This window comes from Centruroides vittatus, unplaced genomic scaffold, assembly GCF_030686945.1.
Source record: "Centruroides vittatus isolate TY-2023 unplaced genomic scaffold, ASM3068694v2 contig_2771, whole genome shotgun sequence".
Taxonomy (NCBI): domain Eukaryota; kingdom Metazoa; phylum Arthropoda; class Arachnida; order Scorpiones; family Buthidae; genus Centruroides; species Centruroides vittatus.
The window spans coordinates 72,720-203,548 of NW_027121760.1; the positions used below are offsets into that span (position 1 = coordinate 72,720).

A 130,829-nucleotide genomic window follows, 5' to 3' on the forward strand; every position below is an offset into this window, starting at 1 on the left:
CTAAAAAGGTGCTCAGTCGACAGGAATGCAAAGCAACTAAGACTTTTGAGACTAAGCTTCCTATTCTTAAATATTAAACTTTATAACGGCCGAGCGGTTAAAATGTCTACAGCTCTGGAAGACTCGAAAACGATTCCAGACGAGTCAAAATATTCCACAAATTTCTCAGAGACGGTTTTATCTAATTATAGCAACGGCGACACGTGAGCGATCTGCCGAGGAAAATGCCTCCGAGAGAATTCTATGGGAAACTGGCTCCTTTTTAGGTATTACGAAAGTGAAGAAAACTGAAAACTCCGCGTGGTCAGCCCAATCCACGAACTACTAGTGTTCAGTGGTTTTATCCATTCGTTCACTGGTGGAATACGTCCATCCTAAATATATCGACTTTCATTACCAGACTCTCCGTGTGAGCCTAACCGAACCCACAATAGGCTTAATCTAAAGGCCTTCGTAGAGCCATTCTAAGCACTAAAAAGGTTTTTGTATTAAGACGTGATAAATAAACTCGGAAAACTCCACCCAACCACTCCGTTGGCGAAGCAACAACTTGCGAGCATCTTGCACTGTTCATGGTTTTATACAATACTTAAAATGTTGAACAAATATTCACAGTTTATTTCGCCAAGTGCATCTGCAATACATGATGCACTAAAAACGAACAATTGTTCTGTCATTTTCGTAGTGATTAGTATATCAGTCTATGGATCTGATCGAGTAGCATAATACTGAAGGAAGTGAAATCTTCAACGGTTATTACTTTCCCAGCTGTGTAGGACATTAAAAGTATTGTAATCGTTCGAATTTTGTGTGTGCAGAGTTTTGCATTTCTCGACATTCTAAGATCCCTTTATTCCAAAACATCGAAAAGAAGGTAACAAAATTCTGTATGTATGTATGATGTGCGTGTGTTGATATGTATTTTGCGTTATATTTCATAACCTCTTTGACCTAGAATTTTGAAATTTGGCAGGAATACTTCTATTTATGAGACGTTGGTGCTTTTACACATTCAAGAGGAAGGTACAGGGAATAGAAGCTCATATCTAGAGTGTGGTGAGACATTGAAAATTAACTCGTATGAGTTTTTAGCTAATTAAAACAAATATTATTAACTTTACAATTTTTAAACAATGCATCCCTATCCAAAAATAAGGCTTAACACCTTTTAGTGTGCTGGAAAAGTCGTGCAAAAGCTATAGCCAGCTCAATTTATTAAAGAAAATATTATATGTCGCATGGGTTAAATATTCAACAATTATATTTATTTTTAAGGAAATAATATCAAATTTAAATATAAATACAAAAATAAAGGAAATTAGTTACAGTTATTTATCACAGAGGGCGTGATAATAACTATTCAGTATTTACATAGGGGAGAATTATATTTAAATACTAGTCATATAAATACTATCATAATACATATGTATTGCCGACGAATGAAGAGAAAATAATTAAAATATTTATAAATTTATTAGATTATATATTTTGTTGTGTTCATTTTTACTGCGAATGTAATATTTTATTTGTTGAATTGTTAGCTAAATAACAAAATACTTGATTATCCCCATAATTATTGTAAGATAAAATTATATATATAGTATACTTGTATATACGGTGAGCAGTGAAATGGAAGAATTATCGATTTGTTTTCATTTTATTAAAAATACACGAGAATAAAATGAAACCATTTACATTCCATTTACGTTTAATATAAGTTTATAATGTTTACATTAATTAAAGTTTATAAAGTTGGTAGATAATTTCGGGCCATTCTGTATAATTATTATACAATACTTAACATATCATTTATAAATGTCATCTAAAGTTAATCGTAGCGCATATTGATATTTGTTGATACTTGATTATATACATTCCATATATACAATATATGGAATGTAAACATGTATTGCTTGGTTATATCCATTAACTAAAACTCCCGGGCGATAATTATAATTATTCAGTAGACCATCTATATTTTTGAATTATGATGATTAACAATGTTAGTTACACAAGAATGTCATCATATACGACTTCCAGGCGTAATGCGTTCATAAAAACAGTATACAGAAGTCAAACAATGTTATTATTGTGTATTATTAAGGAAGTTCCTTTCTCGAGAACCAAAAGAATATAAAATATATTTATAAGATAGGAAAGTTTTATTTTTCATGGCGGATATATATTTATATTATAATGCGTTAAACAAGACAAATTCATTAACGTATAATTTAATAATTTAAAGATCCTTCAGTTATTTTACCTTACTCAAAATCGCTTATAATACTGATAAGATGTTATTGAGGAGTGAGAAAAATATTTTCGAATATCAACTACAGATGGCACTGCAAACTTACATTGTTTATCTTACTTATTGCAATTCAGCTTAAGATTAAACTGGATGAAAGTGGAGAAAAATGAAGTTTTAAAAAAAATTTCATAAATTTATCTATTTATTCGTTGTTTACATTCATTTTAATACAAAATTAGATTTTATTTGAACATAACTCCAACATGGGGAGTGTTAGAGCACATTCCTTTGAGGAACGACGTAACGATGGGGGGGGGGTTAAGATTATGATTACTTATCCCAAAAGCTTTTGAATAAAACTCACTCTAAAATCTGTGGATAATTAATTACAACTGATTATTTACTTTCGAAATGTAGGCCCGTGCATTTCAGCTCAAAATTCAGTAATTGTCCCCATCAAAGTTGATAGGAAATGACTCTATTCCGCCCAAGAACTCCAAGTACATTACTGAATACTCGCATCTTTAATAAATATATCATAAAGAGAAATGTGATAAAATTAATTTTAATTAAGTATTTGAAGTTTACAGATAAACAGATGAATATAATCCGTTTTGTGTGAGTGATAAGCATTTAATTTAGGGCTGATGTCTCAATTATCCATTATCTTTCTCTTTCAATTTTGTTTTTCCCAGTAAGTTATTGATAAATTAATTAATTATTTTATTTATTTATTACTATTTACAAAAGTAAAGTCATATTTGACTTGGGATGACCATCGAAATTTAATTGGGAATTTAAAATTGCTCGGTGTAAATATTTAAAAAAACAGAAATTTATTATAACGATGTAAATTAATAACTTTTTCATCAGAATGATTGTATCAAATTCCGAAAGAATTTCAAAGGAAATTTTTAGACACACGTCTATAGTAATAGGATGAATTGCACCTTGCACATTGGTCGTGGTTTCACGCCTCATTAATGAGCTGATCATGTGGAGTTTCCTTGTTTTCTTCACTTTACTAGCCTGTCAGTAGGGCCAGTTTCCTATAAAAATCCTCCCGGGAGATACTATCCCCTTGAATTATTTAATATTCAATTATTATCGTATTGGATTGACGGGGTGTGCCAATGCAACACGCGGGCGATCTGCCAAGGTTTTGTATTAATATAAAGTGATATAAAGCGAATAATTGTAAATAACAAAATAATATATCAATTAATCACGTTAACACTTTACCAAAAGATATAAAATGCATTTGCTTCAAGACATTAAAGCCTCTTTTTTTTAAAAAATATTATTTCATTAATCAAGCAGAAATCTCTAAATATAAGCAAGATTTTCACACGCTTTAGTTTATTCTTTATTATATTTTAAGGCGTTTCTTTCTATATTTTGGCATAAAATCTCAGATTTGAAGAATGTTCTTAGAAAAACCATTTTTTAAAGAAAATAATCCATCTTAGTATTTTATGGCTGAAATATAGACCAAAAAAATAAAGATTAAATGAAATTTCTTTCTTTGTTCTGTACAGGCCAATGTGATTTTTCACTTTGATTTAAATCTATGCCTTTTTTTTTTAGTTTTAGAAATTCTTTGTATTTTTTCTAATTTATTATATAATATTGAACTTGAAATTTCCTCATTGCTTATCGGAAAATTTTAGTCGGATATTTTGAACGTTGTTTTTCGTATTTCGGTAGCACGTTGCAGATAAAACTGTTTACCATTGTATAATTATAGTTCTGAAGCCTCGTAAATCAAATTTGTTTTCGGGACCACACCCTTATTTTTTTCCTTCAACAAAATTTTATACCCTCTTATGTCATCTACACTTCTAGTACTTAAAATTTATCAAATGAAATTCGTAAATGCCCTTAGACAATGTAATAATTTTCATTTTAATTGACTCCTCCGAACAGCACCTCTGAATAACGACCACTGATTGGAAGATTTATTCGGAGTTGACCGTTGCATGGAGGTTATAATTTCTTAAAGAAATGGCTCCAATAAAGGCCGCCGATTAGAGTTGGTCGTTATTGGAGATTCTATTGTATTTTACCGGCTTAAAAAAATATAAAAATTCAAGTTAAAATACTTAAACAACATACATCTTAAGATATTTTGGCAGAAATAACTTCTTTTAAATGTATAAGATTATTGAACTGATTTATAAAAGTGTAGGTGTTCAAAACTCCTCGGAGAAGTGAAAATCTAGACCAAATTTAATACACTTTTGGTTTAGATTTTTCGAGAAAAAACTTTATTTCAAAATTCATCCGTTATGGTGAAATTAGGCGCTGATGTCCTCTTAATGCAACAACAATGCCAACTCGGCACATCTGTTCATAGTTTTGGCATTATAAAATTATTCATAAATTGTATTTATAACAAACGATATGATCCTAGTCAGATATTATTTTATTTTTTTACACGTAAGACTGTATTACGTAAGCATGTGTGTTTTTTTTCACAGAGATATTTTTATAAACTATTTAAAGACAGCAAAATATAGTACACCAATTTATATATTACACGTAATATAGGCCTCTATGTTTATTAATGGAAAGTCCGGCAGTGATATTAATAATTCTTTCATAATTTAAATCTTCTATAATTATTTTTTAAAATTTTTTAAATACCTAATATAAAATAAATGTAATTTTTATCCTGTAAAATACAATATAAATAAATTTTTTAAGTATTAAATTTTTAACATATATCTAACACAATCGAACCTCTAATAACGGCCACCTTCCAACAACGGTCACGACTATTCAAAAACTTTGTTATGAACAAAACTGCATACAAAATAACCTCTTAACAACGGCCATATTTTATATTTTTGTCGGATTTTATCTATCTAACTCCGTTCTCGTGATTAAGGAAAGACAGACGGACGGACAGCTAACGTACTGTAATTATCTTTTACCACTAATATACGTTTAAAGCTAATTACTTATGCCTTTGGCCCTTGCATTTTTGGCATTTAACAATTTTTCAGAGAGGCTTATAATTGATTTTTTTTAAAAAAGTTCTCATTATAATTCTCGCGTAAACTGATAACTATTTATGTTTATCCAATATATCTAAATAGAAAAAATATATATTAATACACACTACCGGAAATATATAAAAAGATTATTGGAAAAAGAACATACAGAGTTTATTTGTTATGTTTAAAAATTGCTTAAATGATCAAACAATAGGGTCAATTTAAAATTAATTATCTGTAGCAAATAAAAAAAAAAAATATTATAGCACATTACCTACTTCTATAAACCCATTAATGAATATAAACTTAATAAAAATATTGACATAATTTAATAATTATAAATATATAATATGTTTGTTTGGCTGATTATTATGATTATGATGTAAATAATAAAAAAATATTTTAATAGGAAAAAAAATAACCTCATAATTATAATAAATAAATTCGGATATAGGTCTGATATTGATTTGTTTCTTTGTAAAATATTTTAATAATTAATTTAAAATAAATATAAATAAATTATCCCTCATCCTTACTTGTTAATAACTCAACTGTTTTCGCCCCTGACCTTCACATTTACTTCCTGATAAATGTTTTCTGGCAGCAAAATTTTTTTCAACTTCTTTTTTTATTTGGAGAATTATAAAAAGGAAGTACAGGTTTACTTTTTCATGCAGATATTTAAAAAATATATATAATTTATTAAATAATTTACTGTTTTAAAATCTGAATTTTATACTTCGTTTGTTTGATTAATATAATTATTTTAGAATTTGAGTTGAGTGCACTTTTTCTTTGTTTAATAAAGAAAAACAAGAGGGGATCTAGAGATTTTTTACAGTTAAATTTTTATGCATTTGTTATACTGTATGAAACTGGAAGTCATAAAATTTTATATAGCCGGATTATCATGTTTTAAGTATTAATCAACTGAAACTATTTCATCAACTGTATCCGTAAACAATTTACGCTGCAATGAAATAATTTTGATGGTCTTTTGAGCCACTAAAAGATAAAAAAAATGGTCAGCGACAGTATCATTTTGAATCCCGTAAAAGCTATTTGTATCTGAAAGAACAAATTTAAACTGTAAGGAGCATATCTAACTGTGGTCCCGGCTGGTCCTTACAGTTTAAATTTATTTTTTCACATAAGAATATCTAATAATGTTAACGAACTTCAAAAACATCGCTTAATACTTTTTTAAAAGTTTTTTTGAGGCATTTATGGGTTGCACCGTATTAAAATGATTTTCTCTATTAGTAGTGCCGGGAACATTTGTGGGTGAGGGTAATCATGTGTAGGAAAAAAAAAAAGGACTACGGCTCTGAAAACAGTTCTGCATCGATTCATAGTTGAATTTTAACACAGAAATAAAGATAGAATATAAAAAATTAAATGAAAGAAAATGAAGTTTTAACACTATTATGATGATTTAATATCAAATAGTTTCTGTATAAATTACTTCCAATCGCGAGGAACGGAAATGGAATCCAGGACATATCAGGATACTTTTGAAAGTAAAGTTATTATTTTACCATTAGTGAGTTTACTCACCTTTACTGAATACTTTCGACAACAGTAAACACCGAAATGTCACACCAACAAGGTAAATTTTACTCTCCACCTAAAGATTATTTTAACTATTTCCATCTCATACATTTTACTCATTAATTAACTAAAGAAACAATGAATATATTTAATATACTTTTTAAAAATATAGTATTTTTACATTTAAAAAATTAAATCCCGTATTTATAAATACATTAATTTAAAATTATTTTCAATCATATCGTTACTAATTTAAGACACACTTTTCTCTCGTATTTCCCAACTTATATCTTAAATTCGAGCTTTATTTCCAATTATTATCCAATTTTTTCTGAAAATATCTCTTAAAATGTGAGAGGCGAGTCTTAAATTTGAAGTACAGTAATATAATTTTTCCTTTCTGTAGGTAATAATTAGATAACATTGAACTTTACTAGGGGGAAAAAAAGGAAAAAATTAGAAGTAAATCATTCGTAAAGAACAAAAAATTTATTGAACAGAATTAACAAAAGAAACTTACACGCTTGTTATTATTATTTTTTCAATTATTCAATAAAATTCGCGTGTTAAAAATAATTTCCAAGTAACGTTTTATTTTAGCGGCTTAGTATTTATTTTTACATTAACTTGATATTTTTATTTATTCTCATATGACTTTAGGTTATTTCATTTTCTATTTAAAATATGTTCTACTAGATTTTTTTTCACTTACTTATTTATTTCTTTATTATTATATTATCAGGTTTATCAAGATCTTTATATAAAATGGGGGAACGTGTTCAAATTTCGTAATTAAATCTTTAAAAAAAATTATGTTTTATTCTTGGTTACTGTACAAAGTCAGTTAGCCTTTACAGATACCAAATTCTTTGTTTCATATTCAAATACTTTATTGTTAAATTTCTTGAAAAGCCAAGGTATACTGCCCTATTGGGTTACCCTATCTGATTTGTAAGCTTAAAGAGTAATTAATTTGTTATAGATCTACACAAATGATATATATATATATATATATAGTAAACAAAATACTGATTACCTCAATATAAAAAAAGTATAGTGGAACAAGTGTATAAAATTATTTTAGAAAGTGTAAACTTTAATTAGAATTTAACCGATGTGAATTCTAATATTAAATCATAACACGATCGAGATAAATTCGAATAAGATAATTGATAATTTTTTACTTATCTTCTAGATATCGATCAGCAATACATTTAAAATTACATTCAATCAACTGTCCGGATTTCCTATTGTTATTTTCGTGTCAGATTTAAATTAGGTCCTTATTGTTTGTTTAATTTCCGATTAAATAATGTATTATGGTCTAAACAATTGTTTTCAAATTTCGGAAATTTGTTTTTATGCAGAAAACAGGCTTTAAAAGTTGTAATTAGGCTACTGGAAACAATTCCATTTAACCATTAATAACAATATTAAAAAAAAAATAAATAAATACAATAATGCAAATAATAACTTTAAATTAGAAAGGAAAATCAATAAATTATGTTACATTAAGAGGTTAATGTTGGATTTATTAAAAATATTTTTAGTTTAAAATTAAAACCACACCATACTAAAAATTCTTCAGTATTTTTAAATAATTCGGATTAGTTTAAGTCTTTGAATATAAATATACATCGACCGATATATGCTACTTCTATATATATATATAATTTTAGTACTCCTTTCCTTCAGGGTTTTAGAAGAAAAAAACAAAACCTTTATAAAAACATGAAGAAAAAATAAAAGTTGATTATAAGTTAGGGAAAATTCAGGGTAAATAACCTACTCCTACTTATTAAATTCTATAAAATACCACTTAAACACTAAAAGTTCCAGATTAGGTATTATTTAACTCATGAAAAATCCCACTTGTATACTTTTACCTAACTTACACCTTAATTTGAATTATAAATTTACTTATAATGTAATGGAAAAACAGGAATAATATATTTTATATAAATAAAAAAATTGAATAACTCAATTAATTAAATATCTGCATATAATTTTATAAGCAATTTATAAATTAAAATCAGTCAAAATAAACTTTATAGTACTGTATATTTTTCTAAGCTGCTTCATATTATGAATTAAAGCATCTATATGCATGTAACTTATAAAAATATTAATAAAGCATAAAAATTTTGAATAGAAAATATTATAATAAATATTAAAATGGTTAATTTAATTTAATTTAATAAATAAAACAGTTTAAAAATATTTATAACTCTTTATTAACTGGAAAATAAAGATGAATATTCAGAATAAAAAACAAATTTTTAATTGAAATTAATTAAAAAATAATTATATTAATGCCTTAAATATTAATTAATTAATGTTAAATTTAATCTTAAAATATTTGTTAATAATTTTATGGAGAATAATTTACATAAATTGAAATTTATATTTATAATATTAAATGAAAAATAATCTTTGTTTTTACACCTAAAATAAAGGAATTTTTAATTTATAAACATGAAAATTAAGTAAAAATATTATAAAATTAGTTATAAAAGATATTTATATGTAATGTTATTTACATATTTAATTATAATTAGATTTAAAATATGTAAATAGAACAAATTAAAATGTCTAATTTTTTTTATAATAATTTTTAACTTAAATCTTATAAAATTTTATGTTTAATTTACAAGCAATAAAATAGTCTTATATAAAAAATATATATATAGTGGGTATTAATATATATGTAGTGTATAGTATATATAAACATAATAGAGTACACTTCCTGATTTGCGAGATTTAATGAGAATTAAAGACATAAAAAAAATGGCGTTTTAGAAATTTATTTTTGTAATTAAGAAAATATACATACCGTAAGTGTAAACCGAATAATTTCATAAGCTATTTGTAACTAGAAATTAAGGAAATACGTCACACTCACTTGATAACTAGATTCGATTCCTGGACAAAAATACAACACTGTCTTACTATAATTAGAAGAATTTTCACTTCCGTTTTCTTTTTGTGGTTACTCGATTGATTACCAAATCGTTCTTCCTGACCCTAATTTCGTTTAAAGTTCTGTTACATATTTAATACCAGAAATGACTAGTTTCTATAAACCCGAATTGTTAAATATAAAAGTATAATTTCGTATGTTTGCAGCAACGCCTTAAAGTAGAATCCAACTTGTGTGGTACATTATGTCCACCGCGAGGTCAACCTCTTTCAGAAGGTCATCGTCTATTGAAATTTTAATTATTCCTTGTTTGTGTTATTGATCTTTACGTATGAAATATAAATTATATTATTAAATATTACTCAGATTAATTTATAAATTAATGCTAATTCTGAATTTAAAGATTAAATATCTGAAGATAAACGATTTTTTTCTATACAATGTATTTTTAACAAAGGCTAAACAATGGAATATTTTATTTAAAAAAAAAAAAAAAAATTTGAAATTTTTGTATACTATTCTAACGATTTTATAGTTTATAATATACAAGCAAATCATTGTTTAGATGGGGATAAAAATAAGTAAATAAATTTACAATAATAAAATGGGAAATTACTTTTATTTATTTTGAATTGTAAAAATGAAGATAAATGATTTTATGGGTGTATCTTTTTTTACAATGTGATAAAGAAGAACATTAGGGAAAAAGTTAGAAATTCACATTCGGTGCAAGGACATAATAGATCGTGCTATACCTGAAGACTTGTTTCTAAACTGGTACGTCATAACACGAACACGTGGTCCTTGATTTCCCCCTTTAAGTATTTCAGGCGGAAGAAGGGGAAGTATTAAAAGGTAGAACAAAACCCGATCAAATCAGTTGAAGTGTATCTTTTGGTGTTGTTTCTTTAGTGCTTGTGGATTGATGATTTAACTATTGTGTTAACATGTTGAAAAGAGTAAGTCCATTACATAAAACTTATCTAACTTTAAGTAAGATTAACTCCATATTAGAACTTATTTAAGAATTGAAATGTATTTTATATTGTCTAAATTCTAATTGTATATAAGCTATATTATATATATTGTTTTGTGAATTTTATATAATAGTTTTTTTAAATTGAATAAGGAATTTATTCATTATTTTTACTCGAGGCAATATATTATTTATTCTAAACTCAGAATATTTTTCTTTATTTCGAATTAAGAATTACATCTTTTTATTTATTCATATTTAATTCGGTGGTACCTACAATGACCTGTTACGCAGGTGACATATAAGGAGCACTTAATGAAAAATATGTCTATGAAAACATAGACTCTACTGTTTAAAAAATAATATATATAAAGTATAGTTAACTCGTTTTTATTCAAAATTAAAATTAGGTCAGCAAATACGTGTTTTCTATTTTATATCTTTAAATATTAAAAAAAAACATTAATTTTGTTATTTAGGTAAAACTATAAATAACATTATTAAAGGTAACAGATAAAATAGTAAATTGGAATAGTGTAAAAGATCATTAAATTGATTTTAACGCTTTATATATATAAATATATAAATATATATATAAATATTTTTAACAGCTTCAGAAGAAACTTTAAAACAATAAAAGTCTATTCATAATTATTCTTTCACACCTCCAAATCCAATACAATAGCCCGAGGAGGCCTTTACATCGACAAGTTACACGCTGGATTAGATTTAGGTGGATGTGAAGGGGCAGCTGCATCCCGTTCTGGGATTTTTCCCGAGTAAAGCGGGAAAAACCCTTAGAAATAAAACATTTTTTACTTCAGGTAGTAAAAAATTTTGTAAGGCATGTTTCCTTTCTAAACCCTTTCCAAAGATTTCTAGATCCGTGTTGATCTTACACGAAGATAAATTTTATGAAAATAGATTAGAATTTTTATAATAAATTATACTAGTTATTTTTATAAAATATTTATAACAAAATATTATTCATTGTTTCTTTTATATTTCTTAAATTGTTTTATTTCATAATTGTTCTCTTTATTGTTTAGTGCTCTGCTATAAATGACACAGATTTAAAAAGAAACTCAAGGCAACGTCTTTTATCTTATTTTCACTTCTTTGATATCAGATAGACCTTGATTAAATTTTAACTTCCGCTGTATCAAAACAACTAAAAATTTTTAAAAATATATCTTATAATGAATGATTTTTACCATTAAAACCTTTCATTTACATATTATAATTTTTGATAATTCCTATTAAAAAAAGTTTATAAAGTTTTAATAATTATATAATTTATCTGAGAAAATTTTAAATTATCGAAGATTTATGTCTTTCTAGATCTCTAATTAATGAATTTAATTGTTTAAGTTTGTAAATATTGTCGGTTTTATATATATATGTATTTGTAATATAATAATTATATTGTTATTAGAAAAAACTATTAATTATTTTATTTAATAGTTAATTTCTATTCTTAATATGAATTTATTTTTACTATAATTTGGCTTTATTGATACTTATCTAATTAGAAATTTTTTCTTTTAAGGCTTCCATTTCGAGTTATGTGCTGATATTATTATCATTTTCTACTCGAATATTTGGTGAACCAAGACAAGACCACATATTAAGAGTCTATAACAATAGACCGGGTGAAAGTCAAATCATTCAAATACAACCGGACAAGAGAGATTCTCCGTATCCCCTAACTCAAGTCAATCCAAATCTTTATCAATATCAAATTTATAATCAAGATGCTACTCGTATTGATTTTCCCGATCAAGATGAGACCGATGTTTTTCGAAAAAATCTAAACGATGAAGAGCAACAGAATATACCGATACAACAATATCAAGCACAAATTCCGAATTCTACTCCGCAGTCTCCAATAGTTTCTACACCTCCCCCGCAAACATCACAAATTATTCAACAGCAAAGTTTCCCTCAAGACCAAGCTATTTATGGTGTTTTGATACCGCATCAGCCTAACCAACAATCAGCGATACCTAATGCAGAAATAAAGCAAGCTGAAGTGAAACCTCCGAAGAAGCCTGAAAGTCCAATATCTACCCAAGAATCAATAGCCGTACCTCAGTCACCAACAGATATAGAAAATAGAAACATACCAGGAGGTACAAGATTTATAAACGGATTGCCCTTACTTCCTCCCATTTATGGTATTAATAACGGAATATTTGGAAAACTTAGTTTGCCATTTCCTAATATCCCTGTTTATGGCATTTCTCAATATGGAAACACTCCTCAGAAAATATCAACTCTTGGAGGCGGACAAGTAGGTTCTATTGGAACGGAACAAACACCGCAATCAGGAGAAATATCGTCACAGACACCAAGTAATAATGGATACTTGCAACAGTTCGGCCAAACTCAACAACCACAGAAGACAGAACAACAACAGCAATTACCACAAAACCAGCAGCAATTACAACAGAACCAGCAGCAACAACAGCAATTACAACAACAGAATCAGCAGCAACAGCAGCAAATACAACAACAACAGCATCAGCAACAATTTCAACAACAGTCATTTCCATTTGAAAATGGAAATAGACAACAAATATCTTCCACACAAAATAAGATTCCTTTAACGCAACCTCAAAAGAATGCAAATGATGGATCATCAAATCTTAACATTCGGTTAAATGAAGGAAGAGAAAAACAGAGTTCAGTAGCAGATTTAGGAAGAGCACAGACTGTTTTCTTTGATGATGAAAGAGGAACAAAACAACTTAATCCATCTCAATATCAATATCACACACGTATCCCACTTGAATCACCTCAATCAAACAATCAACAAGTCCAGCAACCAATTCAAAATTATGCAAATAATAATTATAATCAAGCATCAGTTCCTCCTAGAAATACTGGAGCTCCTGTTGGTGTAATTATACCCATAAAACCTATAGATTCATCATCCCAGCAGCAGGGATCTAAACAGTTGACCAAACTGCCTACTAATGATCAATCTAATTCTCCCACAATTTATCAAAATCCTAGAGCCGCAGTTGAGTCTTTTAATGAACCACAACAACAGACAGGTATACAAAAACATAGAATACGAAATGAACAAGAAGTCTACCCACTTATTCCACAACATTCACCTGAATATCTCGGTTTATCAGAAACAGCTGATGATGAAATCTCTAGAAGACCAAGAATTGAAGTAAATAATTCACCGCCACCACCTCCAACCACAACTACAACAACCACAACTACAACAATCGCTCCCTTGCCAGAAGAAAATTCATCACCCGAACAATACAATAATCCCCAATCCAATTATGAACCTTATGATGAAAATGCTGATGATGAAGAAGTGCCACCAAATCTTTTCTCTAAAGAAGATAGTTTTGGTAGCCGACTTTCTAAGTCGCAACAAATTCCTGCAGTTCAGCAAACAACTTTAATAGAGACCAAACCGTCTGCTCTTCAATCACATTCATTGAGCATTCAGGAAAGTAGTCCAATAGGACCACTTGCCATTGCTTCAAGTACTGCAAGTCCTAACCGCATTGGAACTAATAATTTCCAATCTCCTATTTCAGGAATTAATGTAGCTGCTTCGGGTACGCAACAGTTCGCTCAACCAGGAATTAACTTAGCCCATTCCGCGGTAAATCTTCCCAATCAAAATTCTGGAACACTGTCTCGATCATCAAATTTGCCACAACCAGGAATTAATTTAGGTCATCCTCAACATAATTATAATATTCAAACTCCTAATGTAGGATATGAAAATATAAATAAGAAACCACTTCAAAGAATACCTGACTATATCAATCAAGGTGCGAATTTAAATCCAAATGTCGATACTAATAACCGATATGAAGGACTTACTCCACATGCAGGACAACAAACTGAATATTCTACAAACCAGGAACAAAAATCACCGGAAACTACAACTCCGAAACGTCAAAGAAATCGCAGAAGAAAAAATCGTCAAAGGTCAAATAGAAATAAAGCAAATGTCGAAAAAACAACCCCGAATACTCAGCAAGAAGAAATTAAACCAGCCGGTTTAGATTATAGTGGAATTCAACAGCAGCAACATCCACAACAGCAGCAACATCCACAACAACAGCAGCAGCAGCAACATCCACAACAGCAGCAGCAGCAGCAGCAGCAACAACAACAACAACAACAGTTTAGTGGATTACAGCAAACACAATATGGATCTGTTTCACCACAGCAAAATTCATATTTTAACCAGAATCAACGAATTTTCAATCAGCAGTCTCCTGTTCCTAATAATGCAAATGCTCCCTCTGAAAATAACTATCCAATTCAGTCTTTTCAACAACAACCAAATACACAGCTAAACACACCTCCTCAACAATCTCAGTTGCCGTATCCTCAAGGAATTAATAATGGAAATCAATATTTTTCAAATAATGCACGCCAACAACCAAATCAAAACTATTCTCCAATAGTTCCAAATTTAGTAACTTATCCAGAAGTCACAACTAAGCCGTCTCTTCCTTACAGAAACGATCCTGCATCTGGAGTAGTTAAACCAGCAGAAACTTTTAATGCTGCACCGCAAACAGTACCAGGCTACCCGCAAAAAGCATTACAACAAAATCCACCATTAAATTATAATCCAACAAATTTACAGCGTCCTTCAAATTTCAGAAACGATAACTCTCCTCAACCTCTTAACTATCCTGCAACATACAACATTCCTACCAATGATCAATCCTTTAGGCCGAATAATCAACCTATTTTGAATAATGGTCCTCAGCAATATAATCAAGAACCTATTTCACAACAATATAGATCGAATGTGCCGCAACAAACAACTAATTATAGACAAAACAACGCTGCTAAAACAATTACAAACTATGAAAAGGATAATACTCAAGTAAGTAAAGATCCTTCCAAACAGCCACTCGAAATTTCCAGTTCAGTAGATGTAACTACAATAGCGCCAGCTGACCATGAGACTACGACAGTTCGCTCGACTAGAACGAGATTTGGTCAAAGGAGGAGAGGACGTGGCCGAAGTAGGTCAAGATCTCAGAAAAGCAGATCAAGAAACGCAGTTCAAGAACAGAAATCACAGAAACAGGCTGAAGAAGAGAAAATAGAAAGTCAGACACAACCGCCTCCTAAACAGCAGAGCTTCGCGTCTCAAAGTCCCCAAAACACTCCCGTAAAACAAAACTACCCTCAACAAAATAATCAACAATATAATTCTCGGCCAAGTCCACAAATTCAGCAAATACAAAATCCTCAAACTCAAACTTATTCTCCACAGAATAACCAACAAATACCCCAAATACCAAATTATCAGCAAAATAATCAACAAATTCCTCAAATACCAAATTATCAACAACAGAATACAGAATATCCCTCACAATACACACAAAACACAAGATTACCCCAATACAATACGGCTCAACCTTCAATTCCCCAACAGCCTCAAATAGGATCCAATTATCCTCAACAACCTCAAGTAAGCTCTAATTATCCTCAACAACCTCAAATCGTATCTAACTATCCTCAGCAACCTCAAATAGGCTCTAACTATCCTCAGCAACCTGCGATAGGATCTAATTATCCTCAACAACCTCAAGTAGGTTCTAATCTACCTGGAACTGCGCCAATACAAAATTTCCAGGGAGGTTTCATCCAACAGCAATCGATTCAACAAACTGGTTATTCAAACACACAGCAACCATTAGCTCCTAATGGAAATGCCAATCAATATCCCTATTATCAAACAGACAACTCTGCTCCCGCCTTCCAGAAACGTGCAGATAACGAAGAAGTCGATGAATACGATGATGAAGTAGAGAACGAAGATCACGAAGATTGATATTTTACAATATCCAACATTATTATCATCATGTACAATATTATGTGACGTATTTGTCTGTTCCTGTAAACGTCATTGATCTCGTTCGATGTGATGTATACGTCCAAAGATTTTTGTCGAGTTGTATATTAATCGATGTTATACATATTTTTATTGTTTATCATTTAATCTTTTAATATCGAATTGTCGAGTGTCAAAGCCATGAAAATGTATTTTAACCGAAACGAGAATTTAATTGTAATTAATATTTTTTACTGAAATAAAACATAACAGCTTTGATACAAAATTGAATTTTTAATCAACGAAAACGGATTTTAGTCAAGCGTAAATTGCAGTTTTTATCAGGACAATAAATATTTATAGCCAATTAGTGTTGTTACGCGGGTAGCACCAAAACTTGCACACACAAAAAAGGGCTATTAATACGTCTTTTGGGTCAATAACCTTTTATATTAGAAATTATTCACAATTTTACACCCTGAACTAGTTCAATATAAACTAGAGATAATTATTTTCAGTAACGTGTATTTCTTATAAAATTTTAAAAAAGTATATATATATATATATATGTATTAATTACGCAGAAATGTTGAAAAGCAGGAAGTTAATACGCTTATAGTATTTGTTAACATTTAGCCATTGACCTAGATTTAAATGCGTTTAAGTTATTCGTGAAATTAAAAAAAAATCAATTTTTTTTAAACTTATATAACGTAATTCGAAAATTGTATAATTTGGTAATAACGCCGTCACACTGACGTGAATCTATTCTTACAATATACACTTTTATCTCACTGGATGATTCGCTTATTTTCAATTAAGTATAATTAAATTTACTGTTTCTGGCATTTTCTATTATTATTATTAATTTGGAATATTATTAGAAGTCTTTTTTGTTTGTAATCACATAAATTTAAATAAATAACAAATCCTAAAGGTGTGAGATGAAGGCGGGGTCCCGATTAAGAGGGTTCCGCCCTCCACAACAAAATTCTTGCGCGGGTGGGCTTCCTATTTATCACTTATAATACTTAATAATATAATAAATAGTGGCGTAATTTTATTATAAATATTTGTAATATATTAAAGAGGGCCGATACGATTAAGGCGTCAACCAACCGCTCTCGGAACTTGGTATCGAATCCCGAACGAACAACCACAAGAATTTTTACGAACGTTCTTTGTTTGATATGTCGGACCTCTTCCTTTATCACCCAACCTCTGACCGAACCCATTATGAGAATGATTAAAAAGGCCCTCTTAATATTGAATTGCATTGATGTAAGAAGGCGATGCAACACGTGGGGATCTGTCAAGAGGCAGTACTTCCCGAGATGCAAAGCTGGCACCCGTTTAGGTGTTAGACACACGAAGAAAACTAGGAAACCTCCACGTGGCTAATCTGTTGGTCGAACCCACGAAAAACTAAACTGGTGACCACTGATCACCAGTTTAGTTAGGACAGAAAGAGCTAAAAAAATTTACTTATTTCAAGATGATTAGATAAATTATGGAATCGTAATATTGGGAAAGAAAGCAAAGTTTAACCTTTATCATATTGACACATTTGAAATAATTATAATTTTAAAGATATTTATTTCATAGTTTTATAATTTAAAAGGCGAAATTAATTGTTCGACAATCAAAACTGGATGGAGGAGATCTGCATTCTTTCAGATTTTTGACCTTAGCTGTCTTATCATGCGGTTGGGAGGACCGAAGACAGTTCTATCTCTATTTTCTCGGCTATAAAATTTGAAATGTGAACGTAATGTAAAATTTAAATTTTCTAAATGTTAAAGAATATACATAATATACGCTTATATACAATATAAAGACGGTTCTATAAGGGTGATAGAAGCAATCACCCGTAAGATTCACATTGCTAAAAGAAGTTTTATTAATATTTTTAAATGTTTACATTTTTGATATTTTCAACCTTACTTTTTAATTTTGTTGTATTTTTATGTTGTTTAGTTTAGTTTAGCTTATTTTAAGTGGCTATCGAGACAATAAAACTTTAACGCATTGTTTATTTTATTACAGGAATTAAAAATCGCCCCTTTAGATTTGCCCAAATATCCGCCACTGATTATATCATAAAAGGATATACAGTACTTCATATTCGTTCATCTACGCGTACGTCAGGCCTGGCCAACCCAAATTGTTTCGCGGGCACGTAGCATTACGGTGGGCCACAATTTAGGCAAACATGCTTTTAAAAAGTAAAACAAATACAAAATGAATAAGATTTTGTTGTTATACCAAGAGTTCGTACTCGCACTTGCGCATTATAACAATGACACATGCAAATTTTCATTTATTTAATTGTTTTGGCATACACATAACGGGAAACAAAGGTTTTAATAGATATATAATATCGCTTAGCGGGCCATACAATTTAACGTGACGGGCCGCGGGTTGGCCAGGCCTGATCTACATCAAATCCTTTCTATACTTTAATTAATTCGGTAAATACCGGGCAATCATGATTAAAGTACTCATATTCGACCCTATCTGGAAGGATATTTAACAGGAAAAATGCAATTGGTATTGATTAGGACGTGGGGAAGATATTTTCGTAAAATAAGTTCTAATGCTTACCACTACGGCACTTATGGCGCTGCAAGCAACAAACATTTTATTTGTATAAGACACTCGAGCTATATCGCTAAGGTTAGAGATGCAGGAAATACTGCTCAACGTAGTCTCCATTCTGAAGATGTAAACCCTGATGAGTGAACAGCGAGATCAGAAGTCCAATTGATCCTCTGTGATACTGTTTTTCAAGTATGCCAAATTTTTAATATGTCCTCTATAAACTACACTTCATAAATGCCTTACAACAGAAACACGGATGATCACATTGCTTGCAGCGCCAAAAGTGCTGTAGTGGTGAGTTTTGGTACAACGTCACTCAACCAAATTTCGTTGCGTTTTGGCTCTAGACATTTAAAATTACAGTCATCCGGCATTTTTAGTGCTTATTATTTATATTTAAGAAAAAGCCAAATACTTTTATTATTTAAACATCTCCACACTTTTAAAGTAAATAAAAAGCAAATTAAAACGAGTTCATATCTTTGAAATAATTTAATATAAATTATAATTATAATATTCATTAATATTTAATTAAGTATTTTACATCATAAGACACGTATATTAATTTATTAATAAAATACTTTAAAATACGTTAGCATCTCCGATTAACAACAGAGGGCAGCACTAGAGAACATCAAGTGTAAAAGACACCCGAATTTAATTATATTCCCGAAAATTTAAAGTAAATATTTACAAGAAAAAAATAATAAAATATTAAATTTAATTTCATTCATAAATAAAAAATTAACACCCATATTTTTATAAAAATATATTATCTTTATTTGCGTATACTGTATATTCAGATGACAAATTCTCCTGTGTTAAATTAAAAAATTCCTTCATATAATTAACTGTCTTCTCAATCAATAAATACATATTTGGCAGAGTGACAAAGTTTTATTGTTTTGAACTAAATATTACATATATATTCACATTTGAGAAAATGTACAGTTTGGATGATCGGTGTATTACGTTCAGACATACCGACATTACTTTTGGCAATAAAGGGGGTCAACCGAATACACGCTTAACCCTGTTGTTGGAAAAACGCGAAAGGAAAGTGATTATGAATACGAGCGGGTATCTGAACAAAGGAAGAACCAGATGCACTGTGATCGTATCCGTGAGCTTTATTTGTTTGTTCCGCGTGTCCTTTATCGGCGACTTTGCTGTGTTCGCTGCTGTGATCTTTAAAGAAATCGGCCAATTTGAAGAAATGCTTTCCGGTAAATCCCGATTTTCCCGAATCCAGAAATTTGAGATTGGAGAAGAATCCTCCTTGAGCTCCGGACGTGTCGTATTCTTTGGCTTTATCGTGAAAGTCGCTTTTGGTGTGATAGGAAAACTTTCTTTCGTATCCGGTTCCCTCGTCAATTTTGCTCCCTCCTTTATCGTGAAATTTCCCTTTATCTCGTCCGTGGCCGGAGAATTTCGCATCGGATTTAATCTCGGTCTTTCCGTGTTGATGATACTTATCTGTGGCTACATCGTCCAACTTTGCAACGGTCCCACTTTTACCGTGATCGTGAGATTTTGCACTGAATTTATCGTGATCGTGATGCTTATGTGCACCTAAATTATGCGCTTTGGCCTGCTGATGAACGTGTTGGTGTTGCGCATAAACTCCGACCAGTGAAGATAACAGTAATATTATTATAATCTATAATAAAATAATAGTAGTCCTATATAAAAGCTTATTAAAAGTAAACTTTCGGAAGATAAAAACGTGACTACTTACGTTCTTCATTTTACTGTTCAAAATCCAAACTGGATCGTCTTTCATTCGCGAGTTGTTTAAATAGCATTTCTTACTTCTGGTCCATAAAAAAAGGCAATTAAAAAAGAAGTTTTTCTGTTGCCGAAAGTGATAATATAGAAACATCTGTAATGAAGGATAAGAAATTGAATACTTTTGGAAAAACATTGAAATAAGAAAAGGAAAACTGAGACAGGTACAATGAGAACTTCCCGTTTCTCATAAACCAACCAAAACTGAAGCAGAACTAATGGATCCAGCTTTGTTGTGGTACAGAGCAGGGTGCTTCGAACCATAGTGCCACTAATATCACCTATTGTCAAAACAAAATTCAGAAAAATGCTAAAATGTTTTTGTAATGAAATTATTGCTCTATAAATGAAGAACGTATAATGAAAATTTTATGACGGAGGATTAAAGGGATGTCGTAATTGTTTTCCATTACCATTTCACTTAGCATAAACCATAAATATATATTATTATTTTTAAGTGAAAGTAGAGAAAAAAAAATAAAGGAAATTTTAACGTTTAAGAAAACAATTTGAAAAAAAAAGAAAGAAGAAACTATCCGAATGAGAAAACAATACGTAAACAATCAGAGAACGGAATACAATAGTGGAGAATATTTGTTAAAATTATTTGGAGCTCAATAGCTGATAACTAATACTTAACTATACTCTAAAAGAATATAGTTAAGCACCAATTAATTTACTTTTAACATTTAAAAAATATTTTTGCCCGGTTTCTATTTTAGACGAAATTTTGTTATTCGTTAAAATAAAGAAAGAGGAACAACGTACGTTTTTACTAATTTAAGTTTATTGTAGCTACTAAAAATACTTTTTAGGCAATTCTACGAAACTTTTCTAAGAGTCACGCCTAATTTATTTTTCTTCGGATTTACCCGTAATGCCAAGTTCTGGCCTTAATTTTAATGTTATTTACATCGTTAATGAGCTACTTTAGCTGATTATCATTTAGAATTTTCTTAACTGTCGTACATCTCAGATAGCTTCTAAACAATCGGCTTAATCAAATCGAATTGTTTTTAGCAAGAAAATTGAAGAATAAGAAATAATTTATACCGTTTAATACGTTTTAATTTATTGGTATTTCCGGCGGGAATGAATTACGTTCGAAAAAATATGAAAACCGTATTATTTTTACTGCATAACAGTTGAGGAAATCGTTAACATAAGCAATATACATTTTTTTTTCTAAATATTTTATTGTATTTTTAAGAAAATTTATAAACAGAAGGTTGTAAAATTTTAACGATTTCCTTCCACATTCTGTTATATAAATGTTTATAACGCCTCGTGTTTAAAAAGCTCGTTACTTGTATTTTTGAATATCATAAAGTTTTATCTTTGTAATAATAATAATATTATTATTCATATGCAATTATGATATTTACTAGTATTTAATTTTGTTGAGCTAAAAATATTTCATTAATAATATTTTTTAAGGGTGTTGCCTTTATTATGCAGTATGAGAAAGTGAGAACAAACAAACAGATATCGGTCAGATTATAACTATCACTTTTATATATAGAAGCTGATAAAAATCGTTTTGTGCTGTCCGTGAACTGTAACGGAACAATCGGACTGTAAAATAGTTTCCTTCTCTTCCTTTATTGTTTACAGTAAATTTTCTTTACATTGTTCTATTCAATATCTAATAATACAAAATGATATTCTATACTATTATACACATTTATATCATTTTTTCGCGTCTAATTAAATAACACGTAAATATTTTATTTTGTTTTACTAAAAATATATTACAGTACTTTATATTTTAAATTTTCTATAAATTAATTTATAATAAAAAAAAATAATGATAAAATTTTAGACCATTATCACAATTTTTCTGCTTCGTTTAGTGTTCATACCGTAAACGAGTTGTATTGAAATTTATCTTGATTCATTGCTACGACGTTTCTGAAAATAAAAAAAGTATTATAAAAAAATTAATTGCATTTAAATGAATTATTTTATTATTTTATTTCAAAATTAAATTAAATTTAAGTTTTAGATTTTTTAATATAGTTTTTTAATTTATAAAGAAAAAACTTGCTTGTGGACTTACATATTTAATAGTTTCCTTATTAACCATAAAAGCCTACAGGTATATATTTCAGCCCTCCACCAACTGCGCCGGCTCCACCTCCATATTTCAATCCTCCTGCTCCAACAGCTCCGTGGCCATGTCCGGCGTGTAAATTGCCATAACTTCCTAAACCGTGTTTGCCGTATTGTCCAAGAGATCCGAACTGGCCGTGTCCATGCTGATCGTATTTTCCCACGCCTAAGTTACCAAATTTTCCGTGAGCGCCGTGTTGGCCTCCAAAACTTCCTGCGGCACCTCCAGCATCTTGAAGTCCTACTTGTTTATCGTATCCGTAAGCTTTTTCGTAACCGTAACCTTTATCCCGGACGAAACCACCTTTGTTTCCAAATTGTCCAATTTACCGTATTGTCCTCCGTACAAACCTTTATCGCCGAAGGCACCTCCTCCTGTCAAGCCAGCATTGCCATAACCTTTGCTTCCGTACAGTCCGTGTCCACCGTAACCTCCGTAACCGGCATTTCCATAATTTTTGTTCAGATGGCCGTGGCCTCCGTGAGCTCCGTAACCTCCGTGAGCTCCGTAACCTCCGTGACCTCCGTATCCGCCGTGACCACCACCGTAGCCACCTAAACCACCTCCGTAGCCACCTAAACCACCAAATCCTCCCAAACCACCATAACCGATACCTTTAAGGCCTCCTAATCCACCATATCCGATACCTTTCGCTCCTCCTAATCCACCGTATTCGAAACCTTTTACTCCTCCTAAACCACCATATCCGAAACCTTTTGCTCCTCCTAATCCACCATACTCGATACCTTTAATTCCACCATAACCTCCTAAACCGCCGTATCCTCCTAAACCACCGTAAGCACTTAATCCACCATAACCGATGTGTGGTAAACCGTAATGATAACTTAACGTTTCAGACTCTTTAAGATTTGTCTCTCCTTTTTCTTCTTTAGCTGAAATCAACACCATCCAAAAACAAAAGAATAGAACAATCTAGAAATGTTAAATTAAAGAAGATAAAAATGTATATAAGTTTAACCATAATAAAAGAAATGGGAAACTATCTCAAATACTCACTTGCGATTTCATGTTCCACAGATGATATGTGGCCAAAGCCATAATGAAACGTAGCAACCTACGAGTCTTTTATATGGTTCAACTAAAAGGGAGGGTGGATGAAAGGAAGCAATAGGGAAGCGTTGGTGGGAGTCTGTAACGACTATATACTTCCACTATACGTATAATAACACCATTTCACCACCCGTTATCTCGATAACCCAGTGGGTTGTCCATTTGATTTCTGAATTTTGCTGGCTTTGACCTGATTGTCTTTTCACCTTAAAATTTTCCAAGATTTTTTTTTTTTTTCATTTTAACTTATTACTTTTTTAAAAACATGAAAACAATTTTAAATACTAAATTTATAAATAATTATTTTCCTATATAAATTCTAAATATTTCATAAAACTTGAAGGATTTAACGAGCTTCCTGATACAGTTCTTTTTGCAAAGTAGAATCTAAAAATGGCTGCTTGGTGTCTCGTCTCGTTATTAATAGAATGGCTAAAATTACCCTATTTTTAGTTTCATAAATTATAATTAATTTCTTCTCATTAATGTTGAGTTATCTGAGCTCTATTTTATGTATTTTAAGGTTCGTGAACGGATTATAAAGCGTTAATTAATGAAGTGCGCTAAAGTAGAAAGATTATCACGATTTTATGATCTATATTTTTGTTTTTTTCTCACGTTGTCATACAGAAGAATATGGTTATTATTGACACGATTATTTCTATTGTTACTTCAAATAGATAAATCTTTTAACTGCGAACTACAACTTAACTTTTAAAACAAAAACTGTTTAAAATCTTAAACAAAACTTTACTAAATCCATTGTTTAAGGTTAAGATAAGCATAGGCGTGGTATTCTTTTAACTCTTAAATGGTTTTCAATTATACTCTTATATTCATTTCAACATACGTTAATATCTTTAAAAAACCTTAAAGTTTTTCAACTAAATTTAACCTATTTTCTTAGTTCTTTTTGTGTATGTATTTAACAATTGTACTGTATTTGTTAAATAATGTTTAAAATTCCTTTTAAAATTTCGAAAATAATTTAAAAATTTTGAGCAATGTTATATAAAAAAAAATTAAAAAATTGTTTAAAAAAAAAGTTGTTATTAATTCCGGTTTAGGGTCAATTATGCAGTCGTATCGTCCATGCTGCCATCTATGGAAAGGAAATAAAATTATAATTATATTATTTTTACTATATTTTTTATTACGTGGAATAGTTATTTTAAAAAAAAATTATACAAATACAATTTACAATAGGAAATATATATATATAATTTTTATTTCAAATTTTCTCACGAGAATTTCTCTGTTGTAAGATATGAGCTTTATAATGAATTAGATGAAATGAAGTCTACTTGATGGAAATTGAGGAAGAAAATGATTTTATGAAGTAATAATCATTAAAGTAATTTTAAGTAACAAACGAGGGTAATTACACCCGAAATTGTTCATTTAGGGAAAGAATTGTTTAATGAAGCTTTTTATCTCTTTCTTCATCTCCATTTTCATTTCGTACTTGAATGTAATTCATTGCAAAGGTGGGCGAATAATTGTACACTTTCAATCCGGCTAAGAAAATGACAAAAAAAAAAAAAAATATCTCATTAAAAATACTCTCGATTTTTCCGAAAATTACAAAATAAATAAGATACTTTTGTGAAAAAATATTCGAAATTTCCATTGCAAATCTTATTCAAATAACCATTTTGGTGCCGACGATTAGAGAAGAGGTCAAGTTGAGGTTCTCAGTCCTCTTTCTCTTAATCTATTCGAGTAAACTTCAACCCTTAGGCGAAGGTAGTAACAGATAACAAGAGTGATGAAGGCGTTACCCCGGTGTAACATATGAGTAGACTTTAAAAAAGCTTGAGCAGCGGGTGCACAAGTTCGAGCTTTGCTTCTCTGCCATGAAGGGTTGGTTCTTTGTGGTAAGTTAGGTGAGAATATAAAACTATATACTTTACAATTCTAATTTTTTCGCTTGTATTTTTAATGTTTGATTATAAAAACACCCGTTAAACTAGGGCATAGACTTCTTTTTTTTTCTCCCTCCTCCTCTATCTTTCTCATAATTCGAATTCATATACTTCATAGATCGTATTATCAGTTCTCATTTTTATATTCTCAGGTGAAAATTCTAATATGTTTAGTGTCCTTGGTCATTTGTCAACGCGTTAAAATATGGGAGAACAGAGAGATTTACGATCCTCTTAACTGGTATGGAAAGAAACCTTGGAAATACTATAGCTATGGTTACGGTATCGGATGGGGACTTAAAAAACCAGGATATATGTACGAGCAAGGATTTGGTTATATTAGAGCGGTAGGAAGAGATTTTTGTCGACGACCTCCACCAGATTGTTCTCCTAAGGATCCTCGACCATTCATCTATAGAGGAAGAAAAGAGCCTTATTTTGGATATATGTCTACACCTACTCTGTTTCCACTGTTTAATTAACCACTGTATTTCTTTATGTAAACATTAATTTTTGTAAAATAAACTATTTATATCTGTTTTGGGTTTCCTGTTTTTTCATTTTTTTTAAAAAAAACTTACATTTTATGTCAATAGAATCAAATGTTTGAATAATTTTAAAGTATTTAAAAGCTTTTGGCATATAAACTAAAATGTGATACTGAATTATTACATAAGAATTTCCATAAAACGATTAACCTTATTATTTTTTTATGTATAAAATTCTTTGTAATTAAAATGTCAGGAAAGCTTTAACAATAATTACTTCAGAGTTCTGTGAACTGTTAGCTCTTTATATTATTCCTCAAATTTTAGTGTAATTTGCGAGTGATTTCGGTTTACTTCCATAGATCAAAGACAATTTATTCTCGATAAGCTGCCCTCCTTTATTAGTAACAATCATCAGTTTCTTTTATGACCCACTTTAGGTGTTTGGCAAACTAAAATCTTGGTCATTCTATACAATTGTTAGAAAGTTTATTTGTAACTAAATCGCAGCTGAGTCTTTCAAACTTACATAAGACGAATATTATTATAATTTTTAATTATAAAATAACTTATTTTAATAAAAATTTAAAAAATATTTTAAGTAAAATTACAAAAAAGATCTTAATATAAAAAATTCTTTAATTCTAAAAACTATTGATTTTTTACGGTGCAAAAATGGTCCAAATTAATAAAACTTTTGATACAGTCAAACCTCTGAACAATGGCCACTGACAGAAGCTTAAAAAATGGCCGCCGTTTACGGGTGCCCGTTATTAGAGTGAAAGCTTTCAGAAGACAATAGGATTTTGCAATGAAGCAACGTTATTTTCTTATAAACGATTTTATAAAAGGTATATAAAGCATATAATTAACATTCATAATTGCAATTAACTCGATTACAAATAAACAATTACAAAATTTTCGAGAGAAAAAAACTTGAACTTGTACTTAAGGTAGAAGGTCATATTGCAACTGTGAGAAAGTCAGTTGGGTCGATAACACCCACCGATATTAAAATCACACTGTACGAACTTCAATGTATACTTTAAAATTGAAATTAAAGTGGATCCAAGTATCGCCAATCAGGTAAAAGTAGGTTATTTAAGATATATTTTCTTAAATCTCCGGAAGTGGGCACGAAAATGAGATCGTAATTATATGACGTCACATCCTCTAGTGACCCATTTACCGTTATTTACAGAAATTCCACCCTCAGAAGTAATTGCAACATTCAAGTTACTCAACGATTAACTGAGGCTATATAATAGTATAACTCACCGAGTTCCGGAGCATTGTTAAACATTCTAGAATGAAACTCGTAAGTATTAAAAAGTTTTCTAGAGATGTTAATACTTAATAATTTACACGAAAATACTGTTTTACAGTTGGTTTTTGCGGCAATTTTGATAGTAGCAGCGGCTCGACCAGCCGACGACTACATGGAAGACGTGGTCTATGCAGAGAGTCGACCCATCTATTCTGCCGATGGTTCTCAAGGTTTCGGCCATAAAATGGAAATAGATACCAGTGGCCCTCATGGAAATGGAAATTTAAAAGTGGAAGAAACTCACGTAGTGATGAATCGTAGATTACACCCCGACGAAGCCCATTCACATATGGAAAAACTGATCGGATCCATGGGCAACATGAGAAGCGATTTCCACGATTTCGTCAGAGGACTCGGTTTCTAAAATCCATTTTTCTCAATTTATTTATTGATATTTATTTAAATTATTTATTTATTTATTTAATATCGAACACAATTAAGCGTTATAAATTAATATTCTTCCGTAATTTTTTTTTTGTGTGTGTTTTCTTGTATCCTAAAAATATTGTTCCGGGTCAAAAATGTATTGAGTTCTAATAAAAACTGTTTGCATTTATGTTTATATCTCGATTCACGATTACGTTAAATAGTTTTTAAAAATTTAAATAAAAGCAATTATAAAATCTAGGATTTAGAAAATATGTCGACGTTAATAAAAACTTGAAATCGTGCATTCCTTCAGCCATTTCCTCTTATATAATTTGTTTTTATTTAATAATTTGCATATAAATCTATTTTTTAATCATTAATTTGAGCATTTATAAAGATAACACACGTATTAATATCAATTTAAAACAAATAAAATAATTCTTATATGTTAATAATATATATTTTATAAAGGAAAACAATACATAAGTCAAACTTTCAAGTGTATTTAGGCTATGTATATATATACAAATATATATATAGGCCCTATATATTTTTTTTTAAATTAAAAATGTTTTTAAAAAATAATTATAATTTTGAAATAAAAAACTACTTTAAAAATACTTTAAAATAATTAAGCAAGTAGTCTATTGCAGCAATTTAGCGTATGATTTCTCATAGATTTGATTTAATTCAAAGGTTATAACATAAATATAACCTATTAATTAATGTTCAACTTTGTTTTTTTTAATTAAAAATCATAAACTAAGCTTAACCTTTAATATTTATATATATAAAAATATAATAATATTATGTATTAGTTTCCATAATCTATATTACACATTAATACAATAGAAACACTAATAATAAAGGTATTAAATATGTTTAGAACTATATTAAAAGAAAACTATACTGTAATATATATATATATATTTTAAAGCTTAATTAGTTTTAATAAAAAATACAAACTACAACACTATAATACTAAACCAAGTTCCTAATAAATATTAGTAGAAAACACAAAGAAATTAATCTTTACAATTGTTTTACGTGGAGCCATTTTACACCACATCAACGAAGATGAATTTTCTTTTAAGGGTCTTCTCTATGTGAATTCATATATATAAGGGTCTTCTCCGTATGAACTCAGATGGAGAAGACCCTTATATATATGCTTTATAGAAGTTTATGTACCATATATGTAGCCTACACATATGGTACAGTACATAAACTTTCTATAAAGCTTTTTAAAATGCTCTTATGTAAAATATATAATATAGTAAATGTCATCTTTTACCTTTCTATTGAAAAGATATTTGTAAATATTTCCCTTTTGAGGAGAAGATAATTAAAAATCTATTCACTCTTACACCAAGAAAAGTTTTGTTTCATGCAGTGTTATAAGTTTATACATTTATAACGAGACTACAAATTGAAATTTTTATTCAAAGTAATTAATTTTTGAAAGGTTTTATTAAATTATTAATTAACTAATCATTATTAGCGGTTCTATTTTATTAATGTATAAATTATTTAGTGTAAAGAGAAGATTAAATCCATATATTAATATAGGGTTGTGCCCTGAGTTGCTCGGGTTAAAGTTAAGAGGGAGTGTGGGCTTTAGGGTAATTATATTTCTAATTTTTAATAGAAAAACAAAAACAAAAAAAACTGGACATTAATTAATAGATTATATTCATGATATAACCTATTATTTTATGAGAAATCACACGCTAAATTGCTGCAACATAAACAAAGTTTTAGGACAAAATACTTACTTAATTATTTCCTATTTATTATTTTAAAAGTAAGAGTATTTAAAGCAGTTCCTAATTTCAAAATTATTATTAAAAATTAACCAGAAAAACGTTTAAAAAATTAAAATAATAAATAAGAAATAATTAGGCGTGTTATTGTTTTACGAGTTTATATTTTGCGTTATAAGGATAAGTCTGTAGTTTTAAAACCTTATAAACTTAAAGACCACTGTGAAGGTTAGACTACTTTATATATATGTATATATTTTTTAAAGTAAAATTCGATGTAAAATTATATAAATTAGCGCTTAGTTTTCTTAGAAAAAGTCACTCTCAAATCCCCTTCGGTGCAATACTAATCTGTGCCACGTAACAATGGACGTAATATCAATTGAAGAGGGTGTAACATTGATCTTTGACCCTTAACACGTTTAAACGTGCAGCACCTACACCTAATCTACCTTATGGTTCGAAAGAAGGCCGTGTCAATCATAAAAGAAGACAAAACTATCTTTGGATTAATGAAAATTTTACCTGGCACCAATTTTTCGTCGTACGACAACCCAATGGAGTCGTTACCACAATAATACCATTTTCTCTGACAAATCATTTATTATCTTTGCCAGATTAAATAATTACCTATTTGTTATAAATTATTCTTTTCTACAGATTTATATCTATAATTTCGTGGGTGGATATTATCCTGTACAATTTTTCAACACCGAAATTTTTAATAATCTTACTTAATATGTTATTCCAGAACATAAATTTGAAGAAAACGAAAGTTTTTGAATGTATAATTTCAATTTTATTATACAATTTCACTCTCACAGTGCCATATTTTTACTATTTATGTTACATTAGGGTGTAGCGCGTGCAATAACATGTGTAATGTAGAAGTTCTCATTCGGATACTGTACACAATAAATGATGTGAAATAAGGAAATTATATTTATTTAATGTAATATTTTCAATCATCTCTTCAGTCTCGCAACTTATTCTTCAGCTGTAAAACTTCAACACCGGTATAAAATTCTGTTATAAGTGAGAGAGGATACAGCGTGCAGCACTTAAGAAAATTGTATATAAAATTGAAGAAAATCCCAATTGTAAAACAATAAAAACTTTTATAACGAATAGAGAAAGATTAGAGCGGGATAAGAGGGAGAGAGAGCTGGATAAACGAGATTTTGCAGTGCCTATAGCCATAATGCACCAACAAAAGAATTTCAAATCCATTTTATGTAAATGTTAACCCTCCCATAAAGATTATTTACCACACCTTTGGCTTGTCCCGCTTTCTTCCTGTCGACATTCAGGGTGGAGTGTAACAACTATCCTATATGGAACACAGAAAACGTATCGATTCGCCTTTGTTCAACAAACATTTAATTTGTTATTGTTCTTTCATATCAAATTTACTTAAAAATACAAATAAAAATCGAACAATATAGCCCGAAAATTAACATCACGTCCACCAAAAATAATGTTTATTTATTTGGTATTTTTAATACTTTTATTTGTAAATTTGGACGATAATTGCTTATATTTGAACATATTTTTTATGCTTAAAATTAATATTAAAAAGTACCGTTTAGAAAAAATTTACAAAAAAATACAATTTTTAATATATAGTGCCTCCATCTTGTGGCGATTAAATAAACTATTAACACATTTTTTAAAAAAATTATGTTTTATGTTTTAATAAATGGCAAAATAAATTAAAAATTAATTATTTTTCACGAATAAACTTATTTAGAAATTATTTAACGAAGAGAATAATCAAACTTTTTTTTTTTTAGTATTAAATATTGCGATAATCATCTCGGTGCATAGCATCACTTACCTCGAATGTCATATCTAACACTATTTCATAAATTACCACACCCAGAGCTAGTACGGAATTTAGTACGCCCCGAACCCTATAGTTTTTTACTCCTCCCTTTCATTGTCACGACCCCTGACAGTTGAAGGGTCAGTTTGCTTGTTCTCAATTAAATGACCCTGTTGGGTTTACGTATGAATGACTTTTAAATCCCTTTCGTATATAAACACAACGGAAATTCAGAATTGCACAGGTTCTTCAGAATCTAACACGATGCACAAGGTGAGTGTAGAACAACAAGCATTGGTATATCGTTGATAATAATTCTTATAGCTAAAGAGGTGTTACGTTTTATTTTTTCAGCAAATTTTCATTTTGTTCGTCTTACTTGCCGCAGTCTTCGCCGAAGAAACCAAAACCGAAACCTCCGAAAACAAGGGAGAAACCTTGCAAAATGCCGAAACTTATCCGACTCCCGTTTACGCATCAAATTACGGACACGGTTTCGGAGATTTCGGTTACATGAAGAAAGGTTACGGCGAATTCGGTTACGCAGGTTACGGTGATTTAGGAAGATACAGAGATCGCGGTTACGGAGCTTACGGAGGTCATCTTTTCGGTGGTTATAGAGATTACGATCGTTACGGAGGTCACGGAGGTGCTCTCGATCGCTACAGGGACGTCGACGCTTACGCTCGTAACAAGGGAGTCGGTTACGAACGAGCTTACGCTTACGATAAAAAAGCCGGATATAGAAATCACGCCGGAGATAAGGCCGCTTATGCCGATCATTACGGTCGTCACGGTCGATTGGGTGAATTAGGTGCCAGCAGTTACGGTGCTGCTGGTTTCGATCGCCATTTAGCAAGAGATAAATTTGGAGATTACGGTTACGGAGGCTACGGTCGTGCTGTCGGCGATTACGGACGTTACGGACACGGAGGACACACCGCTATGTATTTTAATGCACCCGGTTACGGATATCATTACTAATTTAAAAAGAGGTAAATTAATTGGAAATTATTTTGCCAGAAAAATTGAAATTCTCTGATTTATAAAATTTTTATTCTTATTTTAAATTTTAGTTCAAAGGAATTCCAATAAATTACGATGAACGTCAAACTCCAAAGAAGTTATTTGTGGATTTTAATCGTTTTTTTTCTGTATTATTTATTATGAATAAAAACAAAAATATCAACCAAGTAATGCAACTCTTTCATTTATAATAAGTAACATAACTCAGAAATGATAATTAATGTTCATTTTTTTAAAAAAATATGTATACATTTAGATTATTTAAAAACATTTGTAAGTTCTATTAAACGACAGACTTCAAGTGTCCCCATGAATCTGCTCCTGTATTGAAAATATTCTATAGACTGAGAAGGATTCGACCGTTCTTACGAGACACTCGAACAAACAGACTGACAGACGTAAATTCGATTTAATATATGTAGATAAAAATTCGGGATAAGGGATTGAGAGATGATATTTACTACAGGAGTTTACTACAAAACATTCTTTAACATATAGTTAAAATATATCAAAGGAAAAAAAAAAAAAAAAAACATAAAAATGAATAGTTTATACCTTTCGTTTAAACAAACTTAGGTCCAGTTATTTGTAATTTCTTTAAAAAAGAACAAAAGTTTGAGGGTAGAAACAAGTTTTATAAAAGAAAAAAATCTATTAAATCTGACTACACTTGAGACATTACACATGGATACCTTCTATCTCCCCATCTCCTTGATCTTTAACCACCAAAATTTATATGACAACGATTCCCATAATACACAAAACCCCTGCAAAATTTTAGAAATTTTTGACAAAAAGCACAAGAGATATTAAGCTTTAAGGTGAGTGAACAAAAACGTACTTTCCATACACAGAAAAATCCATACATACAGAACCCCCCTCCACATTTTTTCGTCTTTCTCGACGTTTGAAAGCCTCCCGAGTACAAAAACGGAGTCCTTCTGTTATGTATAGGAGCCGAGAAAGTAAAATGAAAAATGTAAAATATTTTTATGTTAATACTAAAAATGTATAAGAAAAGAATTTATAGACACGGAGAAAACCCAGAAAAGGGAGTAGTAGCATTAAAATCCCTTCGATACAACAGGTTACAACAGGTCCTAGTTATAAAGAAAGTCCAAATAGACAATTTATAGCCAACATAAAATACTAGAAGCACGTATCTTAACTCTAACTATTGTGTTTTATTGAATAGTTATTATTTTGGTTAAGTGAGATATACTAGGTTAATACCGGTGGCTGTGTACTATGCCGGACCAGAGTCAAGGCATAGTAACCAAAACAGAAATTTGACCTTCAGAGTTTTTTGCAAATCTGCACGTTTTTAGACCACCCGAACCCAAAAAAGTCGAAAAAACGGCAAAAAAGTTCAGTAGATACGTATGTGTGTGTGTGTGTGTGTGTGTGTGTTGACGTCTATTTCGTTTAATATCTCAGGATGGAGTGAAGATTAACGAAATTTGCCATGGTGCCTTGCGTATAAAGAGCATTGATGTCATTAAATTTTGGTGTTAAAGGTCCAAGAGGCGAATCAGAAGGGGTCATGCATAGCATCTGAAGAGAAGTCGGACTTAATAAATATTTCGCCCATTATTAGAATTTACAAATTTTTATAAAACTCACCCTACCCTCAAAATTAAGCTTTTTGCTATTTTATAATAATTAAAAATATAAACATTTTTTAATAACAAAATCTCATAAAAGATGGCGCCACACACAATTTATTTATTATGATTAATAACAAAAGATTTTTTTTAAATAAATTCTCAAAACAACCGTGAAAGTTACGCAACTAAAAGTGAAGAAACGTCATATCCGATAAATAAAGTGTGGTTATTAGGTAAAATGTATTGGGTTGTTCGGAAAGTAGCTTCGTTTTTTTATTACTAGAGGAATTAGATGTATTTTTACCAGTCAATTTTATTTTAAACCACATTTTCATCATATACTTCGACAGCTGACATTTTAAGGCTTATTTGTAAAAAATTTTGTTCGATTCTGTACAATTGTTTTTTTTTTCGGTGACCCATCAAATTTGGAAAATCGAAAGCATCATTTTCGGCATATTTTGCTTTTTTATAACTAAAAAATCAAAATGCTGTTCAAACAAGAAAAAAATTGTGGTACATGTTTGGAGAAGATGTGTTGAGAGAAAGACAGTGCCAAAACTGGTTTACAAAATTGCGTTCTGGCAATTTTAATATCGAAGATACACCACATTCTGGATGGCCATTTGAAGCCAACGCGAACAATATAAAGGTACCGATTGAAGCAATTTGCCGTATAACAACACCTGAAATCGCTAAGAGATTAAATCTGTTAAATTGAACCGTTTATTATTACTTAAAACGAATTAATTTCGTTTCGAAGCCCGATATATGGGTTCCACGTGTTATTAAAGAGATGCTCTCTATGGTGGGATTTAAAAAAAATTTTTTTTTGAGCTTTTACCAGACAATTTAACAACTGATTCGAAAGTGTACTGCCATCGAGTAATAAAATCGAGTAATATCATCGAACAGAAAATGCCAGAATTGATCGACAAACAAAGTGTAGTGTTTTACCGTGATAATGCCAAATTTCACACAAGTTTGGTAACTGATCAGAAACTGTTATAGCTTAGATGGGATGTGTTATGGCACCAACCATATTCGCCAGATCGGGCGCACTCGGATTATTACTTGTTCCGGTCTATACAAATGTTTTTTAACTGTAAGACATTTACTTGAAATGACAATGTCAAAAATCACTTGGATCAGTTTTTTGTAAACAACGATCAAAATTTTTATGAATGTGAAATCGTGCTACTACCAGAAACAACGACAACAGGTATTTGACCAAAATGGTCAATATATAATTCAATAAAATATTTATTTATTATAAGAATATTGCTTTTATTTTTCTATGGAAAAAACGAAATTACTTTCCGAACAACCCAATAGTATTATAAAATATAAAAAAATATAAGTTTTTCAATAAGGGAAGACGGGATGACCCAAAGTCAGTAAATTATTGAAAAAAAAAACTAAACTGCAATTGATTAACTACAGTAAATTAACTTAAAAATATAACTAATTCAATTGTATTTTTTATGATGTATCTACCAATTATGTAATAGAAAAACACATTGTTCGAAATTCACTTTACAATTCATATTGTAACGTTGTTTGTGTATTAAAATAATACAAAACCCTTGTGTTAACTTTTGTATTTTTATATTCTTTGATTATAAATCGAGTCCAGAAGAAATCATTTCGGTAAATTTCACAAATCACGTTCGTCACACTTGATTTTTATTATATAGTCAAGATGACAGGATAATGAATGATATAAGGTTTCCGTAACAAATTACATTGTAGATCGTATCAAACGACTCTTTAATTTAAACCGTAAATTATAATACAGTAACGATGTGTTGACGTGTAGAGAACAATTGAATTTTAAGAAATTAACGAGGGTAAATTAAAGGGTAGATTTATACAATTCATTTTCTTTAATTTGAAAGATTTAATGATAAAAACCAGTTACATTCCGTGTTCTATTGTAACAGTTTTGAAAACGTATAACAATAATGTAGAACTTTACGTAATCTTTACAACTTTATTAGTAATTTTTATCACGTTTTTCATCGTAGAAACATTTGTTATGTGTAACCTAATAAAAAAAATATGTCGAATTAAATTATATAATTTCCGTTTATTAACGGGTAACGCTAAATTATTACATATTTAACTTTTAAAATTTTACAATAATTTTTATCTCCTAGTGTTTAATTCGTATTGATTTATATGGAAATTTTAATTTATATATAAGCTAAGGTCGGTCTTGTTATTCCCACTTGTCTGTCTATCCTTTCTTAATGTCGAGAACGCCGGTAGATAGATGAAAGTCAAGAGCAGATGTAGAAGGAATAGGGGCAGGAAGTTCCGATTAATTATACAAACTTCCAGTCTATATCGGAAGTTCCTATATATTTATAATTCCAAAATTTTCCCCTGAATTGAGTTACATCGATCACCGGCATGACTTTGTTGTTATCAGGAAAAGTATGGCGTACTGTACGGGAGCAAGATACTACTAATTTGAGACGGAGAGCGCATCCTTTAAGTTAAATAAATTAATTTTATCTTACTTAATTGTTGATTTAGTTTATTGTATTGTCGTAAAATGTACCGAAGCTAGGCAAAGCCCGAAATGCGCATACGTTAAAAATGATACTAAAACATATCAAATGATCTTCTGGTCCGCATAGTCTTTGTCATTCGGAAGAAATTATAATAGACCCCCCTATAATACGGGTTCATATAACACGGATTCGTATAACACGGCAAAAAAATTGCGATCGTATTCGTATAACACGCTAAAAGAGACTCGTATAACGCGGTAAAACGTCATCGCCGACTCGTTCGCGACAGGATTGGTCGAATCTGGACCAATAGCGGATATTGTACAACCGTTGAGTTTAAACGAGAACTGGACCTACTAAAAAACATTTATTATTCAACGGCCATAAAAATTATATTTTTATTAATGATGTCTCCAAAGTTAAGTTATTTTTCTGCGAAAAATTCGCTGATCGGAAAACACGCGCCCGCCGTTCGATGAGTCACTCCGCGACGAAAACGAGCTTAAGCAATGTCGTCGTCGAACGGTGCACACTCGGTAAGTAATCCTACAATTTTTTGTTTATAGCATAGTTTATAAGGATTAATCCCAAAAAATTATACGTGATTTGGAAATGTTGAGTTAAATTCGTCTAGAATCGATTAATTTTATGGAAGAAAACCTTTCAAACAGCCATAGCCCCTAAACTGCACACTTGCCGGGCTGTGATTGGCTCATGTATTTAATTGACTCGTACAACACGGATTCATATAACACGGAACGTATCTACCGTGTTATAGGGGGGTCTACTGTAATCAATATTATAATCCGATCCATAATTTGCGAGATATGATAATATACATTTTTATTACGAGGCTAACAGCTGTGTAATAAATGATGTAGAAAAGATTATTATTATATACTATTGAATTCATTAAGATTTTAAAAGTGATATAACATTTAAATCTACATTCGTAATTTCTATCCGAGATATCATCGGTTGACACTACCTCGGATAATACAGGTTCTACTGTATACATGTATTATTCGAATTCTGTTAAATGTAAATTTTATCAAGGAGCACAGTAATGATTTGCGTCATTCACAGCTATTCTAAGTTAATTTTGTGTTTCATTTGGTGGAGGAAATTATTGTCTAAATTCAGCGAATTTTTAATTCGTGTATCTGAAATTTCAAATGATGCGATTCAACGCTGAACAGAATCAAGGCACTAGGAGGTTAGCAATGGCCGCTGCTGCCAAATATACAAGTTTGATTGAAAAATTAAAATATCATAAAATATTATGAATTATTACATTTTAACTGTATAATATTTGAATTTTTTAAATAAATTTTCTTTTGCTTCATCTTTAAATGGAAGTTGCGTACTAACATAATTTATATTTTTGAATATCTTTGTCAAGTATTTTATAAAAGTTAATAAAAAGCATTAACTAAGTTAAGAATTCCCTGCAAGATAAGTACTGTACACCAACTGATTGACTTGTCAAAGAGAGGTGTTCCAATTTTGCCAATTTAAAGGAAAATCACTTAAATCCAGCCTGAGATGAAAGCCGTGTCTTTTTCTTTCTGATAGTGTACGACATTTCTTCATTTTCATAATGAATAAGTTTTGAAATGACGTCAATTTGACGTACACTTTCTTGACCAAACGAACAACCTTTTCATATTCCAGCAATTTGCTGGCACCATCTTAAGCTTCAGTTTTACAATGAACAGGAGTAAAAAAAAATAACTCGATTTCAATTAGAAATGCACTCCAAGCGAATACGTTTTTGAAAAACCTAGCAACGGCAGTTACGAGTTTTCATTTAAAAACACTTTTATATTATTAAGCAAAAATAAAATTGTGTGTGGCGCCATCTTCTATCAAATTTTGTCATAAAATATTTTTATATTTTTAATTATTATAAAATGGCAAAAAGCATAATTTTGAAGGTAGGGATAATTTTTATTTAAATAATGCAAACGTTAATAACGAATAAAATCTTCGTTAAGTTTTTTTTTCTTTCGATATACATGACTCTCTATCTCTCTACCCTCTCCACAAAAATTTAATATCATCGATGTCCCTCGTGGCCACCATCCCAAATATCGTTTCATAATCTTTCCCCGTCTTGAGATTACCAGAGCCCCTTCGGTCGCCAATTTAAAGTGTTTTAATCTTTAAAATTGGCGTTTCCACTTTCCGAGGAGGACCCAGGGGTTGGATTTGTGGGAAGCGAATGTACGGGTTGTTTCATTGTGTCGAATTACACAGAACCAAGCGCTTAACGTGTAAGAATTGCGTGAGTGCAAGAATTCGAGTAAAGATTAAACGGTGTATATCTTCGTGTACAATGATGTTGTGTCCGTGATCAAAGAAAATCTTCGGCATGTCTATATTAACAGAAAAACAGTAAATTACAGTACAAAAATAAGATGTGTGAAAAAATGAAACGAAAGAGTTCTTACCATCGGAGATTTGGGAAAATATTCACTCGTACGATTAATTGCCACCACTTCGTCCTCTTCGTGATAAAGTTGGGGAGAGAGATTCTTGTCCCTTCCAAATATATTTATATGCGAATGTAGGATGTAACTATTCTCCACATTGTTATAAATAAAGTTGTATCGTTAGTCACTCGAACTTAGTCATTGTCCATTTACACAAGGCAAACAGGCATGAAAAAAGCACAAAGCAAATAAGATGAAGTGGGATGGCGAGTAAAAATTTTACCTGACGTAGAGAAAAGTCCACTTTCGTTAATATGTATAATTTTGTTAAAAAATTATTTTAATGTTTACGAATTTGCGTGTAACCTATACATCGCGCATTCCTTTAATATATACATATTAAATTTCACCTATTTCTTCAGTCGCTATAATAAAATAGAGAGGCATCCATATGATTTAATGTTAAATATTGAATATGGGTAATTACACTGAAAATATAGAGTAAAATTTACATTCAAATATGTGTACATTATATAGGTATAAAGGTATAGGTTTTAATACAGAAATATTTCAAAATTCTAACATTGTATATCTATAATTTCATAGATTCCACCAAGAATTGTATTACCTATATACCTAATATTTATTCATTATAAATAACTGCGTTATATATGCATTCATGAAACAACATTTAATTTTCTGTAATAACTGTTCAGTGTACGCGATTTATCATAAAAAAAAATGCTTAAATTCAAATTTATTTTCATTCAAATATTTGAATTAGTTCTAATTTAAAGAAAAAGTTAATACATTTCCGTTAAAATAATTAAACTTTCGCTAAAAAAGAAGTTAAAGAAGTTATTTTGAGTGAGATTTTCATTTGAAGATTTTACTTCTCGCCTACTCAAAATCTGTTTTAAAGCTTTTTATGTGAATAAAATCGATTTATAATGACACAAATTGATATTTCAATCTAAAAATAGAGAAATTCCCATAAACAAAAATCTTACTATAGGATTTCAGAGACTTTCGATCAAACGAACAGTAGTTGTTAAGCTTCAAAATGGATAAACAAAGTCACGCTGTATTATTGAATCAATGTTACGTACACACGTACAAAGTTATTTTTAAAAAACGTAATTCATAAATAATTTATTTTAAACTTTACTAGAATATTTACACTTGTTATATTTTAATTAAATAAAATTTTTCTTTGTTGACCTAAGTAGGAATTGACTTTAAAAAATGTTTTTTTTAAAAATATTATTAGCTTGTTTTTATGTACAATTATAATTTTCTTTAAACGTATATTAATACAATTGAACAATATATTGTACCAGGTATGTATATCCACCGCACATTTTATTTCACCGAGTAAGTTTTTATAATTTATTTTTAATTTTAGCCCTTATATCGTAGCTAGCGATTCAGAATGTAATTGTGATATTAAAAATACATTTAGAGAAGTCTATAGTTTTCACTGGCTTATCGAACAAATGAATACGAATGGACCCTAGACCATCGCTGATTGCCCCTGGAAGTCGTCTTCTTACAGAAACACAGCTTCCTGTCATCAAATGTCACGGCACGCCACTGAACTGCCATTAATTAAGCAAACAAAAACGAACGACTGTTAAACAGTTTCAAATAGATTATGCTTGAGAAATTGCTTAAAATGAAATAAAAAATGTAATAGAAGTTTATAAAAAACGATCGAATTACTAATATAATAATAATAAAAGCTCTATGCTTAGGGAAATTTGTACATAAAAGTTATACTATTCTGTTGTTGCCATTAAAAACAATAAAAATATTTGATAAGAAATTGAGAGAGAGAACGAAATTGAGAAAATAAACGTGAAATGTCCTAAATACAGTAAAACCTGTCTATGGCGACCACCCACGGTTCCTTCAAAAAGTGGTCTTTTATACAGGTGGTCGTCCAATACAGGTAATGCTTTGATACCATATTTCCGTACGTATTTTTCACACATTTTTAGCCATTTCTACTAAGCAAAAATAAGCAAATTTTTTCAACGATAGAGCTGTATTGGTAATGTATATTATTTTTATCGGATAACTCGATTTACATAAGACGTCGGGATTTTATAAACCAAGCATTTTTATGTATTCCAAGAAATTATATGTCAAATAAATTTGCTCATAGATGTTGATGTCTGTTTAATAATTACAATAATAGGTTAGTGGCATTACGTATACATACGTTTTTAATGGGAATAACATTTTGGTGTGCCGTGTTGAATCGTGGGTGTGTCGCAAGCAGAAAAAGGTTGCGGAACACTGCTCTAAGCAGCAATATTGAAAGTATATCCAGACTGATTGCAAGATTTCGATGTAAACAAACAATTATTATTATGTATGATATTACAAACACATTAAGAACATGATAGTTTAATTAATAAACACTACTACATTTATTTGATAAACTTTTAATAATTCAATCATTTTACGTTCAGTTCGCATATATATGGAATGCGCTGGTAAGGGCCGCAACCAGACACACGCGCTCTTTAAAAAAATAAATATTATTTAATTAACAGAACGTGCTCAGCAAAACAATTAGACAATTATAATAACACCTTTTTCACGCCGAGATAGTTTTATTTTTAAAACTAACGTTTTCAACCTATTCTATAGGTCATCTTCAGGTTGAAATAGATTGTAACATCTGTGTTCCGTGTTCCATAAAATGGGATATATACTGTACATTTCAAAAAATTGACAACGGAAATAAAAACAAGAAAATAACATAATAATAACTTATAAAAATGTATATAACCCTTTCCATGCGGGCGATCTACAGCAAATAATTGAGTGGAATTCGTCATGCGGCGCATTTTTTGCAGTTTTTGGATGATTTTTAAATCGCGATATTTCGCTTTAAAATCGCGTTATGTTTAATCTGTTTTTTTGCGTTTGATTAAGAACATATTACAGTTTACGATTGTATAATTTTTAGTTTTATACATATTTAAAATAATATGAAGTTTACGAACAAATTTGAAGGTTACGAACAAAAAAAAAAAAAATTAATTTACAGAGAATCGCTGAACTTTGTACATCTGTTAGATAGAAACATCTGTCCTCTATTAAACAAAACAAACCGCAGCTTTCTACCTAGAGCGGGGGAGAAGTTATTGCCATTATTCACACTATGTCTCTAATTACTTAGCTGGGAGAGTAGTCGATTGTTATCGTGAAGATAGTTTTAAAAACATATTTACTCGCCTAAATATTGTCGAATTAGCTAATTTAATGTCTAAGTGCATTAAATTAGTTAATTAGAATTAAAAATCGATTTAAAAAGCGAATTTACAGTGATTGTTTACATTTTACTTCGAAGGTTGGAGGCGGGGCTTTTCGCGGCAATTTTTTCGTTTCATAAGTCTGTGATTAGTTAAAATAACGTCAACAAAGACAGAAGAGACTCAATAAAACTGTAGAAGGAGTTTCCCTTTGATTGTTTTCAGCCAACTGTGTAGTTAACTGCGAAGATTTACTGTAGAATAGTAGGGGATGTATTTACCAAAATATTTATGGCCCAGGGGTGGTAACAAAACGTTTATTGGCTTAAACAAAGTCAATCGACCTACAGAATAGCGAATCAAAGCTAAGATCGCTGGAAAATCGAATATAACGCAAAATAATCGAATTTTTTCATTAATTACGCCGAAAGGCGTATGCCGCATCACGAATTAACGGCAAGTCACGTGACATACGCCTAAAGGCGTATAACCGCATGGAAAGGGATAAGAAATATAAAATAAAAATAAAAAAGGCACAATAACAGGAATTGCTGGAAGATACGAGACGAGCACAACAAGAGCTTCGAGACACGATCCCAGTAAAATCACAAAGTTTACATATAACACAAGTACGAAAAACATTATGAAAGAAATTGCGGATCGCAAGGAGTCAAGAATGATTCTGAAAAGAGCTCCGAATCTATATACAATTTTAAGAAATGGCAAGGATAACATCAAGAAGGAAGAGCAGGGGTGTATAAAATTCCTTACAAAAACGTATAGCTAGGAATTAAGAAGGAATATATCGGCGTCACAACAAGGAATTTGGGAGTAAGACTCAAAGAACACATATAACATCAGAAAAGGTTTCAACACAACAGTACTTTCCCAGATGGCGCAAACCCAAGGCTCGATAGTAAAATGGGATGAAGCGGACATTGTCAAACTCTTGCGCTCCCCAACATTAGCAAGGAACTCTGAGAAAATTAAAAATGGAAGAGGCAGGTCTACCATCGGCTTGGAAGTTTATAGTTAAAAAGTTTGCCACGAACTCGTAATTTATACATTAGTCTATGGTGGCACATTATATCAATTATACCTTAATTTGTTTTAATGTTCAAAGTAATATTACTGGATCATTATTTTTATTAATATATCTGAGTTTGTTTTTTTATTTTTATTATTTTGAATTTATTGTTTTTGGGTTACCCGAAAAGTGGAAATTATTAAAATAGTTACTAATTGCCAAAACGTATACTATATGTGCCGCTATTTACTTTCCTTCTTTATTATTTACACTTTATACTGACTAAAACTAACTCCCTCTTCCCTAGGGGGCGTGGAATTTCCAAAAATACCTTCTTAAAATATTAAAAATTAATCGTTATTTAATTGAATTCAGTTTATAGGAGTAAATGAAACAATGTACAGGAGAAAAATTGCCAGAACACATTAACCTGCCAATGACGTTAGTTACGTCACTTGAAAATGATGTTTTCAGTCAGGTGAATTATTACGAGTAACTTTTGCTATAAAATAAGCGTTTTCAGCTTGTTAGACTAATTATTCACTATTGAAAGGTAAGTTTAATCTCAATGTGATTTAAATACAATTTAGATAGGCGACGTTTATAACAGTGTGACGAGAGGTCCGTGTCCGAAGTCTTTTTCTCTACTTCGAATAGGGATTTATAATTAGTTGGAAAGACACCTTTTCACCCGAACTTTAATGTTCGGTCCTCTATGTACAGGTTGTAGAACATTCTTCTTCTATCTTTCGGCACACCAGAAGAGGCTTCTTTTATTTTTTATTGTTTCATTCTTATTCTCTTAGTGGTTCCTATTTTAAAGGGTTTTCACGAGTCTAACGACTGTCCATTCCAGTAGCTTTTATTTGCTCCACTCTTAACGCGATTTCTTACTAATTTATTAACGAGTAATTATTTATTGTGGTATTCACAATGCCGGGCGGCAATTTTTAATACCATTATAATTTCAATAATTTTGTATGGCAGCATTGTTTTGAAAGACTGTGTGAAATATGGATAATAATTTTAAACTTTAAATTTATATATATATATATATATATATTTTTTTTTTTTATTGAAAATAAGTAATATTAATCATAATCTGTTGATATCATAGTAAAAGACCAAGTCACTATGATGAAAAGAATGTTCTTAACTTTTACTTTCTTTCTCATGGTGTGCAGTGACCATAACGATGAGTACGGAAGAGAGACATTTTATATCGAACAGTACTGCTGTAAGATGTTTTTACTTTTTATTTTACTGTTGTTAAGTTACTTTTTATTAAATAATTACTAAGTTCGGTTTTTTTCTCCTCGCGCCTTTTATCGGTCGGAATGGCATATTGCTGACGGGCGCCAAATATTAATTCATTCATTAATTAATGAATTAATATTGGAAAAAACTGTATTAACAACAAGTGTCATCCACTACAAGTTTAAAAAAAATGTATTTGAACTTGAGTGGAAGAATAGAAAGTATTTTATTAACGATTGAAAATTTGAACAAGCTAAATAAATAAATAAATATAGGGAGAGTGTGAAATAATAGCATAGTAGGAATTGAAATAACGTAAAATATTCTTTACTTTTTAAATTTTAAAACAATCCACTTAGTCAAATAGCTCGATACGAGTGGCTAATGTTGAAATCGGAGACGGTCCAGGTAGGTGTGCAGTGTGTGCATGCCAAATCCCGAGGGGGCCGATACCGGTCAATGTCAAATGCCTCTTTTATAGTATATCTCTAGTATATCTCAAAGGACGCAACAGGGTTGTGTAAATTTTAAACGTTTCTCGCCATAGCTATAAAAATCTAAATATGTTAAACTTAATAGATTGTCTGTCATTTGTTTTCTAACTAATTCGTTTTAGGACCAGGGTCCACGAAAATTTCCAACTTTTTAGTCACTCTCATTGAACTGGAAAAATTTCTGTCTTTATTATCTAATATTATGAAGAAATCAGTCCCCACTGTACTCGGCTAAAGATTGGTTCGGTTAAGTAAAATTCTGGCTCTTTCATTTATGTCCCCAATTCCCTAATCTCTTAGTTATTTAATTACTCAAGTAGAAATAAGTCGAAACCAGTTACTTTGTACCTGAATATCTGTAGTCTTGGGAAAACAGCGGAAAAACAAATTTTTACGACGGATACATAAATCGTAAATTTAAGGAAAAAAATTTTAGAGCTTTTTTTGTATCTTGTATTCATTAAATTTAGTTGTAAATGATGCTGCCAAAGTAACAGTTAATTTTTTTAACATTATACAAGAATTGTACACTTTTTTTTCAGCATCCGCTTACAGATGGGGACATACTAAATCGTAACAACACTGGTTTAACATCGAAATCCGTAAGTAATATAAGATGGGAGAGCGGAATAAAAATATCAAATACTTGACAGGAGTTTTAAAAAATCCATTAAACTATACAGAACTATCAAAAACATGCCAGTAAACTCCTATCGGTTGGGTTAAGTTATAAATCTAATCCAAGGGTGGGCAACCTTTTTTATAACATGGGCCAGAATAAATTTTACGATTTTTCCGCCGGCCGCCCGCGAGATCTTTAATAGATTATTGAATTGGAAAAATAACTAATAGTTACCGTATTTTTCCAATTCTTTGTAATTTTTCGAAAACGATAAGAGAAATAAATAAAAGAAGTTAATTATTACATTTATTTATTTCATATTTGCAGACTAAAAAATTACAGGTCACAAGAAGGCATCAATTAACTACTACGGTCCGCGGAAAAAACGTAAAATGTATTCTGGCCAATGTTATAAAAAACGTTGTCCACCCTTGATCTAGTCTACTCATGATTCACATAATCGGGCGAGGGCGGCCGAATATCTAGAAGGCAGGCGGCTAACAGCCCAGAACCTGTCCGGGACAGGGCCGGATTTACATAAGGGCATTTGGGGCCTGTGCCCAGGGCCCCCACAAAACTAAAAAAAAAAATTATGTTTAAACATAATTGTTTTTCTATTACTGCGACATGATTCTGTTGCTCTCATGATTAGGCCACACGCCTAGTGTGGCCTAATCATGAGGGCTACAGGCAGAGAAAACCAAACCCGGGAAAAACCTATGAAACATCGGAAAATTTCGGGAAAAAATTTCAATAGGTATTTTTCAGTTAAATTAAAATAATTCGTTTTACACAATAAAATATATGCATGTTTACAATAACCTTATTTTTAAATGAAATTTACAACTTAATAGTTCAAATCTAATTGAAAGTACAGTATTTTGTGTAAATTTTCTAAATCATCAAATATGCCTACTCTTAAAGGGGGGACACCCACCGAATTTGTGCCCAGGGCCCCTGGATTGGTAAATCCGGCCCTGGTCCGGGATATAAAATTGGAAGCGTTATAAGTGTGAAGCTTCCACCAACTAAACTGGGTGAGGTTGGTACTCTGTAAAGCGCATGCGCCAATGCCTATAATCTGGCTGCTTGGAAGCTGACTCCGTTTCGACATTCCTTCCGCCACGGAATTATTCGAATATACAATAGCAATCTTATCGTTTTTTTCACATGTAGTATAGAAATTTGTAATATACATAATGCAGTTATAATAAAATATTAATTTTAATTAATTCAAAGTACGTTAAAATATGAAAATTTATATTTTAGAAAATACAAGGGAAGGTCATTGGAAGGTGGAAGCGGTGGAAGCACCGCTTCCAATGACGGCATGCCACTGCTTGATGGATAATTTCAAAGAATTAAGTGGAATACCTCTGGAGACAGTCCACCATCTCTTCAATTTGTGCATGGTGGAGAGTGGAATCTAGTTAACCCAATAAGAAATGGTGATTTTGCCTTCTCCGAATGAAAGCACCTCATCTTTCATCTATTTCCTGGAACAGAAATACCCGAAGTCCCGTAATGGTCGATGAAGAGACAGGCACGTGAGGAAGGACTCTAAGAGAAGGAGTGTAAATAGATTCTGAGGTATAAAAAAAGCCTTGCTGGATTATTTTTTCCAGATCAACCTTTTCTCTGCAAGGTCTTCTCGACGACGTGACCTGGAAATTATCTTTTACCCGACTATGACTTCACGAACTAAATGGGACATTTCATCACGATTTGCAATCATCAATACTTGGACAGACTTTATTACTATGGAAGGACAGGTTTCTTCCACTTCAGTTAAAGTCAACGGAACGATGACAATGAGATCTATTGTGGACAACAGTGCAACAAAGGCACTAGTCTGAGTTCTTTGAAATGTCTTAATTTGTCAAGTTATATTATACACACGATGGTTCATTTAAACTGGTGTTATGCTGATTTTGATTTTTCGGTAATCTTTTGCCAATTGCTGACATTGTATGCAAACTAAAAAATTTATTATCATTAGAAATACAAACAAATGCAAAGTTTCAACTAGATCAGAAATTGTGGGCAAACATTGAGTTTAGGATTTGAATCGTATAACTTGAGATGTAAAATCGTTTACGTCTCCTATTTTAATTAATGGCAGATATAAAAAGTTTAAGTTGGTTCGTGATTTCGAGAAAATTATTAGTATAAAGCTGTCTCGAACAGGTTTTTTGTGTTAACTGAACTAGCATGTTAAATTGTTTTAAGGTGGTTTTTAAAATGAGAAAAGTGAAGCTAGTTTGTCTCACTTGTCCATTTAAAAATAAAACAGTTTTTGTTATTAGTCATTTATTGAAAATTGTGGCTTTTACATACAAATTACCAACAGTTTACAAAAAATTATCAATAGTTTTACAAAAAATTGAACTACCAAAGTGATTTTAATAGCATTATGAAAAATCAGCAAAATTTCATAGTAAAAAAGTGACATTATCCCATTAGAAAATGACCACATCCACTTTAGTACAAAGGTTATTGAAAATAGTACTGAAAAAATTTTATTTGCACAATGTCTCTTTCTCAGATATGGAAAGGAACTAAATATCCCGACTAGTACAAAATAAAGGCACACTTTATGTTTGGTCACACAAACCGTGGAAAATAATACTTTCAAAATGCTTAACACTTAGATCACAAAATTTTTATCTAATCAGAGATTTCCCAGTTAATACTTTTTTAATAAAGTTACACAATTTAAATACAAAAAAAGTAATATTTGATACACGTGTTTATGGAATTCATTGGTATGTGTGTATTATAACAATTTAATACAAGAAGACATGTCAGTATTCATAGGAATGTAATTCTGTGAAATCTCTAGATTAGGAAAATGAATGATATTGCCACAAGCACCGCAAAGTACTATTTGAAAACTGATTACATGGCATTTTCTGGAAGTTACTGGTGAGCAGAATCTGGAAATTTGGTCCCAGGATATAGACACCATTAAGCAGCACTCTTTTCTTGGGCAATAACTAAAAATATAAAATATTAATATTACTAAAGTTTGGTTTGTATTTTAAACAAAAAACACAATAAAATTTATGTAAGAAAGGTATTAAAACTTCAAAAATGAACAAAATCACTGATGCACAAGGCTAATTTATAAAAAAATCAAAATATTTTTAAAACTGATGATAAAAGTTAATTATTAAAACTAAAAAACTGATAGTTCTACATTTTTATACTGATTTTTCTTTTGAGACTAGATCAGAGATTAAAACTTTTGGGTATAAAAAAAATCAATTTGCATGATTATTCATTTGGTTTATTTCCTTGTGCAAAACTATCAGAGATAGCATAAGCAAGTAGAACTCTGTCAGTGTAATTTTTAAATAAAAAGCTGAAAATATAAGTTAAAGATTTTCTTACATAACTTTTGCTTATATAGGATGTACCAGCTAAAAGTTGGGATTTTAATTCTCAGTATCCCTGAATAACTCAATTTTAAATATTTGTGCTTTAAGTTGAAGTGTCATTCTTTTGGTTTCAGCATTTGTCTATACAGGACATTTCTGTTCTTGTAAAACATGGCACCTACAAGAATTAGTATTGAATAATGTATCTATATTCTTAAGTGGTTTTATACAAATATAAAAACAAAACATTGAGGTAATGTGGTTCATGCAGATTAGGGCAACACCTTACACACCAAACAAGGCTTTAAATTTTCTTAATGCCATACTTTGAGTGTGTGCAATTTCTCATTGCTATCCAAAATATTCAATGTTGGTTATGCCTCATTACCAATATCTCTAGTCATTAATCCATTTTTTTTTATGAGCTTCTTAAAAAGATGAAGTATTAAGACATTAAGGCCTTGAATTATGCAAACTTTCAGATCTTAAAGTTTTGCGGATTATTACACCAGAAATTTGATAGTGTTATCAGTAATTTCTGCATTAGTGATTTTCAAAAGGCAGGCACATTGAACACTATGTAGCAGCATCCAAAATAAGTGTATGGACAATCCTAACAAATAAAACTTTGATTTATAAAAAACTGACATTGTTAAGCTTGACTTGTCTGTCGGATAGAGAATTAAAATCACAACTTAGCTGGATCATCCATATTTTTGAGTTAGCTAACATTTGGAAGTGATAAACTCAAAATATGATCACAAAAAAAGACTAAGCAAAACAGTGAACCAAAATTAAAGCATCTTACAAAACCATATTTTTATAATGAAAAGTGTTGTTGTAAATAGATATTTTTGTAAAAATTATTCATTTAAACTTAAATAACAGAAATGGACAATCATTACCAAATAAGATTTTTAGCTACTTTCCAATATAACCTGAAGAACTAATGAAAAATCAGATAATAAGCATTTCAAGTGCAATCAATCATTTTTGAAAATGAAAAAAACATTTGCTTGTAGAAGTAACAATTTCATAGTGAACAAGTAAATCTACAAATGAAATTTGTTCTTATGTTTTAATAAGTGTTTTTCCTCTGGTTGAAAAGGATATAAGAACTTAATGTCGTGTGTTCCTATTGTTGAAAAAAAAAAGTATAAGAAGTTTTTTTTTTTATAATTATTTTCATTGTGATATTTTGTAAGTTATATATTTTGGATTTTCCTCTCTAGACAAGAAATATACAGTACTTATCAATTTCTGTTTGTATCTTTGTCTACTTGGACCTTGTTTATTAATAGGACTTATTATAATAGTGTAGCTTTCGATTAGCAAATAGAGAAGATTTTCACACTGTGTTTTGGACCTGAAAGCTCATCTTCAGCAGGTTTACAATATTAGGTGCTATATTGTCCACTATTAATACTTTGTCTGTATTGGTGTATTAATAGTGGACAATATAGCACCTAATATTGTAAACCTGCTGAAGATGAGCTTTCAGGTCCAAAACACAGACAGTATAGGTGAAAATAAAGATATTTTGCTTTGACTTTTTGACTAAGATCTCTATTTGCTAATCAGAAATTACATCAGTACAATAAGTCCTGTTAATTAATGAACAAGGTCCAAGAATATAAACAGAAATTGATAAGAGTAAGTAAACAGAATTAATATAGTAGAAGTGTTGAACACAAGATCGTGTTAATAAACAATCACTTGACTTTTTCCACCTTTATTCAACTAAATAAAGGTGGAAAAAGCCAAGTGATTGTTATTAACACAATCTTCTGTTCAACACTTCTAAGACAATACAACACAGTTTCACAACAAATCAAATCAATTAATATACTACTTAATTTTCATTCATTTTAAGTCCTGCTAGAGTAATGGGACCAGCAGTCCCACTAGTCTTCAAATTCCTTGATCAGTAGCAATTACAATCAGCTCTCATGCTCTAATTCAAAGACATATCCAACCAAGTTCCCAAATATGATCCATCCTTCTGTTCTTAGCCTTCCATTGAGGTATAAAAATATAATTGTCTGAACAAATCTTTCCTGTAGCATTGTAATTTACAAATCCAAATTAATGTAATTGTGATACCTCAATGCAAAGCAGCACTGCTTGATGATGAGATATACATATACTGGTGTTGCAAACCTCAAGCCTCTTAACACCAGTTGCTGCTCTGAGAAATCTCATCTGTTGCCTGTTTTTAAAACCACTTTTTCATCATTACACAATGTTTATGCCCATTGACGAGGATTGGGACAGATTGAGTGGAAGACTGATGGCATTACCTTTCCAGCTATTTCTTGAATACTGACCAATTAGTTTCATAGTGTGGTACTGTACCTTCTCAGTCACTTTGGGTGTATTTCAGTCTTATTTTCCATCACTCATAAATGTAATTCTTAAATATTTAAACTTCATCTAGCTCAAATTTAAGTGTTTAGTTGGAGAATACATTGATTTCTTGACATTATCAATACTTCTGTCTTTGGCATATTTATTTTTCACTCCAGCATCAACACAAATAGCTGTAAAACTTATCAATCTGAAGATTGCTTTGAGTGACTGAGCTGAATCAGGTCATCCAACAGTCTAGACTAGTCTCTAAAAGAACAATTTTCCTGAATGCATCTATCACTTCATATGAACAATGAACAAAATAGGTTACTGAGGAATCCTATCAAAATCCTACTAAAAGTTGGCCATTAATTCCATATTCTTATACTATTTCCGACAATTTATCTCAAGGAACTGTTACAAGTATACACCTTCAAGATCTATGAAGCAAATGGATCTTTTGTTGTATATTTCCAATATTTCAGATTTGTCAGAGAACAAAGATTGATCTATTGTGCTTCTCTCAAGCTGAAAACTATACTACTCATGCTAGAATAATGCCTCTGCATTTTCTTTCTAAGCACATTGCTTAATCTCCATGAATAATCAGATGCCCCAATAATTAGAGCATCCATTTCTCTCCCTTCTTAAAGATAGAAATTATAACCCCAATATGACATTGCTTTGCTGTCCGACTGAAGTTAACTAGGATATGCCATCAGCTTTCAAGGCTTTCAATATTTCAGGTTGATTTCAAAACCATCTACTGCTTTGCCAGATTTTTGATTTCTGTTATGGTGAGACCGCACACTATCCCAAAATGCATCTTGCCAATATCAGCTTTTCCAGCATTGAGTGGGTTTAGACCATTAAAGTCTTTTCATTTACTCTTCCCATCTGTTGATAAAGGCACCTTATGGAGTTCTACAGTTGCACTCCATTGAGTAAACAGCATGTCCCTCTTCCCACAAAAGTGATAATTACTCTGCCAGAATATTTTGTTTTCAATTGTATAGTTTTATTCATTCCAGTTTTTATCATCAATTTCTCAGGCTCTCTCCATTAATTTCAATCTCTACTACAGCTTTTTGCATCTCAATATATTTGGCTGCAGTTAGATGATGTTGAACTTAGACACGCTAAGCAAAACTTCTGCCTGTATAGCTTCAACCTCTTAGTTCCACCAATGCATGTTCTTTTCCCAATGATTTATTGCTGCAGACAAATGTTCATCAGCAGCAGTAGATCATTCTTATAGTAACTGCTGATTTGAAAAATTTCCACTGTCTTCATAGCCAATATTCCTCAAGAATTGCATGAAACCTAGAATCAATGTTCCCTCCAAGCTGTGTAGATGTGTAGCTCTTCCTGCACACACAGCAGATTGCTTTGTATGTAAATATTCTGCTTTTATGATCCAAATAATGAAAATGATGTTATTTCTAAAATATCAAAAAAATATTTGGAATTAAAATTTATAATTTCAAAACAAAAGAAAAAATTAACAATGAGAGTTACATAACTTTCCCAGCTGTTATGAGTCATTAAAAAATTATTATTATTATTAAGCAAAAAATAAAATCGTGTGGGGCACCCTCTGTTATCAGATTAAAAATAAAGTTTTTATAACAATTACTATAAAATGGCAACAAGCTTAATTTTGAGGGCAAGGGTTAGTTTTATGAAAGTGTAAATGTTAATAAAATCTTCATTAAGTTTTACTCCTTGAGATACACAAACTCCCTCTATCTCCCCACTCTTGAACTTCCACCACCGAAATTTAATAGCATCAATGTCCCTCCTATACAAGCCACCAAAGTTTCATTTAATCTTTATCCCATCCTGAGATATTAACTGTAAAAGATACTAACATAGAATTTTTAACCATTTTGAATTCAGGTGGTCTCAAAACAGATTTGCAAAAAACTAAGAATCAAATCTGACACAATTCCCATACTTTCTCTTGTTTATGTATACATAACAGCCAGGAAAGTAAGATTGAAATCACAAAACTTTCAGTGACACTTTGAAAATTCATATCTAACAGTTTTGTAACATCTATTGTCTATGATATGGGAACATTTCAAGCATCAAGCACATTTAGAGCAAGGATTTAGCACTAAGAATTCAATTAACTTGAGAAGTCAAAATAGACTACAAACAGATCATTTTAAGTTACGAGTATCAAATTTTATTTTAGTTAACAGTAGAATAATAAATGTAAATGACATCTACAAAACTGGACTTCTACAAAGAGAAAAATTCAAAGAAAAATAACTGAAGCATAAATTTACTGTTAACATTGTTATTTTAGACAACTCACATTAGTTCATGAATAATTTAAAACTTAGTTTCAAAAATGTACTATACAAGAGGAAGGGCAATTTTTTTTTAATAATAAACCAAATGATTGATATATTGAATCTGACTATTTTACTACTAATATTAAATTTGAAGTAAAATTACTTCAAATTTAACTAGAGGTAGGCATTAGGTGCCATCTCTTATTATTTAATAAATATTAATTTGATTATAAGAGATGGCACCTAATACCTACCTCTAGTACCAAATTACCACTACTATTATTAAATTTGAAGTAAAGTAGTCAGATTCAATATAGCAATCATTTGGTTTATTAGTAAAATTCCCTCTAGTGACAAATTATTTAGCAATTAATTTAAATAATCACAAAAAAGTAGCCTGATTACTTTTTAGTTTTTTTTTTGCAGAAAAGTAGCCCATCAGATTAGGTAATCTGTTTGCTTAAAACATCGGGCTTTGAGATGTTTGTATATGGCAATTTTTTCTTTCACACGCTCTTCCTTTGTAGCCTTAATTGTTGTTTCAAACATTTATAAAATTCTCTATTCTCATAATCCATTAATCCTTTATATTCATTTGTGCATCCATACAACAATCTTGCCATATGTATGTTTAATTACACCTATACCATCTTAGTTGTCTTTATTCTCTACAGTTTTCTGCATATCATTTAGTGTTATTTCCTTTCATATCCATGAAATCAAATACTTTCTTTTAATCTCTTCCCCTTAAAATCATCTATTACTTTTATTAGGGACTATTCCTTAAACACATTAAATAGTTATTAATCTAGGAGAGGGTTTTTAAACCTTTTGTTTTTATTTCATAGCACACTTGAACCTGTAATTAAATTTCTGAGGGGGGAAATCATATGATTTAAAGTTGTTTATAAACATTCTATTGCCATATTGCTTGCCACTTAAAATATAGACAAAAAGAATTAGGTTTTGTAAATTAAATACAACAATATTGTTCCTTAAAATAGAAGCAGGTTACAATAGTTATTTAAATTAGTAATTTTCATTTACATAAAAAAAGCAATTAACATTAAATCTTGATTTCATTTAAAAGTGGCATGATAATTGCCTTTAAAAACCTGCCCAATGTCCTATTTCTAAGTTAAAATAATTTGAACTAAATATAGACAATTAGACACATTTTTGATTTAAAGAATTTGAATAAGATATTTATGTGCATAACAATTAATTATCTTATTCAATACATCAACCAACTGTGGCCTTTTTTTTAAAGTTTACCTTATTATAATAATGAAAAACTTGTATAATCAATTTAAAGGGATTTTAATTTTGACATGTAGTACACTTATTTTCAAAAGAAGCTCAAAGAACAATAATTTACTTAACCTTCAAAAATTTTTGTGCACATCAGTTAAAAATTACTGATCTAGGACAAGATTTTAAACATTTTCACCATAATTATCCAACTAGGCCTTTTATTCTCTCCATGCATTTTTCAGCTGTATCTCCACTTGTCCATTTCATTGCACTAAGTTCTCTATATTAATTTTAGTCCAGTGGTTCCCAACTGGTGTTCCGTAAGCATCTCCCAAGTGTTCCGCAGATTTAGTCGCAAATCAGAAAGTGTACAATCGTATTCGAGCCGCCGAATAACAAAAAATTAAAATCATAAAATTTTCATAAACTTAAATATATGTGTACGACTCGTACTTATGGAGTGTATTACTGTTTCGAATAAGATAAAGGCAATGATAAAAACTGAATGAAATATGTAAAAAACATCAGGCACAAGTTTCCCATTAAAGTTATTTAGGTATATTTTTTCCTGTCTTAGAATTAGCATTAATAATATGAGTAGAGATTTTGAATTATAACTGCTCAATTCTAATAAAATAACTGATGACAAGCTTATGTATTTCATATTAACTTAAGTGTTCCGCTAAAGAAAATTGCTCACAAAAGTGTTCCGCATCCTAGAAAAGGTTGGGAACCACTGTTTTAGTCTCACATTTCCACCTGTTCTCAGTTTATTCCATTAGATTTTTGACTAATTTTTGGTTTAACACACACTGTGAGGTGGCAGTTTATACACTGTTCCATATATCCTGAAGAGATCTAATAGAAGAGTTAACTATAATTCCTTTATTTTTTGATAAATTTTAAAATTTCCACATGTATATATGTCAGGAATATAATTTAATCAAACTTTCTAGTCTTAGTCATTTTAGTCCCTTTGGCAATGAATGATGAATTGTGCTGTGTGCCCACTATGCTATGTTATGAAAATAACAGACTTGTCTTTCATCCATGCATAATAATGTTTGAAGCAAATTTGCGTGTGGTGATACAGTATATATTTTTAAAATTCCAACTTCTTGCATCCGCATTGTTTCAAAAGTTTTAAAATGTGAGGAACAACAGTAATAATAATGCTAATGATACAGTAAAATAATAATTATGTTACATTAAAAAAACTAAAATTGAGATGTTTTGAACTTATATCAGGTCACTTCACTGGCTAGAGTCTTGTTCACTCTGTTATTGCTGTTCCAATAAACAATGAAACTTTCAAAGCCTTATTAACTAAACACTCAATTTTCACAGGCTTTTTGTTTTTTGTTTCAAAATGTGAGGGATCCTATTATTTGGATGAGGAAGTGTGTTAATGGCTACAGGCTCACCATATTTCATTCAAATCAGAAACCTGAATGTCTGATCCTCCCTTGGTGAGACAAAGCTGTCAATGGAATCAGATTTGAAAATCATTCCTTATATCATTCACTCTTCTCTCTTTTCTGACAAAGTCATGACAGATTTATAATTCTCACTCCACAGATACAATCAGGAAGACCAGGAATGTATCCTTTGCTTTGCTGTTCATCCTTTCAAAGCCTTCTCTTCCCCTTACTCCATTGGACCAATAAAAGCCATCCATATGAAAGGGGTAAGACTAAATCCCAGAATGGAATGACAAGGAAGTGAATTTTAAAAAAAGGAAAATGAATGAGCTTGGCCTAACTATATAATATACTTTGTTATATTTATATTAAATCAATCAACATTTTATATATATCAGCATGCAAGAACAGTCTATACATAGATCTTTGTAGATAAATTGCTACCTTAAAATTTAAAAATTTGACACAAATATTCTATTTTTGAACTTATACAATATGTAGGATGTTCTATATATATATTAGTATGTAGGATGACTAGTTAACAGGTTCAAACAATTGACAAGATAGTAGCAACAACTTACACAACTGCAGTTACAACATATCACTGACATCACACCTTTTCTGTCCTGCCTCTGTTGCCTCCACCCTATGTTCTTTTTATTATTTGGTGAATCTACACTTCAAATTCATTTCCCATAGTGTGTGTGTGTGTGTGTGTGTGTGTGTGTGTATAAATACACAAACTATTGAATACACACACTAAGGTATTTTATGATTGTATGTATATATTCAATAGTTTGTTAGTGAAATTGAAATCATAATAGTATAGATGTGTATTGAATTTACACACACACACACATTATTTCACTATATTATGAAAGGAATTTGAAAAAATAAGTTTAGTAAATGCTTATTTCAGCTAACATTTTCATAACATTGAATATAAGGACTTTTTTTTTAAAAAATTTTTAGAAAATTATTCAATATTTAGAAGGGAAAAAAAGCAACAATAGTTTCAATTAACTGAAGTTTAAATATTTTCAATTTGAAGTTAATACCTACTAAACAAAAACTCAAAAGAATATATTTTAAAAAACAGATCATCTCTAATAACATTTATAATTTATTAGTTCCTATATAATAATTTTAACAATGAAATAGTAAATTTATCAAAACAATTTAAGTTCAATATTAAAAGCAATTTACTGATTGTTTTTTTTTTTGCATTTAAAAAGATGAAATAATAATTCATTTAAAAATGGAAGTCTATACACACTGGTCAGTACAAAAATCTTCCCCTCTCATCTTCCCACACTTTACTTTGTTATTCCTACTGTAAGTAAATCTCCCTAAAAGAGGAAAAAAAATCACTATGGCAAAATCCCTTGTTTACTTTCCTTGAAGAAATGCTGGAAACTGAATCCCCCACACACAATGAAAGACAAATTTTCAATGCTAGGATGATAATTACTATTTTTACATCCTGCTAAGACAACTTGCACAAAGTTATGTAACATCCTGTAATTTATATAGAGTGAGTGAGTGATAAAATTAGAACTATCATTATTTTGGTAGTATAGAAAATTTTATCATTGAAATTGTTTTTCAATGTATCTTTATAACAAGTTTCCTGTTTTCTGATTTTCAGTCATAATTTCAAAGGTTGGGGGGGAAACCACATTTGAACTTCAAAGCAGTAAGTTACCTTCTGATATTTAAATTTAACATTTCTTCATTTAATACATTCATTGTTAAAGGAAAAGTTAGTTTAGTATTTCTTCATTTCATATGAATTCTTGAGAATGCTTTAAATAATTTTGCAATTAACTTGGAACCATTATTGGCACAGTTTAACAGCACACACATTTTATTTCAACTACATAATGCACCCATTTTCATCTTAAAATCTTGAATGGTTTAGTTCAAATAAAAACATAACACTCTTAGAATAGGTTCAGACTATCAGCTGGCTAAACACTATTGAAAACATCTGGGGTATCACGATGTGATCTGTTTGTATAGATGGAAAGCAATGTTTTTCATTAGAAGAATTTTTTCATGTTTTAGGAATTGAAGATTAAAGTTTAAAATTAAGTCATTATACAAGAGTTGATATTTTCAATAAAATTAGAACATAAGCTAATTGAAGCAAGGAAGGTAAAAAAAGAAACCTAGTTATTGGTTCTCTTTATCCCAGTTTTAAAAGGAATTTATTGTTTTTCTCACATTTCCTTGAAAATAAATGCACAATTTAGGAAGAGTTTAACATTTATAATGTTTTTAACCTTCTCTAATTTTAGTAACTTGAAATTAGAACACAGTACAAATAAGATATGAAAATTCTTTGCATTTTTGAAAAATTAACCAAAAATACTCATTCCTTATATAAATTAAACCAATATTTAGTGATTTAATCTGAAATGAATATTATTTCTTCAAAATTTAAGTTTTGAAATTAAAAATGAACATATTTAAATTGAATGTCCAATTATATGAATCACTACTTGCCCTCCTTTCTCTCCCACTTGTCATGCATCTATTTGCTACAATAGATTCAATTCAGTAGGATTGAATTGCTACTCACACATTGAATATGTATACAATACTGTGCTGCTACCTTGTAATATCGTTTTTTACATGTTAATCCATTTATCCAAATCACTTTGCAGAACAAATTAATTCAGATAATCAGAGTTCTATTGTGATGGGATGTATCATTTTTATTCTAAAAACAAAGTCTGTGCTATCAAGAATTTGTATGCAACTGCAGTAAAATGAAGTACCAAATTATGTGAATTATCATTACAAACTTTTGTACAGCATTTGTCACATTATTTTGTCCATTGTCTATCATTCCTATTTTTATTTCATTTTTTTTTGTGTGGCAGCAGAAAAGAGGTCATGACAATTTCAAGCTAAGTAATTTTATATATATATATATATATAGATTATATCAGTGGTTCCCAACTTATTTTTGTTGCAGAACCCTTTTCACTTTAGTAAAAATGTTGGAACTGACAATTTTTATGATTATAGAACACAAGAACAATTTTTCTTTAATAAAAATTAATGGAAAACAAATAATTTACTTAATTCAAAAACTGGTCATTAATGTGAAGAGTTGAATTTCTTTTCTTTCAATATTTTAAATAGTACTAATGCCCGAATTTGTACCTCCGTTTGTATCTACCTTTTCAGTCCCCCTATAACTATAAACACTAAGTACTTGAGTTTTGAAGAAAAATGTAGCACTCTCAGCACACATGCCATGATTTTTCAATTTTGGGTATACACAATACTAAAAACACTATAAATTTATATGATTTCCACTATATTTTTATATGAAAAACACTATGATTAACTATTATTGGATTGACCAATAATGAACACATCACAGTTTTGGATTTTGTACCATTACATCCATCTATTAAATTAGAGCCTTGCTTCTGTGCCTTATGGGATTGGTTATTCCAGGTAGTTAAAAGCCCTGTACACTGCCAACAGATTTTAGAATTAGCACACATGCTACGCTACACTTCATGTTTTCAGTACAATAACAAAATTTACTTACAGAAACAGGGAATGCCTATAGGCAGCCCTCTATCAGGAGACCTATGCAAATTGATGATATGCAACTTAGAACAGAATATACTATCATTGTTTCTCCCAGAGATTATCCCATATAAGAGATATAGAGTATAAATACATCATTGATCATTTAGAGAGCTGAACCAGATATTAACAACTTTATACAATACATGAATAATAACCCGTACAGTCTTACACTTAACATAGAAAAAATGCAGCGACAATCACACCCACTTCCTAGACCTGAATATCTACCTTAGAAATGGCCAGATTGAAACAGACATTTACTATAAACCAGGGTACCAGTCATTTTTCATACCGGCTGCTTCGAATAATCCTTATAGTTACAAAATAGCAGCATTCAGAGCCCTTACAAAAAGAGCCTTCACACACTGCACAAGCATAAATAGTACAAGGCAAGAATTAAAACATATAGAGAAAATAGCATTTATGCATGGTTACCCTAGAAAAGTGGTACAAGGTTTTGCAAACAATTATATTAAAATGAATGAATGAACACCACTTCTAATCTTAACAAGAGTGATAAAAGTTTTGACCATACAGACAAGCACTTACTAATTAATTATGACCGGGGATTAAAGACTTTACATCAAGATATTACTACTTGTAAAGACTGTTCAATAACATATATACTGAGGAATTAAGCATATAAGTTATTAAGAAATGGCAAGGATGCCATTAACATGTACAATGCACTGGGGGTATATAGTATACCTGTCAGGGATGACAGATTTCATAGGGATCTTATGTACATTGGTTCAACAAAGAGATCCTTCAAAAATGGCTGGCAGAACATAGATATGATATACAACACACTACAGATGAGACATTAACCCCTTGGCAACATGTGATGCTTGTCTGTTATGGGTGTATCGTCACTAGTTGTAGTATGTATAGTACTATCAGAAATCTGACTGCTCACTCCTGTCATTAGATTCAATATTGACAAATTAAAGCATATTTAACTATTGTATTATTATTTATATGTTGGATACTTTTTAAGGTAATTTTTTGGTAATTTTGTAGCTTTAGGTGAAGTTTTACCATTTTTATGGTTTTCATTATTTTGTCAATCATTACATCAAGATTTTGGTTTGTTCTGTTACTGATAAATTGGCCTCCACTGTTTTTACAGCTATAAATAGCTCTAGCATGTGTATAGGACATCATAAGAGTATCTGAGACTAGAACTTACACTTCATATCCTAAATTTGCATTGGCACATTCACACATAACTAGATTCAACAGATTTTATTGTGAAACCCTAGGGTTCCATGGAACACAAGTTGGTGACATTATTCTTGTTTTAATTAAGCAAAATGCATAGTCTATTTAAATTTGGCATTTCTAGGCCAAGTTGTTTTGAAAATTCTGCTCGAATGTTTACACTTAATCTGTTTCCTTTGTTTGGTGTTGTAAAAGTATATACAGTACTTAAGTTTATTTATGATTCAAAAAGGTGTTTCTTGAACTGATCAAAATATTGAAAATAAAATCTTTGACATTTTACACAGTGCAAGCAGCAATGCCTGTTTTGGAAAATTGTAATTGACAGTGCAAAACATGTTACCAACTTTGTTAGTTCCTCCTCATTATTTTAAAACTAATTGTAAAGGGTAGATTATTACAGGTCAAGTAAAGCAAATTGTCCTGAACATATCTTCAGATATTAGGGAAGAACATCTGTCCATAAACAAATACTATGTTGAAGAAACAAAAGCTGACCAGTGTCCTTTTTGCCATCTTTGTAGCAAAGGAGCAATGGCACATAGCAAATGGAAATCTTTGGATGACAAGAAAAAGCCTTGCAAATCCAGAGCAAAGAAGCAATGACAAGAATGATAGTTTTACAAAAGGTAATTGAAAAGTAAAGTCTCCTATTTTTTTTTTAAAAATACAAAGAAACTTACTCAAAAACCTTTTAAACGTGCAGCCAAATTTATTAACTTCAAACGTTTTTATTGAGTAATATGCAGTCTCGGAAGAAATACAAAGAAACATTTATTTTCAATAATGTTCATATCATTTTAAAGCTTGAGCATTAATCTATTTTTCTACATAATCGTCATTTTTGACAATGCATTTTTGTAGGCACTATGGCAATTTTTGTATGCCCATATCACACCAGCTCGCCACCATGTCGTGGGACACACCTTTCGATATTGCAACTTTTCCGTTAAAATCCTATGACTGGTGCATTAAAAAACCCCAAGAACCAAAATGCAGAAATCATCCAGAGTGATTCGCCAATCTTCACACATAGTTTGCTCAACCTTCGTGATTGTCTTGTCGGAAATTGATGGTCTCCTGTTTCTTTCTTTGTCATGAATTTCAGTACACTCCCTACACCAATTGACGACGTTCTTGACATCTATGCATGGCTCACTATACACTTCCATCAATTGGTTTGACACGACATGGTGGCGAGCCATATGACATGGGCATACAAAGATGCATTGACCAAAATGGCGATTATGTAGAAAAATAGATGAATGTTCAAGCTTTAAAATGATATGAACATTATTAAAAATAAACATTTCTTTGTATTTTAAAAAAAATAGACCTTACTTTTGGGATTACCCTTGTAATTGCATTCCAGTATAAGATATAGTACAAAATTACTTTTACAGAAAAAGTCAATGTCAAGCAAAATACTGAATGGTAACCCACATCAATATAAAATTGCAGCCTATAATGCCTTAATTAGAAGAGTGCACACTCACTTGTCCACTCAGCAAATTCTTCATGCCGAACTGAGATATACTCATCGCATAGCCATGGACCATGGGTACCCCAAACTAACCCATAAATTAATTGACAGGTTTCACAGTTCCAAAGAAGCACTTTAAGCCCACTCCCATGACAAAGACCGACCTGATGATGATGAAAGGATCCTAGTCACTTACAACACATCTCAAATCAATATATACAGATATAGCTAAGAAGTGGCACATGTGCATCCCATGCAGATGATGTCCAACCGTATTTGACATCCTTCGTAATGGAAATGACATTCCTAACCGGGACAGAGTCCCTGAAGTCTATAGCATCCCAATTAAAAAATCACAGATGCAATAGAGAACTCATTTACATTGGCCCTATGAAGAGCTCCTTGGGGATTAGAATGAAAGAGCATAAGGCAGACATACAGCATGCCAGGAACACCACTGTGCTTGCCACTTCCTGACAGAGCTGGATTTTAACCAGGCAAGAATTATCCTCACCTCACCACACACTGAACATATATATCTACAAATCCAGCCTTAACAACAACTGTATCAACCACAAAGAGGAATTAAATCTGTCCATAGCATGGCAAGTGCTAATGGACAAAGAACTGTAAATTCTCGTCAACTGCTACCATCTATAGTGCACATGCCTAATGAGATGCCATCAGGTAACATATATTCGAATTTCAAATAATGTTCTTATTTAATGGGATTCTAACAGAAATTCATCACTGTCTGAAGAAGAACCATTGGAGGTTCAAGAACATTTGTGGAAATCTGTTTTTTTATTTTTTTAATGTTAATTTCACACCAGTAACAGGCTTTGAGGTATGTAATTAACTTTACTCCAGTATTGTGTAGTGTGGATTTGATATAAACAATAATTCTGATTTGCCAATCACTTCCAAAACAACATTATGTAAAGTCTATAAACAATGCCTATTTCTTTCAAAATCACTAAGAAATATTCTGTGTTGACTGATTGATAGATATTTCCAAAGAAAATTATAGTTTGTGTCTTCACTCTAGTCTGTTAAAAAGTTTGGCATGAACCAATTGAGGTGGAGGGATACATATGAGTAATGTGCTTTGCTCCAGAGTATAACTTAAGAATCTGGACCCTTAAAAGTTATACTTTGCAGGATAAAGAATAATTTTAGAATTCTTAAGATTTGTGGCATTTTTCTTCATATGGATGTTTTAGTCTTTTTACACGATTATAGAAATCTAAGTCTGAATTATATTGCTAATGAAATGATAATGCCAGATTGATTATTGGAAAATAATTTTTTTTTTTTTTTTTAGATTTTCAAGAACATTTCTACTGTTGTATGCACATTCTATGTTACATTAAAGAAATTGCTAGAAAAAAGAAAAAGGTGTTGTGAAACTCATTTCTACTGTTTTAAACAATTAAGTTTCAATCTATAATACATTATATAACCATGTTACCCTGTCAGGAAAATTTGAGGTAGTACAGTACATCTATTTACCACAGTTAAATTGTGAATACATTTGCTGAAAATAGTTGCAATTTTCAACCAGCTTATAAAAAAAATCAAAAAATTTATAATGTAATGTTTGTCTAGTTACCTTCCTTAGTTGGCAAAGGATTCTTCTCTTGAGTTTCTGCATGCTTCAGTTTTCCAGTGTCAAATGATTCAATTCCTTGTAGTAGTTTTTGCTGTCCTTTTTCCTTTTCAATTTCTATTAATAATACATTTTATAGTTAAACTTTCTCCTCTAATAAAGAGTAATATAATTACTGAAAGCACATTTAGTAACAAGACTAAAAACAACAATTACAAATGTTAATTGCACAGAAGAAAAACGTCACTTTTTAGAAGAGAACCTAAAAAATAATTTCATAAATTTTCAGTTATTTTAACGAGGATTAGATAAACGAACAATTTCACAGGATTGTTAGCAGTTGACAATTTAGAACACTGAAGGAACACTTTCAACAATTACATTATTAGGTTACCTTCAGTATTTGGTAATATAATTTTTTCTGCAGTATTAGCACGATGTAATTTTGTTTTGTCAAAATGTTCTACATCATCCACAAAGCTTTGGTGTATTTTCTCTTGCTGGACATCTAGGTTGAGTAGTTTGGTATTAGAAGTATGATATCAAAAATGTTATTTAACAAAATAAATTTTATTATGTATTGCCAAAATAATTTAAAAAAATTCAATATGCTTTAGTTAATTATTTTACTTAATACTTTATATTTGAGGAATTCAATCTACAAAAGATGCAAACTAATAAGTGAATAATTCTTGTTTGGAAGCATTACAAAATTCTAAGTTTAAAAATCTAATATTTTATAAAACTATGTTAAAAATTAAATATTTATAAAATTAAAAATCAACTACTTTCAGCCATCACCAGCTTCCATTTTCTATTAAAGCATATAGTTAGCATCTTCTAAAGCAAGCATTAGTTTATATTAGAACATTAACAGGTAATTGCCCAGGTTTTTCGCTGTCACCAGCAGTGTCAACAAAACAAATGCTCTCACCACTCTGATTGGGCAAGACACATTTCTCCTTTGTGTCCGTTCGCTTTAATGAATTTCGTTTGAAGTTCCGAACACCATTCAAGACATTCTGTTGAGCTTTCTCCTGAGCCACATCTTATAGTGAAAGTTTTAATTAAAAATAATTTACATTTTTATTTAAACTAAATGCACTGTTTCTTTTAATCTTTTGCCTTATTGAAAACCGAGTCTCCATTTTAGAGTTTTAAAATAAGTTTAGAAACTGAAAAATATCCATTTGAATCAATTTTACCAAATTTCAAACAATAGAAAAATTTGATTCTTGAAAAACAAACTAAATAATGATAATTTACTCGATTTTTTTTTAAAGTATTTAAAATTCAAAGGCAAAAGATTTTAAAATTAAGTAATTTAACTTAAGTCATTTAAAATATTAACTATTTAATGTATAAATATCAATCATTAATTCAAAATTACTCAAACAATATTAATGTTTAGATACCTTCAGGTTTTGGCAGAGATACTTTCTCTTGTGTTTGAGTTGGATTCAGTTTTGAACGTTCGAAAGATTCTACATCTTCAATCAAACTGTTATGTACTTTTTCTTGTTGGACATCTAAGACATGCATCATGCAACACATTAAATTAGCATGCATAAAATAAATTTCAAAATAATAAAAAAAATTATAAATTAGTTCTAAGAAGTATCATGCAAAAATAACTGAGGATATTTTTAAAAGAAAGAATTTTTAAAAACCAATATCAGTGGTGTAATAAATTTTAAAACTCGCAAATTATTTAAGTAATTTGGAAACAAAATTATTTACACAAGTATTTTACACAATTTATTTAAAAACATTTAAAAAATTTTTTTCTATGCAACAAACTGAAAACTCAATAAGGACTCAATGAGACTGTTAAAGACAGTAAACTCAAATTTGATATTCTTGAAAATGTTACTATGGAATTGTTTTAATAAAAAGTTTCTTTAAATACTGTACATTGAAATACTCAGTTTTAAATACAGCTTGTAATCAGTTTTCAAACAAAATCTGGACATTAGAAATCTTATTCAAAACTAATTTGATGTTAAATTTTTAATTCCAGATAATAATTGGTACAATTATTCTGAAGTTTTTTTCACACAGAATTTTCTATTTTCACCATTGCAGATTTGAATAGTGTTCAAAAATCCTTGCATTTACTATCCCACATTAATAACTTTAGTCATTTGTTTAGCTACTATAGTGTGAAGAGACCAATGTTTACATACAATATATAAAACATACAGATGTTTTCTTTTTATAAAATTTACTGTATATCACTGAATTTCCATGAAACTGTTTTACAGAAGTTCTTCACAAGTTCAAATAAAGATATTACAGATCATACTGAATGCTAATATGTATTTAGTTTTTACAGAAGCTATTTAAGCTTTAAGATATAATTTTGCACATATGCACACACAAAGTTTACATATTCATTTATTTTCAATTATTAAAACAAAATTTATAAAATTTTGTTTTAATATCGATACTAATATGCAGGTTTTTCTTTGAATATTAAAAATTAATGAAGGAAAAAGAATATCGAAATTTTTATATAATTATGAAAATATTTGAATTATTACTTCTCAATAGCTAAAAAAAATTAGTACACATTGTAGTAGTATCAACAGGAAATTCCAATAAATTATGCAATATGTGTTTTTCACACAAAAATGCTTTTATTTGTAGATTTAAATTTAAAAGCCTGAGATTTGTCTGTTTTAATATTTGTTCAATACATTTTCAAAATTCTTGACAAATGAATGTAATACATATTAAAAAAATTGCAACTAGACATTACATTAATATGTAATTTAATGGATTTTGAGATGAATTATTTACTATTTAAATTTAAATCTAAGTAATTTATTGAATTTATAATTATGTAATTATTGAATTTGAGAAGCCAACTTAATTACATTCAATTGATTGAATTTATTAGTCTAGATTACCAATCTCAAATTTTATCTATTTATTCTAGATAATCAAACTATATCAGCAAACTAATAGTGATAGTGATGATTATTTTAAATGATAATGATCAATAAGATTTTGCAATATTTTGCAGATAAGGGAATTATTTCAATTATAAAGCATGTTCTGTTACATAAATTTAATACATTTTAACATTTATAATCAAATTTGAAGTGTTCTGCAATTTATCTATGATTAGATAATGGTGAAGGCAGCATGACTCTTACAAGACATGAATGAAATATTATACACTTTTAATTAATGAGAATCAATAAATGAATTAATGTCAGCTCTTTAATAAAAATAAAAATAGTCTACTAGAATTTAAACAAGTCTGCATGACAATGGGCAAATTTTAAAATATTTTAGAAAACAAAACGAATGATGAAGCACTAACAAAATAAATGGTAAATGGTTTATATTTATGAAGGTTTATATTTCAGAATTAGTTAAATATACAAGTTCTACAAAAGAAAAAAAAATGCATTCCTTAACAGTCAGAAAGATTTAATATTTAAATTCAATCCTTTGAATAGAATTATATATTGATTCTAATTAAAATGTTTTTTGGAAGAAAAACAAAATCATAAGTTTTAGGAAGCAGCAGCAATGTCAAACTCATCACTATTTTATTACACCTTAGTCATTAATCCCTTTCTAAAGAAATAGTTAATAAATATGCTAAATTTATTCTTATTGACTCACAGTAGTCATTTACATCCAAGTCTAAAAAGTAGAATGATAAAATCATGTTTAAAAATGCATTTTTCCACACAAAATCTGTTTGTTTTAGCAGTTTAATTTCTTTTCTAAAATTGTTTATCGCTTAATTTTCCCACATACTCCAATTACAATAGATAAATTTTTTTTTAAACTCACCTTCTTTTGAAGGCAACGGATTCTTTTCTTCTGTTTTAATTTGTTTCATCTTAGAAGAATCAAATTGTGCCAATTCTTCCCTCATGGCAGCTGGAACCTTGGGGAGTTCTTCCTTGCTTGGACTAGACATTCCACCTTTAAACCAGTGTAAAATTTCCTATTTAATTAAAAACAGTTTATTATTGTAAATGAGTTTTAAAATCCAAATTAATCTATCAATTCTGAATCAAAATCAATATTTAAACAAATAACAACATTAGCATATTTTATCAACTCATTTCTTCAATATGCTTTAAGTAAACAAATGATTACACCTTTAGAACTAACTAACTTTGAAAAGTTTAACACTAGATGTACAATAATAAATAATAAAATCAGTTATTATAGATAAAATAAAAATTGATAAAAATAAAACCAGTTTATTTTATCTTATCAATTTTTAAACCAAATTCTGTAGTTAAAGCATATAATACATTATACACAACTTTATAATATGAAGTCTTATAAGAACATTCAAGGCTTTCTTCTCAGCAAGTTTTATTGAACTGTAGAAAAAATTATGAAATAGCAATTTTTACTATGAAAATTTACTTTAATGGCTTTTAGTTTTAAAACAATCGAAATTTTAAAATGAACTTTCTGTTTAGATTTTACATAAAATTAAGATCAATTTTATTACATCACAGTTATAAATCAGTTCTATTAGGTGTTTCAATATTTTGATCAGTAATTTGAGTCACAGGTTAATACTATTGTTACGAAAATTTACTATATTGAAACAAAGATTTACTAATGGAATAAACAATTTAAAAGCATTTTCAAAGAACATATGCCAAATACCAAAACAGACTTTATAGGAACTCCTCTACATTTACAAACTTTCATTCTAGGAATACACATTTTGGAACACTTTATATATGGTTATTTATTTCTAAATCCATGGTTAATACTGTACAAAATCTACTCAGAAAATTTAACATTTAAATATTTCCCTAAATTCTTACAAATATATATTAACTGTATTGTATGTGACAAAGTGTAATTATATTATTTTTAGTGTAGTAATATACTTTTTAATTTAAGGTAATAAATACCATCTTATAATTGTTGTTTCTGAATTTATAATTATGTCATGTTTTCTAAGAGAAGCATAGCACAATATGAAACAAAGTAAATTTGATTCTGATCAATAATCAGCTTTATACAATAAACATTTTTAAAAATGATACACAAGATCGTATTTCCTAATATTTGCTGATGTCAAATATACTTAAATCCAGTTAAAGTTTTTCAAAATTTTGGTGATAGGAGGAAACACTAAAAATTAAATTTCTGAATTCCAATGGGATTACATTACTATATTTTCATACTATAAGAATTCCTAACAAATATCTGAGTGCAGGATTATTTGCTTAAAATTATTTTAAAATATGTTTAACTACACTAAGTAGTTTAACAAAAATTCTATATATTTGTTATTGAATTACAGAGTGTGAATAACATTCTAATTATAACCAATTTGATTTAAATTGCTCATAATTAGAATTAGAATCCATAGCATGTTTGATTACCTGTTTAAACTCAAAATTTTGTCCTGTAATAATTATATTCCTCATTTTAAAAAATTTCCAAAAAATTCAATTTACTCTTTACAAATTTAAGATTTGATTAACGTATTATTATATTATTATTTTTTTAATTTGAATTTTCATACTTTCCATGATGTAATACCTCGGTTGATGACAAGTTAAATTTATTTACTGTGTGAATATTGATGTAATGCATTAGAATATTTAGAGAAGCATTTAGAACATTTTGGATGAAGAAATTAATACATTATATAAATTTATGTTTAATTAGAAAAATTTCTTCTGAATAAACTATATTAAAAAATGTGAAAAATGGCTGAAGAATTTCTTGGGGTTTAGAGTTTATCATGGTTGCAATTAATTTTAAAATCAATGATAACAGTTTCATTAAGAGCTAGAACGGTGTCAAGTATTATTTCAAAATTAGTATTTTCATTTAAGAATTTGTATAAGTTAGAATTAACTACGAAGTCAATATTTCACTCACATTACCAAAATTATCAAAATGTGTCCATTTGTAGTAACTTCTAATAATAGCATATAAAGCTCATGAAAGAAAACTACAGTGAATTATCTTTTTGCATAATGTGCACATTCCTAAGAACTTTGCATTAAAAAAATTTTCATTCAAATATATGAAAATTAGGAGGATATGTTCCTTGATATCCAAAAATATAGTAAAATAATGTTGATTCATCTTATTTTTAAGAAATGCTTTTAGAAATTAGCATTTAAGATTTCTTAAAAACTATCCAAAATTGTCTCTCTTCTCATAATTCTTGGTAAAGAGCAGTATATTCTGCCTTCCAAAGAATAAAGCCTCTTTCAAGTATTGGCAAATTGGTATCGTGACTGAAGATAGTTGATGATGACAATGAAACATCAATTTTCATCAATAAACTACAATATTTTATTACTCATTTCAGTGCCAGAGTTAATCAAATTTTGTTTTTATCAACTTCACCCAAATCAATGTTAAGGCCATCCGATACTATCCTTAACACAATTACCGATAACACAACTATTAAGCTATCATCATCCATTACGCTTTCATATTTACTGCAAAACAAAGGTAACAGGCCCATCCAGATTCATTTCATGCATTGTTGCAATATATTTCATTCCATACTATCTTGACACCATCACGAAGGATTGTTTCTGCATAACTTCACATATTTTTGTATAAATAAATGCCGAAACAACAGGTCGAACAATTTAAAATTGCATAAAACTAGCATAAAAAGAACTACTTTTCCATTACTCAAAATGCAACTGATTGACTTGTTTGAGAAATTCTTAATATTGCTACCTGACAAAGCTAATTGGAAAAGGATTTTTTAAAAGTTAATTTACAGATTGTCATATCCAATTTGCAATTATAGCTAACAAAACAATAAATTGTTCTTGATTGTGTTTACACAAATGCATGCCAACATTTTAAAATATTTTAATGATTTTTTTTATAATACCAGAATATTGAATCTAATCTTACTGTTAAATGCTCCTCATACTCAAGTTAGTTCAGATGAAAAGATATTGTTGCATTGCTGTTAAAAAAGTAGTGTCAACCCCTTAAAAACATTTGTTGAGGAAAATAAAATCATTATAAAAATATTGCATCTTGAAAAGAAATGCAATTTAGTAATAAAAATATTTTTAAATCAAATTTATTTTTATTACTACTTTTAGAAGCTTTTGTTGCTATTACAAATTTTTAACGTAGATGACTTAATTTTAAATTTTCTAAATTTAATGGCTATGTAAATTTGATAAAAATTCACAGAAGCTTATGAGTATGCAGTTTGACTCATTTCCCATTAAATAAATCATTAATAATTATCAAAAGAATGCATACACTGCAAAATAAAATTGCTGTACTATACTGCAGACTTGTTATTAATACAATAGTTATTTGCAATTTTTTACTAATGAACAAACTCTATAAAATTACTCATTTTGAGAGTTTTCTAATGATTATATATCCTTGTACAATTATTAACAATACTTTATTAAGAAGAAATTGAAATTATATCATCAACTTAATATGTTAAGAGAATTTAAATATTACATATTTAACTAATGACAGACTACCAAATCTAAGGACCACTGATTTTCTTATACAATGTAATTATAGACAATTTATGTAAGATACAATATTTTATATTTGAAAACAGTGTATCAAAGTTATTTTAAAAATAGATTTCAAATGAAATTTATATGAATTAGCTGATCCAAGATTTAAATATACTAAATCAATAAGCATTGTTAAATAATGCTGATACTACAAATTTATTGGCCAGTTTATAAATGTGGTTTATTAATCTACTTTTAACTATCACCTCCACTACATAACAGTCAACATAACTTATTTATCAAAACATTTATGACAACGACTGACTAACAAGAAAAAAATTGAAATTTTGAACTCATTACAAGATGTAAAAAGCATTGAATTTAGTGTTAAGTGTGCATACAATGAATTACTAGATATTTTTAAATTAGTGAAAGTATCTAGAAATCATAATTGTCTTATCTTATGGTTTGATATAATCCTGTTTGTATTTATATTCATTACTAGGTGTATTAAGAGAGACAAGGCTTTTTTACATCTTTATTTCTGGTTCCTCCGTATACTGATACGCGTTTCGGGCTTAGGCCCCTCTTCTGCCGAAATGCATATCGGCATAGGGAAGAACCAGAAATAAAGATGTAAAAAAGCCTTGTCTCTCTTAATACACCTAGTAGTGAACATAAATACAAATAAAAAGACACGGTCTCAGAATACATATAATCCTGTTCGTCAATAGTTATAGCCATATTCAATTGCCATATAAAATCAAACATTATCTAGATGAAATGCAGTCTCCTTTACAGAACTGAAAACTATCATCAAATTATTAAATTATTTTACTATTTTAAAATCAAAATGAAATGAGAAATTTTTTTAATAGAATTAATTATTTGATATTTAATTAGAAAGCACACATTTTCTTTATGATACATTTTGCTTAAAAGACAGTTGGCAAGAACATACTTTAAAGCATTTGGAATTATTTCCTGTTTATCCTCTATTATTATCTGTTTATCCATATTTAAGAAAAATAAAAATCAGGATGATTATCTTGATTTTGTTTTGTTCTATCTGTTGCTTAAATTTTACTTTATTAATAATAGATCTATTTTACTATACAAACAACAGATTGGTTTATAAAATCTTTAAAATGTTAAGGAATATGCATTCTCCATGATTTTGACAATGCAAAATTAAAGTAATAATGCAGATAAATATAACTTTTGAATAAAAATTTTAGAAACCAAAACAGAGAATTTGATATTTTTCAATATTGAATTTTAATATAGATTAATATATCCCATTTTAAAAATATGTCTTCTATAAAAGTTTATGGTACAAATTTTTACAAGAGTATTATATTAACAACAAAATAACCACTTGTATCTTTACATGCAGTGCAAATTTTGTGTTTTAATATTAAAAAACAATCTATAGTTTGTAAAATTTAGCATTATGTTCAATTAATGACGGAATTTTGACACTTTTAATCTTATGTCTCCATTTTTGACTTTGAAGTTGACTTGATAACTAGGAAAACGATAAAAGACAACAGTTTACTGGTTAATATATAGATAAAACTAACTCAATAACCAATTATCAATACAAACACTTACTCGGAAAGCAAATGTTTTCATTCATTTTAAAGGACATCTTCAGGCTGGAGTTCTAAAATGGAATTGCAAAATTTTAAAACAATTTGGATCTTCTATGTGGCCACTCCTGATTGAAGGAGACATGACTGCCGCCAATATGTAGATACAGCGTATATATAATCCCGTGGAAATTCCGAAGTTCACATTGGTATATATATTTCTACACAATAGTGGATAGAACTCAATTCAGATATCTTGAGTTGATGGAAATTTTACAAGACAGCCTTAAAAAGAAAAGGCCATCAACTATAAGGAAGATAACACCATCCTAAATCTGGGAAATATATATCCATTAATGGATATGCACAGTGCATCCACCTATCAGCAGTGGTAACACAGAAGATCCGAACTGTTCAAAAATTGAATTCCATTTTAAAACTCCTTTTAGAGTGGATGAAAATGTTTGCTTTTCAAGAGTGTGTCTATATTGCTGGTTCTAGTAAAAACATATATATGGTACAATTACTGTATTCTAAGTATATGAAATGTACTGTATCAAGTTAATTATCTGCAGGAAAAAAAAAATTACAAAAATTTAAATTCTTTATAGCCTACAGCCTAGAAGTGATTTTGGCATGTGACTTGGATTGCCAAGAACTTTCAAATAGGTCTTTAATCATACCAAACAGTGGAAAGTCTTATATTTACCACAGTATGAAATTTATATGCATGCATACAAGAATTCTTTTATATAGGTCTGACAACATTAAATTCAAAATATTAATGTTTGAGAATGGACAATTTCTAAACAACCAGCATATGAGCAAACTTGTATTTATAACAAATACTAAAATCTCATGTTTGCAGAGCTAACACATTTTAATCATTATCTCAAGAAGGTAGAATTTCTAGCTCAGTCTGATTACTTTCTAAAAAGCAAATTCTCAGCCTGAAAGAGGTGCCAACCATGTAATTTATATTCTTATATATTAAAAATGAGATGCTTAAATATGTTCAACAAGCTAAAATTATATTTGAAAACTATACATTACATAACTATTTTGGTTTTCCCAGTTTATATTATATATATTACAAATACTGATTATAAAGTGAATATAATAATGAAATAAGTGAGAATGAATTTTTTCATTTTAACACGACAAAAATCTTTAAATTTTCATTGTTCTCAGTAAATTATAATAATTACAATACATATGATTCTGCAAAATTAATAGCAAAATGGATATTTTCTATAATGGAAAGAAACCACTAGTGTAGAATAATATTTATAAGAACATAAGTTGTGCCAAGCTGAGAAGTTACCAAATATTTATTATTATTTATCTTCAAATCATAATATTTATGCTTGCATTATTCTTTAAACAGAGTCAAATAAGTTTACTAAAAACAGTTGAAAAGAATGGGTAGATATGTAGGAAAAATATAAAATCTGTTATTTATTTGTATAAATTTTGGCTATATAAACCAAAAATAAATAAAAGTAACATCTATAAGCATTAGGAACAAAATATAAAATGAAATTTAAGAAATTATGCCATCCAGTAATCTTCCAAATTTTGAGTGATAATGCTACACACTTGAAAATAATCTAAAGAGAATGATGTAATATTAGAATATAAAATTTAATATAAAAATATTAAATACTTAACAAGAAGTTGAATATCAATTTGTAGCATTCTGCATTACAGGAAATTCTAATCAACTCAATTAAAGTTTAATACTTGATATTTTAACTTTATTGATTTGTTATAGCTAAAATGTTACAATACCTCAGTTTCATAACGAAAACATTGAATAAATATAACTTATAGAAAAACAGATTCACCAGAAACAATTTTAAAGGGCTTTTGATATTTTCAATATATATATAAACTTGTGGAAGTAGATTGGACAAAAAAAAAAGTTACATTTAACAATTAAAACTTAACTGAATTGAAAACACTACATAACATAAAACAAAAAATTTTAGATGTATACAATGATTCAAAGATAATTCAATCTGATGAGCAACAACATACAAGAAAAAAAAAAAAAAAAAGCCTTTATAACTTCCATACAAATCTCTCAAATGAATAGTTTCATATTCACAAATAAACTTTGTTCTTTATGAAAAAGTAAAGATGAATTCAGTCATCGTATAGGCCTTCGGAAAAATATGCCAAATTAAGAAAGTCTGATAAAAATCGCAGAATACTGATGTTCTGAATGATTCTAATCTTTCCCACAAGTCTATCAAATATTTTTCACTTTGTTTCTCTCTCATTTTGTATTTATTAGCACTACTAGGATGAAATTTTCAAGTTTCAGACCTGTATCAAAGGACAGATGGATGACAGTGAGAATGTAATCTTTAGAATGGAGTTAAATGAAAATGAAGACCAACTTTGGAAAGTGTAGGGTTAGAGACTCCAAATAACTATATGAACTTCTAGACTGGAAGTCACATGATTTCAATTAAACATTTTTACCTTACTATATAGTGCAATAAATTTGATAAAGAATTGATCATTATGTAAACTGAGATCGGTAATATAATCAATGCAAGGTGTACAATATTTACATGATCTCACATTTTCTATGATAAATTTCACTTGGAAATTTCATCATAACCATCGAAAAAAGTAATTATAGTTTGAGATTCAGCAACAAAAGTTATATTTATTTAAATTAAGATATGATTAGAAATTACATCCCAACATTGAAGTAATGTAAGTAAAAAAAAATTAGAATTATTGTGACATGTTCCATCTTTTTGAAACATGGTATGAATCAAAATATTTATTACAGCCTTACAAAATACATATAGTATTATAGCCATTTGTGTTAGTATTCTAAAAGTATTATCTTACAAAGATAATACTTTTAGAATCATAAAAGGTTAATTTTTAATTTCTAACAAAGTTTAAAAATTTTAAATTGCCTTAAGCAATTGATTTTGACTAACATCAGGTATCTGCATAGGTAATTTCTAAAATATATATATATATATATATATATATATAATTCTAAATTTCGTTCCATAATCACTAGGTTTTTAAGCTATGATTTCTTAGCATGTCAAAAGATAATTCCCTGTAAGGCTACTATATATGTATATTTAAAAATGCATAGGATTTTTACATATACATATTTAATAAGAATATTTTAATTTGAATTTCAAATAATTATGTAATCAATTATTTATTTTACAAAGTTTTATATTTATAAAAAAAACCATTGAGAAATATGAATATACAGGTCCAATAAAACATCTAAAATATTTTTTTCATTTTAAAGGCAGAACGTTTAATACAAAAACTATTTTATTTTTAGATCATCACAAGGTCAAATGTTAATATTTAAGATAAATTAGATGAAACAAGATATAGTCAGTGCTAATTGCATAGTGAGTCACATTTATGTTAATATTTATAACTTGCAAGAATAATAATAGATAAAACCTAATCAGAACTAACATATGAAAAAAACAAAACAATTTTAAAACTTATTTCAAAAATTTTTGATAGCATATAATCTAAAATCATTTAAAAAAGTTACTATTTATATAATTTTAATACAGAAATTAGTGAATAACTTTCTATATACAAACACTTTTGTCGAAATAATTACAATTTTTCCTCACTAAATATATTTTTTAAAATATAGGAATATCATCTGTACTCATAATAAAAAGTTCTGTTTATGCTAACGAATGTTCATTAATTTGCAATCTTTATGCATAGTTTATAAAAGTAATCTAAAATTCCAAAAACTATGAACACTCAATTACAAAGAACATTTAAAATATTTAAGCAATAAAAATTTACAATTTCCTCACAGTAAAAATGTAAAAACTTATTATTTAAAATATTAAATTTCATTTATTCTAAATACAGAAATATTAAAAGATCAGTTGTTAAAATCCAATACCATCAGTTAGAAAATTTAATTTTTAGAATTTAAAATTTGGATTGTTTGAAATAAATAAAGAATGAGTAAGGCACGAAGAATTGTTATTAATAATGAATTGTCAATTGTTTCGCAAACCTGTTTGATACTAATGAAATATTAGAAATTTACTTAAAATTGTAACAAACTAAATTGAAAATACATAGATAATATAGAAAAATTTAGAATCTCCCAGACTTCATTTAAAATCTACAGATAAATTTTTTTCATTAACATATTAAAATCCTCTTTTGAAAAGCTAATTTATTTATTCCATTAGTTTTCAATGGCGAGAAAAATATTTGCAATATAAAAGACAATTATTTCATGTATAGTCTCAGAACAGTGGCAGAACACCGAATTTACCTGATAATTACTAATTTGAAACAATCAACAAAAACATTCATCTTTCATATTCCTTATCTACAGTTTTATTTTTCTGAGGAGTTTTAGTTAAAATGAATTTACGGTAAAAAAGCATCGATAGTTTTAACAGAAAAACATTTTTAAAAATAAATTCTTAAAAATAGCGTTACTGTAAGTGAATACAAAAATAGCAGAATCAAAGTATGGCATAAACTAAGTGGCATATGATCAAGGTTAAGAATCTATAGTTATCTTTTTAACTTCTGTAGTATTGTAGCATTTTTTAAAATTTAGCACTCCTTTCTATTACATATAGTTAACATAGGAAGAAATTTCAGAGTAAAATTTGAAAAATTAAGTCTGAAAATAGAGTTGCTATACATCCGGATTTTTTTGAGATTTGCCCAATTTGTAACACTGTCCTGATTGAAAAATTTTCCTAGTGTGTCCAATTTGTCCATTTCAACCCAAAAATATTCAAATTTGTATTAAAAACAGTCAAATAAAAATTGTAGGTGTTAAGTGTCTGCAGATGTAATGCATGCGTACACCATCTGTCCTTACACGAGTTTGCCTTTAGTAATTAATCTGTCATGCATGCATTGTTTTCTGTTGGTCCTGTTAGGGCTATATGACTGGTTCATTGATCATAATTTTGAAGCAACGTTTTCATGCAATGATTGTTGATGGATCAATAGTAAAATTGCTTGGCCATAGTCTAGCTTCATTTATTCCCCATCCTGTATATTTTTAATCTTATTTGTCATGCCTTTTGCCATGTCCACATTGGGAACAGATGGATTTTCTAACAAAAGTTTAGTTGAAACATGTAAAAGAAGTATGATTGATTCAACATATAAAAAGTGTTCAATAATAGATATTTCAATAAAATCAATTTAATTAGAATTATTCACTTATTTTGAAGCTACTGCTCTCTAATGCTGGGTAGCCATTAAATTTTACCACAATGCTCCTGACAATATTCTGCTTTCTAGTTTTGAACTTAAAAAGATTATTAAATATTACTAATCAAAAATTTTAGTGGAATGTACAGTACCTGTAGAAATCAAACTGTATAAAGCCTGTTTTATAACTAATAGAATAAAGTTTGACACTATGAAGTTTTTTTTATAAAGAATCTTGACTAGATGAAGTATTTTTAAAAAATTATGAAAAAATTAAACAAATTTAAAGCTTCCACTGAAACTCAAGTGTTCAGCAATGTTGAACCAGAAGAAAATGTTAATGTTGGAGAGTAATCAACTTCTAAAGGAACCATCTTATAAGTAAACTTTGGATTTTTAGTATTGTCATATATCCATTTGTAAAGCCAATGCATTAAAAAGGTATCTCAAAGTCTGAGATTTTCTAGCTCAGAATGACTGGAAGCAGTTGTCATTCTAAGACAAATTCTCACCTCCAAAATACGGTGGGTTGGCAACAGGCCCGCCGTAAGCGGGCATGCAAGGCGTGCACCGCACGCGGGCGGCACGTCCAGGGGGCGGCAAATTGGTATTGCTGGCAAGCTCAGCGTAGGTAGTCGTAGTTAAACAGGGGAGGCATAATCGGTATTGCACACGGGTGCTCAAACAGCTAGCAGCACTGCTGGTTGGCAACTATGTAATTTCACAAGATTAACAATTGAAAACAAGCTGTTTAGTAGGTTAGGTGGATTTGGGTATAGGGTACAAGGGTCGTGGCAGTCCAAAAAGGTATGGTAAAAAAAGGCCCACGTCTAGACATTTGGATACCCCCTTTAGATGTTTTTAGTTCATAAGTAGTTTTCTTAATTTAAAAAAAAAAAAAAAAAATATGAATTTTAGTGTAAATATTACATGCCCTACTTACATCAAAATACACACCCAGCAATATATCAATTGTAAAACACTATCTGCTTTGAAGACGGCTTTCTACAGATCTGTATTCACCTTAGAAAGTTTTAAAATCTTTTATTCTGTATATTCAGCATTTTTACTAGATTTGTTTTTATATAATAATTTTATGTAATTAATTATGCTGAATGTTTAAGTTTTAAATTTATTAAAAATATAAAATAAATCCTATTCTACTATAGTTTCAAAATTTACTTAGTAAATATAAAATGCCAATACCCAATATGCCAACGGACAGAAACTCTTAACATTTTAATTTAGTTTTTAAAAAATGAGCCAACACATCATCCCTCTCCATCATTAGATGAGAAACTTGAAAAGGTTGAATTCAGCATTGATTTAAAAATTATTCTATCCAAATAACACTACCTATACTAAAATAATCTCTGAAACAAATCAGCTTGATTTTATACCAAATCACAAAAACTTCTTAAGAATAATTAGCTCACAATGAATTATTGTAAACATGAACATGACTTATGAAAATGTTTCTGAAGCTGTAAAACCACCTCAATCATGACAAAATTTGAAACAAGATTTGCATAGTAAAATGACAAGTTTATAATGAACTCATGACTAAGAAATGCAAATTAATCAACTTAATCTAAAATACCTTTATCAGCTTTTTTGATATATTAAATCTAACAATGTTGCATGCTTTAAATGACTTTACATATAAGAATATAAAATGATAAATTTCAGTATATTTACATTATCTTTTCTTTAAAATGGATCATATAGAAAGTCAAATACTTTATGTAAATTAATATATGGCAAAGTTATTTATATAACTGTGTAAAAAAACAACTTTTAAAAAGCATTAAATCTGAAAGCTACTAAACACATTCTTATTTTAAAACACACACAAATCTAAATTTTTATATAAAATCAAAAGTTAACATAATTTCATTATATAATACCTAACGTAATTTAAACTTAAATCCTTAGGAAAATTGATAATTTTTAAGGATTACACAAAACAAAAAATTAAGTTAAATATTACCCTTTGAATTTTAGAATATTTAGTCTAAGAGCACTTACCATACTTAAGCACAATAATTATCCAAACTATCCTCAACTATCCTGAATACTCTCACTTAGCTTGGTACTATCACATTTAAGAGAAACATTTCACGAATAGAGAAGAAAAATATAGGAGAGAGTGGGTCACCCTTTCTCCGACCATTCAGACGATGTTTCGTCGGTCATTAGGGCAATTGGCACCCAACCAGCTCCTACAGGAGATTGGGTCACTAGTTCAACCTAAATTTTTAAAGATCAATGTATGACCATCTGCTCTCTCTTTTTTACAGAAAAAAATCTATTTAATCATTACAATGAAAGATAAATCACTCAGAAAAATAATAGTGAAAATATTAAATATATATTAAGTAGTTTTGTACATCAAAACAATTAAAAGTAACAACATTTTTGTGAATCAACTGCAGATGGTCAAAAGTAGGTCTTCTGTTACCTGGATTCCAGAGCATATTCAGTTACAGGAACTTTATTGTATGATTTGTGAAACAACATTACATAATACCAAACTGATGACAAATCAAATTAGAAAATAATTGAGTGGTATTCTAACATTTTTAAAATATTAAATGCTACTGAAGCATTGTTATGTAAAAATAAGCATTCAAAAATTTTGAATAAATCCTATTTTACACAATTGATATTTATAGAAAGTTAATCATAAGAGTTCATAAACTTATAATAAATTACAGTAATGACTTAGATTTAGAATAATGGTATTTAATATTTAGTTATATGGGGATAACTTAATCACTGATGCATAATTGATTACATTCTTTAATTTTCCTAAAATGTACTTTAATTTTTAATATTTATTTACATTTTGCTATCGTGTCTAAAATTTCATTTTTACATTCTTAAAACCTATATACACCATCACTACATTATACACTACTATTATAATAGTACCTATACTAATTTTATATATGTAATTTTATAGGTGTGTGGTGGAAGATATCTATCATTGCCGTTTTAGTTCCTGTAAGTTGACATTCTCCAAACACAAACTTGACATGTCATATTTAAAACATGATCTTTCCTTCCAGGCAAAATCTTTCTGAAAAATTAATTTATAAATCATTTCAATACATTGGCTTCTTGGGATGTTTATATATTTATTATAATCTTATGAGAATCACTGAAAATCAAACAAATATTTCAAAACCTTATTTAATTTCTTCAAAATATGACTAAGATAATGCACAATGTAGAAACTATATAAGAAACATTTTTTCATATGGCTCCAGCAAACTATGGGCTATATGGCTGCCCTCAATTTTGTCCCTTACAAATGAACCTGACATGCAATGGGATTGGCTAGTACGGGTGAGGGACAAGAAACAAAGCCAAAAGAAAAACAATTTTAAAAATTCAGATCAAATTTAAACCCAGATCTTTCATATCAATAAGGAAATTCTTTACTATTCAACTTTATACAAGTTTTTGTTAGCTGACATTTGAAACTGATAGTGAATCCAAAATTAGACTATAGAATTTAACGATACAATATTTTTCAACATTCAAAAGTAAAAGTACTACTTTTGTGGAGTCAAAATGATTAAAACCAAATGAGAATTAAATGATCTTCAGAGAAGGGAAGTAGAAAAAAAAAATTAATTTCTGCTTTGAGTTGAAAATATTGTAGATTATTATGTTCAAATAAGTTAAAATTTTCTGTTTTATATTTTGAGAATGTACAGAAATTACAAGAGATTGATCTAAGAAATCTGAAAGTACAAGGGAAGTCTTATGTTTTAACTATTTTGACTCTATTATAGCAATACTCAAGTTTTAGTGAAATTTCAAAATCATTCTACATTATGAGGCATTTTGAAAACATTTTGCTATCCGTACTTTAAAAAATTGCTTTAATATTCCTACACACACTATAAAATTAGTAAATAAATTGATATATTTTGTCAGAAACAAAAATGTACTGTACTTAAGTAAATAAAGGTCCTCAAATTGTAAATTTATAATTTTGTTTGATAACACATCTAAGATCATTCTGAACAAACATTAAATTCTAGATGATTTTGTTTTGGTATCAATAATCATTTTTCACATTGATATTTAATTAAATAATTTATTATTTAGAAAAAATAAAATGTACAGTACATTTATGAATTTATAAAAATGTATCACTAGCAGATTACATTCCTTTGAGCCTATGGTGAACCTGTGACACATAAGTATCATATGGTTTCAATTTATTACCTGTGTTTTTCAATCATGTTTTCAGTTTATCACCTGATCATCATTTTTTTCCAATCAGCTTTTTCACAATTATTCTAATTAAAGCATGTTCAGTTAATTTCTTTAAATATCATTATTTGAAGTCTAAACCTTGGACATGCATAAACATCTTTAAAAAGATAGGTTTGCTTACTATACATTATGTGGGCTCAAAAAGTTTCACCATTCCTGCCCTAGGTGAAATTTTGTTAGAAGACAGTTTAAGTAAAACGTGTTTTTTTTTTTTCTTTTTTAATGTTAATAAAGTCCTTAATAATGTCTCTAAGTTTTCTTTTGTAACATACTGTTTAAATGTTCACTAAATCTTTAGAGGCTTATCTTTTTTGCTTTAATTTTGAGGCCTCTCAAGATGAAGTCCTGTGTGCGCACCTAGTGCACATACATAGGGTAATCTGCCATCAAAATATAAATTCATAAATATAGAGAATTTCAAAACTACTTAATCACCACAGATTTAAACCATTTAGTCATATTTCAATATCAAAATAGAATATTGCAAAACATCGGTGATTGTAGTTTTTTTCTTCTTTCGAAAAAGGGCCAATTTTTAAAAATCATTTATTTCCAATCATTGCAATACAAGTTTAAGATTTTAAACTGTTTCAAAATAGTAGCCATCTTGTGAAAATAGCTATCATAGTTTGAATATTGCACTACACAAATATAAATTAATTCATTTGGAGATACAGTACTTATTGTGCAACATATATGATGTAATAAATTCCAAGAATAGTCTATGATAAAAAGAGAAATTGATTCCAACAAAGAAATTTGTTTTAAATATACATGAAAATCTTCATACGGATTACACTATTAGAAGAATAAATATACTCCAAACAAAATTAAAAATACAAAACTTTTGTTCTATATTTTGACAGGCTCATTTGTCAAAATGTAGAACAAATTTAGCATTTTACTGGAAACGTTTCTTAGAGTTTTATAAATCTATATTTAAATATAGATACATCTTGCATTGAAAAAGTCAATTAAATAAGGAGTCTAACAATACAATCAAATAAATGGAAACAATTAGAATTTATTAGAGAATTTTACAACACAATGCATTTATCAATTTTAAGAGGTTTTTTTTTTCCATTGCAGTTTTAAAATCTAATTTCCTCTGAATGTATTATGAAATCATTCTACGAAAAACAAAAATGACATTTATATATTTATTAAAACTATTTAAGTGACGAAATTATGTAAAGGAACATTGACATTTCCTAACAGTAAAAAAGCTTCAGGAAGTTGAGGGGCGAGACAGGAAGCTGGGAGAGATAAGATCTTCCAACCGCATTTTATCAAATGCCTTTTTGTTAGCACAAAATATTGAAATATTTAAAAATATTTTTTTAAATTTTAGATATTACTTTATCGTTGGCTTATGTGCTGATATTCACAGCTGGAGGAAAAAATCTTAAATACAAGCGAATTTTTAAATTTTTCGAGGCAAAAAACATGTCAAATTTAGGCGTTCTGAATTACCCACGCAACATTCCGATCGTTCACCTTTGATCTTTCAAGGTCGGTCGACATTAGCCTGTTTTCTTCATATTTTCTACCCCATTTGATCTTCGTTATACTATAAACTTCTTTGTTTTCTTAACTAAGCGCGCAACACCAAAGAAAAAAATAAAATAATCAATTTCGGTACAACACGCGACCCATTTATGTTCGCATCCATTCTCCATTGGCTGACACAAACCCGGTGGCAAAACGAAATTAATCGATTTCGCAACTATATTACACAGAGAAATTGAACACTACGACTATACTAAACACATACTTACCGAAAATTATGAAAAAATTTGATTCGGTTTAAATCAAACCTTATTTCTATTCGACAGCAAAAGCGTTACCAAAATCGCACTAGACGTTGATAAGCTAGAATAGGAGAAGATGACTCAGCCACTACATGCAGAGGAGTGAACTGTGACGTCATTGGATGGTGTTGACCAATTATGCTCACTATTGGATCGTCTACACAGTGTATGGAGTCTCGTATCTTTTTCCTATTACGTCAATTCTTTCAAAAAGGCAAAATATCCGAAGAATTTACTTTCATTCAAAATTTACACTAGGCATTTAAATTAGTTTGCTTTTTTTTTGTTTGTATGTATTTACGTTAAAGAAACAGTAGCTATTATTTACAATTAAATACAGATAAATATTGGTATTTTGTGTAAATACCAGTTTTCTACTTTATTAATTTAAAAGTGTTTATTATAGATGCGAATCTGAAAGGAGCGATAAATAAAGTTGTATGCAAATTAACCGATACCTTCGGGCGAAGGAATTTCAAATGATCTTTTTCGAAAGTCATTTGTCATCCGTGGCTTTTTGTTTTATCCAGTTAATTTTATTTAGATTGAATATTAGTCATGTAATCGTAACGCCTTTAATTTGTTTTTGTTTTTTACTTTTATTTTATTCCATAACAGTTTAATCCTTAATGTTTGTATTAAAGCTATTTTAAACACCTCGTAGAAAAGTTATTAAAGCTAAAAGAAGAAAAAAAAATGGCTGTAGTCTGGACGTCTCGTAATAACGAGGAAACAAATCGATATAACTGTCTAGCCTTCGATCGATTGTGTGCAGGGCGAACAAGGTTGTCCCTGAACTTCAATAGCCTTCAACTTGGTTGTTGCTTCAGCCGGAACATGAATGGACGCATTAAAGGAAGCATTTTCTTGTAGGAAAAAAACTATGTATAAATGTCACATCATTTTATTTTATCCACTTTTCGCGTCTGTATCGATCGACGTTTAAAGAAGGAAGGTGAGGTGTTACCAGGACTTTATACTGACACGTACTGTACAGTACTGTACATGATTAATTTACAGATATCGTCCGGGCCATCGATTATTTCTAATAATACCAACAATCGTTATAACGTACGGAATTATTCACAGTGTGTAATATAATATATAAATCGAGTGTTTCGTGTAAAAACTGGGATATATCCATGCAGCTGTTTAACAGGCGGGCTTGAAAGAGGATGTCGTCATCAATAAAAGTATTAATTACACTTCGCACAGGTCTGGTCCATTCTTGGTTATTTTATGCTTCAATAATTATTCGGTTAATGAGTTGTTTTTGCACATTTTTTTTTAGGTATTTAGAAGAATTGGCATTACAATCGGCATGGTCCACACATCGAATATAAATCAATCGTGAATCCTAAATGGTGTAAACTATAATTTAATTAAACGAGTAAAGTTTATAATTAAATTAATCTTACGTATAGCAATTCATTATAGTAGCCTATATTTTTATAACAGCGTTTATCTATTAGAGTGTAACTAGAATAATGATACGTTGGGAAAAATTTACAATCTAAACATCTTTTTTTAACGCTATGCGAGCACGCAAAAAAATCAGATAGGATGATGGTCAAAATGGCAGGTGATTGAACTCTTCATCCGATACAAAATTTGTTAATTATAAACAGGAAAAGTCTATTGACTTATAGAAAAGCAGATGTTTTTCTAACGTGAAAGTAGTTTCCATTTTGATTGTGACGTGACAATTTCGTAGAACGAAAATTAGTTTCTAGTAAAGGCAAAAAGAAAAAAAAAAATAAATAAAATAAAGCAGGCCATTGATTAATTTTAACCTAGATTTTCGGTAGCGAGAAGTGGAAGTGTTCGTTAATGCGTTCTCGATTGCATTTCGTGTTGCGTCAATCCAAACACATGCTATTTTATTTCAACGTCCCGAAGTATATCTTGAAGAAGCACGCAACTGATAAGAATTATCGAAGTGACTATACAGTGTTAGTTAATTTGACAGGTTTATATACCATCAAAACCAGTTCCAAACACGAAAGAAAGCTTTGAGTCTAAACATTTAGATAAACTATAGTCTCACATTATAGAGCAATATAACTAGAGGCCAAGATTGGATATCTCACACTACTCTTGATTAATGGCATGTTAGAATTAGCGTGATTTATAGATCCAAATCTCTGTTTTAAATGTTGAAAGGTTGTGTCTGGACAGTATGGAGCCATTTCCCTTATTTAATTGATTATTATGAGATAAAAGTTAAATTCATGCTTATCAATAGAAGTAACTGCAACGAGAATTGTACGATAAACTACATAATAAGGGAGTTAGTCATCCGAGTATAATATCTGATGAATATTTATTGAAAGAACAATTTTGCAATATCCGCCAACCCCTGTGAATCAATATGTAGAAGTAGACGTACTTTGATTCACAATTATCATTATTGCTATAATCGTCTGAAGTTCAAGGGTGACAAGAATTTTTTTGATATCTTTTCGTGAAGACTTGTAAATATTAAGGACTATTACAAACATCTCGCGTAGATTAAATCGTTTGCTGATCTTCAGTATGGGTTAATACGACGAGAATAATTTTAAAATAGGCTAGAAGATATCGAACTTGAAATTTGCATTTAATGATTCAAACGAGACTATTTTTAGCGCATGATTGTTACAATTTTCTCGTTCTATTTCGTTGAAGGTAGCATCAATAAAAATCACGTCTATTTTCTTTTCAAATTTTTAAATATACTTCCGGAAAAAATCAAATTTGAGTACGAGAAAATTGGAGAAAAAAAACCATTCTTGTTATTTCTGCGATTATTTCCTAGTGTGTGTAGCCTTTACATTGACCTATGCATAGTTCTTTGAACTCGAAACGACTTAGTAGTACGAAAATTTCTAGAAAGGGAAGTTTCTTATCTCTCTCTCACTCTCATAATTTACCCCAGTAGGTCTATACTTCAATTATAATCCCCTTCTTTAACAGGCAGGAAACTAAAGACACCCCTAATTGTGAGATAATTCTTCATCTCTCAACCTTTTAGCTAATTTTTTTATGAACTTATTAATCTTTCTAGTTTCTTAGTTACAAAAATAAAACTCGAACATAATATACTTGATTGATAACTTATTTGCAATAATAAGAATACTGGGCGTTTAAAGTTAATCAATTTATAACTGGTTTCTTCCACGAAAGTTAAAAATAAGATAAATTATTTTCAGATTTTTTAGTAGATGATAGGTGCCATTTAAAAAAATAAAGATAATAATCATCATATAGTCATTAATTACTCTTATGTACTCATGCATGTCACGATAAATGGATATTTCTCTCCCATCAGCATTTATCTAATGGTCGTTAGCAACCCCGCTGCATCGCTTCCTCCAAATAACCATTCTAGAGCATATTCGACCGCATTAAACTAAATAAAAGCATGATATGCAATCTTCGGATGGAACATGAAGTAGTTTTTATAGTTACAGATAGACTAAATGATAAGTTAAATCCGGGATGAGAGCATCAACAATGCTTATCTTACTTGATACGAATGAGAATAAATATGTTAATGTTTTAGTTCTGAATATGGACTTGAATCACGCATTTAGTTTGCATGACATTAATTCACTATAAATATAAAAATAACATATACAAATCCGCACATTTCTGTTTAAACATGATTCATTCTACTTACTAAAACAATTTTTATTTTGTAATTTAAATGTTATTGTACTTTGCTTATCTCGATTCTTTCAAAATTCTACAAAAATTCTAGTCAAAATAATAATAATAATACAGATCTATCTATCGACTAGGATCGCAATTCTAAACAAAACTGTATTAACATATTTACGGTGATATGCAAATTAGTCAAAAGGAACCAGGACATTCACATAACACCCGGAAGAATCTCGTGTGTATCGGTGTGCTTTTTAATTTTTCGAATTTTATAATCAGAGACCTTAATATAAATCACTACAAGGTGGTCGATATTGTATAAATAGATAGTATTGTTATTCAAACTATCGTATAATCTAGTTTATATACTAATCATTCGTAAGATCATAAATTTTGACACTTGAATGTTACGATACCGGAATAGCCCGCATGTATAAATCATGTTTACAATAATCAATCTTGTCATAAAAAATACTTATCGCGGTTATTTTGTACGGAACTATAGATCAGATAAGAAAGAACTTTTTAAATTTTCCTAAAAATCTTCTATAGAATTTTTTTGCACAGAATGTCTTTCTAAAAATAACAAAAAAAAATGACGTTTATAGATTTTTATCTCGTGAGAAATTCCCTTAAAAAGCCAGAAATTTCCAAGTTTTCTATTAAAACAGATGAATTTTTTTAACACAAACTTGACGAAAATCTTTTATCACATTGTGCAATTTTGTCACAATGGATTTGGATCTGATTACATGAAAAATATGAGAAGAAAAAATGTTTCGTTACATAGAACTTCTGCTGAGTGAGATATTCTTTTATTTTTAGTACAACCTCTTGATATTTTATACGTTCTGTTAGTAACCTTTTCAGCGTGAGAAATTTCTAAGGAAATAATAGAGTTCCGGATTTCTTGCACGTCTTGCCTATAAGACTGTTTTATTTTGCCATATACAAAAGAATCTTCATACTTGTTTATCCGGACTTCGGATATAAAAATACCTAGCCAGAAGCAGCCATAACTCAAAAATTCCTAAAGACAAAACTAAATGAATCATTACATATTAGGTACGTGTTTAAAAGCTTTTGAGTAATTTACATCAAAATATAATTTCATGTTTAATTAATTTGTCATAAGGTTAATTGCTAACAGTCCTATTCCGCATTCTTCACTCATTTCATTTATTTATCTCACGTTTTGATTAATTAATTGTAATACGGAAACTAAGCTTTTTTTGGTAAGGGTGCTTGTCCCAATAAATTTTATCATTCGTGTAAAAAATATAAATAAAAAAAGTTTAAATTATTCTGAAATCTTTTTTTTTATTTCGTTAAAAATACTTTATTACATATTTTATTTTTATTTTTTCTGTAAGAGCATTTCTCAGATTCTTTTATCTATCTGTTTTTCTAATCTTGCTGTTCTTTTTTGCTTGCTTACTCTGATAAGAAACAATGATTTAGAATGGCTGTAACCGAAAATAACTTTGCGTGAAATTCCTATTTTTATTTTTATTTTCAAGTGCTGAAAGTAAATTGAAATAAATTAACACTGGCAAAAGATAAATTTTCACTATGCTGCTTAGTCTATATTATTTATATTGATTCGGTGTAACATTCATTCTTCTTCTAAAAATAACTTTGAATATTCTCGTTAAATTATCTAAAAGTCTGGCTAAAAATGGCACGACAAGCATCCTTTATCGTAAATTACTCTTATAATTTAAAAATTTATTAATCATTTTTGTAAATTAACATAAGAGAGTGCATTAATTTGCACAGGTTTTTTTTAAACTAGAAGTTTGATACACAAATTAAATTCTATTTCTTAGAAAATACTGTACATAAACCTATTATTAACCGCTTTCATCACATCTGATATAAGTTATGTAAGGCAAAATTGCATTAATTTGATAAAATGGGAGCAAAGATACATTGTAAATATGCATTTCGGTGTAAACTAAAAACATTACATGAACAAGAAAGAAAAAAAAAGCTTAAGTGATTTTAGTATTAACAACCCTTTTATTGAATATTTACATATTTTCCCGATAAATATATAAATTATGTAAGTAATTTTAAGTAGGTCTATGCTGCCCAGTTTTAAGATAAGTATGCAATAAGATATGACAGAATTTTAATTAATCTCTTTTCATAAGTTAACCTTAATGCATTCTACGTAAGAAGTTGGGTGTAAGTGATTTTTTTTTCTTCTTCTTCTTAAATTCTGATTAATCAACTGATTTTAAATTATATATTCAGTTCATATTCAATTTCAAATCATTGTTTTTGATTTTAAATCACTTTCATTTGGGTAATTCGGTTTTTAATAAAGAAACAAGGCTTTCGTTAATCAAGATTACACTGGGAGTGAGAAAATGCTGGTGTGTTGGAAAGAACGAAGTAATGACATAATTTTAGAAAACGATAGCATTCCAAGTTTCACCCCCACAAACAAAAATTTCAAATCTTGTATGTACTAGGAAAGGGACAGGAGGAAGAAAGTGTACCAGTGACCTAAATGGAGACAAAAAAGTGCCGCCGGACTGTTAGGCGCCTGCTTGGCCTCCAGTAGGCCTCAGTTTGGTATGACTAAGTGGCCCACTTCGGACCAACCTCTTGTTTACAGTGACGGGTTGACCTCTCTCAGCACGTGAGTCATATGCACACTGGTATGTTTAGCAATGCAAAGAATGACCGTTAACTGTAGTTTTATCTCCTCTTCACATTATGTGTGTCAGGTCATTGTTTTCTGTACCGTTGATGTTAATCGCAATAAAGTTTAATAGATTCTGTCATTTTGAAATGTTTCGTTAATTACGTGTATAGAGAACTTGCTTAATTTCATATAACGTATTCATGTACAAACAAACACGAAATTAGATTCAATATAATTTATAGGAGTTCAAAGAAGAATGGTTAAAGGAGGGAGAAAAATATCATCTAAGCATTGACTACTTATACACTACCGAATAACATTCGAGAACTGTTAATGCCTATATTAAATAAAATGACTGCGTTCGAATCAATCAAAAACATATAAAAGAAACTGAATGAGATGGCTGCTTAATGTAAAATATATCTCTAAAAAAACAACAATTTATTTGACATCAATAGTAAAAAATAAAACAGCAATACAGGATGTCATTGAAATTTGAGAAGATCCACTGCTCACAAAGGCAATAGTTTTTCCCTAGAAAACTTCCAGTTGTGCTAATAATATATATATATATATATATATATATATAATAAATAAATAAATATAAACTTTTCAACTCTGAAGCTGTATGGATTTTATATTTTGCTTCATGTTTGATTGATTCAGTAGATCAAAACAGTGCCTTGTTTTATCTAAGCAAGAAAACATTTGTGTAAGCAAATACCTTTCTTATTTAGATAACCTTTCTTTGCTTTCTTGCTTAGCAAATATGTTATGGACACAAATTAAAATTAAAATTTCATATAAAGAATCAATTAAATTATCTTAATCATTATAATGTGAACTATTCAAATGTTTTATTGAAGTTTAAAGTTTCTATAAGATATAATTTTTGATTAAGAATTGACTGCATTAAAAATAAACACAATCTGAAATGAAGATAAGTCATAGAACAGCTCAACAATTTGTAAATAAATTGTGATGATTATTTAAATAAATTCAAAATTGCAATAGATATTTAAATTTCTATAAAAATTCCATTTATTCTTTTATGAAACTCATTATATAAATGAAATAACCTATATACTGTATCTATATGCCAAAATATAAAATATAGGATAAAGTAAAAAGAAAAAAAACTGAACTTATGTTTTTAAATACATTATTAAATCTTATAATAATTTTAATAATATATATTTATATATTTTAAAAACTTAAATATAATTTAATAAATAAAAATTTATAAAAGAAACTATAAATCACTTACTTTCAAAAGTTAACTACTTTAAACATTGTTGCAATGTAAATTAATCCAATTTTGATAATAAATAAATAAAATTAAAGTAAAAAAGATGAATGTTCTTCCTTTTTCATGAATGTAAAGTCCCAAAATTAACTTATAATTAAGCACTTTCAAAGAATTTACACATTATTAAAATAAATTCATGTATAATATGCGGTTAATAGGAATATTCCCACGTCAATTAAAAAAAAAACATGACTAATTTTTTTGTATATTTTCTGAAAGATTTTTATTTATTATTAGTTAACAATTTTTTTCCTAAATGCTTAAATTCTAAAAATATCCATTTAAATTCCTCAATAGCAATGCCGCATATTTGTACCAAAAAAAAAAAAAACAAAGTAATCCTTTACATCAATTGTGTAATTCTTTTTTTTTTAAACATTGTCCCACCCAATTTTTAGCCTGGGGTCAACTAAACAACCTGTCAAATATATAACAAACTGTTATTAATGCAACTAGATGGCTGTCAAAAGAGAAAGTGTAGCCAAACTGGTTTATAAAAGCAGCACCCAATGCTGATCTTATCTATGAAAATAGGGCTTCGATCTACAATTCATAATATGTCAAAGAAATTGTCATAAATCTTTCTAATGTTAAATTATATTTAAATGAGTTGTGACAATATAACCAGTTCATCAAACAGATTATATCTTACGGTATACAGTATATATATAGCCTTATACTATATTTTAAAAGCACATTTTTGCTTAGGAGAGATTGTATTGTGCACTGTAAATAGTCTGTTTAGCAATGCCTATGCCCTAGTTTCCTATTTATGATAAATTCTGACAATTAATTTCGGTGCCATTTGCCTAAAGCATATGATCTATAAACAACCTTATGGCAAATCTCTTAGCCAAAAATTCTTGCAATTAGCTAAGATTAAGCTGTAATTTTCGCTATCGATCTTGTAATAGCCGAAAAAAGACAATTTCGTATAAAATTACACGAAATTATTGGATATTTAACGTAATTATTTAATTTACATACAAAAGACGGTGCATGAAAAGAGCCGACATGTTATTAATTATGCAAATATCTACACAATTTTAAAATTATATTTATCCGCTTATTGTGTGAAGTTACTTATTAAAATAATGAAAATTATATTGCAAGATGATTAACATTTTATAATTAAAACGTGAACAAAAAAATGCTATTTATAATAGTTATTTAAGTCTTTTTTTCTTCTCGTTAATACATCCGGTTACCTTTTTTAAATTTTACTGTTAAGAGATACGTAATTTTAATATATATATCTGCTATTTTTGATGATTTAATTAGAGTAGTAGACAAGTAATTATTTATTTTTAAACTAATTAGTAACGCGCTGTACAGATCAAATCATAAGCATAAAATTACAACGAAGATTGGCCTTACAAGATGCACTTTATTAATTTTTTTTTAGACAATTAGATATTCGGACAATAAATCAAATTTATATTAATAAATAACATAATACAAATTCTTCACATAACAATTTATAACAATTTATTGATGCTAGTTTGTCATCATTAAAAAGAATAGAATTGCGATGTTATTTCTTAAACAATTCATGAACAAAAAGAATATTATTATTATTCTTTTATGAAATAAAATATATAATTGATGATTTGATTTATTATCGTAATCCACTTATTTCTTTCTGTACGTCATTCATAAGTTAATGATACAGTCATAAGAACGTTTAGTTGAATGCGGATATGATAAATGGTGTTGCTACTAAAATATATTGAAAGTAGACATTTTTAACACAAATTTCCATGAAATTATCCCTGCAAAAGTTTAAATATACTTTAAAATCTTAAAAGTGTCGCGTTATTTAATAATTCGATTCGAACCTTTGTCACAGATGTGCATAAATCTACCTTCATTCGGTCGACTTACGTATCATGTGACATCTGTGCACAATTCTCGATTATCCTATAATGTATTGTACTTGATCAGGATATTATAAAAGAAATTGACACAGATAACTAATCACTGAAACTTATAGATCTAAGCTGTATAGTTTCAAAAGATATTAACCGGATATCATTGTTTTTTCTATAATAACTAAGCAAAAAACAAGAACCCAAATCAAGCATTTCGTTTGACAAAAATAAGAGCAATCATCGTAACAATTCCATCTATACACAAGCACAATAAAATTTATTACTTAACATTTTTCTCACAAGCTTACTTCAACAATAACTGACAAATGACAAGTCGTGATATTTCGTTTTTACTGACAATCCCATTCATCATAATAAGACTCGTTGCTTTAAGACAGACAACTATTGTGCAAAATTCACCCGGAGTCAATCACTTAAAGAATGCAAGAAATGAAAACTTGTCGTGTTTTCCATCATATTACAATACAAGTTTAACTAATTTTATAATCCAGTGGGTCTTCGCTTCAAGGACACCGCGCGACTGTCGTATGGCCATAGAATCGAGGCGGAGCGTTGTGTTTTTGTAATTACACATTTTTATTTCTTTTTTCCTATTAATTATATTGCTGATTAATCAAACCTAACCTTTTAATTATTTCTTTCTTTTTTTTATTTGATAATTTTCAGGCTCATTTGAAACATTAGCATTTCCTTTCTTGTTTGGTTCAGAATAGAGGTGAATCTATCACTGGCGGCACCGAGTAGGACACCGAAATCAGTTATTAGCTTTTGTTTGATGCAATCTCAAATTTAAAAAGTAAGGTCCTCACGTTCAGGTGGACGAGACGTATAAAATTCAGCCTGTTTAATGCCACAGATAAAGGTTCACTTGCGTCTTTATCGTTAACAGTTTCTACAGTTTTCAGTTTACGAGATGATCCATGCAATACCAATCCTGATATAAGGCGTGCTGTTTTACATGGTCTAATGTCTCGTTTGTTATAACCATATTGAGCAGTTTAGTAGCCTCATTCGGCATTGTGGTAGCTTCAATAATGGGCGCTAAAGCGCCACCAAACATATCTCTAAAGATTAGAGGGCATAGTTCATTTTTACCAATATATTTTGCAAGGTATTCCTGAATCTTTCTGATGTGGTGATCGATATTTCGAATTCTTATACAATACTCTGTATGGTTTGGATCATGTAGCTGGTAGAAATTTTGAGGTTTAGCATAGTCTTCATTTATTCTATGTAATTCTTCTGATCCACGCTTGGCAGCGGGATAAATTACAGATCATGGCTGCAAGGGATTTTGATGAACAGCCATAACAATCCGTTCGTAAAAATATTTTGCTCCAAAAATCATGCAATAAATTCTGCTCATCATTTGAAAAATGCCTTTAAAAATAAATTCGAAAGATATTCTTTGTAAATATTTATATTATAAATAAAGATATTCACAGTTAATTAACACTGTAATTCATTTTTGTCTTGAACGTTTATTCTGAATATGATTAACAAGTAGACCATAACACTTGGATAAGTTTACCAATTTTGGTAATGCTTTTGCTGAAACAACATATAGAAATTTGTATACAAAGGTCTTTCTAGTCGCATAAACTACAGTTTGTTTATCTTAACTCATTTATTATCCAGGATATTGACTTTTATTCTAGGTCTAGGAAGATGTTTCCTTTTTCTATTGTTCTTCATATATTCTGGGTTGTAACTACAAATCACCCCGAAATTCAGGTGTCTCCATTGGAAAGCTTAATAAGTTTTTATACCAGATTTATAGACTAAAATATATAGGCCTAGTCTTTAATAGCAAACATGCATTATGCAAAACTGTGACCTATTCTTTAGGCCGTATCAGATACGAAAAACCGGATTATCGAATATTTAATATGTCTTCGACAAAATTATTTTCTATTTAAATTTATGAATAACTCGAAATTTGAATAAAATATATATCAATATACTATATTTATACATTAAAATCAACTTAAAAATATAAGTTTAGTCATGAACTAATTTTTAATGTTTTGAGCTATTAGCAGAACATAAACTACTTTTTTATATAGTAAAATATAAAATAAATTTGTAAGAAGTAATTAAAGTATTTTCGAGAATTTTTAAATGTTTTAACAGTTTAATCGTCAAATATTTTTCACTAAATTCAATATTTAAATATAAAGTCAAATATATAAATGATAACTGAAATATTGATATAATGTACAGTATATACAGGGTGATCAGGCTTTGAATAACAGTCCATGAGAGCCCGTGTCTGGAAATGGATGAGCAAACGTCAGCAGACGTAACGAGATCCGCTGTACTTGGAGCTGGATGGAGGATGAAGTGTACCGAGAGAAGATAGACACCCGTGATCAAGTTATTGTTCGGATAAGAAGTTACTAGATGCACTTTCAAGAAGTACGTATACTTTATTACGACGTGCTCAAAAACGTATCGATATTCAGGATGGCCACTTCGACAATCTGATCTGATGTCACCACTGCATCCTGTCACGGATCATCAGGTTCAACGGACTGTAAGTGCAACCATAACTGCTACATTAACACTTGACATGTCAAATTGTAAAACATCCATACAGGCTATATCGTTGTTAATATTAATAAAACACCGTATGATCACGCAGACATTTTTCATGTATGCCAACTATCTCCATACATTCACCTCTCAAAGGGTTCGCCTTTCCTCCTGATACACCATGTATGGAATAAGCCTGAATATATACAGTAGGCCTATATATATATATATATTTATACTTACCCTATAACTAATATTCGTTTTTAAAAGTCAGTTATGCTAACCAGAGCATTTTATTTGACAAAGTTAAGCTTTAAATTGGGAGTTTATAAATAACAGTTTCTATTTATAGACTCATCTGAACAATGTTTACAGTAGTTTATTTTTCGTGCATCTCAGAAAAAGAAATTGCCGTTATTTTTCAAATCGAATTTACTCGAAAATTTATTTTCAATACAAGAAATAATTTTAATGTTTTCAATATTGTTAGCTTGCTATTGCTTGCTGATGCTACTTTTATAAAATATAGCTAAGATTCGTTATCTGTGATGCTTTTACTACAAAGAATTCGTGCTGACAATAGAGAATTAGCGTGTCAGCTGAATCACTTTTTACAAATGCATCGATGCATAAAAATTGCTGCGAAACAACCCAAATGAATAAGTTATAGCACAGTCCTTATTATTTATAATTTTGAAAACTTGATGAATAATTTATTATTAAAGATTTTCTATAAATTCTTTATATATGAAATGCAAACAATGCATGAGACGACAGAAATACTCTTGTAAAGACAACCACCCTACGTGGGATGTAAATGGCTCCCTACTATTAGATAAATATGTACAGCAAATGGACAAATCTATTTGTCAGATTGCTTTGATTCAAATTGTTTTTCCTAAAAATGTGGTAAGTTATTTCAACCCTTATGCATCAATATTTGAAGACATTTGTTTATTTTATCACATTTCTAAATAATAGGTGCTGTCAACGGCAATTTTGACACTGTTAGAATGAGCTAGAGCTATTTAAGTATTTATTTCAATTTTGAACAGTTCGAATCAAATATTTTTAGAACAGAACACGTGTTTTCTGAGGGAACAAGCAATCTACTCGGGAGGATTTCTCTTCCGAAGGAAGAGAAAATAAGAAATTAACACTAACGGTTACAGAGAAACAAGAGCAAATACTATACAGCAATGTCTTCAGCAGTGGCGTAGCGAACATAACTGGCGCCCGGGGCACGACACTTTATTGGCGCCCCCTCCCCCCTCAAGAAATATATATAGTTTGTCTTGGAGACCATTTGGGCGCCCCTCTACGAGTGGCGCCCGGTGCATGATAGACCTTCTCGCTACGCCACTGGTCTACAGTAGCAGTTCAGAGACCGTTTAGATTCATTTAGGAAGAAGGACTGACGGATTTACTTCAATGGATTATCTCGTTTACAAGTAAAATTGGGTATCAATTTAATATCCCCAGTGATTATTACCCACAGCAGCCACAGTTTCAAATAATCTGGAAATTGTAAACAAAACTCTAATCTCGCGAGTTAATGAAGAACAGAACAGCTCTTGGTATTGGTTAAACAACTGATCATTGTTCACGTCAATATGCTGGTATATTTTCTTCAATTACAGTACATTGTGTTAAATTTGATAAGCTACATTCAGGAATATTGCAAGAGTGAACCACAAACAAGAGACGATTTTAAAAATATTGTGCAAAAGTTCACTTTAAGTCAGAAATTTAAAATTATGACGAATGAGCATATTAAGCAAACATATGTGCATTTTCTTATGTGCTGCACATAATACGAACTTGGATCTTATTCACACGTTTGACAAGTACTGAAACAGTAATACGATGTTACAAAAATGAATGCCAATTGCAAGAAGCTCTTAGAACATACCAATCACTGGAAGATTAACGTAAACCTCAGCGAATATTAGTGTAAGAAGTCATAACACGTTGGAATTCAAAATATAAAATGTTTCTTTCTATCAAATAAAACTTTCACAATTCTCAAATTACATAAACAAATTAAAACTTCATTTAGAAAAATTAACGTAAAACTAATGAAGTTTTATTTTTTTTACTAATCTAAAACTGTTTCATAACGTAAAAGAGCTGTTATGCCAAGGAAAACAGGAAATGTCACACCTTGCCATTATTACCAAAACAATTAAATGCGGTAGCAATAGATGATAATAACGTGACGTGCAAAAAGAATTAGAAACAACAACTGTCATTAATTATCGAAAAATATTTTAAAATTATAATTTTCTTTTTAAAACAGTTGATTGAAAAGCAAAATGAAAACGAAGATATTGCAGTTATCACCGTTACTCTCACAATATATTAGCGAGGTTGAGGCCGAAGTTTTAAACGCGAAAACGTGAACGTCGGACGTTCAGTGCCGCTTTCCTGTAAGCCTAGAAGTTTGACAGTGGCGTTTGGAATGTCGAGCGTGATTCCACTGACTTTCCAAACGCCATTGCCAAACTTCTAGGCTTACAGGAAAGCGGCGCCGAACGTTCGACGTACACGTTTTCGCGTTTAAAACTTCGGTCTCAACCTCGCTATTAACTCAATAATATCGAGCGTGTGATCGAAAATGAAGTTGATATATTTCGAAAACATTAAACTTACATTCATAGAGAAATTCGATTTCATCCATTAATTACAGTACGAAAGGCTTACACCAATTTCGCTCTGCTTATTATTAACTGCAGAATTATCAACGTAATTTTCTGCATATTAAAAAAAGCCGAACTTATCTTAATCCAGAGAATGCTATTATTTGTAAGATTTAACACAGATTTTTAGAAATAAACGTACGAAATGAGTTATAATTACTTCATAACCGTGTTTAACCGTAACGACCGACATTACGAAGAGCATAGCCTGGATCCGTAACCGAAACCACGCGGTTACGGTTATGAATCGCATTTATGACAGTTACTATTTTTTGGACTATTATACATAGGCTATTTACCCCCATTTTAACATAATACAATTTATTTGAATCTTTTAAATTTAGAATTTTTTATATTAGTAAAGTTGTATTTTTATTTTAAAATAACTCGATGTAGGGTAAATTTATGCTGTAAATTTAAATAACCGTTTATTTTTCTAATAAATAAAAGAGGGGAAAAAGGAATAAAACTCAAGAAATCTTAACTATGAAACTCTTTATTATTGTTCAGCATTACATTTAATAATAGAAAGAATTTCGAGTCATACTTAACTAACCAATATTGTTTAATTAACTATGACTTAGAGTAATTGATTTCGGATATATAAAATAAATTTTCTGATAACTTATCATAGAAAACTGTCTTTAAAGTATTCACTTATAAATATAAATAGAATTGATTCAGGAAGAAAGGCCTACACAGTGTACATGGTTCAATGACATGTTTAATATCAGTTTTATTCATGCAGCGCATTATCCACTGCATCATTAAATTAGAAACATTAATTACATCTAATAATAAAAGTCCATTTATCAGACGTTTAATCGTATCTTTGCTTGACGAAGTTGTCATAAACCACTTTATATATTATCAAAATTAATTTTAGCAGACATTTTTTTTTCAAATCAATAATAGGTTAAAATGTGGGAGATGTCATAAATAAAGAAAAAATAATAATAAAATTAATAGGAAATGTTAGTTCTGTAATTTTAAAATTAATTTAATATGTGACTCATGAATTTTATTTTTATATCTCTATTTATTCCGTCTATAAAAAGAGCCACGTGTACACATCTATTATGTATAGGCCTAATATATTCCTTTCTTTGCATTTTTATATAGTAAAATATTTAAATTTGATATAAAAATTGTAATTTTATTATGATTCTGTAGTGTCTTATCAGTAAAATATCAGGAATTATCAGGAATTTTAGAACAGGATTTATCAATTCATATACTTGCATTTTGTATCATATACCTGCACATTGTTCATATACTGTACCTTATTCATTTATTTAAAGAATAATCAATTATATTGCTTTTAAAATAATTCTAAAATCAGGAAATGAATCATTCAATAAGCTAATAATTCCTATTCTACTTCTTACTGAATGTTAACTTGATAATGTAAATTGTATAAACCAAAACGTTTGAATTTTATAAAATATTAAAGAATTGTTTACAAAATAATTTTGTTTTCTTAAATATACAATACCTCGATAGTTCATGCATTAAAATGAATTGATATTTAGGTAAGAGAGCAGGAGATAGAGAATTGCTTCCTAACGTTCTGTTAAAAGAAGTTTCAGTATTTCTTTATAATAATGTTTATATTTTAAAACCACACGTGTATTTAGATAAAGTTTTATATTTTTATAATTAAATGTACGAAAATATTTTATTGAAAATTATATTCTTGTAATTGTTTTCAATATTTTAATGTTGCAATGAAATTAATCTTATGTTTTTACTTAGAACATCCGTTTTGAAATCAACTTATAGAAATCATTTCCGAAATATCTCATATCCTTATTCCGTATTTAATTATATCAATTTTAATTAGCATTCGTTCTAATTTCATTAATAGATTAATTGTATTAGAGGGAGAAAAAATATACCTAATTAATTTCTAAACAAAAAAAAAATAATTGAAAGCAATCGTTTAAAAAAGCCAAACTTTTTCTGTCAACAAATATTTAAATTTCAATTATGAAATTAGAAACAGTATTTAAACATTTTTTAAAATGTAAATAACTTTAATTATGAAATTTTTGTGAAGGTTTGTAATGTATATCCTTAAAATACAAAAACATAGAGATGTTTTTATTGAGTAATTATATAAAAACACGTTACACGAGAAGCTCAGCAATAAACTTTACTTATTTCGAACAGAAAACTACGGTGCAATTTTTAAATCATGTTAAAATATTACAAATCTCTATAAATTAAACTGTTTCGTATATATAATTTTATTATTTAGGGCCTATATCTAGTAAAGTTTATTATTCTGGAGTCACTCATTCGAAAAATATTGTAACGAAAGGAAATCCAAATTAGTACAAGAGAAGCGACAGATAGAACACGTCATTCAAAGGGAAATTTAACACCGATCACCTCAGAATAATAATTTAATACATTACTTCTACACAAATAAAACAAAGTAGAGCATTGAGTACGCACTTTCTACATTCTGAGTATGAAATTTAATCGATTCAAAGATACACTAACCAATAAAAAAACAAGAATACTTTTCTTCACAGTTTAAAATACTTTCGTTCATGCAATATTAACAAGTAATTACACCGATACGAAAATTCCTATTAATAAACTATTTAGTGAATTTAGTTCAATGGCTTATTAAGAATAATTCGGGGATGGATGGCCTATTGTACCAATTTCGGTCTTAACGAGACTCAATTTCGATGCTACTTACATATTTTTAGTACACGACAAATACTTAAATCACGAGAAAGTATTATTTGAGTATATGATGAACTATTAACCTCTTAAATTTCTTTGAAATGACTCTCAACTCCGCCTTGAGTTTCGAAACTTTAAGAGTTTCCTTAAACATGCCCTGTGAAAACTGTGCTTAAACATGCATAAATGATACAAATCTTACAAAGATGGTATGCGAATGCTAAATTTACGATAATTTACATTTAAAAATTCATATGTAAATGGTGATCTGAAGTATCTTAAAGGTGATAATTTAAGAAAAAGTACCACACCTCTTAGACTGTACTGTATAGAAACTGCAAGCAAACCTTCTAAATTATCGCTTTTTCTATCCAAAGATTATCCTATTTCCATATTAATATAATTATAAAAATAGAAAAATATTTAAAATATTCTGTAACGCAATCCATCCTCCCCATTACTTTACCATAGCAAACTTTAAAAAACCAACACCAATTAAGATTCGAGGGTTTCTTAATATTACTCATCATTAATCATCGTCAGCGATATTAGTTAACAATTTTACAGGGCTACACCTAAATATATATAAACTAAATATATATATATATATACTATTAAACATGAAGGAAGGTGTCACGAACTCTCTCTCTCCAACATATTTTTCCAGTTTTAAAAAGAAGTTAATTTATATCGTGACCTCATACGTGAAATGTTGTTATATATTATAATCACGTAAGCTCTATACTTTAAAAATATTTCAACGCCCGACTTTAAGCTTTCAGAATTAAAATTAGAAACTTAAGACACTTTTTTTTTTGTATTACTGACCCAGAAAATAAGAGAATCCAACCTCAATAAACAGAATATTTTTGTTTTTAGATGGATTTAATGTAGTGAAATTAATTTTAAAAAAAAATCAAGTGTTTTTGATAATATGACCTGTATATACACGAAAATCTCTTAAGCCATAAATCTCGCCTACAATATAAATGTTTACATACACTTATACAGAGTTTTTTCTTATATAATTGAAACACAAGATGAAAAATCTGTGTAGAGGTAGTAAAGATATCAAGTGTATGGTGAGATAATAATTATAAATCAAGCAGTTTATTTAAAAATAATATTTAAACACACACACAAATATATATATATATATAATTAACGCATTTCTTACGATAAAATATATAATTAATTAATAATTTAAGATTTCAATTTTAAAAAAATGAAAATTTAATTATAATAAAGAGCTGTGAAAGCCACCAACTTAAGCTCAAATTACAGTAATAAATGGTTTCGTTGTTAACATTTTAATAAGAAAATTGATAATTTGTATATAATGTACATGCGGAAAAAATTACGGATAATATATTTATTGACCTTTGAACTTTGAACTTTCCCGGATAAATGCCGGCAAAACATAAAGGAATTATTATTATTATTATTATTTTTATTATCTCGAATATACTATCAAATGGCGTGCTAGTGATTAGAAAGATATCGCTCTACAAGGGATTTTTTTAAAATTATATTTTTAACTTCTTACCTGAAATAATAACGCAAGATTTGATTAATAATTGGGTAATAGTTCGCCTTCAGTTTCGGTAACAAACGTCGATGTGTTAATAGACCGCAGCGCCAGTAGCGTCAAATTGACAAATTACAAAAATTTAAATGGGCGCGGTCGCAGGCCGGAGATCGTACTAAACGAAATTACGAGTAATTATTAATTCGATGCGAAATAAATAACGTCCGTTTTTATATTGTTTAAAACGATGAAAATATTTAATCAGATTTCGAGTGGTATAATTTTTTTTTTCGAAGTTTTTAATTTATGTAATTATTGCGCCATCTAGGAGAATTTGTGTTAATTAATTCGAAATTAATAACCTGTCAGACTGGATATACTCAAATTCTCTTAGATGTAAACTAGAACTACGAATTGCGTTATGTTTAGAATATTACATCATAAAAATTTTAATTTAAAAAGCAATTCCGTTCCCTGAACGCTGTGAGTTCGGTCGTGGGTTTGCGTCTCGCCAAGACGAGCAGGCCACGTGGAGTTTTCCGGATTTTTTCCACGTTTGTAACGCCTAAATAGGGGCCAGTTACCCTTAATTAAAAGACCTCCCGTAAGGCATTATTCCACGCGTAACGACCATCATAAACTCATATAACTACTATTGCATGACAATTACGTCACACTTTACCAAGGGGCGATGTAGCCTAGAAGTTTATGCCCAACTAGCCGATACAAGACAAGACAATATATTCTTTTCGGATAATACTTGATGTTCACATAATTATGAAAGTTCGGCACTTGAACCTTAATAATACTTTGTAGTTCACAAACTTATAGCAAACTCCTGTTTACTAAAAGTTGCTTTTGATTAGTGGTGATTCGTGTTTCCATTATGAAAGGTGATAAGAACAGATGATACATAAAAATCTGTGCTATTTTGATAATTACACAGAGCAGCCTCTTATTTTTACTTTTTAAATTTTGCTCTCACAGAAGAGTGTTAGGAACAATCGTGACCAACCAGAGACCCTCTAATTTTCTTATTTCGAAGTCAATAGATATACTGGTACCATAGCTAGCAACACCTCTAATGCTACGAAAGTGAGTAATAAATATTTCTGGCACTTCTGTAATCGCTTTGCGGCGAATGTTTCGCTCCAGCATCGCCCGACTCAGCTGTAAACGTTTGAAATTCTTTTCAAACATGAAATTTTCTTGTTTTAATATTGCTTTTGTCACTTTCTCGGTTGTTATATGTATACATAATAAGGAAAAATATGGAAATCGTGTCGAATTTGATCCTCCGAATTTATGTTTTGCAAAAACCTTTACTTTGAGACCCCTTGAACCCCCCCCCCAAAAAAGCAAAAATTATTCTGTGGATATGTATGTACTGTACAGGGTGATCCAAAAGTAGGTGGACAGTAGGTGAAATAGAACGGCCGGATGGCCGAGCGGTCAAGGTGGCAGCCTACCGCTCTGGGGGACCCGGAATCGAATCCGATCGGGTCGAATAATCCCCAGGAATTTTTCGGGGGGTGGTCCGTTCGGATATGTCGGGCCCCGTCCCTCACCACCCGGTTGCCCCATTGTGGGCCTGGCCGAACCTATAATGGGCCTTCTAAAAGAGGCCCTCTTAGTGCCCACAGGGCGGAGTTAAAAAAAAAGTAGGTGAAATAGGGATTGTGTTAGGGTTATACTATAACAATGGTGTATATTTAACTTGGTTATGGTTATGGTTGAAAAATAACATCAGAGTTGCATTTCAAAAAGTTAATACAGAAAGATACTTTACAAAATATTTGTCGAAGCGTGAAATGGTAAAATGTAGACTTCAAAGTTGTGTAAATTGTGATGGACAGCAGTTTGAGAACCTGCTTTGATAAAATTGTATTGTATTGTATTAGTAAATATAATTGTATATGTTATCTCAAAATTTATATGTATTTATTGAGATTAATCAATAAATGTTATCATTTGGTTTTGGTTATCACCTACTTTTGGTTCATCCTATATGTGTACATGTGTGTGTGTGTTGGCGTCTATTTTGCTTAATATCTCAAGACGAGGTGAGGGTAAAGAAATGAAATTTCGCAAGGTAGTTTGTATATAAGGAGCATTGATTCTATTAAATTTTGGTTGTGAAACGTCAAAGGTATGGTGGCCACATGTCATATTTCGCGAATGAAGATCAGACTTAATGAAAACTTCTTGTTAGCATTTATAGTGTTCTATAAAACTCATCTGTACCTCAAAATGAAGTCGTTTGCTATTTTATAATAATTAAAAATATATAAAGTTTTAATAACAAAATACCATAACAGATGGCGCCACATATAATTTTAGTTATTTATTTTGATTAATAGTACAAATATTATTTTTAAAATAAAAACTCATAAAAGCTGAGAAAGTTGCACTTGTTGCTAGATTTTTTTTAACGAGCTACTTGTAAATACTATTTTAATTCAATTCTGAACATTATTTACACAGTGTATTCAGATATGTCGCTAATAATACATACTTCTATTAACTGTCACTTTCATGATCTTAGACTTGATTGATTGCTCGATTTTGCTGACAATTCTTGTTCACTTTAAAATATTTTTGGGACTTTCCATAATGCGGTAGAGAAGGTAGTAAAAAATAATTATAGTTAAACCTACCTATACATTATTAATTCTTTAATATAAATGTTTGCTGTACAGTAGATATTATTACGAATTTACGAATTTATTACGAATCTCTGCCATCCAAAAAACTTTTGGTAGACTAATCTCACAGCAATATGGTTGGCAAATTGATTTTATTTACGTAATAATAATAACAACATTTTTAATATAGGATGTCAGGCCGGATGGCCGAGCGGTCAAGGTGGCAGCCTACTGCTTCTGGGGAACCCGAGTTCGAATTCAAACAGGGTCGATAAATCTCAGGCATTTTCGGAAAGTGGTCAGTCTGGATACGTCGGACTCGTCCCTCATCACCCAGCGTCCACATTGTAGGTCTGGCCGAACCCATAATGGGCTTGCTTAAAGAGGCCCTCGTAGTGCTACATGGTGGAAAAAGTTTAAAAATAATATAGGATGCCTTGGAATTACAGAGAACATTCTTTTTGAATCAGGAAGAAAAGATGAAATTTGGTTTCAATTGTACACGACAACGTGATACTTGAGCGATCTGTCGAGTAATGACAGAAGGTTAATATGGGAAACTGGCCCATATTTAGATGTTACTAACATGAAGAAAACTGGGAAAATTCCACGTGGCTAGCCCGTTGGCGAGGTGCCAGCCCACACCAACTAAAAGTATTTCAGTAGTTTTATCTACTCGGCCCTGGTGCGTTGGGGTTAATGAGAATTATATAAATTTAATTATGGAAATATATTGAACAGTTAAACTAAAAGTTAAGTTTAGTTTAACTGTTAAGATAAATTAATTAAAGTGTAACAAAAAGGAGACATGATTTAGGTCGATCTGGAGTTTATCAAGGTTTAATTTTAAGCGCATATCTATTTTATTAATATTAGAAGAATTATTGCAGAATGCAGTGAGAAAGAAGTTATGGAATATGTTGTTCACAATTGATAGTGTGTTTATTAATTAATAAGATAGAGAATAATTAAAGTTGAGCCAGAAAAGTTTAGGAACAGATTAGAGAAAGGAAGATTAAAAGTCAATAGAAGATTTTGTTCTAAAATGCAGATATGAACTATTAGAAGAAAGAGGAAATTAAACTTTAGGATTTAGAGAATAAAAATATTCTTACTAGACTATACAATAAATGAGTCCATTTTCATCTGTCCCTTCACACGCTTTTCATTGAGGTATTAACAAGTCTACAGCGGAACCGTCCTTTTATTTGAGGCTACTGTCCGTCGACAAATGTAAAAAAGTTAAAAAACCCTCTAGCGGTGGCTTACATAATCTTTAAAAAATTAATTTAATTACATTAGAAAATAGCCGAGACGATTTCATATTTAGAGAATAAAAATATTCTTACTAGACTATACAATAAATGAGTCCATTTTCATCCGTCCCTTCACACGCTTTTCATTGAGCTTTTACACGCTCTTCATCCGCTGTAGACTTGTTAATACCTCAATGAAAAGCGTGTGAAGGGACGGATGATAATGGACTCATTTATTGTATAGTCTAGTAAGAATATTTTTATTCTCTAAATATGAAATCGTCTCGGCTGTTTTCTAATAAACTTTAGGATTAGTTACAAAAATGGAAATTACAACTATTTAGGGTCATATTTACAGGTAGATAATGAGTTAGAAGGTGACAAATAGAATAAATTTAGGATTGCAAGAACTCAAACAATATTATTAGCTATTGATAGTAATAGTGATGACTAGTCTTAAAGACATGTTACTTCCTAGTATTTTAGTGATGTAGTAAAGAGTGAAAAATTATGCTTGTTTGTTAGGAACATGCTCGATTTTAGAAAAGCAGCGGTGATGTGAGAACCTGGGCTAATGTAAATTCGACAATTTCAATCTTATTTATATAGTTTTTTAGTCAAAAAATAGGGGGGAGGGAGAATTTCATTTCACAAATGCAGTCAAGGTACTTTATAAAATTCTCCCACGGATAGCACTTTCTTCATGAGTGACACAGCTACCGAAAGATTACACATCGAGGGAAATGGAGAAAAAAATTGCAGATTGGAGCATCCGTCAACTTAACCAAAAATTAAGGTGACCAACCGTCCTCCCTTAGGGAGGACAGTCCTTCTTTTGTAAGTTCTGTCCTCCCTCGAAAAGTGTCCTCACACATGTCCTCCTTTTTGATATTTGAAGACTAATCTGTAAATCTCCATATTCGATTGATGCCGAGCCGATCCGTTGCATGTAATGTGATCTGATGTGTTTGTATTTGACATGACGGTTCATCAAAGCTCGGTACAGTGCAGCAAGACGCGATTATGAAACGCATGTGCTCTGCACAGGAGATCTTGAGAGAGTGCGCTACATGCAAGTAGCTTTGTTTACTTCTTACCGAAGCATAACACGGCACATACACATGCAGTAGAGATTATTATAGTGTATTATTGTTGCAATGAATAAAATGTTTCTTTTATTTACAATATTTTTCCTTCAATTTATTTGTGTCCCCCCTTTCATTGTAAAAAAGTTAATCACCTTACAAAAATGCACATTAGCATGACAGGGGGAGAACTTTGAATAAAAAGCAAGAGGGACAGATGACAACACTGATTTCACCTGCCGAAATTGTGTTAAACACTTCCACTAATTCTATGTAAAATCTATATATATATATATAAATGAGAATGTTTGTTTGTTTGCATGTTTGTTTGGATGTTTGTTTGGATGTTTGTTTGCTATACACTCCTAGGCCATTCGACCAATTCCTACAAAACTCTGCAGTTACGTTCGTATACCTCTAACTTAGAAAATGTCGTAGGCCTACATCCTATCCCATAATATCAGCAAATCCAATGTAGATAGAAGTTAATTGATTTATAGAAATTTCTATAAATCAATTAACTTCTATCTACATTGGATTTGCTGATTTGCTGCATAGCACCAATAGATGCGCTACCTGTAACTGAGCAAAGGAAATGTTTGAATCGAATGTAAATCAGCAATTACATATTCTTAAATTTTTTACAAACTACGTTTAAATCGAAAGAAAATATTCTAAAATACAAGTAATAACAAAGAAAACTTCCGTAAGTACAAATTCGACTTATTTGACGTCGTTTTTTGGTAATGTCGTCCATTGCTATAATAAATTTCATAATCCTTATTGTAGAAAAATTCCCCGAATCTTTTGCATTTCTTGGCTTTAAATAAGTAATGTCGACTTTTCTGTGCGGGTAATTTAAATATTTCTGCCACAAATATTTACGATGTTTGTCATTCAAGTTAAAAATCTTACCACAAGTTTTGAATAACACATAAGTTAGTTTGCGTGTTTTTGAGTAGCATGACAAACACGCAAACTTTATTTAAATCCTTAATAACTAGATATTTTGTAGGAAAACGAAACTAAGCTCCATGGAGAATAAAACTAAACTTATGTGAAAAAAGGTTAAAAATCTAATGTGAGATCTAGGGAGGTAGGAAGAAGTCGTATCTCTCCTTTCTGGCAACAGGTCGTTGACCTTTCACTTGTCAAGATGGCTAAAGTTTCGATTTCGGTCCCGAGAGTAGGGACTCTTCTTGTCGGGCGAGTGGATAGGAGGTGAGATGGGGTCGACGATAAGGCGAAAGCAATATTCGAGTCAAAGAGGACACCATTTAACAATTAAAACAAGATTTATTGGAATTAAACAAAGGACACAATTACAGAAATTGACTAATTTCCCTAATTAGCGTAGGGTTTAAGAGAGAGCTTACAGGTTCAGTTCATACCTCATTATTAGTTTCCTTATAGAGTTAGCACTTTGATATCCAAGAGGTGTAATCGGTATCCGAAAATGGCACAGTTTTATAAAGTCACGACAGAGCGCGGTGACGCTGGAAGTCCAGAACGGTAACGACCTGCGATGGCGTTGGTCCGGCAGATGATAAGAGGCTACCCTGAGAGGGGAAAGAAGTGGCTTTTATAGCTTTAGGCTGAGAAAATTGGTCATGTGATCGATGGTTGATGGCGATTGGGTCATAGGTGTTCCCGGGACCAAAAATATATGACGAATTCGGACGTTAACTATAAACTCAAGTTGCAAGATGATCTGTACACAGCTTAAGAACAATGGATAGTTGACAGTTATACGGCCAGGGACGCATATTTTCTCGTCCAGGACCTTTTTTAGGCAGGATGTTTATAATAGGAAAATTTTCAATTTAATATAGGGAACAATTATTATAATTTTACGTTCAGGGGAATTTCCGGATCGCACACTAATCTAAACCTACAACAAACGAGCAACTATTTTTATTCTGACATCGGCACAATGCCGGGATGCAATTTTTAATCATATTTTTAGTTTAAAATATATATGCTCTCCACCTCGAATTAGTAGTGTTTTGCTCCTGTACATCATGCTTTTCCTTTGAGTCGTGCCGAACATCTATTTAACTCCTTTCAGGGGAAAATTATTGACTGAAATACCATGACTTTTGGTTTGCATTGGAAGTTCATATATAATTCATCGGAGCCTTTTGCCACTACGGTTTCCATATTTTTTCTTGACTTTAATCTTTCTAACTCCGTTCTCAAGATTATAAAACGACAGACGGACGGATACGTAAATTCCAATGACTAGTCTTGTTCATTGGTCGGAGTTATATTTTCTTAAATATATTTTCGAAGGATCTTGTCTCAGTAAGATTAAGAATATCACTACTACGGGTACATGACGGGTTCACGTCATTGAATAACTTATAAATATGAGATAATATATTTAATAAAATATTAAATTACTTACATTCTTGCAGCTCACTTGATGTATTTTGCTACACATTTTTTGTGGAAAAAAAATTAACATTTATTTAAATTGTTTGTGACATTTAAATCAGTTCTATTGGCCAAAAAGATATTTTTACATTTAAAAATATTTTTGGCCAATACTTTATTTCGCGGATATTTTGCCCACAGATTTAAAGAAAGAAGCCTTGTATAAATTTGTTTCGGGAAGTTATATTAACTAGACTTTTAGAATTGTTGTCACAAATTACCTTTAAAATGAATTTATTTAAAGTAAAATTGCGTAAATGTAACAGAAAAGCCAATAATTATTGATGCGAAAGTGTATTGTACATTAAGTAAATGAAACATTTATGTAATTGAATTTTTGATATTTCCTTCTTGTCACATGTGAATTATATGTCAGTCAGAATAAATATTTTGTAAACAATTCATCGTAAAGTTTTGTTTCATTATGTCAAAGCCATTACATTTTTCATCCGTTTAATTTCAATAATATCAAGATCAGAAAAACAATTTTAACATAATTTATTGAGATATTTGCGCTTTGATAAAAAAAAATTGGATATATTTTTTCTAATATGTAATTAACTGAGGATCGATAATATCATATTTTCGATGTATTCTTATAAATCAATACATCAAGAAATAAATTTCAGTGGCCGTATAGATTTAATTAAATTTAAAAAATCGTGCAACTCTTATTTTCAAAATTAAGATAATTTAAAAATCAATTCACATAAATATTTCTTTTCTATTGCTTTAACACTAAAAGACAATAAAATATTTTCTATATAAAATACTACATTTTATTGGAGTGCATTCTTAATGTACTGTACTTCTATGGAATATGTTGCTTTTATTTTAAGAATTGTGATGTTATACGTTATGGGAGATCGTTTATTAACTAAACATTATACTAATTCAATATTCGTATATTAAAAATCAAAAATCAATTTTTGATTTTCAATATATTGGGATTAAAATTGATTTTCCCGTAATTTTAATCCCAGATTTTGTTTATTTTAACGATAAATTTTTACAGAAACAATTCTACAGTAAATGAATATTCCATTTTTAGTTCAGATTATTATAATGTGCGACCTCGTTCTTCACCGTGCCTACTAGTGGCTTAATGGATAAAACCACTGATCACGAGCAATTAATCGCGGGTTTGTGCTTCACCAACGGTTAGTGATATAGAGTTTTCCTATATAAGTGTCTAACACCTGAATAAGCGCCGGCTTACAAAGATTGTCTTTTCTGAAGACACTTATCCTTGGTAGATTGCCTCAATCCATTCGGTATCTTTCCATCATGGGCTAAACCCATGGTGAATATAAAAGGAAATCTGTTATCCTCTATGCATGATCAATGGTTAGAGCCAGCAATAAGCCTTCATGTACTGAAAATAAAGTGAATGATCATCGGTCGGATCATTTATAACACTAACTCTTGATCCTTGGTTGTAAATACAGCCATTAGCATTTATAAGGCGAAAAGGGTTAAAAATGAAAATGAAAACATGTTATTATCCGAATAGATCTGTATTATCAACTATTACTATTTCGAAGAAAATTCAATAACTTAAAATTAAAGTCAATTTAAATATCTAATGGTTTAATTACATTAAATTTTTAAATCATAAGTCATAAATTTTTTGTTTTCTGTTTTATAAATATATTATTGATTGATTTAGTTAATAATCTAATAATTAGTAAATAATATAAATTTTAGCAATCAAAATAGCGACAAAATAATTTCTGTTTAGTTGTATGGACGTTTATAAAATTTCAATTGCTTTTCCCATTTTAATTGGTTATCCAGTTCGATCAGAGAATAAAGAAACCCATCATTAGGTCTGATGTCTCTCATTCTTCTGATGGTCATTAGAGCTTGTTCGACGTTCATGTTTTTCTTTATCATCAGATAAGCGCAAACGATTGTAGGAGCCCTGGAAATTCCCATTTGACAATGGACTAAAATCCTTCCTCTGCTCACAGCTTCATCTATAAAGTTAGCGGCTTGTTGAAAATAAATTCCGATTTTTTCTGTTGGAAGATCGCATATGTTTAGTCCTAGATAATGTATATTAAGCCCTCTGTAAAACGACATTCCAGTGTTCACATAGCCGATGATGTCTCCATGAGCAGCGTTTATAATATGAGTGATGCCATAGGTTTGGAGAAACTCTTTATCTCTGGCTACTTTCTCATTTCCAACGTAGATATTGTTGTAAACTTCGTCGCAATCCCTATAGAAATCACTGTAACCAATATTGAAGAACTTACTGAGTGTCGGATTTCGTGGAAGAGGACGAACATTGTATAAAATATGCTGTAGACGATCGAACAAAATCCTGTCCTTCATATAAGGATTGTGAAAAGCCATTTAATTGGTTTCTTCTTAACAATTGGAAACAGAGTTTTGTCAATTATAGTTAATAATGAAACGTACTTTATTCTTAAATGTCGCAATAATGAAATTATATATAAAAATAGTATTAATTTGTTGTATATTTTGCTATTATATAAGAGGATTACGTTATAAAAACATCTATACTGAAAACTGAATTGACTAATTATTACAAGAGAGTAATAGTAACGTCGTACCTAGGGATTGCAATTGCTGGATCCCTCATCCAGCAATCCAGCTGGATCCAGCGCATTCTTCAGCCTGCTGGATCCAGCACTTGGCCCAGTGCTGGATCCAGCGCTGCGGATCCGGAAATACTCAATTAACTTTGTAAATAATTGCGCAAAAGTCTACGTCGTCACGTTGCCGCTTTGCTAACTACCAGACTGCTACTAATTACTTACTCACTACTTTACTAACACTAATAATTAAATTGCTTATAAATAAACTATACCTTAATCAATCCAACAAAATTTAATAAAATAATAACGTATTCAATCGCTTTTAACGATTTTCCTCAGTTACAAAAAAATACAACATTAACTATAGAACATAAAATGTGTTTGGAATAAATGTAAAAAGAATAGTGCTTAATTACATTCCATTTTTAAACAAGATACATAGATGTACTGCCAGGTCTGATAATTTTCGTATTGTATACCGACGTAATCCCACTGTTTTCAAACTTTTAAGAAACGATAAAAAGAAAGAGGATCGGAATTCAACAACGGGTATATATTCGGTGCCTTTACACAACCAACGTTTCAATTCCAAGCTTGTTTATGTGGGTGCAACGATGCGCAGTTTAAAACAAAGGCTCAAGAGCACAAATATACAATCAGTAAGAACCTTGACAACACTGCGCTGCCATCATACGCAAGACAGAAGAATGTTAACGTCCAATGGGATCAAGTGGCAATTATAAAAACGACGACGAATAGGCAAACGGTCAAACATCTTGAGAGATTGGAAATCTGCAAGGCGCACATGACAACTGGTTGTATAAACCATAGAGATGCGGACTCGTTGTCTACCATGTGGAGATCCTTTTACATTAATTAATGTTATTAACGGACAAGGCTGGTTTCGTTGAATCTTATATACAGAGGTGTTTTTTTTTTAAACTGACGGTACTCAGAGACATCTGTAGAGCAATCTAACAGCCGGACTGTCGCCAAATTTGGGACAGTGACTAAGGACGACATGGGAAAGAGATTCCGCGAAGAAAAGAGTAGTACCCAAATTTTTCGGTAGGGGTGGATTTGGCGCTGTTGTAGCAAAACAGCTAAGAATCTGCATAAAATCCAGCTGCAATTAACAAACACACGAATGAATAATCAGACAGAGGTTTCAGTGTAATAACGAAAGTTTAATTAATCAGCAAATAACCTTCTCCCTTCTTCAATGTGATCACCGTCCTGCTGGACAACTCATTGCATGCTGAACACCGTGTTCTCTATGGCCGAACGTAACATGTCCGCAGGAACGTTCATCACAGTTCGAGAAATGTTGTCCTTCAAAGGCATCAAGTTTAAGACACTACCAAGATAGACCTTAGACTTTAAGTAACCCCACAGGAAAAAGTAACATGGGGTTAGATCCAGGGAGCGAGGCGGCCACGCAAGTGGAAAAAAGCGACTGATGACCCTTTCTTCAGTGAAGTGCTGGTAGCTTTTTGCTACAACAGCGCCAAATCCTCCTTTACCGGCGAATTTAGGTACTACTTTTTTCTTCGCGGAATCTCTTTTCCATGTCGTCCTTAGTCACTCTCCCAAATTTGGCGACAGTCCGGCTGCTAGATTGCTCTACAGATGTTTCTGAGTACAGTCAGTTTAAAAAAACACCCTGTATATATTTTTTCCGCTATTTATTTTGTTTATTTATCTATATTTTGTCCGTTTGGGCGTTTTCCGTTAATTTTCATATTTATTCCGAACACATTTTATGTTCTATATTTAATGTTCTATTTTTATGTAACCGAGGAAGATTGTTAAAAACGATTGAAAACGTTATTATTTTATTAAATTTTGCTGGATTGATAAAGGTGTAGTTTATTTAACTTATTCTACTTCCAGTACATAGTTTTATATACTTATAAATAACTACAGACTAATATGTAGAGCCTATATATGAAAACTGGTAAGACTGATAGCCACTTAGCCACTGATTATCCGTCCTTACATTATTATAATATATTAATATAAATTAATCAGTAGAATTACCTTTGCTATTATTTAACTTAAAGATTACATTATAATTATAATCTATAATAGGTCCCACTCAACACAGTCTCCAAACAGGTGTGTAGTTCTGTGCAGTGGGTGATGTGTTGAACCTGTAAAATTATTTATTTAATATTTCCCAGCAGTAGGCTAGAAGAAAAGCCTGCATTGCTAGGTGAGGAGAAGAAGAACGAACATGAAGTTGTGTATATAACAGATTATAGGTGCAGTAGCTTTCAATGCCACAAAGCTTGGCACTAGCAATGGAGGGCAAGTAGAATCGAAATATGTATACGGCTTACAGACAGCTTACAGCAGAGACATTGTTGCTATTCAACCGAAATAGACAGTAACAATAGAAATATGTAAAAGTTTGAAGATTGAGTTAGAAGTAAAAGGTAAGAGTTAGTAATTTATTGAAGTTGAGATGATGAGGATGTACAATGATTTTTGATGAGTATATACAATTACAATGAGTAATTACAGTGAATTTTTTTTTTGACCCACCAAGAAGACCTATGAAACCAGGGTCAACCTAGCGGTTTTTATATTTTGAGTACTGATGATGGGAATATACAATGAAAGTGATAGAAGAATGACAATCAAATTAAAAGAACAAAAACAAAACAATATACATAAACAATATATTTGTGATGTAACTATATGCAATAATACCGCAACTCGTGGTTATCCATTGAAAATTGAGACATTTATCAGTCCAGTGCGCAGAGGGAGCCCCCAGGAGAGGTTCCCCGGCGGTAAGTCCCACCCCAGTAATGATACCGCAGACCAGGTGCAGTATGGCGGCACCGACGGTATCGGGGGCTTAAACTCCACAAGGGAGAAGGAATCGAACATGGGACACCGCAGGGGAGCAAGAATCACAGGAACTAAGTGTGTGAGTAATGTGTTTTAGTGTATTGTTGACTAATAAAGTTAATTAAACGGTCCTACAAAAGAAATGGTTTGTTTTGAAAGGCCCAAGGCTCAAAGCAGAGAATTGGGCTGTAAGGGAATTTCTAATAACTTGTTAAATCATATTTAATATTATAGAGTTCGTGTAATGTATATTAATGTATTTTTTGGTTAATAAAGATAAAAGAAATGACCCCCCAAATATAATACTTTAGTTTAGGAAAAAAACACCCCTTTGCAGAGATTTGGGCTGAGAAAATAAATTTCTATTAGAATATTTTGAATATACTTTCGTAGTTGACGTAGAATGTGTATTATTTTATTATTGACTGTTAATTATAATAAAATGACCCATCTAAGAAGAAAATAAATGTCCAACTCACTGCAGATAATTGGGCTGTAGGATAGATACTAATGGTTTATTAATTTGTATAGATACTGTAGAGTAGTCTTAAATTGTATAGTAATGTATTTTTTTGTGTTATAGTTAATAGAAAAAACCAACAAGTGAAATTTGTTTACTTTTAACAAATCAAAAATTAGGTTGTAAATAGTTGTAATTGTCGTGTTTTGACTGGAAATAAGAGTCAATGTAAGAAGTAAAATTAAAGATCGTTTACTTAATGTTAATAGAAAAAATTTTGTACTGGCAGCGCCCAGGAAAAAGTGCAAAAACGAATGTAGGGATTTTGGCTAGAAAACCAGCCACCAGACGCCAGAAGGGCGTGAAAAGCGGCCAGCACGCACGATATGGTTGAGAAGGGTAAACAGACTAATCGGTAAGGAAATAATAATAAATTATAAAAGGCAAGCCCCGTTCAAGACAAGTCCAGTGTCGGGAAAGGTAGGAAAAAGTGCTATACCTTAAAATAACCTAATTTCGGCAGTAAATAATGTAAGAAGTTTTACTGGTTTATAGTGACCAGTCTAAATAATAAAAGGTTTTTAAGTATTTTTAAAAAATGTTTTATTTCATTAAAAAAACATAAATTGCAGGATGGATAGATAGAGAGATAACACTTTATTGCACCAAAAATACATCCATGCTGGATCCGCGCTGATCCAGCTGGAATGATTTCAATCCAGCAAAAATCCAGCTGGATTAAAAACATTGCTGGATTGCAATCCCTAGTCGTACCAGATATTGTGGTACCGTCAACCATAAAACAAGATCCAAGGCTGGCTATTCAGTAAGATAATCGCGTGGACACAGAAATAATACAGAGTTATTTATTTCTGCAATTTTAAAGATCGGTTGTATTATTCTATCTTCATTACGAATCTGTTAGTATAGATAATATAGGCCTAAATGTATTTCGCATATACAATTGTATTGTATATAATTTCTTTTTAAGAAACTTTGCAATCTACACGTCAACTTGTTTGGTTGTCAGTAGTTGTACAAATATTCTAATTTATAATTTATAATCCTATTTATTTACAGGTTATTGTTAATATTTTTGATACCGATCAATTTCTAGTTCTTCAGCATTGAAACAAATATGATTTCAGGACATTATTTTTAAAGACAATTTTTTTTTTCTAAATTACAGAGTATTTAAAATAAAAGCGAAAATCGTTTTATATAATCTATTAAACGCTTTATTAATTAAAACAAATAGAATACACGTTACATTTACTAAATTTAAACAGTAATTTTCGAAATTCCAACTTGTTTAAAAATATTTCCTTTCGGTAACAAGCAAAGTGGTCGATAAAAATCCAATGCATATTTTGTGTTAGCCTGTACGGCGTTATCTAAGTTAGAAGGGTGTTAACGTAACTGCCGAATTTCGTAACAATTGGTGAAACGGCTTAGCAGTGTGTAGAGAACAAACAAACAAACAATCATTCCCATTTACAGGTATAGATTAATGTATTATAAATATAAACGTGTTATTAAGAATTTGTTCTAGTTTTACATAAAATTTATTCTATTCATATTGTTTATAAAAGTAAGAAAGAAAGATTTGTCTTTTTTCAGCAAACACATTTTTTAAAATTTTAATTTGTTTAAAAATTTATTTCTAGCATAATTTAAATTTTAGACATTTAAAAACACAAATGTATAAGTTTGTGAAAATACATATTTCACAATTAAGCCATTGATATGCGAATACTAATCGAAACAATTTAAATTGTCAGTGAATCCTTTACAATACTTTCTAACCTGTGGCCTACACATCCTAGAAAATATGCAGATCACAAGTTATGGAAACCGATTATAAATTTTCTTTACGTCTCCTTAAAATAATATCTAAAATAAGCCAAGATTACAATCGTGTAAGTTAAAAATTAATTTTTACTGTGACTATGTGATTATGCATACCAATTCTATACAGACAAACTTTGCGCTAGTTTTGTATTGAGCGATTAGTGATAAATTTTAGCCTTTTCATATGTATTTTAGGTCAGTCTTTTGAACTTGTTAGCAATTAATAGTTGAATGATCTTTACAGAATTAAGGAGTATTAAAGTGAATGTGTTACATATTCTGACAAAGCTTTCCCATAAACATCTCGACTGTAAATGCTAAAATGGCAATACACATACCGGAAATCCACAGTATGAATATACCTTTCAAATTATCCAGTCGGACGTTATTTTCCTCTAAACGAGGAATGTCTGGACACTTCTTCACGCCTGTGAAACCAACATTCAAACGGATTAATCCTTTTTCATACATCGAAACCATTCTGAATTATAGGAAAACAATATAATTTATTAAATAAAGATATGTTATATTTAGAATGAATATTCATGAAATATTCATATTACCTTTTGCTAAATTCTGCAGTTATGTTTTTTGGAACAGCAAGAAAAAATGTTCCCAGGGTATTAAAAACATTTCCAACCGATTTTTTACCAATATAGAATGGTTTGTAGCCAAGACAATTAAAGAAGTGTTCCGAAATGTCTTCAATTTTCGATCTCTCGAAAATAAAGGCAGCTTTATTTTCTATCAACAATTTAAAATCTAACGCAGCGTTGTAGGTACCATTAAAAGGCATCATAGTTTTCTCATTGACAATTCTTTCCCAAAGAATGGTTTCAGCTTCAGTTTCGCCTCCCTAAAAATGATGATAAATATAATTAATAACAAAAGATATTTGCAAAACAAAGAGAATCGAATCGGTTCAGATAGAAAAGAATAAGACACGATTCAATCTACAATTCTATATTGATTTGTTTAATTTGATTAGATACATATAAATTACATTTCTTACCAAAGCATTAAAAAGTAAATCAGTATTTAATATTGACATAAAACGTCAGTGTTTGTGATCGTCTTTACTGTTAAATCGATTGTGAATTTCATATATTACGTTCTCAACTAAAACACAATATTATGAACTTGCCTGAAACAAATCATAATTAAAACTTCCTTTTGGAACCCACAGTGGAATATCCGGTCTTTCTGCCAGGTCTTCCAAGCTATCAATTTGTTTTTCCTGCATCTTCACTGCTAAAGAGGCTATAAGTTGTCCGCAGTAAGCATTTATCAACACAAACATCGTCAACGCCCAACAAGCCACAATTAAAGAATGCTTTTTGGAATAATTCGAACGAATAGCGCCTGCCAAAGCAACGAATTAGATTAAATACAATTAAATAATAAGATTTTTCACTCTTACCTTGCAAGCAAATATTTGTGAAAAACATCCATAATTGTTTTCCCAGATAATGTCGAAAGTCTCGTCTTTCGTCATAGTGATTATCTCTTTTTTCTATGCAGAGAATAAGAGCAGCTACAGCACTGGACACGAACAATGACAGAAATATCCCAAACCATATCTGCATATAAAATTAATTTTAACAAATGGCGTAATGAAATTAATAAGAAAAAAAAGTGAAATTAAAAACTTTTCCTTACAAATAGATCGAACGGAATTAAAAATCCGTATAAAATGTAATCTTTTGTCTGAACCGGAGTAACGAGTACATAAGTAGCGGGAATGATAGGTTTAAACATAAACTGTAAATTGAAGATATCTCTTGCCGCAAAAGCACCAAACGCTACGTTAATTTTCTGTATTAATAACACAAAATATATAAATTTTCTGCATTTTTTAGAACTTAAATAATAATGAAATTACATACCTTTGCCGTAAATGCTGCATGGAGTCCCCCCGCAGGCTTTCCATTAGGAAGTATTTCGTTGTTATTCGAATTTGGAACGTCGACAACGGTAAAACTATTGTATTGTATATTGTTATATTAAATTATATATAAATATGGTTAAATGATAAAATAACACACTCACTTCAATCCTAAATCACGAAAGATCGTCGTTACGAGATCTCCTATACGTCCTCTCAACCGTAGTGTATTGTTTCCTATTTTTTCAATCCATACTGTTGAAGTTTCCTAAGCAATTTCAAATAATTAAAAGAGTAATTTATAACGTTATAGGAATAATAATTCAGTTACTGTTATATTATAAACGTAAGATAATATAAAATAACAAATTAAGTTTGCTTACATTCTTGCAACCCACTTTTATTCCATCAAATGTCAAATTTGTTTTCTACGAGCAATTAAAAAAGCGATGTAAAAGCAAACATAACGAATTTTTCTAGAATTTATTTAAATACTTACTGAAATATATTTTGCAACCGCCATTTCTATCTGTTGCATCGTCATTTGGCTTACAGTAGCCATGTATGTATTCTTTTTCTTCGGGACTTTTCTCATTTCACACGATAAATCCGCGAATATTATGATAAGTAAAAGTACCTTACGGAGTTCCATGTTGTAACACCGTTATTTCTGTTAGATTAATTCAATAACTGTATGCCATGACAACTTATAGTACTTAATTTCATCGAATAAATTGATCTCTCCATTAGAATAATTTGTTTTTATGTATAATAAATAGATCGATCTCATAAGCATTTTTATCGCGATGGTATTTCGGGTTAAATTTAATTTTATTAATTGTATAGTTGAAATACTCACTAACACAAATAATCGTTTAACTTGGAAAAAAGAATTATAATACAAAACAGCAAAATAATAATGATTGTATAAAAGGAACAGCAGGATTCCTTTATCGGGCCAATAAGGCTAAATAATTAGTAAGGAATTTGGTAGGAAGTCTTTTTAGATGAAAATAATTTCTATCCCGGACAATAATAAACGCGACATGTCCGTTATAATGAGGTTTTATTTTGTTTTTGAAAATTTACTTTTTAAATTAATTTTTTAATTAAAAGTTTTACATTTCATATTTTTTTAAATTTAAATATCCGTATTGTGCGTGAGCAATCACAACAAATTAATTTTTAATTATTCTTTGTTTTATAAACGTAGGGCTGTCCATAAATTACGTAAAGCAGATATGGGTGGAAAAGTGGTATACAGACAATTGTTACGAAGATTGGGAGAGTTTGAAAGAGCGTTATGCTAAGATCTCAACCCTTGAGTAACGGAATGATTCAGTAATGTTTATGTCATTGCTTTGTACGTATTTAATAAAATGACGTCGTGTGTATTATTTTGTAGTACAATTAACGATATGCGTTATGTAATTTTCGGATGGGATGGAGCGTTACAGGGGATAGAACGATGATCGAAAACTACAAAAATATTTCACATAATTTATAGACGATTCCATATACTGATTTCTAAAGATACTTAAAATCGTTTCATTTTAACGGAAACAAATACAATACACAATGAAACATAAAATGAATTTAACATAGAAGGCACGCGCGGAATCACTCTGCATGCCTGCAAGTCTTAAACGAATATATTGTATTGTAAAATGGTTTATTTAATTACAGTAAAGTTTATGAGAGGTTATCGATTTATAAAATAAACTTCTACAGAATGAAGACGAGCAGAGACGATATCCTAGCCAGGTTCTAACCGAGGCACGATTATTACTAATTAGAATCGTTCTGTGCTCCACGTACTCGTATTTAAAGAATCTTACGTACTTGTATGTTGTGTTAGGAAGTTATAATGAATTTTTAAAAACGTTGTCATTAATTGTGTTGAAATAATTTTATTTAACGTATATTTTATTAAAATTCTTAATATATATATAGTTTATAATAATTATTGATGCGAAATTACATTGTACATTAAGTAAATAAAACATTTATGTAATTAAATCTTTGATATTTTCTTCTAGTCACATGTAAATTATATGTCAATCAGAATAAATATTTTGTAAACATAGAGTCTTGTTACTTCCCAGCTGTTATACATTCTGAGAGAAAGTATGGCAATCGGTCAAAAAATGACATCCTCAAGATTTCTAGTTTTAAACTCAGAGACCTCTCTTTGTTATTAGCATTTACAATTTTTTTTTGTGTTTTAAAACTCAGCCCTACTCCCAAAATAGAATTTTTCGCCATTATATAATAGTTAAAAATACAAAAAGATTTTAAATAAAATGTCATAACAGATGGTGTCACCAAATTTTGCCGGAAAGTGACGCAACTCGTTGCTGGATATTTTTCGTCTGCTGTTTGGAAATTTTCTAATTCCAGATTTCAGTACTGTACAGTAAAAGACTTCATGTACGACTGAGAAAGGCCGCAGCATTGGTCGAGGGAAGCAAGATGACGATTTCACCGAATTGTTTGACATCTGGTACATTTGATCTGATTGTAAAGACATGTTTCGGCAGCGCTTACGTGAGGGCCCACATATATACCGGTCTGAACACTCCGGACATAAAAAAGGACGAAGAGAGAAGATCGTTTGATTGTGAGACAATTGTGAACAATGTTTCCGCGTTATTGTCCACTATCCAGAGACAGATGGAAGCCTAGCTGCAGAACTTTGTCTTTTCTCGTATCATCAGCAGCCTAACAACGTCAGCTTCGTTTGATGTAATGCCATGACAGAGAAACGTGGACTGCTACGAACTGGCAGTCTTTATCTTTAGCGACGAATTCAGATTCTGTTTGGGAACGAACGATCATTGTGTTAGATTATGTAAGCGCTTCGATCCCACTTTTAGATCCATTGTTGGGCGGCACACTTCTCTCATTGCTGGCGTGCTGGTTTAGGGAATCCTCTCGTATGACAATTTGTCACTCCTAGAGTGATGCGATGGAGTGACGGCATAGTGTTACGTTGAGGAAATTCTTCAAGTTGACTATTTTGCAGGGCTGAAAACAGCCATCTTTCATCAAGATAATACGCGGCCGCATATAGCTAGAATTTCTCAGGCACGTCTACACTTCGGTCTGCAGATTTGTCTTCTATCGAGCTTTTCTGGGACGCCATTTTTGGCTACCTACAGAGGCATTCGCAAACATCTGTTAAAAAATCTGCCTCTGGATTGCATCCAGTGGCTGTATGTCTCTATGTTTAGCTGTATTGCATTCAATAAAAAATGTTCATTGTGATATTGTGTAATCGAGTTATAATAACCAAGTATTTTTGACCAATAAATATCTAGCCTACCCGTTGAGTCGCTGCCAGAATAGTAAAAACGTTTTATACTTTGTTTTTTTTTATGTACAAATGAAATAAGTGTTTAAATCCGGGTAATTTTAATGTAGCAAAGTTATTAGATTTTAATGCTAATGATGTTTCGTGATTTCAACTAAAGTTTGTGTTTGTCGTGTTAAGCAAAAACACCAAAAACTTGTAAGTTATATTCATGTGAAAGACAAATATCGTTAAGTTCTTATAGAAGAAATATTTAAGTTATACGCATAGACACGAGAAAACGATATTATTGATTTACCAGTTGAAAGGCTTGGTGCAGGCATTGGGGCATACAAAATATATGCCCTGATCCACATACACACAGTGGATTCTATTGTGTGTTCCAGAAATTCATCTATCTAACTGCCTTCTCGAGATTAAAAGAGGCCGGACAGTGGGCATTTATAGATCTACAATTTTTTCAAATTGCACCTCAACAACAGTTTTAGAATATTCTACCTTTGCTTCATTAAAGTCGAATCCTACTCTTATGAAAGACTTCGAACATCCAAACTCTAACAAAATTGATTCTACCTCGTCTCTGTGGGGATGAGTGTAAGACTACAGACAAAAAGCAGAATGGTCCGTTTCCATAGAAAGACAGACACAGAAACCCCGAAATTTTGTCAAAAAGCCTAAATTTTTAGCATTAAAACTGAGACGCGACGCGACAATAGAATTTCGACAATTATCTTTTGTTTTCTTCGAATGCGATTGTTTCGAGTATTTGCTGAGTTTTGCTGTAGTGAAAGCGATTATTTTTGGTAAGTTTAGTCCTTGATCTTTCTAGATTTAGGTATTTTTTTAACATAGTTAGGTACTAAATCACAATTAGCAGCGATAATTTTCCCAGAACGAATATTTCGATAACAATTGATCAATCGTTGCGTGATTTCTTCAAATAGAAAAATCGAGCTATTGACATATGTTGGGGAAGTGTATTCAGTCTTTTCATTGTTCATTTTCGTCAATCGAATCGAATTGTTAAAGCAAACTCGAATAATAAATTCTGTCATTTCCCGTTATAATTTTTTGTGTGTATATTACATATGCATGCACATGACATCCCATATGACATTATTATAATTAATTTTTAAAAAGGACTGGCAGAATGACAGTTTAATAAAAAGTAAAAATACATTACAGATGGATACTAGTCCAATCTTCCCTGCTTGCCATGTCCAATCGCCAGGAACAACTATTTTTATTGCAGAGACAACCTTTCTTTAGAAACTATGCCTCTGCACAGATATGCGAAACAGTTTAAAATGTCCGCAGGTGACAGTCCCAACACAATTAAAAATATAATATTTCTTTGTTTTGCATATCTGTGCAGAGGCATAGTTTCTAAAGAAAAGTTGTCTCTGCAATACAAATAGTTGTTCCTGGCGATTGGACATGGCAAGCAGGGAAGATTGGACTAGTATCCATCTGTAATGTATGTTTACTTGTTATTAAATTATTATAATTAATCTAACCTTTAATGAATTACAATGAATAAGTTTATTCGTTATTTTATTTTCTCTTAAATTTTTCTAGAATATTTTCATTAGTTTTAATGACAATCGACAGAATAGCGTAACTTTTATAAACCATAGAACTGTTATTATTATAATATATTTAATACATAATAATTGAATGAATAATTTTAACGTTTTTGTCTATAATTCCATTACAACTTCATATTTATTTGTGATTAGAATTTTCTCTTATACATACTTAAAATGATCATTTCTTATCGTATATTTATATTAATAAATTTTAATTTCAGTTTTTAATATTGTCTTAACGCTCGTTCTACAATATTTAATAGTCGTTTGTTTTTTACTTGCAGAATGGATAATTTCAAAGCGTTGAAAGAAGTGGAATACCTCTGCAGGAGACAGTCCAGAGGAGAGCTCCTCGACATCGGAATCGACTTCCTCTTCATTTCGAGTGATTCCCGTGCGTCCGAAAGAGGTGGTGGAGGGTGCGAAGGAAAAATCTGGTCAACTCAGACAAGAAACGAGTCATTGTCGTCTCTCCCAATGAGAGCACCTCGTCTGTCATCGATTACCTGGAAAAGAGGTATCCGGATGTTCCGGAACGGTCGGTGCAGAGACAGGCACGCGAAGAAGGACCAGAAGTGGAGTGTAAATCGATTCTGAAAAAGAGGAAAAGGAAGCCTTGCTGGAAGAAGATTTTCTTCTTCTGAAAGAAATAAATCTTTAAGGTCTTCTCACCGGATGTGACTTTTCTCCCGATTGTGACTTTTTCACCCGGATATAGACTTTTACCTGGCTATGACTTAATGACCGGATGCGACTTCATTCATCGGATGTGACTTTTTGTGGCGGTTTGGCGTCTTCCCTTTCCTGCTGACGGTACTTGGAATGATACGTGTCTCTCGTCATCGCTTACGTGAGACGTGTTCTTCCACTTCAGTTAATTAAAGTCGACGGCGACAACTTAGCACCGTCTTCGGTCGTTTCAAATATCTCAACTGAGGATGTTCGATTGGTAAAATTCTGAGCGGAAAATAATGGATTTTCGCCAGCAACGTGCGTGTCAACACCTGAATGAAAACAAAAGGGAAATACCGCAGTTAGCATATGTTTAAGCCACAATTATAATTATGTGGAACAATTAAACGTGTATATAAACTTTTACTTAATAAAACTTTTTAACTTTATATTAATTGATTACGTGTATTGGTTTAAATATTATATCCGCACGTTTTATTTAAGTTGAAAGTAATCTTTTTAACAATTAAACCGAAAGTGAAAGCAGAAGGCAATGTACACGATTTATAACGAAAGAAAAATTTAATAATAAAAAAAGTAAAAGAAATTTTAAAAACTTGCGAATTTAAATTGATACAAAGGCAATAAATTAAATGATATAAAACAAAGATTATTAAGCTGAAGTGTGTCTCCGCGAGTACTTTGTTAAGAATAATTCTCTAACTTAATATCAACTTAATAACAAAAAAGTTCTCAATTAATGAAATTATAAAGACGTCTGTCTTTGTAATTTCATTTTTGTCGATTTTTCTGTACTGTACAATGTAGAATACAGCTCAATGCAGAATAAAATTAAAAATTGCAGCAGAGCAAATTTTCTACATATGTTTAGAGCAAATGAGAGTTGGCATAAGATTAAATTATTTACAATTCTGAAGAAACAACAAATCTTCACATCCTGTTCTTACACAACCTCTGGAACAAAACAGTCTTTTCGGGCGAAATCGAGCTTTTGAGGCTTCTCGGGATGTCTCTTAACACCACTGTATTTTTTTTTAAGTGCTACCCTTATGCGAGCAAATAGTACCGATGGAATTAATAATTTATTTATACAAATTCAAATGTGCGTGAACCTATAAAAAGAAAACTGATGTCAATTCAAGGTTTTACTTGTTTACGCTAAACTACTTGCTAGGTCTAGAATCAGAATAAATAAAATCGCAAGGAATAATAACAATAATTGATTAGAAATAATTTAAGACAAATTTATAAAATATGATTAAAATTTAAACAAAAATGTGCTTTTGGTCGAAAATTTTTGAAAATTTTCAGGCAGGTTTGTGTATTATGGGGTTTGATGCTATTAAATTTTGGTGATTAAAGGTCCAGTAGGTGAAGAGATGAAGGGTGTTTATCTCCATTAGGGTCGGACTTAATGTCGATTTTACTCGTTATTAGCATTTACATCATCTTTTTAAAATAAAACGCATCACTATCTTCAAAATTAAGCTTTTTGCCAATTTATAGTAGTTAAAAATATAGACAGAGTTTTAATTAAATATTATAACAGATAAAGCCACCAAATGTTGCCGAGAAAGTTAAGCAACTCGTTGCTGGATTTTTTGTCTGCTGTTTGGAAGTCTTCTGATGCCAGTACTATATAGTCGAAGGCTATCGTGTACGGCTATCGGAATTTGAGAAAAACCGCATCATTTGGTCGAGGAAAGCAAGATGACCATTTCGCCGACTTGATTGTCACCTGGGGAATTTGATCTGATTGTGAAGTCATGTTGGGGGAGTAAATACACTGGAGCCCGAAAATATGCGGGGACCCGCATATTTTCGGGCCCCAGCGTATGCAGTTTAAAGATTCGATGTTTGTCAAAATATTAAAATTGCGCATTTTTGCATTAATTTTTTTAGAAACATTATTATTAACAGTTATAAAACATAACAAAAAGAGTAAGAATTCATAATGAAACAAAAATCAGCAAAATATGATTTGAAAAACTTGAAATTTAGTAGTGAAAAAATCGCATGGGAAGTAGAATTACATGAAAATGAGATTCGCGAGTTTTTTGATAAACACGTTATTAACATCGGCGGAAAAATACTTTAAAAATTTAGCAACCAATTGCTTAACTGTCCCAGTAACATTTGATAGCGCCACCTGTTATGTTTTATTAAAATTCTTTTATATTTTAAGTATTATAAAATTTCAATAAACTTAATTTCGAGGGTGGGCATGGGTTTTATAAAAAAATTGTAAATGCTAGTAACGAGTAAAGTCGTAGTTAAATTTTACCCTACTCGTAATATGACACACGACCCTCTTTCTCTCTGCACTTCCTTGACGTTTAGTCACCAAAATTTACCAGCATCAATCTCTTTGATACATAAACCTTGCAAAATTTCAGATGATTTATACAAAAAGCACAGAAGTTATTAGGCTTCAAACAGGATTAACAAAATCATGCTCCACACGCACTCACTAACATCCATACATACAGAAAACCCCCAATTTTTTCATTTCTGGACGTTTCAAGTTCCCAATAATGAGTCCAATAATGTAAAAATCTTGGGGGCTATTTTTTGACCGATAGCTTTCCCCCACTCTGTTATTTATAACAGAGCAGGGAAAAGTAAAAATAGAACGAGCAATTATTTATCTTGACATCGTCATTCCGAGTTGTAATTTTTAATCGTATTTTAAATATATTTAATTTAAAATATATTCTCTCCAGCTCAAATTAGTAGTGACTTCATTATGCTTTTCCTTTACCGACAGAGTCGTGCTAGCAAAAGCGTCTAATACCTTTCAGGGAAACTTTTTGAATTGAAATAACAACTTCCAGTTTGATCGGAAGTTGTGTATTAATCGGGGCCTCCCATCTCTATGGTTTCCACGTGTGGTCTCTTTATAAATTTCATGAAACATTAGAACATGAATGTAAATACGAAGATGTAAGAAAATGCCACGAGCATTCTGTTACTCTTAAAGTTAATGTATTTTCTATGAAACTGGTTCCTTTTATTAAGATTTGACATCATCCAATACATCTAAGTGAATTTGTAACTTAAAAGTTTGCTTTAATTAAAAAAAACTTTTTCTTTTACTAACAACAAGATCGGCCCCCATCCTCTATCACTCGTTAACAACGGATAAATTCATTTTACGGCCATGATGGTTATTTGCTCTCCCTGAACAGACAGCCGAACTACTTCTGCAGATATAGGCTCCTACAGAGAACCTAAACACATTTTTGAAGGGAGCTGTGAGATTCGCCTTTACATCCCCCTTTATAATTTAAGTCAAATATAAAATTGTTTTAAGCGATGTAAAATTTGTTAAAACTTTGTAGAAAAATGTTGTTTCCGTGGAGGAACTTCGGCGTGAATCAGATAGAAAATGGCTGACATTTTGTTTGTCAACCCCCCTTTGCGAATTGACGTCATTGTTGACCTTAAAACGGCTTAAGGTCGTTAAAAATACATATCTTCACTAAATCAAACCTATAGAGGAGATAAATCAAAAAAGAATGACATCGACAGAAGTCAAGCAACTTCGATGGAGAGAAGAAAGAGATTTCAACCCCTTTGTTAAACAGGAAATCAACATCCGATCTGTAGCGTTTTTATCGTTTATCTATATAAAAGAGTTGACGTCATTTGGACGGTATTTACTCCGATTTTACCCCTTTGGAAGGAGAGATTTGATTGAGTAAAGATGAGAAATATCAGTGATTTTCGCGCCGAATTCAGGGAATTTACCGAAGGCTCCCGTTGCAGTAGAAAGTGAGCTAGGAGTTCTCCGTATGTTTAGGACTAGAGTTCTCCATATATGTTTAACTAAAAAGTTCGCTAAATAATCATGCACATAATAATTGTAGTTCACCGTCCGTCTATCTCCCAACGAGAAGACTGAAAGGGTTCTCCCAAGGTGATTGAGAATAACTCTTAAGAAGGCGCCCCATAAACTACATAGAATTTCCGATCTACAAACTCCACAGAAAAGTGAGTTTCCACGCTTCGAGTTTATCAACTCAACATATCAGCGAAATATAAAACTTTACAAATTTATTCGAAGACGACGAGTCCACCAAGAATAGAGGTCGTATGTTAATTCATATCCTATGTAAACTCTCTCACGTGTATAGTCTGT

General features: G+C 30.2%; 5 protein-coding genes and 1 pseudogene across 8 annotated transcripts; 3 read left to right on the forward strand and 3 right to left on the reverse strand.

Moving 5' to 3' along the window:
- The first annotated feature begins 10,465 nt into the window (after positions 1-10,465).
- On the forward strand, positions 10,466-16,822 carry LOC136972059 (putative mediator of RNA polymerase II transcription subunit 26). The gene is made up of 2 exons (XM_067266602.1): positions 10,466-10,680; positions 12,247-16,822. The coding sequence occupies exons 1-2, from the start codon at positions 10,669-10,671 to the stop codon at positions 16,534-16,536; spliced, it is 4,302 nt and encodes a 1,433-aa protein (XP_067122703.1). The 5' UTR covers positions 10,466-10,668; the 3' UTR covers positions 16,537-16,822.
- A 10,929-nt stretch (positions 16,823-27,751) lies between these two features.
- On the forward strand, positions 27,752-28,213 carry LOC136972056 (uncharacterized). Its single transcript, XM_067266599.1, has 2 exons — positions 27,752-27,840; positions 27,908-28,213. The coding sequence occupies exons 1-2, from the start codon at positions 27,832-27,834 to the stop codon at positions 28,211-28,213; spliced, it is 315 nt and encodes a 104-aa protein (XP_067122700.1). The 5' UTR covers positions 27,752-27,831.
- A 3,857-nt stretch (positions 28,214-32,070) lies between these two features.
- On the forward strand, positions 32,071-32,790 carry LOC136972057 (shematrin-like protein 2). Its single transcript, XM_067266600.1, has 2 exons — positions 32,071-32,079; positions 32,131-32,790. Exons 1-2 carry the CDS (start codon positions 32,071-32,073, stop codon positions 32,788-32,790), a joined length of 669 nt encoding a protein of 222 aa, XP_067122701.1.
- Positions 32,791-48,352: 15,562 nt separating this feature from the next.
- LOC136972060 (thymosin beta-like) lies at positions 48,353-104,177 on the reverse strand. Of its 4 annotated transcripts, none has more exons than XM_067266606.1 (7): positions 104,068-104,177; positions 68,508-68,664; positions 66,110-66,223; positions 65,629-65,742; positions 65,089-65,202; positions 64,698-64,811; positions 48,353-49,055 (listed from the first exon to the last, which is right to left on the reverse strand). In XM_067266606.1, the coding sequence occupies exons 2-7, from the start codon at positions 68,635-68,637 to the stop codon at positions 49,027-49,029; spliced, it is 615 nt and encodes a 204-aa protein (XP_067122707.1). In that variant the 5' UTR covers positions 68,638-68,664; positions 104,068-104,177; the 3' UTR covers positions 48,353-49,026. The 4 variants fall into 4 exon arrangements, with proteins under 4 accessions (XP_067122707.1, XP_067122706.1, XP_067122705.1 ...); XM_067266605.1 differs by lacking the exon at positions 104,068-104,177 and adding an exon at positions 85,053-85,205; XM_067266604.1 differs by lacking the exon at positions 104,068-104,177 and adding an exon at positions 81,010-81,280.
- A 9,011-nt stretch (positions 104,178-113,188) lies between these two features.
- Positions 113,189-113,840, reverse strand: LOC136972066 (dual specificity protein phosphatase 3 pseudogene; annotated as a pseudogene).
- Positions 113,841-119,478: 5,638 nt separating this feature from the next.
- Positions 119,479-121,637, reverse strand: LOC136972058 (glutamate receptor-like). Its single transcript, XM_067266601.1, has 9 exons — positions 121,593-121,637; positions 121,477-121,521; positions 121,258-121,361; positions 121,095-121,188; positions 120,868-121,023; positions 120,629-120,788; positions 120,353-120,570; positions 119,772-120,064; positions 119,479-119,689 (listed from the first exon to the last, which is right to left on the reverse strand). The coding sequence occupies exons 1-9, from the start codon at positions 121,635-121,637 to the stop codon at positions 119,479-119,481; spliced, it is 1,326 nt and encodes a 441-aa protein (XP_067122702.1).
- Positions 121,638-130,829: the final 9,192 nt, after the last annotated feature.

Bases quoted from the DNA above. Each gene is read 5' to 3' on its own strand.
- LOC136972060 (XM_067266604.1), bottom strand. The intron at 65,743-66,109 runs GTATCTAAACAT...TTTCACTATAAG, and splicing joins ATCTCTGCCAAAACCTGAAG to ATGTGGCTCAGGAGAAAGCT. The intron at 64,812-65,088 runs GTAACCTAATAA...TATTATTAATAG, and splicing joins TATATTACCAAATACTGAAG to AAATTGAAAAGGAAAAAGGA.
- LOC136972058 (XM_067266601.1), bottom strand. From the start codon at position 121,637: ATGACGATGCAACAGATAGAAATGGCGGTTGCAAAATATATTTCA. The intron at 120,789-120,867 runs GTAAGGAAAAGT...TTTTATATGCAG, and splicing joins TAATTCCGTTCGATCTATTT to ATATGGTTTGGGATATTTCT. The intron at 120,065-120,352 runs GCAAGTTCATAA...CATCATTTTTAG, and splicing joins TTAATTATGATTTGTTTCAG to GGAGGCGAAACTGAAGCTGA.